The sequence below is a fragment of the Chroicocephalus ridibundus genome, chromosome 3 (assembly GCF_963924245.1).
Source record: "Chroicocephalus ridibundus chromosome 3, bChrRid1.1, whole genome shotgun sequence".
Lineage (NCBI taxonomy): Eukaryota > Metazoa > Chordata > Aves > Charadriiformes > Laridae > Chroicocephalus > Chroicocephalus ridibundus.
In genome coordinates, this window is record NC_086286.1 from 122,835,174 (window position 1) to 122,956,851 (window position 121,678).

The window sequence follows — 121,678 nt, forward strand, 5'->3', positions numbered from 1 at the left end:
TTTAGAGAAAAGGAACTGTGTAGACAAGGTGGCTAATGAGGTTGCTGAAGTCAAGGGGCATTAACCCAAATTTGGAAATGGGTCTATGTCTTATGACATGGAGATATGTAACCTAAATGTAATTATAAGTAATTGATATATTAAGTGTATGTAATAATAGTTAACGCTTATTCAGTGATTTCTTTTTTTAGACTCCAAGGCAGCTCACAAGACTTTTTACAGTTTTGGCCCCCGTTTATAGATGAGAGGATGAAGTTGCTAAATGTGAAGCGACTTCCTCCTAAAGAGTGTTTCCCTGTCAACATCTCACTTTAGTTGTAGTCTTTTAAGGTACCAGAAGGCAGGCAAAACTCACCAGCCAGCAGTGGCAAAACTGGGAAGTGTTCAAGTCTGATGCCTTTTTCTTGTGGATGTGTCACTTCATAACATATTTTTTTGGTAGTTTTTTATAAATGATCATCATTTGTTGATGATGTTGTAAGTAACCACAGAAACATTGCTGATTGCTTGTACTGTTGAGGCAGTTTTGCCTTGCTTTCCCTTGAAGCTAGGCTTTCGTGTGTTGAAAATATGAGTAAATGGGTGAAGTCTGCATTTCTACCTCTTTACACAAAATGTACATTAGACTTCCAGTAAAACTATTTTTTGCCTCCTAGGAAAGAATGCATATTTTTTACCACAGCTTTCTAGTACTGATAGGTGCTTCAGCTGTTTTTCGCTATGCTTGGCCAGGATATATCTGGAAGAACAAAACGTGATTACAGCTCCTAAGATATGGTTACCAGCAGTCAGATCGACAAAGGGGTTAAAAGTGAGACAGCCCTATCTTTTACTTCAGTGGAAGTGTAGTTAGTGATTTAAAGCTCTCCGTAAATGATTGTTGGAGATCTGCCACGGGTAGCAGAGCATTCAGAAAGCATACCACAGACTCTGCTTCCTCCTACAGAGTGTTTGCCTGTCAACATCTCACTTTAATTGTAGTCTTTTAAGGTACCAGAAGGCAGGCAAAACTCACCAGCCAGCAGTCATGGAAGATCAGGTCTTTACCAACGTTTATCAAAATGGTAATGACACCACTGAATATGAGATTACAGACTTTGAGGAAGACAAAGGGGATAATCTTTCTGATCCTGTCCATGAAGATCCAGCATCTCCTTCTTCCATCACTGCTACCCCAGAGAGCGTGGACAGTAGTCAAGAGAGCTCAGAAGATAGCCGTAGGAATTCTGTGGCCTCTCAGCATGGGGCTGATGGGGAGGATGGTTCCCCTTTATCTCACTGTGGTGCTGAAGAAGACCACCCATACCAGGAGATGGATCCAATAAGCCCAGCTCTGGAAGATAAACACGTAGAGGGCATGGTGTTTGAGAGCGACATGTATTTTCCTCCGGATATCCAATTGCATCGGAGCCAGAGCATTTCTTCCAACTCTTCAGCTTCCCTCAAGTTCCCCCCTAACAATAACTTCGGAGAAACTGACAACTTTCAGGAAGATTATGAGATTTTCTTGTTTGTAAAGGTAAGAGCTTGGGTGCTTCTAAGAATACGGTGGTTTTAAACCCCAAATCAATGTATGTGTCCTCCAAATCAGTAAAATTCAGCTACCTGCTGCTTTGTTCCCAACTCTGCTGCCCGGGTGCTGCAGGAGGCCAATCCATTCACATACCTGTTACATCTTAAGGCACAGAAAGAGAAGAGTTGTGTTGTGCGGAGATGCCTGGGATTTCTTCACTTCAAGTGGAAGTATGAGTATGGTGGAAGTATTCTGATTTTGCTGTAATTCATATATTCTGCGAATCTCCCTGCTGTTACAGCTAGACTACTTGAACTGGTTTAGTTAAGCTAGTTCAGTTATCCCTGCATTTCACTATCTATCGAGTAGCTAACAGCTCAAAAGTGATAGTTATTAATGCTATGAAGAAAACTAAATATATATTTTCAATAATGGCAATAAATTTTCCATAAATGCTCATCCCTGAAAGAGGTATTTCTTTTATTTCTTTCAATTTTTACATTAATATAGTTCTGTGACAGTTTCTGTGACAGTATTTTTCATTGATTTCAAGTTAGGTATAAATTATGGAGGGGACTTTCACATTTTCACTAACCTTATGAAATATTACTTAAATTTCTGAACCATAAACACCTGTGTTCTTAAATAAACACTATAGTTCCCTTCATGAAAGCTCCTGTATTCAACCTTTCTCAATATTTATTAGGCTGTAGCACAGACCTGACAGTTCCTCCTTTTTAACTACCTAAGAAATAAATTTTCAAGTTCTTGTTTCCCTTGAATAGGACCATACACCATGAGTGTAATACTCTGTAATTTCCACAGAAGTCTTGTGAAGTTTTTCACTTTTCAACATAAATAAGGTTATCAGAATCTGTTCCTCAGTTCCACAGGGGCTTTGAAAGCAGAAAGAGAGATTTTGTTACCACACATAGTGAGAAGTGTTTTTATGGATGTCTGTATTTGGTTAATTTAGTTTATTTGAGCAAGAACACACTATAACCTTTGCATTGGTGTGAGACGCTGATTATCTTGTATGAGCTAGGGGAGGTCAAATGGCTTGACGGAGTCTCCTAGTACTTCATTTGGTTTCTGTTGTAAATCTTGGAAAATGGAATTAGTTAAAAAATTATCCTACATTTATTTGTAGGATAAAGGAGAACACTTCTGTAAAGGGTCAACATAATCTTGAGATTCTTTTGAATTCATTAAGAGAATTATGATTTAAATATTTTTCCCTTGTTTCATGTCTTCCTGTAGATGAAAAGTTGATGTTATTCCCCCTTCATGTCTCCTTTCTCTATGTGACAATCCTTTGGTATTTTTTGCATAAATGTAGATCGTTTATAAATTAGTGATAAATTAAAAACAAACAAACAAACCAGAAATGGCTATCAGGTTACTTAGTCTCATTCTGCATAAGACAAACCATAAAACTTCAGCTGTTTCTCTTGAATTTCAGTATAACTGCAGCCACTCTTGTAAAAAGGTGGGTATTGTTCAGGGAAGGGAGTATCTGCTAATTGCGGGGTCATGAGTCGTTCCGGGTCCATGCGTACTCAGGGGTTTTTGCCATGGATTTCTGTAGAAGTGGATTATGAGAGCCATGTGTGAGGGCACTTGGCCTTTTTGTTGTTTTCATAGGACTTAACACTGTATGACTCTTTGAAGCAGCGTCTCTCCTGTTTCTGTGACCGGATCATGGTCATTGCTAACAATATGTTAATTATATGGGCAAAGTAAGATCTATGGTGGTGTTTCCAGTTCATATCTCTGCTTGTAGTCCTGCATACATGTTTTAAAAATTGCAGCAATTGAGTATATTTTGTTTGTTAGCAACCTCATGGTGTCAGCAATGCGAGTGTTGTATTTTTGCTTTAAAATCATCTCTCTATATCCCTTATTAGTTCGCTTTCCTCCTGTTTCAAAATAATGCTGTCCTCTCTTTCTGTGCATGAAAAGAGAAAATGCATGCAGATGCTCCCATTCAAGCAGAGATGAGGGGGTTAATTTGAATTTCTGAAAAGTGGGAAGAGGGGCATTTTGAAAAGAACTGTCATAGAGAAGGACTGAGGAAGTCCTTTTCCTTGTTTTTGTTGTGCAGAGTAGCCAGTATCCCATAAAGGGGCTTATCAGCTAGAGAGAAGCACAAATTTTGGACTCTATTCACTTGCCAAAACGTAAGTGCCTACTGCCTTTGAGATGTCCTTGAGCCCCAGGACATCCTACCTGGCTGGAAGATGAGAGGTGAGGCTTTCGGGTGATCCATGCTGGGATCCTTCTCCAGCAGGAGCTGGAGGCCTGATGGGCAGAGCACTGGATCCTTCTGTGTGGGTGGCTGAACTGAACTCCTGTGACCGCGTTTTATTGCTTGAGAAATTGATGACATTTCATTTTTGTTTTGTTTTGTTTTTTTTTCCTTTTCTTTCTGGTATTGAGGTAATAAAGCACTAACTCCATGAAGTGCAGAGCCAGCTTTCCTGTCTTTAATTATATAGATAGCAAAAGTCAGACTATAAAATCGAAGGTCATAGAGTAATATATAACAAGAATTGTGAAATACCTGAGGGCTATCACTTCTTGCGCATAGGAACCAAATCTCTCAGCTGTGTCAGTGGCTATTATTTATAGACGATTCCCCTCTCGTATGGTCTCTAGTCCACCTGAGGCCAGTGTTGCTCTGAAATTGGCTTAATCTTCTGTATTTGCTCTTTTCTGCCGGCGTTAACAGTGACAGACCTTTGCTGTGGGACGACAGTGGTAACGACAATTCTGCCACTATTTATTCCTACCTTTGTTTGTAGCACTAATGAATCTCTGTCAGTGGCTGGAAACGTGAGTGTCAGACAGAGGTCGCTGCTGACTGAAAACCAGAGAAAGTGGGAAGTCTAAATGGTATCTAACTTACGGTCTTAGCCAGAGTGCACAGCCTAGAACAGAAATTTAACTTCATCAGAATACTCTAAGTGCTGTCGCATTGTGACCATAGTTTCAGTCAGACTGGATAATCTTTTCTGTAGTCCATTCTGTGTTACCAGACACCAAAAAAATGTTTAAATCACGTTAACCCATCTTTCACTGATTATCAGTACGTGGTAACTAAGTCATTGTCAGCGGACTATTTGAGAACATGCTGTAAGGTAAAAAATTTTGGCTTTCATCAAGGATTTCCCTGTACCTTTAGTAGCAGAATACAGCATGTACCAACATGGAGATGTTTGTGTGAATTTAGCAAGTCCAGGCTTGTCACAGCCACCTTAATGCCCTCTCAGTCACCTTGTAATTTCTTCAAACAAAAGCCTTTGAAATTTGAACAGAAATATGACTGGCGCACAGGCTGTGTTCCTGCGTGCATGGGACAGCTTGATGTAATCGTAGCTTGTTGCTCAGAGGCCCAACCTTTTCACTTGCCTACTGTATTTCCCTGTTCAGCAGCGTGTTTGTTCTGAAGGTTGAGTTCCTTTGAAAATTTAAACTTTTTGTTTTCTGAAGCTTGAGTTGTGATTTAAAGAATAATCCCTCTATTTTCTTTTCAGAAGAAAATTATTGCCCTTCTGGTTTATTGATGACCTGAGACAGGCTACAGATTATACCCTCTCTATACTCAGTTGTGCCATAGGAACACAGTTCCCAAAAGAAGGAAGGTAATTCTTTACCCCGAGCGATAAACACCTTGTGTTATGCAAACAATACAAATTTAACACACTGGTTTAGCATGGTGAACACACATGTTGGATCGCTGCACTGGGGTAACAGAGTTATGGATGCTGGAGAGCACCTCTGGAGATCATCCAGTCCAACCCCCTTACCCAGAGCGGGATCACCTATAACAGGTTGCTCAGGGCCATGTCTGGTCAGGTTTTGAATATTTCCAAAGATGAAGAATCCAGAGCTTCTCTGTTCAACAATTCCAGTGTCCTACACTTGTGCTAAAAATGTGTTTTCGTATGTTTAAATCAGAATTCATATATCTCAATTTGTGCCTGTTGTCTCCTGTCCTTTTCCTGGATACCAATGCTTATATTTAAGAATGCTGTTTTAAGAAAGATACTGCTTTTAACTTATCTGCACATGAGAACTTAAACTTTTAGCTGTTTCCATTGGGATTATTGCATCCTTTAGTAAAATTTCTTTAAATCAGTAGCTGGGAAATAAAGGACATTTCTGTTTTTCCTGCAAGATGCTTCCCACTCCCTTGTTTCCAAGTCAGGAAGGTCTGAGGGCTCTAACTTGGTGGCACAACCCTGTGACTCACGAAGTTGAGCTGAAATCCCATGAATGACAGACCATGTTCCTAACAAGGACAGTGAGATTAATTGCTTGTATCACTGCAAAAATCATGCTCCTTCCCATTGAGTTAGTTTTTCTGTTGCTGTATGGAGCATATTGGTATCTGTTGAGAAAGTTTTGTTTAAAAATGTGTATTAATGGTTTAGAACACGACGTTACAGGACATGGCCAATTTTTAGCATGTAGTATTTGAAAAGAGCAGAACCACATGGATGCCCAGTCTTAAATTAGTGGTTATGCCGGTGCATTGCTGAGCAAAACTGAGCATTTTGTAGAAGCAGATGAAACGTGAAAGAGCACCCAGCACAGCTAAACATTTGTAGCTTTCAGTAGGAACTCCTGCAGGGGCTTCAAATAAAGAGATGGATGTCGACGTTAATGAGATCTTATCAGCTTTTCAAATTTTCAGCCACTTATTTCTTACTGCACTCATAGTCTACAGAGTAGAACAACTGTACTTGCAATTTTGGTGGTAGATACTTGCAAGCGTAATTGGGTGTCCAGAGAGCTTTTAGCAATGCAAGCCAGGTAGTCTTTTAATGGACTCCAATCCAGCACGTAAGGCTGGTGTTAAACCCTATCTTTTCCAGCGAGGTTTGCAGGTAATAAAAGGAGTTCTGGCTGAAGCCAGGTGGCAGGTGTAACTCTCTATATGTACATAAAATTACAGTAATTTGGCTTTTTATGACATTTTAGCTTTTAAAAATATTTTTTAGAATAAATCTAATGGAAGTTAGCAAATATTATTTTGGTTTTATGAATAAGATTAGAAAAAGGTTAAATGATTCATAATCCACCTTTAAATAGTGTTAACTGAGCAACTTGAGCAGGGAAAAGATCCAAGAACTATTTTCAGAGTTCTCCGGTCATGGCAGATTTACAGACCAAGATGCAACACGCTGAAGTTAACATATGCACGTCAAGAAATGACTAATGGTCATCATAAAGTATCCTAACATGATACTTTTTTGATAATTTAAATGTAATTAATGGATGTTTTTCACTGCAAATAGCCTTACTTAAGTTAGTTTACAAGTACGATGATGTATAGAAAGACAAGTCTGGAATATCACGTGATAAGATGTGTCCTCCTGCTCTCAGTCATATCTAGACTATCCCTAACAGGTGCTTCTTTGAAAACATTCAGCGATGTTTTCATCAAGAAATCATTTTCCGATTCAGCACTGCTACCAATTTGTCTCTGTCAGTGCTTAATTACTTTCCCGAGACAAATATTTTTCTTTATTAAAACGCCGTTGCTCTGAATTATGCTATTTTTCTTTATAATAAATAGGTCCTTTATGTATTAGAAGACAGATACCAAATTTCCTTCAGTCTTTGATTCCCTAGACTTGAAGAACTTCAGTTCCTGCAGCCTGTCTTCAAGCTTGAGTCATCATTTCTAAACTTTGAGTGGTTTGGTGTGTTGTGGGTTTGGTTTGGTTTGGTTTGTTTTTTTTTTTTTTTTTTTTTTTTTTTGTTTTAGGGGTTTTTTTTGACCTTTTCCAGTTTTTCTCTCGTTAATTTCTAGATTTCTTAAGCTCCAGTTTCCATGTACAGGTAGTGTATTTAGCAGAATACTAAGTAGCAGAATATTAAGAATTACTACAGCAAGTGCCTCTTTAATTCATCATCTGTCCAACTCTCTCGTTGGGATGCTTTATCCGCTGTATTTTTGTTTAGGATTGCAAACTTCATCTTCTAGCCCTGGTATTTTCCCAATAGATGTTCCAGTAAGGGTCTGAACCATTTATTACCCGCCTGTTTGCAAGCAGCTGTACTGCAGTTCTGTCGCACGGTTCGCGCCTGCCGTTTGACTTCAGGTGCATTAGGTTTCTCCGAGCGATGTGGTCAGACTCTGATCACCCCTTACTGAAAACAGTATGGTTTGGAAGTCAGAAAATCGCTCTGATATCAATCCGATGTGGAGCATACTAAAACCAATGCTTTTGCTCTACTAACTCAGAAAACAGAGATACGCCTGTAATGTCCCCGCACCACAGTATGCAGATGCAACATGGCTTTATGGCCACCTCCTACACCCTGTTATACATAGAAGACTGGTGATCTCTTAAGTCTCAACATATAAACCCAGGAGCTATACAGCCCTTATTTCTGAGGAGGAAAACTGTGTTGTGGGTCTCTTCATAGCTTGATTTATGCTTATCTGAATTACTCTGTGTGCTTGTGTGAAAAGATTAGCGAATGGCAGTTCTCTTACAGATAACATCCAGTTCCTCGACTATCAGTCATGAACAGAACATGTGCTTTAGCAGCAGGGCATAAACAGTTTGCTTAATCTTTTGGATACAAAGGGTAAAAGGTCTTGCTTCTGACCTCTGCTGAGTCTGTGCCTTGCTTGTGCACCTTTTCTGCCTCCGGAAAGGTCCATGAATCAATTTGCAGCTGACACTCCCGTGCCACCTTCAGCTTCGGGCTCCAGCAGCGACTGTGGCTGGGTATAGCACAGTAGCGTAGCAACAGCTTCAAAATACGGACCCGTATTGTCTAGGAAATTGTTACTGCACAGTGATTGCGGCAATAGCAAATACAATGTAAATATGTAGGTCATACTGAGGGAAAATTAAGATGGAATTTATTTACTCGTTTCTTTTCCTTGCGATTTTCTTTTTGTGACTCCCTCTTTGATGTTCCGGAAAGAAGACTGTTATCCTAGCCTGGTTTGTTGTTTTCTTTTGAAACGTATCAGTTCCTTTTGTTACATTTTAAGAGAGGAAGATGTTTGGGTTTGTGGATTGATTACTCTTTTGCTGTCCCTGACAACGTATCTGTGTAGCAGTACTGTCAGCTGTTAAATGGTTTCTGTCCAATATAGAGGGGTTTGTATTATTTTTAATTGTTTATTGCAGAAGTACCTAACAAGCAGCTCTGCTGAGACTGATATTTTACATCTGTCTCACAAAATGCAAACACAAAGTAATAGATAGTCCCTGCAAAGGAACTGGTAATGATATATGTAAATTATTTTGGAATCTGCAAGAGGAAAGCTGCTTTTCCGCTCTGCTCTTTATTTTCTTAGATGTCAAGGGTTGGATTTGGCTCACCTGACTGTGTCTGTACGTTATTAACTACATCTCTGCAGGCTATCATCTAGGCTACTTTTGCAGCAAAAAAGGCTATCAGAAATAGTGCAGTGGGATGCTAATTCACATGGCCAAGTGAGCCTCAGCTGCAGGGTGAGGTCAGTTCTTCTGTAGACTCCATTCGTTGAATCAAGGAGGGACCTGCTTCAGTTTTCCAACCATAGGCACCCAGTGCTGGTTTAGATGCCTTAAGTCTCCCCTCCTGGCCTCCAGCTGCCTCTGCAGAAGGCCACGGGTCTCCCATAGGTCCTTTCTCATATATGTTTAAAGATTTCCTCAGCTATCCTAGGGCCTCTCCAGTGCTGCAGGATATCTAGGTTTACGCAACTGAATCAAGCCATAAACTTTCACTGCATACAATGGCACGGTCACCTGAAGTTAAATAAACTGAATGCCACCAGTGACAGTTTAAATACAAAGCCTGGATTACTAGATTAGACTAGGAGCTAATTCTGATAATGGGTATCTGGAAGCAAACTCCAGACTGATGTGTTTTCTTCCCCAAACTATTTAATTTTCCTTTTTCTTTCAGTGTCCACACTCAGCAACAGTTGAAGTGCAACAGTGAGCAAACATTGCGATGTTGATCCGTTCTGTTGAGTGGACAGTCTAATTTAATCAGATAAAATCATCCAATAAATCTTAGTATCTTTCCAAGACTGAGAACCAGCACTTTCTTTAACTTCAGTCACCCTTTATCCTTTTCTAAACCCCCACGTGTGGTTCTTTCAACTATGTTAATTTTGTAGTTACTTTTTATTTCAGACATCGTAGTATCTAAAAAGCCAACTGAATTTGCTAGGTTTGGATTCCTAGGTACCAGTTCAAACACAGATGAAGTTTTTAATTGTGGCCAACCGTAACCTAGCCAACAAGAAGCGTGGCCGGCAGGTTGAGGAAGATGATTCTGCCCCTCTACTCTGCTGTGGTGAGACCCCACCTGGAGTCCTGCGTTCAGCTCTGGAGTCCTTAGCACAAGAAGGTTGTGGACCTGTTGGAACGAGCCCAGAGGAGGCCATGAAGATGCTCAGAGGGCTGGAGCCCCTCTGCTGTGAGGACAGGCTGAGAGAGGTGGGGTTGTTCAGCCTGGAGAAGAGAAGGCTCCGGGGACACCTTATAGCCACCTTTCAGTAACCTAAAGGGGGCCTACAGGAAAGCTGGAGAGGGACTTTTTACAAGGGCATGTGGTGATAGGTAATAGCTTCAAACTAGAAGAGGGGAGATTTAGATTAGATATCACGAAGAAATTTTTCACTTGGAGGGTGGTGAGCCCCTGTCCCAGGTTGCCCAGAGAAGCTGTGGCTGCCCCATCCCTGGAGGGGTTCAAGGACAGGTTGGATGGGGCTTGGAGCAGCCTGGTCTAGTGGGAGGTGTCCCCGCCCATGGCAGGGGGTTTGGAACTGGGTGATCTTTAAGGTCCCTTCCAACTCTAACCATTCAGTGATTCTATAAAAGAAAATCTGCTTTGTTTCTTTGGGTCATAAGACCCTGTATTGGAGGGAAAATTTCTACTGTTCTGCAACTGCGTTTATTGGTCTATTAGAAATATTTTCAGCGTTCTCTCATACGCTTTGTGATTGTGGCTGAAAAGGAACACCTGAATATTTTTCCATATCAGTAGCAATTTTTAAATACTCACAACTGCTTCATGGCAAATGTTATGAACCTGTATGAAACCTCCTTCTGTGGGAAAAAAAAACGAGATGGCATAGCAATCTAAAACGAGTCATTGGTTTGTTACCTGCAAGTATGATTTTTATATTTAGACCTCTAGTTGATCCTTTTCATATCAATTAAGGATACAATTATTGTTGACTTTTTACTGTTGGTACATCGGTGATAATGTTGTAAGACACCAGTGGCTTTCATGAAGTGATAATGATACAGCTAGGAACAGATGAGAAGTGAATTGGTTAGCGCACAGGTCTGGTTGCAGTACAGGCAAGCAGTGTTTGAAACCAGGATTTGGACTTGCAAGTTAATTGATTGCAAGTTAAGTTGCAGCTTCCCTGTAGTTACCTCAAAGTAGTCTACAAGTGTTAAAGTAAAACTCGAGAACACATCTTCTGAGAGAAAAACGGTATTTTCCTGCTTATATGTTCCTAAAAAATGAGGCACAGAAAGGTAGAAATCTTTCCACACTCACCAAGATGATTTTTTTTTTTTTTTTTTTTTGGTTCCTGGTAATGTGAAAAAAAATTCATGAGACTGGAGGTGACCTTTTGGGACATGTCACAGATGGCCACATCATATAATACGTAATTCCTGAACTGATCTAGGTCAGTCTAAAAACTAAGTGGCCATTATTATTCATTTTGGAAATCTGCTTCAGAGCGTCACTGCTCTGATGGTTCGACGCCTTACTCTAATTTCCAAATGACATTTATTCATGTGCAGCTAATAAATCCTTGTTCTTGGGCCAGCACGTTCCATTAGCATTCATTCTTTTCATTTAGCGCTTTTTAAAATCAGTTTAGGCTTAGACATCCTCAGATGGTTTTGGGCTAAACCAGGCGATCCTTTTTGTTTCCATTTCTGCCAGTCGTCACAGTAATTCCCTTTGGCACATACCTTCTTTCCGCAAAGGTGCCTTTTTTTTTTTTTCTTCACTGCTGTATCCTGTCTCAGGTTGGTTCTTTTTAGCTAGACTAAACAAGCAGCAAAAAAGATTCTTTTAATAACCTCCCCGTTGAAGATACCTAGGATTGTCTAAGTAAACACATCATTCTATTTGAGGTGAAATGTCCTGATGTAAACACGTTTGACACAGTCAGAAAAAGCTTCCTTAATTTCTTGGTGCCTTTCACAGTTTCTCGCTTATCCTGACACTTGTTTTCCTTTCAGCAGCAATAACGTTTTATCTAACACCCTTGTAAGGTTCCCTAGTCTAGTCCCTAGTAAGGTTCCTGCTGTCCCATTGATGTTGAGTGCTCACGGGCACCGGTCCTGAATCTCAAATTCAACAGCTTTGAAGGGCTTCTCTCTGGATCTCAATTGACATTTAGATGGGGTTGTTCACTTGTCTACGTTACTGCCCTTTGGGAAATTTTAGCATCTGAACCTCAACACTGTATCCCTGCAGCTTAAGGACTGGTTGAGAAGTGAATGGAAGGACTGGAAGCTTTGCATCTGAATATATAGGTATTTCATCTCTCTTCTGACCTCTGCTCACATTGTTGGATTTATTTTAAAATGTATTTGATTAAAAATCTGGCCAGCAGAAGTGTTTTATACTTGCCCCACATTTATACTTGCTCCATAAATATGCGCATCTTCGTCTCTAACACTGATACTTTGGTGGCCCCTCATTGCAAGAGGGTCTCTCTTAGCCAAAAATGGCATGTGGCTGGTCAGTGGGGTGGCTAAATAACACTCGTAAGTCCTCATTAAACAGGAATAAACAGGAGAAATAATTTAAACTCTTAAATTTTTTTTTTTTCTTAATGTCATTAGAAATTCTTACTAATTTGAACAGAAATTTCCACATAAGTACTAGGCAAAATGATTCAGGAATCCTGAATTTCATAGAGTAGACCTATTGACCCGAGTTTTTTTTTTACTGTCATACTATGATTCAGGCATGGAACGTAACCTTTCTTGTACGTATCATGGGCTTTTTCACAGGCCATCAAGAATGGTTACCCATTAAGAATGAAGGCCCATTAAGAATGAAGACTTCACTCATATCGCAGTTGTTTAAAAGAAAAAAGTTATCCAAGAGCTCAGTGCTGCAGCGTCCCGAATGCTCTGATGCTTAACCATAAAAAGTGTAAAACGCATCCCTAGCGTTTTAGCATATACAAACGTTAATTCATATTTTTCTCAATCATTTGAAATTAATAAAATTATGTTTCTACCTAAATACTTCAGTGGTTCGGGAAAAGGAAGAACAGAAAGTGGGACTTTTTTTAAAAAGCTGATGAACTTCTAGAGAAGAATCGTAGTGTTTAAGTAAGAGGAAGTTCAGCGGAAAACTCTAAAATGCCATCCTTTTGCTTTATGAAGGTAGAGAGCTTAACTAATTTAAATTATCATATAGAGAAATCAGGAATAAATTTAGATGTAAGGTACGAAATTATAAGAAACTAATTGCTATATTTTAATTTCATTATCTAATGTTTTGGTCTCTGTCGTTTTGGGGACTAAAGAAAATTAAACTTGTCAGTTCAGATGAATATGATAAAGGGCTATGGGGCAACTATTTTTAATCGAGCGATTTAATGTGGATGACGGTCAATATGCTGCCTGCTCAGTGGGCCTCGGTGAGATTTCAGGGATATTTCTAAGCAGTAGCATGCTCAGGCTGAAAATGTAAGCTGTGCTGAAATTAATAGGAGTATTGCACTGATTCAGTGCAGACAGGATATTACTCAAGGTACTTTGATGCATACTCTGTACATGCAGTTTGAATCACAGAATCACAGAATGACAGGAGTTGGAAGGCACCTCTGGAGATCATCTAGTCCAACCCCCTGCCAGAGCAGGGTCACCCAGAGCAGGCGGCACAGGAACGCGTCCAGGCGGGTTTGGAATGTCTCCAGAGACGGAGACTCCACCCCCTCTCTGGGCAGCCTGTGCCAGGGCTCTGCCACCCTCAAAGGGAAGAAGTTCCTCCTCTTGTTTAGGTGGAACTCCCTATACTCAAGTTTGTGCCCGTTACCTCTTGTCCTGTCACTGGGCACCACTGAAGAGATCCTGGCCCCATCCTCCTGACACCCACCCTTTAAGTACTGATTAGCATTTATAAGATCCCCCCTCAGTCGTCTTTTTTTCAGACTGAAGAGACCCAAGTCCCTCAGCCTTTCTTCATAAGACAGGTGTTCCAGTCCCCTCGTCATCTTTGTAGCCCTTTGCTGCACCGTCTCCAGCAGTTCCCTGGCCTTCTTGAACTGGGGAGCCCAGAACTGGACACAGCACTCCAGGTGAGGCCTCACCAGGGCAGAGTACAGGGGGAGGATGACCTCCCTCCACCTGCTGGCCACGCAAGATTGGATTTAGGGATCCATCTGTGTAAAATTTATGAAATCTGTTTAAATCTTTGTCTGCCAGAACATTTCTTGAACATTGGTCTGAGCTGCTTGCTTTTCTTTTTGTTTCCGTGGTGGAACAGAAGCTGAATATGGAGGAGTAATTCTTACTTTGGCTATGAATGGCGGTTCACCGACCTCAGAGACATTCTAGTTTAATTAAATCCCCCAGGACCCAAGATAGACTATCTTAAGGAATTTGCCAAGTCTAAATTTCTTGGAAGTCAGTCATTAAGTTGTAGATGAACTAATGGGGAAATCTGATCACCTGATAAATCTGAGCAGGTACCGTCTGAGAAAAAGCAGTTTTCTCAGCTGGGGAAGTGATTCAGCCGCTGCAACGTGTAACAGGTCTGATGCCGTGAAAAGCAACTGCTGGAGGTTGGGCAGGATACCCCAGGGCATCTAATGTGGTCCTGGAGGTCTATGTCTGAGCAGCCTAACCCCACCTCAAAGCCTAAAGTTACTACAAGGTTATATTTCTGTGAAAAGATACTAAAGCAAATGTACTGGACAAAGTTCCAGTACAAAGCATTTGTTATACACCACGTGGCCTATTTTTGAAGAGGCACCAGTCGTTCTTCCCTTTCTGTGGTGAGCACGTGGATATGGAAATAATCAGCAATAAGTAGTTTCTAGTCACATAGTGCATAGTTGCAAGGTGACATAAAAAGGAACACCTTTGTAAAACCCACACAGATTGGTTTTTTTTTTTTAATAGATATATATATATACACATCATACAGCAGGATTGCATAGTTTATTAATCTTTACAAGGCACCTTAAATTTACATATTTTCACCAAATGCAGGCAGGGTGCTTATCTGTTGCATCAGTAACTTCACCGTGGTCTTAACTATTCATGCACTTTGCTGTGCTAGTGCCTTGCCGTGTGTTAATGAGCCCATATAACGAACAGAAGTTCAGAGCAACAAATTCACAGTCATTTGGCTCCTCCCTGTGAGATTGCGGGGAATGAAGTTTGGACCGGAGCGGAGTTTCTTGCAGGCAGCGGGCGCGGATTGGCCCTGCGCACCGCAGCTGATAACAGCTAAAAATAGCAGGGGTATAAAAGCCCAGCGAGAAGCACAGCTGCCCTGGCATTCCCTCCTCCAGCGCCAGCGAGGGAGGAGACGGTCTTCTCCGAGTCCCTGCAAATATGTGGCCAAAGAACATTCTGCTGCTTAATTCCACTTAACAATTAACTTGTCAAATAAAGACACACGCTGGACTGTGTGACTCAAGGGGAAGTAACCAAGCTGTACTTTAAAAGAGAAAAAGAAAAGACACAAACTGAAGGCCAGATTTTGGAAGCAGGTTTTCCGAGCAGAGCGTGACAGGTGGACTGGTGGAATGTCTTTGGAAGCACGCCTGCGAGAATACCTGTATTTTTGTGCACAAAAATGTTCTACTCGTGTGTATACTCACCCCATCACCTGCAGAGGGAGGACGCTCTGTGATGATGGAATTCGGAACGCTTGGAAAAACAAATGTGTTTTTATTTGACAATGGTTTGACTAAGCTGGCGCTGAGCAGTTCGGGAGTCTATTCTTAGCCCTGCTGTTGGTTCTGGGCAAACCGTATCACTTCCTTGCGTTCCTGTTCCTTTTCAAGCTCTGCCTCTCCTCTGTTTTAAACTGCAGACTTTTGGGGGAACAGTGACCTCAGTGGCTGAGTGCATTGGAAGATACGCCTTTGGATGTCTGAAGCACTGTGGATGAATAAAGAAGGCAGACACCTGTGTTGAAGAGCTCCTCTCTTAAAGTCTGGCAAAAGTTAAATTGAATTGAAAACAGGGTGTGATCAGGGAAAGCATTAGGAAGTCTTGAAAATAGGTGGCAGTATCAGCCCTATCAGTAGTAAACTATTCCCTCGTTTATTAATTCCAGTTGTTCTGAGTGCTCCGCTTTGGTTTTATAGCTTTGCACTATGAAATTTGTACAGCTGGATTTCCTTTCAGTTTAGCTATATTTTTTTTCTTGTTTATAATAATGTACTGCAAGGCTTATAATATCCTGCAAGACTGCCAGATGACCTCGCTAACTTGCCTCCAGTTTTGATTCCCTATACTTAATTTTCTGAAAAGGTCACTTACAACAGCTTAGCCATTTTCCCTTTCCTAAGAACATTCAATTACCTTTCAATTTATTTTTTAATTCACGCATCTCTCATGGCAAATGAGACGATTGCAGAGGATGTTGGTTTGGTAGTTCTGTAGACCAGAGTTGTCTTTTTCTGGTCAAGAGACCCAGCGTCAGCAGTGGTGGTAGAAACTCCCACGCGGTGGCTTCCACCTAGTCGAGACGCAGAGCTGAGGGGAGTCAGTCCTTACAGCGCACCTCACTTCACCCTTCAGAACTCTTCGCCTTTCCTCTCTGAAAGTCCACTTTCTGTGTTAACAGAGATAACCTGAGAGGCTGTTATTGACGCCATAGTCCGCAGGGAGATTTAGGCTTTCTCTCAACATCATGAGATACCTTTACATGTATTTATGACTTAGTTTGGCATCAACTCTCACTTGCTGCTTGGCTAGGAATGGGTAGAAATTGCTAATAATGAGTATCTCTGTATCTCATTAGCACTTTTCTAACTGTTGTAGGTCTCCCCGGAAAACCTAGTCCATTTTCCAGAGTTGTATCACAGTTGTCACCAAGGTCAGAGCAGCAAGATTGCAAAGACGATTCTGGGCTTTGACATTTCGGTGATCTATGAGGTTGCTTCCAGGTGTTGCAGCTGGTGACTAAGGGCCCACACCTTCCTCATAAAAGTGATGCCTGCTGCATGCTCTGTGAAAATTTTGTGTTTTCGGGATAAGATGTGAAATTTTTGGAAAATCGTCCATTTAAGAGGAAAAAAAAATCTTACATCTTTCTAGTTGGACTAGTCAGTACTCCCAATTCAGACAGACTTAAACAAGACCCCATCACCATTCAGACTGTGCTCAGAGCTGAATTTCACGCTAAGATTTACTTTCAGTCTTAAGCTAAGCTCTTCTTTAAGAATTGCCACCACCGACTTTCACTTAAGGATGTGGTATGTGGTCCCCGAAGTCCTGAAAATCTGTGCACCAGCAAAAATCTATTAACTTGAAAGTGTAGTTGCAGCAGAGGAGTTCACATCAGTGCTTAACTAACCACATTGCTCTGGTTCATCCTGGTTGTCTGCATTAACTCTACAGTGAACAGGGTCCTCAAGCAAAGAAAAACTAAAATGAGGTATCACCAGGTCAACGTCAGGTGCTTCAAGATGTCGAACTCTTACGTTGGAGAAAGAAGGGAAAAAAACCCACCAAACAAGCCACCATTCATTTAATAAAAGCTTGAGGTGATGCACTAAGGAAAGCGAGCTCTTTCACTGGCAAACTTTGCGGAAACTTTATCACAGAAGTACCAAAAGGTGAAATGAAAAATGAATGAGGGCAATTTTCTAAGGAGACTTGAAGAGTTCTATAGTTCACTGTAAGGCTCGAGGTCAGCCAGCTGCGTCAACCCAGGCGTACGGCGCTGCCATTGAGGAGGCGGACCATGATGTGTGCGGAGGTTAAACTTTGCTGCCATAAAGAGAGATGTAAAGACATCGATCCCTGCTATTTCACACTGAACAAGTGTGGGTTTATCAGGGAGCCAGAAGCCAGAGACCCTCTTCTTAAGCCAAAGAGTACGATGTACGCCGCAGAGGATCCTGTAACCCACTGTGCGGATCCATGCACGGAACCTGCTGTGCAGGTACTTTACGGCTTCATCTGGCCCAGCTAAATGTCACTGATGCCAGCATTGAAACCCAAGGGAACTAGTCTGAGTCACGAGTAATTTCAAACTGAGATGTTGAGGGCTTCATCTTCTAGAAATAATGTGCATCAGAATATAGAAGGTAATTTCTGCTTTCAGCCAAATTGTTTGCTAAACGACAGAGCGAAACACAAATGTATCCAATGAAATCAGCAGCAGCTGTGCATTCTTTGGGCCTTATTTACTGGGGGGAACTGAAACCTTGCCTGACATCTGCATGAGTTGTACATGCCATTTTGAACACTTTCTGTAAATAATAATTCATACATTGGGACTGGGGCAGTGTGTTGTCTGCTGGTCTTTCGCTTGTGGGATTTTGCCCTAGTTTGCATGCACATGCTTCAAATCATAATTAATTTAGACTTCATCTATGACAAGATGCATACCAAGAAATGAACAGAAATAATCTAAACAGGGACTTGCGCTAAGAACACTTGTAAATTACGACAGGGATATGCGTTGTTCTGCTGCAACCTTGTAAGTAAAATCATGTAATTTTCGTTCTGTGACAGCAGTGAGTCAACAAGGAGGGGTACCTCACGCTTACCTGGTGGTGGCGTTCTGCATAACACGTAACAGTAGGGAGGATTTATTTTGGAAAGCAAGGGCCAAGGAGATCCACATTCCTCCTTTCATCAGCTGCATTACCCACACGGCCCCCAGTTCGGGACAATCTGTAATGCTCTCCATTGTATCCCCTACAATACCACTTTCCAGAGCAGTCTCAGTCCTCTTTAGAAGTATCTATTGTTTTTAATCGAAATGACAGTTTTGGAATGATAGTAAAATATAGGAATAAACCTCTGCCCCCTAGAAGCCTGTCTACTGAATGCAGCATTAGGAGATGATTTTGTGCCTTTTGCGTGCCGCTTCCCTGTGAACGGTTAGCTGTGACTGTCTCCACGCGAGCGCCGAGGTAATTATCCATAATGAAATCCCTCTTCACACTGAACAGCAGCAGGTTTTTCTCCTGAAGTTGTTAATGCTTATTAGTGTTACAGCAAAGTTTGATATTGCGTCCATGTGAAAACATAATTAAATCTAAAAATAATGTCATGCTTTTTGGACAAGAACTTATTTTGCAAAACTCCTGTCTGGGCTGATTCTAGTGATCTGCCATTCTGTTAAACAGCTGAGTTTCATCCGGAGACCTTCAGAGCCAAAATAATGCATTTTCATAATAAGGCAAAGGAGAGCTGCTGTAGCTCCTGGCTGCGTAATGGCTTACAGTGTCTGGGGGATGGATGTAGAGCAATGTGTCTAAAATTTTCCAGTTAAGGGGAGCACAAAGTTTTCTGACCAAGGTTTTGCCAATCCTATCCCATTTTTTGGGACGTTCAGGCTGTACACCTTGGTGTCTTCGGTTCCATGCTCTTGTGTGGGACAATTTATAAGGAACAAAATCACAGTTCCTCCATCAAACCAACAGGTTTTGAGGCACTGGACGTCTCTGGAGTCGAGGGAGAAGATCTGCTCACCCAACCTTGGCATGAGCCTCATGAGACGAGCTTTGGACATCCTTGGGTGTCTGGTACATCTGGGGAGGGAAACGTGCAGTCTGACCCCAAATATTTGAGACAAATCCCTTTTGATTTTTCTGAAGATCAAACAAGAACTTGATACTGACATGTTGTAATTCAAAAGGAAATGAAAATTATTGGATTGGTGGTGGAGTCTCCAAATCTGGAGACATTCCAAACCCGCCTGGACGTGTTCCTGTGCCACCTGCTCTGGGTGACCCTGCTCTGGCAGGGGGTGGGACTAGATGATCTCCCGAGGTCCCTATGATTCTATGATTGATCCCTTGCATCTGTGGCCTTGTTAAATAAATAGCATGTTGAAGCTACTGGCATGCAATGAATGCAGTTCGCAAATTAACAGTAATTCAGAACTGTCCTAGAAGATGTATTTTCATAACCGATTCAACCATGCTAATTTAGTACCTGGTTACTACTTAGTTGGGTTCTTTTTAGGCAACTAAGCAGTTAAATAATTCCCATGTGAAGTTAGAGCCCTAAATACCATTTACTGCAGCTGCAGCAGGATTTTATTTCTTCTTTTCTTCCATAATGGAAGCTTGTTCACAACATGAAAAACGTTACCTGTGTCGTATCAGACCCGTAATGCCCCCTCTCACAGAATGAGCTGGGTGGCAGCACCAAGTGAGCGCCGGGGGACGGATGCACTCCGTGCCCTCATCCTTCTTGGTGACGTGGCGGTCTGCTGGAGAACTCCACGATAGAATTACATTCTGGATGCTTGGCCTCTGCTTCACCCCCTCGGGACAAATCTTTGCTGGAAGCGAAGCTTGGTTGAGGCTTGTGAAAGCTGATAGTGCGTCAGAGTTCACCTACAATAGAGGTCTTCTGTGGAGATGCGGCGGTTCCTTTTCTGAAGCTGTCCTCTTCTTTTATTAATGGGATGACGTGCTCATGTTCATTTATATATCTCATAAACCTCCAACTATAATGACTTGGCTTATGAAGAGTTCATAATTCAGTGTCTAATGTCCTTGTACGTAACTCAAAGCCTCTGCTACCTCTGACTTGTGAGAAAATGATAGGCCAAAGTAGGCGACTCATTCTTTGCCGTAAAATGAGAGTGTACTAATTATTTATCAGTATCTTACCCTTAATTTGGCTGAAGAAAGAGCTGATTTCATAACACGAAACAGAGCTGTGTAGACAATAATAACCATTGTAGGCAAAAAGGTTCCACCCAGATGTAAGTGATAAGTCAGTTTTATATGACAGCAAAGCAGTAAATGCATGAATAGATTCCTGAAGTAGTGCACACACACACACACACATATATATATATATATTTTTCCTGTTATTCACTGCCTCCTACAATGTTTATCTTAAATCCAGCTTTCAGAATCTATTTTAAACCCCACAGCATTTAAATGAACAAGGACTCTATTTCACTTGGTCTCTTCTAAGGGTTCCATAGGTAGATTGTTGAAACTGGGAGTTTTTTTGAGGCGGGCTGGGTTATTCTCTCTGTGGATACCTACAAGCACAGCTGGAATACCAGATGTGTGGTATCCACACTACAGCTTCTGCAGCCTCTGAGCACCCTATAGCAAGTCCCGGGGCAGGAAAGAGTGCAAGGTGGTGCCTCATGGGTGAAAGCGGATGGGGAAGGGACCTCCCAGGGGCACTGCTGCCCAGAAGCATCCTGAACAAGATGGGATCTGGCCCCTTCCTACAGTAGTTTGTATCTGGGTCAGGATGGAAATGGCTTCAGGGCATCGTAGCTCCCTTCCTCTGTGTTGCACAGCTTCCCTTCTGCTTTGCTGAGCCTCGGCACAATAATCTTCGTCTTGCAAGCTAATTATAATACACCACCAAACGCAGACAGTAATCGGGAAGGAAGGATTTAAATGTTTTGACGCGTTGAGTCTCTACCGAAATGGCTACATCTAGAGTTTAACTTTCAGAAGCGCAAGGCTCCCGCTCCTGAAGTGGGAGATGACACGTGCATAAAAATCAGGCGCTAAAGCCGCAGATTTCTATTACTTGATAATTACGGCAGGATTTGTCTGACCATTAAAATGTCTTTATCTGAGCTTGTCACCCTGGGCTCCCTTTATTACCAGTGGAAAAAAGTTGGCACTTCTAGGGCACATTTTTTCTTTCTAAAATAGACATCTAAATAGGTCACGTGCATCACACCTTGTAAGTACCAATTATCTCGAATGCTGATTTTATTTCAACATTTTGGTTTTGCGTTAGCGGTGGTACCTCCTTACTGTGCTCATCGCTGGCAGAATTTTCTCCTTCCAGAGCTGGTGCCTACGCTCCTGCCATAGAAATGGCGCAAAGCGCTTGCCTGTATCAAAACAGCATTTTCAACGAGGCTGGAGCAACAGGTAACTTCAGTCCAGACGACCCAACTTCCCGTTGTTTCCAGGAGCCCTCAGTAAAGGGAAATTACGTCGTTGCGTGGCGTTCTCAAGCAACACAATTTTTCAGCGAAACCAAAAGCTTACAGTCATGTAGTTGATAATGTATTATTTAGGGATGCATTTTAGAGATACGGTGACTACACTTAGGTTTTGGCCGACTTTTATAACTGTAATATATAATTACAATGCAATGATTCTTTTTCTGCATGTAAGCACGCTTAGCCCATGTCCTTGGAAGTTTGCCTGTAGGCCTAAGAATAACTACACTATAAATGTTTGGTAATTAATGTACCTAGTCCAAAAATTACATGTAAAAATTTGAAATCAAAGGAGTAATAACACTTAATTCTCTTATAGTTAACTTTCCAGTTATTTGAATGAGTGCTAATTAGATCTAAAAACCATAAGCACACTTTTACACTAATTATAATGTTGATTATGTTGTAATTACAGTTGCAACAGCATAATGAGATTTACTCGTTAACCATTTCAGTGCTTCGTGGAGTGCACGGCAACCAGCTGATGAGGGAAATTCCTGTAGAGCGTACCCAAAGAGCCACGGAGGTGTTGGCTGCCGCTGCCCTGGACCCGTGTCAAATGCCTACGGGTCACGGGAGGGAATTAAAGATCATCACGAAAGCACACAGCTAAGAGCGCTTTCAGGAAAGGCGAGTGTTTGATCATGTCAAAACTCTACCAGAAAGGCCTCTCCCTGTCAGAAGGGGAAGGTAAAACTGCTCGTGCCTGGCGGGGCGAGCTGCGGCGGTCCCGAAACAGGAGGAGACGGCAGGGGGGGCAGAGGTGAAGGAAGGGACTTTCCAAGGGCAGGAGGGCACGAAGGTAGCCAGTCCCTCCAGGCAATGATGGCGATGAGGAGGAAGTCCCACCAGACCCCTTTGCCTTTGTCCTCTCCGGCGTCAGCACGCCCTTCCTCCATGCCTTTTAGCTGTGTCAGGCCTTTCTGTCCTGTGCCACCTCTTGCTTAGGGTTGCCTTGTGGTGACCTCTGAGTCACGCAAGGAATGCAGGGCGAAGGAGGGGAGTATAGATGACGACAGTACATCAATAGCAGGCTGAGGCCCTTGGAAGTTTTCTTCCATGCTCCACCCCAGCGTATCGCCTCTTTCTCTGGTCTGCCCTCCACAACCAGCACCCCGAGGGACACGCTGAGAAATTGTGACGGGACCCAAATATTTTATTTTCCCAGGGCCCCGAAGCTCTTGGTTCTCCTGTGTAACCCCGTTCCCCTTCCTCTGCCCCTGAACGCCATCAGGAGTGGTGGCACCATGGGTGCTTTTCTCACCTGAGAGTTTCGGTTTTGGCTTCTGTACCTCCTTGTACCACACGGAGGGGTTTTCGCTGAGTAAGAACTCTGCTTTTCTGCACGCTCCTTGCGCCGATGCAACAGCCAATGCACAGGGTGAAGAAATGAGGCTCTTTTTTCCTTACCATTCTTAGCAAGAACAGTTATTAGGGTTTTGAACAGCTAGAAGCAGGACAAACACCCTTCGGAAAAGAGGGAAAAAACATCACTGTTGCTTAAAGCAATGAAACCGGCCCGACGCGGACCTTCCCTCTTCCCCTGTCAGTGATGCTCCCAGCCGTAGAATAAGGGAGGGAACAACAGGAACGCTGAAAACGGGGAAGAGCAGAATTATTTGCTCAGAGGCCGATCCTGCCGTAGGTACCAGGAGCTTGTCTCCTCCCCTGTGAGTTAACCCCACCCTCTTTTTTTATGCTCTGGGCTATTTTGGGCAGGCAGCGAGAACTGCGGCTCTGACAGATGAGGATACTGTACCAGAGCACGGCAGCACTTGTTGCTCTGAAGAACTACCCAGCCATAACCGGGACTGCTTCTCCGCTGCCTGCCTTTATTTTTAAAAGATCATTATTTCTTTATTAAGCTGCAAACTTGTTTTCTCCGCTGGTTTCAAGCTTTATCATTACAAATGATGTTTTAAAAGCCCTGCGAGAGCTCTTCGGAAGGGAAACTTACCTGCTGTGCAGCTGAAGCCACCTTTTGCCATTTAATAGCGGGAGATCGGCCGGTAGCCTTGGGGGTGAAAAATGACAGACTCCGTTCCTCCTAACGGGGAAGGAAGGGACCCTGAAATCGAGCTCTTTGTGAAGGTAAGTGGAGACTGGTGCGACTCTCGGATCAGATCAGCTTCTATTGAATAATCAAACTTTAATTTTCTGGCGCTGAGCGGAAGCGGGGCTTTGACAGCCTTTTATCTCTTGCACACACGTTCACGCTGCTTTCTTCTTCGTGACATTAGAATTAGGTAATGTTGCAGAGGGAGAGTCAGAGTTCCTGTATTTTATTGTTATTTCTCTCCTCGTGAGTTTGTCCTGTTATTCTTAGCCTGCTGCCTGCAACGTGCTGGGTCCTAACTTTAGACTGCCAGGTTTTTCACTAAGAATCCTGACTTCCTTCTCCATTTTTGGGAAGAGAGCATGAAGAGCTGAGGGGTACCATGATTTGGTACCTCAGCAGAGGCTGGCAGGTCTGACACAGTAACGGATTATAAAACAAAAAGGATTGAGATAAGCTGACAGTCTTCTGATTATTTCCTGCAATACTTTTTTTTTTTTTTTTCCTAAAAAAATGAAAACTAAATCAGTTTTTACTCTCAGTTTCCTCAGTCCGAAGGCCATTCTGATTTTATACAAGGGTAACTGAGAACAGAAACTGAAAATATAGAAAGCTAAGTACACCTGCTGTACGGTAGGATTTCAGAATGTTTCAAATTGGGTATGTCTGTTGGTCTTGGGCTGTGATAATCTTGCCATTAAAACCAGCGGCGCAGTTCAAACCCCTTACACGTATAACCTTATTAATAGCAAACTTCGTGCAAACTCTGTCCCAGTGAGGAGCTCAGATTTTTTGATGTTCAGAGCGTGTTGCAAAGCCTCTATGTACATCGGGGCTGGAATCCACTACGGCCATATAAAATGCAGGTGTTTGGTCCGTCTGAGCCTAAACCATCCCCGTAAATCAACAGGATTATTATTAACATGCGGGAGTTACATCGGGGCCTTTGCAAACACAGCACTGAATGATTGGGGAAGCAAATTCCAGCCCGTCCCTTCTGTCAAGTTGAGGGTATATAATTGCTTAGTACTCCCTGGTGGATATTTTGGGCTGTAAGCTGAAATGTCAGCCACATCCACGATGTGTACACATGGCCTCTTCACGCATCTTCCGAAACCAGTCAGTTCAGCTGCAGCCTTTCTGACGGAGCCAGCACTGAGGTCCTTCTCCGTCGCAACCTGATTTTACAAGAATTCCTGGTTCATAACTGCTCAGTAGAGCTTAATGCATTAAAAGGAACCCGTGTGGGTCCATACATCCCAATACCTTTCCTCTACAAGTTGTTTCTACCAAAGTGAGTTTAATGGAGATGTTCGTGGGCTAAAAAACAGCTTAGTGGGATTTTTTGTTGCTCTGTCATCACAAACGCATTCTGGAATGCAAACCTTTAACTACTGATATGTTGTAGTGCCCACATTATTTTAATGAGGCTGATATGGATGTTTGTGATACATGGTTCTTTGACTGCATCAGCTGCTAAAGTGAAGGTCACTGCCCAGATTCAGGGTGTGAAGTTCTGGATCCGTAAATTACTGGAAAAAATTTGCACTGCATTCAATTGAGCCATGCCATCACCCGAAGATTTATAACTCCAGAAAGAACATTTTTAGTAATGTGACTTCCTGCATAATGCACGTTACAGAATTGTGTAGAGACTCTCACATAAAACTCATAATTTGCAGAGCCGGAGCGAAAGAATTAATCGGTATCTTCCTGGAGACTTCCCATTTAGGTTGAAAAATTACAATTCTTGATGTTTTGGCAAGGTGCCATTACTATAACTTAAAGTCTAAAAAGTCGTCCAGTAAAGCGTGTAACCAGAGTGTTAAATTACACAGCTCAGAAGTTGGAAAATAAATACGAGAAGAACATGAAAAAAGATAGGAGTTAAAAGTTGAAAAATAGGAGCATATAAGAGAAATACGACCAGGTGAAAACTTTGCTGGAGCATGACATTTAGAAGAATAGCGTATGAGTAAGGAGAGATGAAGAGAAAGGGTGATCTAGGAGAGAGTCTGCGAAGGACAAGGCACTTGTTTTGTTGTAAGACTGGAAAGGAGGACTGAAAGGTGGCACCTTCTGGTTGAGTATGAGATGCTGGGCCAAGTGGCACATCTCAATATACTGGTCTACGCTTGAGGAAGGTTCTAATAACAGGTGATGGTGAGGTCAATGAGCGCGTCATCGTTTGATTTTGGTGGCGCTAGTATTTCACCAGAGGGAAAAAGTTCTGCTCTGCATCCTTGAATGAACACACGGCCAGAAAACGCAGAGATCAGTGAGAAAAATGTAGGGCAGTAGAGGGGGCCTGGCGAAAACTGTATCTTCCACAGGCACAAATAAACCAGCCAGGGCTGTTTTTCACCAGCCATAGAGTCTCTAATAAAAGCAGTTTCTGTCTCAGGTTAAAAAAAGAAAGGTGTTACACAATTGCTCTATTTCCTTTTTCTATTTAACAACCAGGAGAGCAGGAGCCTTGGAAAGACAAGTCGAGAGATGATTGTAAACAAAAGGGCTGTGCTGTAACCCAAAGCAGGTCAGATATCTCCTGTGCTGTGCGGACGGGCTGGGCACCACCACCAGGACACAGCTCGCTCGACTGCGATGGCACGGGCAGGTTAAGCGGTTATCGCACCTCCTCGTTACCGTCCCCATCGATCTTACTCTTTTTCTAACGGTGCTGTAAACTGCATCTGTGAGGTATTTTTTTTTTTTTTTTTGGTGAGCGAGCGTTTGTTCTTGCAAGGTGCTTGATTGAGAGTAAACACACACACACACAGACACCCCCCACCCCTGAAATCTGAGGCAGGACACGAGCGGACTGATGGTGAGAACGGGCAGGGATGAAGAGCGGGGAGGTCCGCCGGGGAGGTGGTGCCACCTTAATCAGATCTGCAGTTTGTGTAAGCAGGCCTTTTGTGAACGCTGAGACTCTCCGGCAGCAATTCCCTCTCCAAACTTGTTTGACAAGGAATTGGAAGAGGCTGCCGGAGAAAAGGGCTTGACACGCGGTAGCGTGAGACGCTGGCGACAGCTTCGGGGGAGCGAGCATCGGGAGGTAGCGCTTGCTCTGTGTTTAACCCAGCTTGTTGTAACTCAGGTTCGTGTCAATTCTTTGCGTCCTGGGGAAGCGAAGTGCTTCCGTATAAACGACACCCTGATGGAAGGTATATTTAGCTTTTTCTGGCAGTTTTGCACCTGTATCCTTGAACATAATGACTAAACCGAAATGGTGCTCGTTTTATGTCCAGACTATTAAAATCCGTATGGGAGGATCACAGAACTTTTATGGGTTCTTTCTGTTTGCAGTGGAAACAGGTGTTTGGATGTACATTCCTTGCATCTCGACGTTAGAGTGGCGCATAATAGCTAAAAAGTTAATTTGAGGGAGATATATTGTACACATGGAAAACAAAGCATGAGACAAACAAAAACTGAGAGCGCAACTGCGTATGTGCATTGCTCAGGATAAGTGCGGTCTAGAAAGCAAGCAAACCACACAAATGCTCCAATGTATATTTGATTTAAAAAATCGTCCTCCTTTAGAAATACTCTGTAACAAGATATATAATAATCCATGTTTGTGACAATCAAAAGACAGTAGTAGGTAGCGGTAGTGGAGTGGCAGTAGGAGAATTGGTAGTAGGGGAATGAGTAGCGAGCTGGCAGACTGCTGTTCCTTCAAGGAGTCATTGTGCTATTGAGTGATTAATATTCTGGACTTGTCCATCAGCTCAGGTGTGCAAGAGCTTTTGCCTAAAAAGTGTAAGGCTTTTACTTCACCAGGCGTTCAACCACAGTCGCACCAAACACCCATCTAGAGGAAACGTGAAGGTGCTTGCAAATGCAAGAAGCAAGAGGGACTTCTGAAAGGCCTCGATCTTCCGCACTCACTGACCCTACCTGGCTCGTGTTCCCGTCTGCCGGCCGAAGGCATCAAGGCATAAGATGCACCGCACGCTCTCAGCCCCTTCCGTCCATTAGGAGCTGAGCGTCGTGCACGACCAGGGACAGTGAGGGTGCGTTCGCAATGTCTCAGGGATGTGGTACCAGCCAAGGTGAGGTTCAAGGACTGACAGCACCGAGGTAGTTGCAGGACCCCTTGCGGTCAAGTCTCGTTAGAGGATTATCACAAAGAAAAGAGGTTAGTCCTGGTACGCTTGGTCTCCTGGGGCAGCAAGCAAATCTGGAAGGAACCTGTGAGCCCTTTGTCAATGGTTTTATTTCAGAGAGTTTTAGGTGTCTGTTAGGAGTATGTTTAAAAGCTATGGCAAGATTTGGCACCAAACTTACTGTCCCAGAATGAATTGGTCAGTCAGAGAGCCCGGCTGTCCAGGACAAGGCAGCCATCCTGCTGATTCGGTGTGCTCCATCAAAAACCCAGGAGTCGCCGCTCTCGGGAGGGTGTAGTTGCCCTTATCCTCACCTTTGGACAGAACTACCCTGGAAATTATCCCAGGGAGGTGCAGGATTTTTATGCCCTCTGGGATTTCTTTTTGTGCATTTTCTGGATTATTTTTTTTTAAAAAGTTATTTCTGCCGAAGGGTGATTTCAAACTAACCCTGGTTTGGATTTGGTGAACTGCTGCAATTCTAGCCTTAAAGGAAGATGTAAATAGAAATGTTACTCTAGGTACAAACAATCATTCCCCACTATTAAAGCTTTTGTGGGAGAGTCGCTCTGATAAGAAAACTGATTTCACTTTCAGAACCTCAGGGTTATCAAAACCAATAATGGCTTTACAAACCTGGAGAGAGAACTCGACAGGAACCTTTTAACCCATTATAACAATACAGTCTCTGTAATTTATGTGATTCGTAGACTGCCCTCGAGAAGTACTATGATGAGGAGTAGAAATCACCATCAGATCTGGAAGGTACAAAGTCCATTTCTGTTTCTTGAGTCATAATAATTTTACTGGGTATCATGAACTCAGCTTTTGGTTTCCATATAAAATCACTCCTCTGTTGAGCGAAACTTTCTAGGCAAAGAAGAAATAATAAAGAGAGAAAAGCACAAGGGAGAATAATGGTACTGAAATATCTGGTTCAACCCGTCTGGTGGTCCAAGACTCACAATGACATTTTTTTGGATCCTCGCTCATGAGGTTGGCCAAGCCGTTCACATTTCAAGAGACACTTAGACACCCTACAAAGCAGACACGTACAGTGCGTGCAGTCCCTGATACTTTTCAGCTGTCACCCTGGGCCTTGTCTTTATTATGGATCTTGCATTTTTCCATCCATGCGTAGCTGTTGAGCAGATGATGGGCACCACGGTTCACGTCTCTTCCAAACTTATTTTGGTGAGGCAGTGCACAATCAGCAGCCTAAGTAAGTCTCCTCTTCTAGTGTACTGGCTTTGTGCATCGGTATGAAAGTTACCAAACTTACAAGGTTTACTGGTAGTCAGAACACCAGCATATATATACTGGGAGGAAAATAGTTTTACAAGGTTTGTTTAAACAACTATAAACCCATTTCATAAGCTCCGTGCAGGGGGACTCAGGTGTTTCATTGTCATTCTGGCTCAGTTCCTGTCTTGCTCAGTTCTTTTCAAATCAGGAGGGACTCCGTTGAACCCTATACAGTTTATATGTATATAAACTGGGCAGAAGAACGGAGTCAGGCCTCATAAATTTGAATCACACTGTTTAAATAAGAAAATTAATAGTAACCCACTACAGACCCAGTAAAATCAAGGAGATGCTACCTGGACTGACAGTTGCTTCTCTGGACTTATAAAGCATTTTCAATAAAATAATAAAAAAAATAGTTGAGGGGAAAACATCCGTCTTGGCAAGATCTAATTTGCTTTAATCTTATCTTGTTAAAAGAAAAGAATTCAATAAATTAACAAATAACTGCCTAGCAAATGTTTTAAATTTACCAGTTGCTTGTTGTAACTTGCGACGAAGCGAGACAGTGCTTCAGAAGACGCGTTAGCCTGAGTTATACAACCCGGAGTCTCCATGTCTCCAGGTCCGTTTTCTCTCTGAGCATTTGCAGATTTTGTTTTGCGTCAAGACAAGCGCCTCATTGGTGAGACTGTTAGAGATGGGCAGCGAATAGTTTAAGGCGGCCAAATGTATAAAAAGACTTGGCAGGGATATAATTACTAGCCCTGCCACCTTGCACCTAATCTGGAATGCTTTTAGGATTGATTGGGAAACTGGATCGCAAGTTAAGGAGGGATTTTTCATCTGCGTCTCCTCCTACCTAAGTTCATGATCTAATCATGAGTTTGTGGCTAAAGGTGAGTGACACCCCTGTCTGCCGTGGTTTAGTTTTTTCCCCTCATATCAATGGCTGTGATTACTTCCATGTTATTGAACTCAATGGCATCAATATATATATGTTAATTGTGATCATCAGATTAAAAGGAAACATATTCAAATGCTTTGTTGAATGTGCATAATTTTATTTCTTTAAATGCCTTTTGGATACAAAAGGCTTCAGAAACATTCAGGATGGGCCATTCCCATGGCCATAAAGGCCCCTTGGGCTTGTCCTGCTGAGTTCAGTGGCCGCAGAGTTAGACTGGCTTAAGTGTATTTGAGATCTTGTTTAAACTCCACCTGCTAATTCCTTCCTTTATTCCAGCTTTTCTAAGCCACGCAGTCAAATCAGGTAAATACAGTGTTTTAATTCTACCATGAAGGACTGGCGATATTCATAATTATTATTGCTTGTACTTAGAAATAGCCGCCGCCGTGCTGTGGGTGCCCTGTGTTTAGCTGCAGATAGCTCTTTTTCCGTCTCTGGCAGCACACGTCTCGTCAGGCTCCAGGTTGTTGTGTCATGGTTCAGCGATGACAGCGAAGCTCCAGTAAGTGTCCCCGGGCAATTTTTATCGGCAATATATGGCTCTGCTGCGGCTATTCCAGAACAGCAAATGTCACGGAGATCGTTTGACACAGCATCCCAAAAATATACAGGGATCCTTTCCAAGAGGGCCAGTAGGAAGTACGTCTGCCTCTGCTCCAAAGTTAAATGTTGGTATCAGTTCACCGGGCTACGTCAGATATATTTTGATGGAAGGCTGTGTAAAGATTGTTTAGGATAACATATTGATCATTACAGCAACAATATTCCTTAGTTCTTGTGTGACACATAATTCTTCAAAATTTGGCAGATACCAGCAAAATAATCCTGGCAATGCTACGAAGGGGTAACGTAAACACTAGAATTCCCGTTTTGCAGCTAAGAGCTCTGGTAGTAGATTTTTTCAAAGTACTATTTTTTTAATGTTAAAGGGCTGCGAGTTTGTGTGTTAGTTTTATACGTGAATAAAAGAAGGTCTCAATGATCCTTTTATTTTTCCAGCAAAGGCTGAGCCAAAGTCATGGGGAGAGTCAATTGGCTTAAGGGAAGGTTTGGTTCTGTGCTGGAATCATACTCTATTCATATCAGTAAATCTTACTTGAAGGAGGAAATCAGAGCAGGTACCTGAAGTGCTATAGAAGGTACTTTGAAAATAGCTTCAAGTGGTTTATTTGACACAGTGAAGTTTAACGCTGACAAAGTCCAAAGTAGATCCTTATTCCCTTTCCTTCCTTGCCCTTTGCTCTCCTCATTTGCGTGCAGCTCTGTATTGCTGCCATGCAATAAAACTCATCTAGCTGCGATAACAGCGATATATGTGTTCATCTGGAGCTATTTTTGTTGGTCTGATTTTTGTAGGTCTGATGAGTTGAATCGGCATCAGGTATTCCCGGTGTGATTTTTTTATATTAGACATAGGAGTTGGAAGTTATTACAGTGGAACAAAAGTAATTCAAAATGCATTCAGCTGTGTTTTGACGATCCAAAGCCGGCAATTTTATCTGATAATACATAAGGGTAGAACTTTCTGTAACCGATGACATTGACAGCATGTCGTTGCTGTTTGCTACGCAACTTGATTGCAAAGTTCACACACAAATGTAGAACAGGTCCACCGGATGTTTTCTCTGACTGTGTTAAATTAAATGATTTCTTGTAAATGAATATTATTCTGTCCCTCTCGACAATAATTTCATAACTTATCTTTTAGAGTGTTTATGATTTTACCCTTCTGTGTATATCCTTTTTAACGGTGGTGTTTGCTGGCTGAAGTGGGACTTCCATGATGTGACGCAGATCCCTCTTCAATTAGCGACCCCGGTGTACCGCAGAAATTGGGTGGCGCGGTATCTTAAGAGAAGTGGTAGAAAAGAGACTGGGAGACGAAGCACCTGAGACGCAGTTCTGTGACGCACCGTAGCAAAGTCTGTGCCACGTTAAAATGCCCCCAGGTGTTGTCAAAATCCAAATCAACACATTTTCTACTCTGCCTGCTCTCAGGTAAAGGCTGTTGGGTGCTTTATTAAGTGTCTGGAGAGGAGGCGGCTCTAGCGCAGAGTTTGTGCGGCCGTGTCGGCACCGCGCGGTGCCCAGCCAGGTAGCAGAGCAGTGGGGGACTCCGTTTGAGCTGCCTCCCACGGCAGCTGAGCCCAAATTCCTTTGTGCTGGCACCCTGTCCACTCTTTCTTTTTTTCTTCTCAGGGTCTTGCATCTTCTGTAGTGCCTTCTGTTTCAACTTCTCTGGGTTTTCTGCTTCTTCTCACAGGCCTCCAGACTCATAAATTTATACCGGTGTCCTAATCTCCATGATTTCTATGTTGGTCCCCAGGGTACCCTGGTTCAAATTTTGCCTAAGAGGTATTGTATATCTGGAGCTCGGGTGCTTCTCCAGTTTATTTCCCGTGTGTCTGATTGATTGCCAAAAGACGTTGAAATAGCTCCTTTATATATATTTCTGGCAACTCTGCAAAAAACTCAGATAAAGCCCTAATTGAAATGTTTTTCAGGAGAGTTACGTTGTGATAACTTATTTATGCACCTGTGGGACAGTAGGAGTTGAACTTCTTCCTGCTATAGCTACTTTGCTTAAATGACAAATTAAGGATGAAGTTGCCCAGATAGCGATAGTTTGCTTGTCTAAATCTTCATTCTTGATAGTCACTAACTTTGTGTGCAGAGCAGATGACAGAAGCCCATGGCGTTCACCTGTATGCGCTTGACGTAAAATGTAATGTTCAAGAACATTCAAAGCCTAATATCAAAGTCAGAAGCCGATTTTCATTTACTTTAAATTCTATAAAACTTGAAATTCGCACATTTAAAACTTGAAAAGATTATATGTGAGAATATATATATTTCTTCCCTTCTTTCGTAAGCCAGGCTGTAAAAAAGCCATTTCTTGACTACATTTGTTGCTTCTCTTGCGTTTGTTGGCTTCCTTTGGACTAAGAAAAAAATATGACTCAGTTCACCATTCACCAATGTTTCAGGTTCACGATACTGGGAATGGAGTTTACACACAGAGGAAGTTTGCTTGATTTATGTATGGCTTTAGTCTCCCTTTCTGTTACCCATAAAGATGCCAAAGCAGATACACAATTTTTTAACTTCTTCTGCTAATAAAGACATAGAAGTATAATGCTCTACTGTTTGGAAGCCACAAAGATGCTCCGAGGGCTGGAGCCCCTCTGCTGTGAGGACAGGCTGAGAGACCTGGGGGGGTTCAGCCTGGAGAAGAGAAGGCTCCGGGGAGACCTTAGAGACCTTTCCAGTATCTGAAGAGGGGCTACAAGAAAGCTGGCAAGGGACTTTTTACAAGGGCATGTAGTGACAAGATGAGGGGTAATGGCTTCAAACTGGAAGACGGTAGATTTAGATTAGATATCAGGAAGAAATTTTTCACTCTGAAGGTGGTGAGACACTGGAACAGGTTGCCCAGAGAAGCTGTGGCTGCCCCATCCCTGGAGGTGTTCAAGGCCAGGCTGGACGGGGCTTGGAGCAACCTGGGCTGGTGGGAGGTGTCCCTGCCCAGAGCAGGGAGGTGGAACTGGGTGATCTTTAAGGTCCCTTCCAACCCGAACTGTTCTGTGATTCTGTGGTTCTATGAAAAGGGCTTATCACCTCCAAAGAGAGCGTGCTGCTGAAAGCTAGCAGAGGAGTTCAAGGTATGATGAACTAATCCATGTAGGTGTTTGCTTCATCTCAAAAAACATTTGACTGGTAAGCTCCACAACTGTCTGCAATTCAGAAAAGATAGTTTAGCGTAGCTTTTAAATGTTCAGCAGTTGCTCTTTTCTTAAAAAAAACCCACCTTAGTAATAAACCACAGAAGATTGTTACGGTTTGAAGAATCCACAACAATTTTATTGTTGTTTAGACAATTATTCTATCACCCAGTGACCCCTCCCCACCCAGGAAGGGGAATCGAAAAAACAAGGAAACTCAAGGGTTGAAATATAAACACATTTAATAGAATAAGACCAAATAATTAACATTAAGAATACTAGAGAACCAAAGTTGATCCTGATACCAATATAAAATATCCAAGGATTATACGCAGCCCATTGTATCAGCAGGAAGCTGTGCACTCCCAGCAGGGGACAGCAAACGTGTCCCAGCTCGGACACCTCGAGCGCTGTGGCTTTGGGAGGAAGGGTCCGGCACCGGGGCAAGGAGTTCTCAGGATTGCAGCCATCATGAACGAGAAAGAAAAAACTCCTCGGCAAACTTTCTAATTTATATTGAATGTGACGTTCATGGTATGGAATAATGCTGTTGGCCAGACGGGGTCAAGTGCCCAGGTCTCGCTCCTCCTCATCCCTGCGCCTGGCGAGCTCGAAAACACAGAGACCTTGATACTCTGGCTGTAAAGTATCCTTGATACTCTGCTGTGTACTCAGCACTGGTGAGGCCACACCTTGAGTATTGTGTCCAGTTCTGGGCACCTCAATACGAGAGGGATATCGAGGTGCTGGAGCGAGTGCAGAGGAGGGCAACGAAGCTGGTGAAGGGCCTGGAGAATAAATCTGATGAGGAGCAATTGAAGGAGCTGGGACTGTTTAGTTGGAGGAAGAGGAGGCTGAGGGGAGACCTCATCGCTCTCTACAACTACTTGAAAGGACATGGCAGAGAGGTTGGTGCTGGTCTCTTCTCACAGGTAATTAGCGATAGAACAAGAGGGAATGGCTTCAAGCTGCAACAGGGTAGGTTTAGGCTGGACAGTAGGAAAAAATTCTTCCCAGAAAGAGTGGTCAGACACTGGAATAGGCTGCCCAGGGAGGTGTTGGAGTCACCATCCCTGAATGTGTTTAAGAGTTGTTTAGATGTGGTGTTAGGGGATATGGTGTAAGGGAGAACTTTGTAGAGTGGGGTTGATGGTTGGACTCGATGATCCCAAGGGTCTTTTCCAACCTAAATGATTCTGTGATTCTATGATTCTAAAGTAGCTGGCTATAAAGTAAATATTTTCACAAATTCAGATACTCGAGTCTTCTAAAAATGCAGTTTTCCCTAGCATTAGAAGAGAACTTACTACAAAATAAAATTACTGAAAGAGAAATGACTCCTGTGTCGCTCAAACCAGGACAGAGCTCTCTAACGTTCCTGGATGCTGACGCCTATTACGTGTCCTTCGAGCCCAGCTCTGCGCAGGAGGCGGTGCAGGCTGCTCCACGCTTTGGCAGCCCCCTACAAGCACGATTCTCTTTGCAAAACCCAGTGCCTGAGATAAAAAATACAGAGGCCTTTTTAAAAACAATTCTGAAGCACTCTACAGTCGTGGTCAGCACTCTACAGGTGTAGAGGCTGAGAAGCGGTGGCCTTGTGTCAGGAGGTCCAGCAAGGACACCACCCCGGTCCTGTGCTCCCTCCTTTAGGTGTAGCTCTAGTGTTTTATTTTGCTTTTTGTACAGCACTTAGCACCACTGATTCAGCGTTCATGTGCCACACCTGCTTAGTAATTCACAGTAAATATTCCAATAATTAAAACAAAAATTGCGTTAGTCACAACTTTGCTTTTTAATTTTTTTTCCTGTTGCTAGTACTAGGGAGGAGTCAAGGTTTAGATTATCTTTTGGCTGACTATTTCAAATGCACACAGAGCTAACGTGTTATGACACTGGAAAAGATAAAGAGAAGTATATTTTTAAGGCTTAAAAGGTACTTAAGACTGCCAGTCTTTCTCATTTACGTAAAAGACCAAGTGTCACTTGACCGCAATATTAAATGCATCTGTAGGGGGCTTTTTAATATAGCAATGACGAGTATAACAAGAAATATTAACAGTTAAGGTCAGATATTGTCAAGTGAGAAATAAGCTTAATAGTAAGTGTAAAGGTGATTAACCATTGGAATGAACCACCAAAGAGGTCATGCCCTTTCTTCTTCTGCTTCAGGTCACGAGTAGATATGCTTTAATGAAACACGTATAGTTAGACTCAATAAAGGAATAAACAAGCCATAAAATCTACAAAGCAGGAAGGCATTGCAACGGAGAATATCTTGGCAAACCAGAACAGGGCTTGGTTCAAGCACAGAGGAAATCCTGGATTTCCATGTCTCTCAAAGATAGCACAAATGTGATCAGAGCCAGTCTGATGGAAATTATATTCAGAGGTTTCTTGCACGTCTTAACATAGTCCTTGGTGTCCTCGGTGTGATAATGGGATGGGATTAGTTCAGGTAAAATATGTGATTGCTTATCTTTGTCTGGATATGCAAGGGCCAGACTTTGGAAGGGGCTCCAAAGGCTGAAGCAGATGGTGGCTCGGCCGCGGCTCTGAGTGCTGTGTCAGTACGGGTCAGACCTTGAGGCTGAGGTGAAGGAAGAGCTAAATTAGGAGATACAAAGAGCTGAATTCCCTTTGTGTCTGTCGTGGAACCATTGCCTAAGTCATGCCGCATCCCTGTGCCGTGTCTTCGTTTCCTGCGAAACATCTGCACCAAGGCTCATTTTCATCTCTGTGCAGCCCGGTTGCTTCTCCAGCTAAAATTGTGTTCCTTCTTTCCTCGTCACATAGACGGATGGCTGCAAAAGCTACTCAGGCATTGTGGTTTGACTCCTCACAAAATCCTGAGTTAATTCTCAGGTTGGGCAGCTGCTTCTCTGTATCAGTCGCCAGACTTGTCCTCCCTATAACATTTCAACACCCAAATAAACATCCTGAACCTCGCCGCCCACCGCATTTGCCCGTTGTTGTTTGGGGTGCTGGTGCGTGCCTGTACCTGTGTATTGTCCGAAACGAGTGGAAATCAGAGAAACCGGCCCCGATGGATCGTCGCTATTGTGGCCGGTGTTTTTCTAGATTGTGATTCAATTTGTGTGGGTCAACAGGCACGTTGTGTTACCGCGTTCCTTTTACTTTGCGCTGCTGAATGGGCAACTTCAAACAGATACGAATGGGTATCATGGGAGGAAATGATGTTCTTTCACTGCCCCGTGTTTTGTGATGAGCTATTGCTGCTGATTCAGTGTGCAACTGCAGACCGGTTTCGTTTGTTTATTTTATTTATAGTATTTTTTAAAAAGCTGTTCCTGGATGAAGAGGGGTTGAATCACAGAATATTCTTGCAGGTTATAGGATCTCTCAGAATAGCAGTTCTAGTTGTTTTTCGGTCCCCAGTTCTTGTAAATGTTCAGGACATGCCAAGAGGATCCAGTGCTCCAAACCCCTTCATTTTTATGGCTTTTTTTTCAGACTTCCACAAACATTTGCATGATTTTAATTTTATTTTCTTCTCTGACTGTTGAGTCACACATGCAGTTTGGCAAGGAATGGTAGTTTTGCCTTGATTTACCGAGTTGCCCTTTCTCGCTCTGAGATGCTCTAACTTCAGATTTTTGGTTTTGTTTTCTTCTTAATGTTCAGTAACTCTGAGGGCTCTTGTTAAGCTCTAGATTCTGTTCTATGTCTGGGTCTTGCATGAGGTTCAAAAATGATCTGTTCCTTCCTCTGCATTAAGTGCTCACCCTGCTAGAAGATGGAGCCACCAGGATCTCCTCAGAGTGCATGAATGAAATTTGTGGTGGCTTGGTTTACCTCCAAGTACATATTTCTGTAAACACCCCAGAAGTCTTACTTCTCACTGTTCGCTCTGTAAAAAAGGCAGTCGAACATGCACGCAGGAAGATTTGTTTCAGATTGGGAAGTATCTACCTGCCATCCTGGTACGCTGAAACCAGCAGCCCGGTGGCAAGTGTCTATGGTGGGAACACCATTCTCTTACTGGGCTGAGCAGGACCTCTGCCTGGTGGCCTGATAGTTCAATGTTTATCTCAAAAGAGACGATTCTGCAAGAATTAATAATAATAATAATAATAATTTTAAAAAGTGCTGATTGTAGCCAGCTACTCAGGTCCAACCTTGGAGAGCCTGGGAAGGATGTGACCAGGAGGGGAACTTAGAGGAAGCGTTGTCCCACTCCCCTGACAAAGAGACAAACCTTGAAACAGTGATTTTCTTCTCCGGGGGAAGGAAAAGCCTCTCCTCCCCGACCTTGGCCACCGCTCCCAGCCTTGTCCGCACATGTGGCAGCGCCTTCCAGCAGCTCCCACGGGCCAGAGGGGTTTTTTGTAATTAGCCCCTCCACAACTCTTCCACACTGGGCACCATGGATTTTGTGGTTTTTTTTGGGTTTTTTTTTAAATAATTTATTTAAAATTTTATTTAAATATTTTATTTATTTAAATTTATTTATTTAAATATTTATTTAAAATTTATTTAAAGCCATACCCGGGACCTTTGAGAGTGAATGCAGTTCATAGCAATCCTGTTGTGCCGTGCTGTCAGTCTGAGGGTTTTTGTGTTGACTGATGTTTGGCTATTCATTGGAAGTGTGAATTTATAGGATTTCTCTATATTTGTTAATTTTCAAGAGCCGCCTGTGCACTTGGCACTTGACAGCAATAAAAACAATCTGTTTCACAGAACCGTAGAATCACAGAATGTGTTAGGTTGGAAGGTGCCTTTAAAGGTCATCTAGTCCAACCCCCTTTCAGAGAGAATTATAAGTAAACGTAAAAAAATAGCTAATTCTTCAGAGTTTATTCGTGTACTTGAGGGAATTTGGCCTAGCTGTACACAAATCTATATGAAATGTTCAGAAATTCTCTTGCCAAATGCTAATTTCTCAATTACCTCATTAACCTGGATGTTCCAATAAGCTTTTCTCACTGGGTGTCTGCCGTATGGAGTTCCAACGGGATTCTGCAGATGGCAGTTGTTCAGGCTTGCGGCTCTCCGTCAGCCTGCAGAATGGAAACTGCTGCCTTCTCTGGGCAGGAGCACAGGGTCAAACAAAAAGCCACCAGAGAAACTCCTGGAACGAAGCAGAGTGAGATTCAGCCTTTCCCTAGATGCGATGGTTACGCCCAGTTACCCGACTAAGAGTGTAGCACCAGAAGGTGTGAATTATAATTGATTAACCGTGCTGGGAAATAGATTAACCATCCCTGTTAACACATCGCACAACAAACTGTAAATATGAAATAGAATAGAAATAATACAGCAATCATATATAATAGAAAAGATACCAGATAATATATAATAAATATAAACATAACCCAAATATACATTATGTAATAATTTAATATAAAACACAAATCTGTAAATATCAAATACATAGAAGTGGTATAGAAGACTAGACGGATTGTAGACTGATATCACGAACTCTCTGTCTAATCCACCTGGAATGAAGTCTAGGTCGGAAGCACAAGCAAAGCACAGGAAGTACGGAGTCCCACTTGCCCTGCTTTAAATATCCAGCTCTGTCAGCCCAAACCTGAGTGTCCAGGTTAAACTGGAGCAAAAAATTTTAGTGAATGTTTTGCTGTAGAACTGACAATAGGAAGAAGGCGCAGATGAGATTTTGTGCCTATTTTGTTGAGCTTGAGAGAGGAAAAAAGGTGTGAGAAAGAATTTGTTTGAAGAGTGCCAACCAGTATTTGTAAGACGTTGCAGCTCAGGAAAGGGTCGTGAAAATGAGGCAACCAGAGGAAAACAGAATAAAGAGCTGACTTACTGAGTAGGGTTGGAGACCGCCTTCAGAGGAGGAGAAGGTGGCACCGGGTTATGAACTTAGAATTAGAGAAACATGGAATGGTTTAGGTTGGAAGGGACCTTAAAGATCCTTCAAGATCACGGGCAGGGACACCTCCCACCAGCCCAGGTTGCTCCAAGCCCTGCCCAACCTGGCCTTGAACCCCTCCAGGGATGGGGCAGCCACAGCTTCTCTGGGCAACCTGTTCCAGTGTCTCACCACCCTCAGAGTGAAAAACTTAATGATAAATGGGTGAGGGGGCTTACAGGGCACGACCCCCGTGTCACGCTCCATTTCCGCCATGTCAAACGGGATTTGTTTAATTTGAATAAGGCAGCTGGGTGACAACGTCAGGGAAATAGAGGGGACAGGCAGGGGAAGGGACGGGAGGTGGCGGCGGATTTTGGAGCTGCTGTCACCAACTTGGTTGGTGAAGCCGGTGAACAGAGTATGTGGCTGAAATGGTGAGGGGCATAATACAAAAAAAAAAAAAAATCAAGAAAGTGATTTTTTTTGTGAAGGTAAGAAACCAAAAGAGATTTGGGGAGGAGGAGGAGGAGGTTACTGATTGCTTCTGAGACAGGCCTGATAGGAAAGGACGGGGTGGAGAAGGGTTTTGATGCACAGCCACGACTGCTGGCCTTCTTGAAGAGTGGTCCCCTTGGAGCGTGAGGGGCCTGGGTGAGAGAGGGACTCCGGAGTGATGAGAATGAAAAAAAAAAAAAGATGATATTGGGAATAAAGAGCATGGTCAAGGACCTGAGAAGCAAGAGGACAGTAAAAGGTGGAGAGGTGCTAGAGCACAATTAAGTAACATTTTGTATAAAGTGAAGAAAAGTAAGAATTATTTTAACAAATAGCAGTGAATTAAATAATTATTTTTTTTTTTTTGGATGCTGGATAACAGGATAAAATGAAATTAGAGGAAATTCAGTCTGAGCATCAAGTCAAAATGTGTTTCGAGAAAATTGTCCAAAAATGTTTCCTGCGGGAAGTTTGTGAAGCGGCGTCACTGGAGCATTGCAAACTCACCCAAGCCGTGTAGACGCGGAGATTTAAGGATCATCCTGCCCTGAGACGGCAAGTAGGCAAGAAGTGTGATCCAAACTCCACTCACCGATCCAAGTATTTTATTCTATTTACAACATTTATCATACGTTAGCTGCAGAAGTCTGTACTGTAAAATACTTCTAAACTGTGCTTCTACTAGTACAGCCACTTACTCACACTGTCCCGGCAGATTTTGGAAAGCATCACTTTTTTTTTTTTTTTTTCTTGAGCGTTTCATATTGAAAGCAGAAATTGTTTTGCTTTTAGATGAGTCACGGGGAATGTTTGCTTGCTGTTTGCGTGTATGTCTTAGAGTCTTGCTTCTGTTGCAGGTATTTGCATTTACGAACTCAGAACTTGCTCTCTGCTTCTTTAATGAAATATTCAGAGAGAGTCGCGTTCCCCTCCTTTGTAGATGGCTATCAGCAAAGACCACCTTGTAGCGTAACACCCCCTTTACGGGCTAAATTTGACTGTATGTCCGCGTCAATGATCAGATGCACAAATACAGCAGTTTTGGCAGGTAAGAAAATATTGAAGGTGAAAAAATACCCCCTAAACTCTGTAATGATTTCTCTGTGAGTAGCTGGGAACCAGAAAATTTGTTTTTATTGCATTTATATTCGCACGGCAGTCCAAATGCTGGTAATATTCTATCAAGTAAGTAATTATTTTACCGAAGTTATTGTGGGTTACATTGGGAAGTCGTACGGAGGGGCAAAAGTCAACCCAAAGACTAGTTTGAGCGCGGGGATGTACCGCTCCTTTGCAATGCCGCTCGATCCACTGTCGGTGGAAGCCGTAAACATTCACCGCATCCCGGGAAGAAGCATCTCCCGCAGCCTCCGCAGCGCCGTCAACTTTGGAGACGCAAAAAGAGGTAGAAAGACCAAGTCGTGCCCACTGCAGGACCACCCCCCCTCCCCCTCCGCCCCGAGAGTTATTTTCACCTTAAATCAATAAAAGTCCCCGGTGGACGGTATTTGTGTGATGTTAAATAAGGTACAAAATGAGGCCACGGAGGGCAGATTATGGCCTGTGCGGGGGTCAGCTGGTGCGGTGGTAAATGCCCTTATCAGCAACACCCCCCCGCCCCCCACCCCCCTTCAGACCTTTATTTGCAGTGCCTGCAAGTGACTCCTCTCTCTTCTAATAGTGCAAATAAAGTCATGGAATTTCAATAAATAATTCAGCCCCGGATCTGATTTCAGGTCCAGCATTAACTTTCAGCACCTGGCTGCAGTTATGATTTGTTAGTCCGATACGCTGCTTAGAGGCATGGAAATTTGGCTGTAATTCCTCAGCATTTGCAGAATATACTGTATGACCAGATTACTCTCCCTGGCTCAGAGGTTTTTAACAGACGTTCAAATTCCAGATGTGCACGGATTTAATTCTTACAAAAAAAACCAACACCTGCCTTCAGGATTCTGTAATGGGAACCGGAGCTCTGCACAGAGCTCGCTTTGGAGAAGCGACTCCTTTATTTGCACCTGATCTCTACTAGAAACAGTAATAATTTGACTGTAATTTACATTGCCCATGACACCTTTTGACAGTGATCTATCTCTCATTTTATTTTCTGCAGCTTCCCTGGGGGAATGAATTTTTTACATATCTAATCGGCTCTCAGGATATAGAATCATCAATATTTGAAGCGATTGTAATTGGTGCTTTGTGAATAGCTAAACCAGATTCGTTCCCAGATTCTTTCTCCAGAGCCCAAAAAACCACTTGTGGTTTTAATCACTTATTAGAAAGAAACCAGTGAATCCAAAATATGACGCTGCTCTCACTGAAGTCGGTGGAATATTTGTCATTAGTGGGAATATTTCATATGAATATTGACTGTTACGGAATTAGATCAAGTGTATTAGAGTATAATCCATGAATAGCTGTGGCACCAAAAGGCCAAAGCCAGAATATGACCCTACAGGCATAGGCTTCCGAAACGTAGGAGCTGCATTCTGTATGTGCAGAGCACGAACAGCCATCCAGTATGAATATGTTGCGGGACAAGTTTATTTATCTTGAAAAAGGATTTGTGGCTTTCTTGTTCAACATCTTTACCTTTTCCTATGAGGTGCACCTCTGTAGCCAAGATACCCAAGCAGTAGCTGATGCTTGAGCATCTTTATTGACTTTTACTAAAATTGTGATGATTCTCTGAGTACTGCTGTGGCCTGACTCCCCAAATCTTGCGACTAAGGTTTCTTCCAGCATTTAAATCCACATGCAGCAATGCAACTGACAGATAAGAAAAAAATAATAAATTACATGTGTAAGTGATGGGACAAATTGGCTACCTTTAGCAAAATCCTACAAATGGGATGTTTGTGGTCGACTTCCATGGGAGAACTTCACCCTGCAATGCAAACGCGTACCACTAGAGGGGATTTTACTACCACTCTAGCCTACGTCTCTCCTGAAAAACCTTTCAAAGCATACGTTCTAGTTCAACCACGAGATGTTTGGCGACGGGCTGAGTGAAATCTATGGTTTGTATTATGCAAAAGGTCAGGAAAGATTATTCTAATTGTCCCTTCTGGCCATTAAACCTATAAGTGAATTCTGGTCCCGTCAAAAGTCACGGGCAAAATTCCCATTGCCTTCGCCGGGGCCAGGCTTCCTCCTGTGCAGGTCATAGGAAAGCAATCGTCTGTGCCACCGAGCGGCTAGCACTGAGGGCAAGAACGGCTTTGTTCTCAGAGTCACTAATACATACTGTTAGGAAGGATTTTAAAACATCCTCTGCAGCCTCTCCGCTCTGCAGCAGGATGAAATAAATCTAGACCAGTTTTACCAACTGTTTTTTTTTTCTTTTGATTTCTTCAAAGCCTCCACCAATGCAGATTACACAACCTCCTTAGAAAGCCTGCTTTGTGTTTCATTAGTCCTATAATTACACGGGATTTTTTTTCCCCTAAAGCTTTATTGTTGCAGATTTAGCAAAATGCTTAATCCTATCCTCTGCGGGCATGAACAACAATGAGTCATCATCCTCTTTGTAGAACAGTCTTCTACATGCTTGAGGACTGTTATGTCGTGGTAGAACATCGCATGTACATCGCATTATCTTGTTGCTGTTGCTTGTAGCTGTGTATGCTGATGATTCATATTGTTTGTGATTTACGTAAAACCTCCTTCGCTTCCTCCTCGCAGCCTCACCAGCTGTTCCCCATCCTACATTTGTACATTAGATTTTGTTCTTCTTACATCTTATACCTTGAGCTTTAATTCCCTAAATTCCATTTAAGTGATTTCAGACACTTTTCTCCAACTTCTTCGCATCACTTTGGAGTCTGCTCCTCTCCTGGCAAATACCAATAACGTCTCCATGCTTGTTGCTGTCAGGAGATTTTGTAAGGTTCTGACTATGCCTTCCTCCATTTTGCTAATGGAAACATTAAATATGACTCATCTTGTTGTAGACCTTAATGGTACCTCTACTTGTTACGTTTTTCTAGACTAACAGAAGACTTGATCATTACTACTCCCGAAGTATTTTTTCAACCACTTATACAAGCACGTTGCAGAGATTTCATACAGGTCCTTCTTTGTTTATGAATATACAGTCTGGAGTTTGTGTTGGAAACCCTACAGAAGTCAGCATCTAGATACCCACCGCTGTGATGGGTAACCTGTCAGAGAAGAAAAATTGATTAATTTAATGTCGTTTCCTCCTGATAAGTGTTTATTGTCTTTTGCTATCAACTTTACATGTCCACATGTGCTTGTGAGCTTACCGCTTAATCATTTATTCCAGTATCTTTCTATATGTTAGGTTTATATATCTGTCATTTCTTGAGTTCTTGTCTCGTTTCTGGGAAGTCTCGTTAGTAAGGAATCATTGAAGATGGGTCCTCAAAAAGCAAAGCTTTTAAAAGCTGTTTGCTGTGGTTACATCCTGTGGCTCATGTGAGTACGCAGGATCCTGTGCCATGATGCTGGGGAGTGACGGGACCACAATTGCTTTATTAGGTTGGAAGAGGCTCAGGAAGAAGTGTAAAGGATGATTGCTAATTTGTCCATCAAGCCAAGAAAGCATCATATATATTTCCAGTCCACTGTGCCCTGAAGCACACAAGCTTCCCGCATAATCTGCTAACGAGAGCTGTGATGAGAATGGCGGTTTGGGGTTTTGAAGAATTTCAAGATTTTTGCTCTAAATTGCTCTAAAAAACACATTTTAAAACATCCACATCATTATTGAACAGAAGCTGTGGGTTTTCTGCGAGGAGGGAAACCGAAATAAGTCTCAGTAATTTTGAAAGGAAATTTTGGCTGGTGGGTGGGCTGCCGGGCAGCCAGGAGCCCTGTGAATCCTGGTCGAGCTGCACGTTGGGACCTTGTACTGTTACGGCTTTGCGTGGTCCCAGCACCCTGCCCACCCTCCAGCTGGACTGCGGTGGGGCAGCCGAAGACCAGGACTCCAGGGGTGTTTCCCAGGTGGTATGGCCAAAGCGATTCCAGGTATTTGTCAAATTCCAAGCGTGCTCCTCAAAAGAATATTGTTCCGGTGGAGATTTTTTTTTTTTTAAAGACTTTCATATTAATTTTTAGCCTAGTTGCTCAAGAAGCTCACAGTCGGGGGTACTCCCAAAGCAGATCTAGAAAATTCTTCCTGAGACTTTTGAAAACGGCTATTTTGTCTGGGTGGCTCCTGGCCTGATTTTCCGAGTGTGGAGGGTTGATACTTGTGAAAAGTCAGACGCCTTAGAATTGTCTCACAGGATCTAAAACTGCTATCCACTTAAAAAATGTCAGCCTACGTGTACCAGCCATCCTTTAGCCGGTATTTTGCTGACAGTAAAAGAATCCTTAGAAATCAAAGTCCTGCTACGTGTGGTTTGTCTCTGCGATTCTGCTGACGTTACTTAATGACTCTCGCTCTTCTGGGGGCTTTTCCCTTACACATCATCATGTGAAAGTCAGATTTGGTTTGCAGATATTCTTCACAGCAAAACTTGCTGGAACACGGACTCCTAGAAAAAAAGTGTTTTGTTCACATCCTTAATTCAGGAATTACTGTATATCTTTTGGTGCAGAAAGTTTCATTATATTTCCTACTTCCTTTGATTATTTACTACCAATGTCTCATTAAGTTGAATGCATGCAATGATAACTAAGGGATCTACAAATATAAATGAGAACAAAATCATTTCTCGGTCCAGGGTGTTGGACCGGTCTGTGATTTTCTACTCTGTTGATATTTGTAAAGTCATGGGCCTTTAGGTCTTTAAAGGAAGCTGAAGAGGTGATGAAATAACATGAATCATTTTCACGTGCTGAGTCTATCTACCTGTGATGAGTCTGTTGTTCCCTAAATCCAGACTGTACGTGACCGACTGGAGTTCTCGGGCATCTCGAAGTTTATTTCAAAGCGAAATGTGTTTCCTGCAGAACACATGCAGGGGCCAGTGGCTCTGACAAAGCCCTTGAGGAAAACCAAGACTTATTTGTATGGGCTGATCGCTGTGCAAGTAGCTATTCTGCCACCCAGACCACAGCTGATGTGGCAGATGAATCTGCTCTGCACCAGGGGCATGGACCAGCTTGAGTCAAGTGATCTTTAACTGGAACCAAGCCATCATGAAAGGATCCCTAGGAAGAAGCTGATCTACATGACCGATCCCTTCCTGCCCATTCTGCCATCCGTGTGAATATAAAAGTTGGAAAATAACGATTTACCAAACCTAAAGAGAAGATTTGTCATGTCTTAACTACTGATGTCAACCTGCAGTTCTGTCTCCTGAAAATCCTGGATGTCTCAAGAGCAGAAACGCATCTCTCCCCAAACTGCAGAGATCCGAGAAGCGCAACGGCAGCTCCTCGGAGCTCCTCAACGCTACTGATGTGCTGCTCGGCCGGTGTGAACCGAGTCTTACAAGCCAGCTCCCTGCAAATTGGCCGGCAGCGCAGACCAAGTTAAGCTTATGTGCATCTATTATATACGTCTGTGTGCGTGCCAAACCTGGACAACATTTTGGCTGGCTTTTGCGGAGCTGGCTAAAGAATTTCACCACTTCCTTTTTTGTTTTGTTACTGCCCTGACAGTCTTTCTAGCAAATGCTCTATTTTTATTTGACATATATGCACATGCTCCATTTCCGTGTGTGTGTGCTTAGGAATATATTCCCGCTCCGCCTTGCCCTGCCTTGGAAGGCTGCTGCTGAGGGTTCCTCCTAGCAAAATGCAATCTCGGAAGAAGTCCAATGAAGTTTAAAATGCTGCACAGCAAATTTATTACTGTTGTTATAGGCCCCCATTCAGGAAAGTATTTAAGTATGTGCTTAAGTCCCATTGAAATTGTCAGGACTTAAGAACACGCTTAAAGTCAAGCATGTACTTCCCCTGAACTGGGATGTATTTCAGCACATGCTTAAATGCTTTCCTGAACCAGAGCCACAGTCAACAAGAGTGTCCTGTGATACACAGGACTTGGGCTACAAGATTTACTTCTTACTTGAGACCTACCAGCGCTGCTCGATGAATATACGCTTCACAGCTTGCCTCTCCGTTGGTGGCACTCCAAATAGCTTACTGGCTTTTACATTTGGACAAGAAGTTGTGAAAGAAACTGGAAAAAAAATGATCCTTACGAAAGCAATACCTTGGCATGTCTGATCTCATGTTGCAGCCAATGATTTTTCCCTACAATGGAGATTTGTGCTATTGTGTGTGTGGTATAATTACTAAGACAGATTTTTTTTTTTTTTTTTTAATGGCACAATAAATAGGATATTTCCTGGCCTGCTTTGCGTTTTGAATAGGATTTTCACTTCCCCTTTGGGTCCTGAGCGTAAGGAGAGTAAGTGTCAAAAGGCAGGCGCTTTCCCAATTTTAAAACAGAGAGGGTGTAACCATGTGTAATGTGAGTCTCGATTTTGATTGTAGGGATGATGAAATCAAATCCCTCCTTAATCCTTACTGGGAAACATCGAGGTGAGTTAGCCTGCCTGCTTTTGCTGACTTGTTAAAGTCTTTCCGAAAAAGAAATGTGTTTTGGTGTCATCAAAAATATCTTCCTACTTTACCCCAGAGATTAGGAGGCCACAGGACCATTGTGCTCAATACAATGAAAAATGAAAGGAGAAGGAGAATAGATAAAACCAAATATATTATTTTCCTGGAAAAAACACAGTGCTTTCTGATATGCGACTCCTTCCAGCGCTGCCGTTTTTAAGCTGGATGCTTAGTCATCATTAATGACAGTATATTTCTTTAAACCTGCTATATTTTGGGAATAACTGGAAATGAAATTTGCTTTTTCTTCCTCCCTTAAGGTTAGTTAAAATAACGTACAGTTGTCTGTGTGCATTGCAGTCACTGTGCGTGTACCACTTGGAGTCTTTTTGGAACAAGTGAGGAAATTTATTCCAGAGTTATTTCATTTACAGCAAAGTAGTAGCTTGAACTTGAGAAGCGCTCCCTGTTCGTGTCGTTCAGCTGTGCTGTGCAGTGGTTGGAGGCTCTCGACACTGCTGCTGCTTTACAAAAATATTTGGCACAAGCTCATAAAGTCATTGAGACTTTTTTTTTTTTTTTCTTCTACCCCCCTGAAACCCTCCTAATATTGTTCCTTGGTTAATGTGGCAGTACATCCCCCCACTTGTGCACACAAATATCTTTAAGGTTTAATTAATTCCTTAAAAAGAGCTGAAGTATTTAAGGAGGAGCACCTTATAAATAATAAAGGAGAACATCTTGTTCATTCTTGCCATTGCTCAGATAGAGGCAAGCAGCTGGTATGATGGTGGGGTTTTCCTGATGTGATGATACCGAGTTCCAGGTCAGGACCTTGCATCAGTTAGTGTGAAGGACCTAAACGGCTGGAGGTTAAGTAGAAAAGCGTCTTTTTTTAGTAGCTAAACTAATAAGGGTAGGTTTGTGTGAATCAACAGGAGCAGAAGGTGATGGTTCCAGGATGGAGCAAAATAATTCGCTAGCAATTAGGCCTCCACGGACTCCAGGCTTTTCTATTGCTGGGATCCGCATTCGTCCCACCTAAATTTAGACACTCATCGGATTCAGTCAAAGTAAAAGGTGGCCAGATTCATCTTTTGGGAGTGCATCCCTCCCTCGTCCGCAGAGGAGACCTTCCCTTAGGCATCTCAGTTACACTTCAGTGAGACGAGCATTGCCCGGGGAGTCTCACCCAGCAAAGCCTTGAATCTGTTTTACTCTTCCACAGTCACTCTGGGAATTTGCCTTTTCAGGTGAGGTCCTTCTCCATAGGGAACAGGAGGGACTGCTCATCTACAGGGAGAAGGTGGCTCTGAAACCCTTTCACAGCTTTGGGACTTCAAAAACTCTGTTTCCTTCATCCTAGTGCCCACAGAGCCTCAGGTCTATCCCTAGTTGCAATCATTAAATCAGAAATATTCGCTGTTACTGGCAGGGAGAGTGCATATATCATCAACTTGCTCCTTTTTAAAAGTGATCGATGATTTTTGCTGTGCTTCAGGGAAGCTACGTGAGAAAGCTTTTGTGCTCATTTGTGAATAACAGCAGGGATAAATGGTATTTCTCCGGCTTGTCAATTATTTGTTCTTTTCTTGCCATCCACTGTTTGAGTTCTTGATCTTGATGAAGGTATTATTGAATTCCTGCATTTCCGAGCCCTTAACCTTGGACAGATAGATAATAGGCTTGTATTTAGACACTACTGGGGTGCTTTAAGCAAGCTGTTTTTCTTTGAAGCTTAGAGTGACTAAGCCTGGGAAGTTCTCTGTTCTTCCTCATCTCCTCCTGGTAGTTAATAGACTTCACAAGGGATCTCGAGACACTCTGATAAGCCTTTGAAGTTATTACCTACTAAGGTTTTGCTCTTTCCGAGTGCTGAACATTGAATTACTGACTGCTGTTAGAAGCGAAGAGAAAGGATTCACAAAACCGACAAAGCCTTGCCTATAATTTCTGCAGAAAAAGAGCTGAATTTAACGGATAAATTGTGTTGCTGGGGAGATTTTGATTCTGTTCCCTCCTCTGTCACCAGTTTGCCTTGTGATTTGTGGTAGCGTTTTCAGTTATGCCAGTCACATGAGATCAAAACCCATGAGTCAGACTCCACCCAAATCATGAGCCTGGCTTCCAGATCCAGGAGCTTTGAACAGAGATCATGCTGTACTTTTTCTTTAGTTTATCTTTCATTTCTGGAATTTCCTCTGTCTATTCCCAATGTGTCTCTGGCAATTAATGTTTGCCACTCTTTTGAAAGTGTTGGGAAGATATTTTGACGTTTTAGGGCAGTTGGAGGCCTTGTTTGACCTCCACAATTAACTTTATTTTTAATGTCTAATTGAATCTCATTTCTTTCAGACTGCACATCTTTCTCCTGTCTCCAATGACTTCTGCATCCCTTTTAACCTCACATGACCCATCACTTCTGTGTCTTCATTGCCATTCATCTGCTTTGTTGCCCCAATAATCCTCTCTGGTCTTGAGAGGCTTTTTCACCATTGCCTTGCAGGATGGAGACCATGTAAAAAGATGCAGAACCGGGTAACCCTTAACCTTTGGATGAGAATATATAAGGAAATGGTCTCCCTGAGTCTCTCTCATGAAAAAGGTGAAATTCTTACCTGCAGCACAAGAAGTGGGTGATGAGGACAGGCGGGAGACAGAGACCTGCAGGAGGGCTGGAGCTTTGCATGTTATTGTGAGACAAGACACCTTTGCTAGCAAGGTATTGGCAGGACTTGGAAAATCAGGGTTTTACACTCACTTCGAAGGGAGTCAGGTGAAGAGTGAATCAGACTCGATGGAGTTATAAGCCACAGTAAATCCAGAGGGGGTAAAGATGAGAATCAGCTCTTCTGTCTGCACGCTTTTGCCCTCTAATTCAGTCGTTGGTCTGGTTTTCTTCAAATTTTGGGTTTGTAATATATTGTTTGTAGAACTTAGGTAGCCAGCTCCATTATGAAGGATATGGTTATGATTGAGATGGTGAAAAAGCCAAGGGGAAATTTGGTGTCATATGGCCGTTTTCTCCTATAGCATTTGCCTCTTTTCAGGCAGCGTAAGAACCCTTTTCAGGAAGGGTAAGAAGTTAAAAGCTCTTGGCAGTGGTTTAGCAAGCCAAAGCCAAAGCAATAAATATGACTTTGCAGTAATTATTGCATTCAACACGGTGGTGCCTGGTATTCCCATGGTAACATTGTCATTGATTTGCCATTAAATTTGCAGAACAGAGCGAAATATTTAATTAATAAAACTAGTTTTGCAAAACTAGGCTATTCGCACCTCAGGCAGACAGAAAAATGCATCTTCTCTGGCTCGTCCTCGTGCCACGCCGCTCTTTCACCCATTGTTTGCTGGTTCTTGCATACGCCAGGTGCCAGACATACTGCAGACCTGTCATTTCAGGTAAAGGTGCAGCCAAACTGTACCCCCGCTTTCAAATACTTCTAGAGTCTGAGTGTTTGAAACTGAATCTGAACCCAGAGAAAAACTCTTTACATAGCCCTAAACTTTACGATAGGTTGTCTCCAAGCCTGGCATCCACACTCTCTCCATATTTTGGTGGATGGGAAATCTGGAATTTGTTTTTAAACCCAGAATCGTCAAAAGCTGCGTTCAAGGCATGAGAAGGATTCATGACGCCTACCGGGAAATCTTTCAGCTAAACATTTCCCGTGCGAGGCCTGAACGCGTAGCAACTGGACACATCTCAGAATGTTTCTAGTTGTGCTGTGAATGTTTCACAGAACTGCAATAATTAGGAGCGATTCCTTCTTTAAGACAGAGAAATGCTACCTCACAGCTTGAATATCGATGATAAAATTTATGAGAGCAAACAGAGTAATATAATATTTTCTCCAAAGGAAAAGGGCATGTATTTGCTTAGCTCTTTCATCAGCCGTTTTCGGACACACACTGTGTGCATAAAATACAGTTATGCAACCCATGTGGGTCAACAACAGAAGGTTGGTTGCTTCACCAGGATTATAAGCATCCTTTAAACACAATGGTACCACAAATTAAAATGGAAATCTATCAAAGCCATTATCGTCCTGAAAGCTTTGGCCACAAGGATAATTATTGTGGAGGGATGTTGTCCTTGGACACAGCTTTGGCTCAGTTCTGCTAGTGTTATTTGTATTCCTCCGTGGCTCAAAGTCAGAATTTGCATGGCTAAGGACCATAAATTTTTAGAGGAAAAAATAGGCTGTTTCCTCAATGCTAACACTAGCAGTTTTTTATTGTTTTGTAGTGGTTTGTAGGCAACTCATTAGGTACTAGAGATAGGAACAGACTGAGTGCGGTGGCTGAAATCTGCCGTGAACCTTGGAAGGATTCTGACGGAGATTTCTGTCTGGATCTGGTTGTTTGTGTCTGAGGTTGTTGCTTTACTGGATGTGAACAAGAACGAGTGAATGTCTGGAGTGCTTGGGTTTAAATCTAGATCCGAAAGTCCACATTTTGGATGGTAAAACAGTGAAGCAGATCTTGAGCTGATAGAAGCTGCAGTCCACAGATTTAAATAGAGCAGAAAACCTCTCCTGAGTTTTGTAGCATGCCCTTGAAGCAGGCAGTCCTGTAGGGACGAGGGTCATGGAAAGAATACACAGTCTCCTGGATGTTGCTTGCCATCGGCGAGGGACACTTCTCCTTTACCCAGAGCTGCCCTCAGGAAAGGCACAAGGTTGCCTTCTCAAGCTCCTGACGAAGGCTGAGCGCTGGGCCAACTCCATTCTTGTGTTGATGATAAACTATATTAAATAGCAGGCACTGTCGGTTATTTTTAAACTGGTTATTTTTCTTTCAAAATCCAATTTTCCGTCTTGAGGGAGGTAAGTCACTAACAAGGCTGAAATGTATTTCTCTTCTCTTCCCGTCCCTCAGGCTGGTATAGATGGAGAAAGCATTGGGAACTGCCCCTTCTCCCAGCGGCTCTTCATGATCCTGTGGCTCAAAGGGGTTGTGTTCAACGTCACCACTGTTGACCTGAAAAGGTACAAATTGTTCAGTTTGATTGAAAATAGTTACATGATCCAGTGTTTTCCCTATGGGAAGGCCCCACTGAAGTTCAATCAGATTTGTATCTGGCCTAGAGAGTCTGTGGTGCACAACAAAATTGTTAGGATTCAGGTTTGGGTTTGGGTTTTTGTTTTTTGTTTTTTTTTTCACTTGTGGAATGTTTTTATATTAAACTGCGTGCTTGGGGTAGTTTCAAAGTTTTCTAACCGCAAACTACAGACAAAAAGAGCAGGGCAAACAACTGATTTTGTAGGAACTATAAATATCTGTGCAACTACCTGACCATAAAGATTAGGGATTTCATGACTTTTTCTCTCTCTGCAGAAAGCCAGCTGACCTACACAACCTGGCCCCTGGGACCCACCCACCTTTCCTGACTTTTAATGGAGAAGTCAAGACAGATGTTAACAAGATTGAGGAATTTTTGGAAGAGACTCTTGCACCTCCAAAGTAAGAACTTGGGATTTTTTCAGTCAATATTCCATTTCCTGGGAATGAAAGCTGTCCTAAGAGGAGTTCCTAAAAAGCACTCCCTCCTACGATCTTTACTTACAGGAGTAGTATTTATTTATGAAACTTGCTGGCTTCAGTGAGATGACTTCCATGTGTGAAGGTTACTTGTATGACTAATAACTGCAGAATGTTTTCTCTGTACACATTTCAGGATGCCCTTGTATGCAGAATTAAGGAGACCAATACTAGAAAATTTTTGTAGGGGTCTGGTGTCCACATTTTACAAAGCTAAAAATAACTTGGAAGAGATGCCCAGAATTGCCACACGGAATATCTGTGCCAGGAAAAGCATTTTACAGCGAGGTTTCTGAACTGTATGGTATATTAGAAAGGTTGGAAGGGGAACTGATTACAGAGAGGCTCTGGAGGCAGAAGAGTGCTCACTATTCTCGTCAAGAAATGACAAGAGCCCACGACTGGAAGTTATAACCAAACTAATTCAGATGAGAAATAAGGCACAGATTTTTTTCAGTATTGAATGATTAACCATTGGAACAAGCTGCCAAGGAAAGGTTTAGATTCACCAGATATGCCTTAGTTAGTCAAATGTTTTGGACTCAGTACAAGGATAATGGGGGAAAAAAAAAAATTGTTGGCTTCTGATTTGGACCTTAAAATCTATGAATCAATGAAAATTGGCTTGGTTCCTTATGGAGCGTTTTCCCTCCAAGTGAATCAGCAGCTACAGGCCAGTCCTGAGGCAAGGGATCAGATATTTAAATTTTCTATACTCTGGTCCAAGACCACTGAAGTCAGTAGGAGTCGTTAGTTTGTGTTGGTCTTTCAAATCGATGTATTCCTTTGCACCAGATGTCTATAAAAAACAATTCAGAGACTGAAAACTTTATGTTCCTTCAGCTGGGTAATACTAACATGCCTTGCTGTTACATCCTGGAGCGCATTTTCAGCCTAGGGAGTTAGACACGACTGCCATTCATAATAGAGCGAGCTGGCTGCCAGGCTCCCCTGCACCTTCCTGGAAATTTATGCTTCCTTCTGATTTAAGGCCGCTGTATCTTGGATCGTGGTAACATAAAGCATCAGCGCAATTGCCTTTGTCGTGAAGCCATCCCTGTGTAACTATGCAAACGCCTGCCTTGACAGACACAGATATTATTAAGAGGGACATGCCAAGCTGTCGTTTTGAGATAAATGACAGCGTTAATTGCGGTTCCTCGTACAGGGCTTTTTTCTTTCCTCTTGTAAATTGTATTTGTAATCATCGCTATGTTGCTGGTAACAAGATGTTGCTCTCCACACTGCCCCTCCCTTTCCAGGTACCCCAAGCTGGCTGCTAAGCACCGGGAATCAAACACTGCTGGAATTGATATCTTTTCCAAATTTTCTGCGTACATCAAAAATACCAAGCAGCAGGATAATGCTGGTGAGTAAGATCGTTACCGAATGCGCCAGGGAGTTTGTGTGCTTAGAAGTGGAATAATTTTGCCATTCTCCCACCGTTTCATTGTAAACTCTGTCCGTACGGTATCAGGTACTGCCGCTGATCAGCTTGAGATGGGTGGTTCAGTGGGCTTGATTCACATGGGCACAGCTGGATTAACTACGTCTACGCTAATAAATAAAACAGGCCACAGAGTGTTTAGTAGCCCCTCTACCAACTGCCATGACGTGGCTCCTGTCCATACAGCCCAGCTCCCTCACCAGAAGAGCATTCCATGCTGCTTGCTGGAAGTGGCTGGTGGCCCGCGCTACCCCCTCTACTCTGCTCAGGCACTGCCTAGAGGAGCGCGTGTTGACTGGACCCAAAACTGTGCTAGTACTAAAACTTTAGCAGTGAATGAGTAGGTGAGAGCAACCCATGCCCTGACCCTTCGTAATTTGTGAGATGTGGCCATCAGACTCTTGGCCCGCTTATCCCACGTTATAGCCGATTTGCTCATATAAACTGAGTTACATCAAGACATTAAACATAAAGTAATGAGCTGAAAGAAGTGGCTTTAAGAAATGTAATTGCACTCTGTAAGCTCCAGACTTTCCCTCACACGTTTGTGTGTCAAAAAAAATCCTGCTGCCAGAAGCTGGATGCCGTGCATATTTACACGCATCCTACACCGTCTTCCTGATGAAATTGCTTTTCTTCTCCACATTCCTTTCCCCTCAGAGAGGCAAGATTTCAGCTGGCCTAAGCTCCTGTTGCTCCATGAAAGCTAATGGATTTACACTGCCATATCCCTTGAGACGACCTAGTAGAATATTTGCAGTCGCTCACTGATGTACATCTTACCTTACATTACCAGTTTCACAGGCAGAGACCTAAGGCGTGTTAAACACCGTGCGCTCGTATCGTATCATTCAGAGAAGACTAGATTTTTTTCAAGTTCCAGCTCTGCCACAGATTTCATCTGTGCGATTACATTTCATCGCCTGGGGCTGACCCGTGAGATGAGAATGGGTAAATGATGATTTATATGTCAGATAAAAATCTGCTCCTTAATATTTTCGCATTGTTAACAGAAGGAAATAATTACAGTGCTTCACTTCTCAGGGATAGTAAAAAGTCATTTTTTTTTGTCTACCGCTAATGGGATGCTCAGCTACCCTCTGTAGGAAATTGTAAAAGGAAGATAAATTAAGAGTTAGACTAAATAGATGTTACAGTGAAAATAAAATGTCTTGGCCATTTACAAGGAATTTTTACGGTCTGCTCCGCAACTGTAAATCATAAATTCAGCTGTGCTGCCCCTTGCGTTCTGAAACAGCCGCGGGTGTGCGTCCACATCCATAATCCCAACACGTCGCCGCTCGGTGACTCTGCAATATGCAAATCCCTGGACTCATAAGAGCTGGCAGCTCCAGGCAGTAATAAATGGCTGTCCTAAAGGTGTCTGCATCTGGCCGTAACCAGAGCTGGAATTGAAGGTCTGATATCCGCTACTGTGAGACAAGGAATCTAACCCCGCGTAGTGCTCGTGATCAAGTCTCCGCATTTTTGCCAGCGGCGGTGCGATTAACGGGAGCTTTCCCTAGTTCGGCCTAGCAAACTCTTGGTTTAGGGACTCTGGAAAATAAAAGGAAAATGCTTCCCAATGGCAATTAAGCACACCAAGGTTATAAAGAAAATATATGGTGAGCTGCGGGACAGCAACAATCTTTGTTGCCTGTCCTCGCTCCGTTTTGTTAGCTGGTTCGTGCTCCTGTGATATCCAGACACGTTGCGATCTCTGAACGCACGGATGCTCAACTTTCCTCTTTGAAGTAGAGAAAAGCTTTTAGCTTGATTTTTTCCAGCTGGAGTGCTGCAGTGCAAGGAGAATAAAGCAGTGATGAGCAGAGTATAAGTAGTACCTACATGTTCTTTCTGTCACCGGAGTAAAGTACCTGAGGACCTCGGAGTGCTTGGGACTCTCAGTGCAGGCTTACGCCATGCGGGAAGCAGACCTCAATTTCAGCAGAGTAATTGACTTTCAGTTTCCAAGGGCTAAGCAAGAAGAGCTTTTCCCTTATCCCCGGGGACATTTAACCTACTTTCCTATCCAGTTCATCTGAACCTACAGCGGTTATTCTGAAGGCTGCTTTGGGTGGCAGATAATGAGTTAATTAAGAGGTAGCGGTGTTAGTTCTCTTGAGCAGTGGGAAGACTGTGTGCAGAAAGGAAAGGACAGCACCACTGTGTACATGTTTCCTAACGAACCTATTTCTTTTTGATTGGTATTTTTTAAAATGGCGGCACCAATCAAAAAGGGACCTGGGGCTCTATCCCTGATCTGATATTTGTCATTTTGCGGCAGATTCTGATGCGTTATCTTTCCTATATAACAGCAGAAGTAGTTGTATATAGCTCTGTAATAGCAAAAGCATTTTATAAATATAAAATGTAATTACTTAGGAGAAAGTCCCTTTCCCTGTCTCCATATGAGCAGCTGAGATGCAAAAAGAACAGAGGCTGCTGCTTGTGGTTATCTTCAATGGTTCCTGTACACCCCAGCTCTCAGATAAAGGTAACACGTGTCTCGTGGTCATCCTCTATATCGGCTCCTAGCTCCAGCTGACTGAAGTGCTGGGATTAATCTGGAAAGCCACACCAGTGACCGGGGACATCAGTTGCACATGATCAACATAACCAAATAGAAAACGACTTGTTAATAAATCCAAAATAGAACGGAGAACGCAGACCGTTATATAAAAAACAATTTTAGTTTAGTTTAGTTGGGAACAGGGGAGTGCTGAATACCAAGTAAGCTAAAGCACCGAACGTCAGGTTGTTTAAATTATGTTCTCTTAACTTGGGAGTCAGGGAGGTGAATTCGTTAATGCGTGGGATATCAGGGTGGGAGTTTGTAGCATCAGCCTATCTCTAGCTGTGAGAAGTGTGGGCTAGGTGTAATTATGTCTGATGATTCTTCATAGCACACTGGTTTAGCAGACGTCCTGAGGTCTACGTAACGTGAGCTCTCACTACAGCCTGCGGCTGTTACATCTTTGCGGAAAAGTGGCGTGAAGCGGTTGGGATAATGAATGAGATTTACGCAGTGTGAGGATACGGGATGTGAGAAATAATAAGAAACTAAAGCACGCCAAAGATAAGCCCAAGCTGGTCTTCCTCCCAGGAGGGTTTACAGCCAGGGTCACGCGACAATTTCAGACTTCAAGGGATGCCAGCGGTTGGCCGTGTCGTTGCAACATTCCCTATCCCGAGAGAGGTGGTGGGGTGGCACTGACAACAGAGTTTGTAGCCTTTTAAGTAGCTAAATGATTTTTATTTTTTTTTCCTGGTAGTGGAAAAATCACTGAAGAAAACAAGATCTGCAATTTCTTGGTTTAGTGTGTGTCCGAATTCTTGCATGTAAATGAATAGACACAACGCTACGTATGTCTGTTTGTTTCTAAGATTGTGATACCCTCTGCTGGCAAATATGTGAACGTATAAAGCAAGCAGCTTTACAATCAGGGCTGAAACATCCGCTTAACAAAATACGTTTCTTTCTATCAAGACAGTTTCCTCTTACAAATGCAACATCGTCAAAAGAGAAGTGTTTCGTAGTAACCTATCGATTTTGACAAAGTTTTCATGGAAAAAAGTCATGTTTTTTCTGGATGAGTTAAAGTTACTTTGAAGTAGAATGCTTTGACATTACAGAGAAAAATAGTATTTTTTTCTGGATTCATGCTCATTAGCCACACGCCGTTATGTTTTGTGCCTGGCACAGAAGCAGGTGATAACCTTCTTCTGTAAGTCTGGATGGCAATATGTTATTGATCAGGACTCATTTACTTACCAAAGGTATTTGGCAGCTGGGCTGCCCTGATTTAATAGTTCCCTGAATTTCTGATTCTTTTTTTCCATCTTTGTTTTCCTAACTTTTCTGTCTTATAATATAAAAACGTTGAAAGGTTTGGAACGGGCTGGTGAGGGCTGTAAGCCCAGAAGCAAACATGCTCGTGCCATATCAAAGTCCCACCACTTTTAAGCTTCTTGAAAGGGAAGGAATTGATTCCAGATTCCCAGGATGTGGCAAGCTGTGTTTAAAGAAAGTGTGTGCATTTATTATTTCAAGTCAGTTCAATTACAACGGCCTTGATTCCTTCCACCCCCCGTGTCACTCGATAATTTTATAACAGGCCTCTCTGAAGGAGTCATCTCCTCATCACGGGATTAGGTTCGCGTCGGGCCTCGGTAGGACAACTGGGTTATTCGGTCACTGGCCATTGCCACCGGGCTCCACCGCCTGTCCTTGAAATGACAAGTGCTCATTCACACACGAGCAGGGGTCCTTGGGAGAGCGCAGTGGCAGTAGCCTTAAAAATGGTTTCCTGGATGCCTTTGCTCACGTTTTCATGGCCAATTTGAGAGGTTTTGGTTGCTTAGTGATCGTTTGACATCTAGAAGGAGGTCTTGTCTGAGCACAGGGAAGTAAACCAAGATCCTGTGAGTTTACTTTGGTTCCTTTGGTTGATGCTGAGCAAGTCACTCAAACGCTGCGCAGTAACCAGGGTAGCAACAATTTATGTATTCATTGGAGGAGGATGAAAGGTAATTAGCTGGAATGCTGTGTACATATTCCGTATCCTGCTTATTATTTTTTCTTGTGAGACTGTACACTGCAAACCAAGGGGACAACCTATAGTAACCACCCATTAACCGTCCCGCCTAAACCTGTAAGTTCTTTGGCTCATAGAATGAGCCCTTTGATTTCATTTATGAGTTTAAAAAGTTGTTCTTGAATTGAGTTCTTCGGGGGCACCAGCTCCAGTGTGGGTGGGCGCATTTATTAGTAGTACGGAAGGATATTTCACTGTACGGCTCTTCAGAAGGCGCTGAGCCGGGAGACCACCAACATGATTTCATGCAGAGGAATTTCCAGCCGTCTGACCAGAGGACTCCGCTTGTCTGGTTTGGATTTACATCAAGAGGCCAAAAATAAAAGCGCATTTAAATCATTAGCTTACATGTGATTAAATGCCGTTCACCTCTTTCAGTAGCTACATCACACTTTGCGGTTAAATGCGTGAGGTGGGAAACGTCTCTCTTCACGCGCCGTGTGTGTGAGTATACAGAAGATATGCACACACGCGTATAGGGCTGGAATTAAAACCGGCCTCCATCAGTTTTACGCTGTGGAGTTACTCCTGCTGCGACGAGAGTCAGACCCAGACTGTGGGTACGTGCACGGGCTGGATGGCGAGCTCTGATCCATTCTGGAAGCCACTGCATACCTCCTTAAATAAGCGGAACACCAGTTCACTCTAAAAACTTAAGTGGAATATTTATAGTAATAACAGCTCTGCCGTGCAGACCCTTCGTGGCACCTGAGCCGATGTGCGCAGCCGGGGTAGAAGCTTCTCGATGCTGGGGGTCGGCGCCCCTTGACTGCAGCAGAGCAAGTTAAAAATGCCGTTTGAGTGCCCTTGAGTCGATGGGGACTTTTCTGTGACAGGGACCTTGGATCAGGCTCTAATGGAGGATCAATATTAGTGCTTTACTCTTTCTGCACAGATTTTCGAGGTGCCGTATAAATCTATAGGTATATATATATGTGCGTGTGTGCGCACACGCGCACGCATGTGTCTGTGTATCAACTTGCCATTAAAATTTTTCCTTCTTCCTCTTGAGTTGCAGAATTTCCCTTTCCCACTGCAAAACCCCACACCTGTCCACGGCCCAGCACCAGCCGCAGTTTGTCCTGCGCGGTGACAATAGTAAGTTTTCTCTGTCATGCAACCAGGAAGGACTAGAAATAGCTGTTAAATTGTTTTAGGGAAAAGGACTTGCCGTGTGATGGAACATATCAGGATGACAGATCTTTAACTTTGGCATTTTGAAGCACACACACAAAAAAAAGCTATTTCAGAACATTTTAAACAAGTTTTTATGGCTCCCTCTAAGCTGAGTACTGTTGGGCTCGTGGTAGCTAAAGGGCCTGGCAGCTTTACAAAACCAGCCCTAATATAAAAAATACCCGGTCTTTAAAACATATGTAAAATAGCTTTTCTGCAACATTTGTGGCACATAAAGTACCAAATACATGTTGGTGAGTGTGATATAAAGCTTTTATTGCCATTCATTTGGGATGACCCATATAACTCACTCATGATATGTTAATAAAACCGTTCTCCACTCTGTCTCTTTATAAAAACACACATATAAAGACCACTAAAGCAGTGGTGATAGCTGTGTGCTAACTTGTTAAGTCATACCGCAAGTTACATTTATCATCTGTCCTAAATTGCTTTATCTGCTTTCTGCCCGGCAATCAAAAACTGATTCTAAAATACTCAGAAACAGCAGTTTGCAAAATAAGTTTGCCTGAGAAATAACTTTTTGAAACTTCTGCTCAAAATCGTGCTGGCCGGAGGCCCAGGGCCATCAATATTCTCTCTGCTACCAGTGACAGCTTTAAGGACCAATATCTTTTGACCTGCCAAAACTAAGAACTGAAATTTTAGGCCATTGGAAGGAAGGGGTTTTCAGTTTTCTAAAATGATAACAAACCATCATCTGCATCTCGGAAATATGTACCTTTCTAGAGAATGCTTCTGAACTTTCCTATCATTTTGGGGCTTTTGTTCTTTTAAAACGTTGCTGATTAAGGTATGAAGATTGCCTGATAGAAATGTGAAAAATACCATTTGAAAGCAATACAAAACTCAAACGAAAACTCTGTGTAAGTCCAAATGTGATCAGATTGCGAGCCCTCCAAGGCAGGGACTTGGTATGCCTGATTAGCACGATTAGATGCAACCATTCTGGGAACAGTTAATATTTACAATTAATGCCTTAGCAGGCATCATTTTCTGACACATTTTCTGAGGTAGCTTTGAAACCATGACGCCATAGGGAGGGAGAGAAAAAATGAAGGAATATATATATATATATTTATGTATGTTCAAAACAGAGAATAGGCAAAGCCCTAAAAACCAGTTGACAATATGTACTGAAGTCAACAAAGTTGAAGATACGCTCAAATTAAGGCATGTTCTCAAGCTTTTGCTGAATCGGGGCCTATATGCACAGGCCTGGCCTAGACTAAAATACTTGCAAAGGGAACAGTAGTTGGCAGACGCTCTTCTTTAAGAGGGAATTATTTCCCCTGTGTGTTTGAATATTCCTCCAAGTGCTGCTGGCTTTACTGGGATGCTTTGTTCTGCTTCCCAGCCGAGCTCCCATGCTCGCACACAGGAGCAGTAGCACAGCTGGAAGTGGATTAGAGCAATCTGGCGGCAGCAGTCCTGGGAGGAATTAAGCGCCTCGCTGCTGGAATGGGAGGCCTAAATTACATTATTATTTAGAATTGAGTTTTAACTTCATTGCTCTATGGTTTCGCGCTGGTGGGTAACTCCTCTCATTGGAATATACTTCATGCATCTTAAGTATGTTCCCCACAGCAAAGACTTAGATGAAGTTATGGCCTTATTCAGTAAAGTGTCCAAATCTTATATGAGCAAATGTCCAGATTTAAGCACCCAACTGGTCTTATTGTCACGATTGTTCACAGGCTTATATTTAGCAATTGTAGACGAAGCTATCACGTGATAGAGAGCCCAGTGACTGGCTCCTGGAACTCAGTTTGCAAAACTGTTGATGACTTCAAAGGGAGAAGGATTGGCCTGGAATCTGTTTTTCCCAAAACAGATTTTTTTTTTGTTTTATGCATGCAAATGTTCTTCATAAAATAACAGAAGAGAAGAATGAGACATAAATGGAAATCAGAGTTGCTAATTTTCTTTATTAGATCAGATCCCAAATCATTGACCTTTAGCTTGAAAACAGTGCTGGGAATAAGGTGACTAAATGGGAATTGGAGACATAATTCTTTTCTAAATATCCCAATTCTTCTGATGGCAGAAAAAATTTCAGAATTTCACGGAGTCTGAGGCTAGACGGAACTTCGGGTTATTTACTGTGATCTGCAAATCACGTCCCAGTCAATTTTGCTCATTGGGCAAGCATGTTAACATTTCACCCTTTAGAGTATAAGGTTTTTTTGTATCAGAGCAGAGAATAAGAGAAACTGAAGGGTCTTTGATGCACAATGCCCCTCTAAGGGGGGAGTTTACTGGATGAGAGACACCCAGCTGATGGCAATAGCTGGTCCATATTCTGCACTGCAGAGGAAGGGGAATCCTGGTGATTCAGCCAGTCAAAGCTGAAAAAAAAAAAAAATTCCTGGACCTTAACCTGGAATCAGGATGACTCTGAACACGTGAGGAAGGCATCTACTCAACAAGACTTTCTGCACCACTCCAAAGCATTGGTCCAGGTGTTCCTCTCTGTAGCAGAGAATGAGCAGATGGCCATGGATAAGCCCCATAACACAGCTGATTAATGGCATATTGGGAGAGAAGATACTGTGATCTTTGCAAGCATCATGAGTCTTGAAGCACGAGATTTTATTACAGTCGTTGTCTTAAAGTTCAGTAGCAAATTCTCTGTGACACTGAGGATGGTACAGTCAACCTACCTTGGTCCTTGTGCCAAGACCTAAAAGATGATATTAGGGATTCCAACTGCCATGACCTGCCCACGTGACTCTATCCCCCTCCAGCCCAGTTTCTCCCATTTCTGCCAGAACTGGATTAAGGCCCGCATTTTCTTAGTCTCATTATAAACACCCCAAGAAGTAAGTCCACCTCCACTCTATCCTTGTTTGTTCCTGAAACGGTTCATTGATTTGGCAACGTGGAAAGTGAATTTGTCCAACTTCTATTAGACCTTTTCACACCTTTGTCGGCAAGGCTGAAGAGCTCCCTCACACTTCCCAGATGTTTTGTCCATGAGTGAGCATCGGTGCACTCAGCCTTCTTTCCAATAAGCTGAATAAACAGACTCCTCAAACCTGACATTTTGGGGCTTGTTTCCAGTCCTTTAGCAGCGTATTATTGTTCTCCTTCAACCTCTTGCTCGAATTTTCAAAGCCTTTTTTAACTGGAGACACCAGAACTGGGAAAAATGTTCTTAAGAGTTGTTGCAACAGGGCTGTTGCAACAGAGGGAATATGACCTCCCTACTGGTGCTTGAAAAATTTTCATACATCCAGTCATAATTATAACTTTATTTTTGCTTCTGCTTCTTTCAGAGAGGTTAGGTTGAGGCATAATCACGATGATCCCCAAGTCATTTCATGGAGCTTGAAACAAAAAATTTCAAAAGCAGAGAAACAATGGAAAAGAATTAAGATGTGAGTCATTTGTAAATCTCATCGTCTCATGTTTTTTTTGTATGTGAGTAACAATTTTTGAACACAAAGGGCAGAAAATACTGGAAACATAAAAATGAAACTATTTGAGACTGAGATTTTCTAAGTGAACTGGGAGATTTGGGAACTCAATAAGCTTTAAAATTTCATTCTCAGGTGCTGCTAGCTAGGCATCGCTGCCTTTCCCTCTCCTGTGTCTTCACTCCACCACTGCTGAAGTGGAATTACTTAGTTGAAATCGATGGAGTGCAATTGGGATTATCCTGGTGTAAACCAAAGCAGACTTTATTCCTCTACATGCCTGGGACTGAAAGAAATCAGTATTAAAGATGCAAGCGCCGACGGCCTGTAGAGGAACAATCTTCTTTGCTTAAATATTAGAACACAAGGGGTCCCCACAGCACTGTCACTAAAGCCCAGTTGCGCTCTACCAGAGCTAACTTTATCCTTATTTTAATGCAGAAACATGTAGTTAGTTTTTCTTTGTTAGTCCGAGAATCATCTTGTTTGCTCTTTGCTAGTAAAAGAAAATTTTACAATTTGAGTTAAACACACAGCATCTTAAAAATCAAGATAGAGGCACGATAATCTCATGCTATAAATATGTGGGTTTATGATCTACAGGGCTTGATGGTGGATTTCTTTCAGGTTTCTGATGCAAATCAGCTGCCGCTTGTCTGCAGTTGGTTTAGGGACACCTGCACAAGACTAGCATCGCGGAGGTCAGGATTAGGCCCTTGGGGACACGCTCTAGAAATGATGCTTGTCGCTTACGTGCTACAGAGTTACGATGATTTGTGAAATGCAAGTTAGGTACTGTTCTTCCTGGGGCACTTGTAGGCCAGTAGTTTTACATTCACCTGTTTCCTGCCCTCAGGGTCACTTGGACTCCTAAGGGACTCGGAAATGAACCCTTCTTTTGGTGTCTTTCTAACACCTGGGTTTTCTTCTTAAAAAAGCAGCATTTGAAGGTTCTCCAACTGCGTTCTTCATGGTAACATTACAAGTATTACATTTATTTCTTGCCTCCACTCTAAAACCAAATAAGAAAAGGGAAGGAAGAAACCTGAGTTTTTAGTCTAAAACAAAGTCAAAAAAAACCAAGTCAAAACAAATTTCCGAGATGCTTGAAAAACATGTGTTTAATTTTCTTTTTAAAGACATTATCGAATCACCTGTTTCACTAGGTTTAATTTGAGAGTAGGACAGATGGTATCACAAAAAAGGATGATACCTCTCTTTTTGCTATGTTTACAGTTTTTCCCCCTCGACCTGAAACATACGTCCATGGCTGGTGCGTTATTGCTTTTACCAATGTAAAGTTTGTGGCTGAAGTGTGCTATTATTCCTTTTTTGTATATGGGAAGTTGGAAAGCAGAGAACTTAACTAAGTTGATGTAGTCAACCGTGAGAAGAAGAGACTCAGGTCTCCTAAATCCAGGTAACCTCTTTAACCCTTGGGTCATCGTGCTCTGGCTTAGGAGAGGGTACCAGAGTAATCAAGGTCTCAGTCTCTCTGAGACTGAGACATACTTTCTCTGGAATTTTTGAGACAGGTCTGTCAAAATGTCCCAGACTTTTGGGATGAAGCTCTAATTGATCAATCCACATCATCAAGGGTTTGTAGATGGGGTGGGGAAGGAAGGGAAGGGATGAGGGATGATAAGGGAGGGATCATCTCACCTAAGTCTGTCTAAAAGTTATACGGTAGTCTTTCAATAACCCTGGCTTCTTTGATGATCAATGTAGAGGGATATAAATCCATTTCTAAAGGGCAGTTTGATTTATCTGCAAATATGGATCTAAAGCTGGGAGGTGCCTTTCTTTCCTTGCTATCTGCAAGGGAGACCTGGACAACTAGGTTTGACTAATTACCTAACACTTAGATGGTTAAAGTTAGACAAGGTGAATCTTATCCATAAGTAAATCAATAGATTTTTTTATGTGTCTGGGTTCCTAAGGTTGCTTTGAGTATTTAAGGACTATATTTCATCTCCGTGTTCCTCTGAGCCCTGGCTGAAGTGCTCCATGGGTCTAGCACCTCCATTTCTCTCACTGGACATACACAGAATATATGTGCCAACACGTATGGAAAATATGTACCTATTTATGCCTGGTTCAGACCATGTCTGAAAGGCAGATTATGACCAAAGTTGTGTCGTTGTTTTCACGTGTGCACCTGTGTCCGTGTGACCTGCCCCACTGCTGGTGTACACTCACCTGAACGCTGACTGGGAGTAAAAATCCCTTTTCAAGTCCCATCTCTGAATGATCTGGAGGGTGAATATGAACCCCCGTCCCCTAGGAGAAACCCCTAACCGGGAAGGTAGCGTTAAGGAATAAGAGGCGCTGTGTACTATATATCTTTTGTGTACACAACTAGGTGTTTGTTGATTCATTAAGTGAGTAGCAACAGACAGATCACAACTTTTCAGCACGGTTGAATGGGCATTTACCTTTATTGTGGGAACATGCTGAAGTCTCTGTTCCAGTGAATATGGAATTATTTATCTAGAGCGAAACATCTTTAATAGGAGAGGTGACTCAGCCCAGAAACTCCCTTTGGCCCAGAGTTAGGCATCTAAATGCCTTGGATGCATGGGAGCACGCAACCTCCGTCCTTCTGCTCTGCATTTCCAATGGCTCTCTTCGTGACTGCCCGCTCATTTGCCTCTCAGTATAGACGCTGCTCAGAGCTGGGGATTTTACAAGGCAGAAACATGCCTGGAGAGGATGTTGCAATGCTCAAGTTGGCAATGGACTTGCCCTTTGGGGAGTAAGCCCTAATATTTAAGTAACTCTAAAAAAAATGGGAGGTGTTATCCTACATGACTTAGGTGAACTGTGAAATTATATTCAAAGGGTAAGATTTATCTCGCCTAACCTCACCTCCCTGAAAGTCAGGTGTCTAGTCTGAGCTAGCCCTTTAGGCTTCGTCTGTAATCCAGGCAGCGAGAAGGGCATGTGTGGGGTGAGTCACAGCAGTTTAAATCAGGCATCTCAGGCGGTTGGGAGGAATTGCCCTCTGGAGACGCTTGGTACCTCTGAGCGGAGAGGGAACCTACATAACCAGCTTAGACAAGACACCTGACTCCTAGACGGCTAAACAGAAGAAACCAAGGCAGCGCTCAAATCTCAAGGGTTTTATTGAAGTCACGGGGAGGAAGATAAACTGTTCAGTATGTAATACAGCGGCGCGCATATTGCAGTCACAGCTCCTCCATGTGAGAAGGATTAATCCACACAGATTAAAGTTACAATACTCTGTTGAGCCTGCCTGAAAAAAAATGAGCAGGATTGGAGAAAAAAGAGGGTGAAAATATGTATCCTTGGTCTTTAATCGGACTGTCAGACTAGTAGAATGATATTATTTTCTTACCTTAAATTGCTGTTTCTTAGCTGGTTTCCCTCTCCTACCAGAAAACAGTATTGGGTCTCATATAATATCAAACTCTGTGAATCTGGAAGTGATCAGGAAAGGTGGTTTGTTTTTTTAAAGGCAAAATAAATCTCAGATTGTTTGTGTGAGACTGTGAATATTTATGTACTGTTCCCCCTTTTCCCTCATTGCGTATTTCACCAAGTTCATTTGCGTGTGTTACCGGATAAATCTTACAGGAGGGCAGTGGAAGAAAGCAGTAAAAAGGAAAAGCATCAATCAGTGATCCAGGGTAGCAGCAGGAATCGTTGTTCGTTTTTGTACGTGGATCGTTGTTTGTTGAACTTGCCTGGGCTTGCCAATTAAGAAACTTGCAGTTCTGCCGAGGTCAGTCTCAGGTGGTTTCAGACGATGGCTACAAAAGCCATTACGGTGCTGAGCTCTCGATGACTTCGAAGCCTTGCTGTCGCTGGGCTTTCAGTGGTGTTCACTCGCGAAGAGGGCCACGTATATTTTGCTTTGGCTTGGAGAAAATATTTTGTGACAAAATGTTTATTTCACAAAAACTGCCGTGGGTGGTGTGAGTAAACGGAATTTTGGCAAAACTAATTATTGGCAAAGGTGGGTTGAATTTGGTGAGTAATGACCTGTTCTGAAAAGTAAAAGTATTTTCTCTTAAACTTTTTGGAACAAAAGGTTATTATCTTTTTAATGTGGAAATGATATGCTAATTTTGAAGACTACCAGCATTTTAGCAGTGATATAAAAATGATTGAATGTCTCAGCATGACTTACTTGACCAACCATCCCAAAACATGGCTTTCTTTTTGTGTTCATGATTGTTTGGAAATCTTATGTTATCTTGCTTTAAGTCTGTTTAAAAGATTGAACGGGTTTTGCTCTTTTTTAACGTAAATCAAATAGGTTTTGTGCGCAATTTGGCCAAAGAATCAATTGTTCTTATTGCTTTTTTTGTGCCCTCTGTGCTTTGCATCGCTTCCCATAACAACTATCAAGTAAAATCCTCATCGTGCAAATGGTTCCACTCAGACACATAAACTAGGAGTCATCTCACCTAATTTTAGCTATTTTAAATTTAGGTAGCCAGTCTGCCTATTCTCAAAAGAGAAAGAGAGAGAGGCTCCTCTGCTGGTAATTCAGCTTTTCCTAGGCTACTATTTTAGGATGGAATGATTTGCCTTCCAGTGGCTCCTTCAGGCCACAGAGATCGGCGTTTATGTGCTTTGTCTGCTTTGCTATTTCTCCTCGTCCCGGCATTAAACAAGGAAGGAAATATTTGGAGTTCAAGGAAGGGGAAGAAGAGTCCTCGTCTGACCTCGGCAAATGCTGTGGGTGTGGGCAGCCTGAATCGGTTTTACTTTTTCCGAACCATTTTTCTTTTACTACTTTCTAGTTACTTTCCATTTTGCTTCAGCCTTATTTGACCCACAGAAAATAGAGATGGAAATGACCGATGAGGCTGGAAGTTTTATGGCTGGTATTATTTAGGAGGTCGGATTAACTGATGATAACAGTGCCTTTCGGCTTTAAAAGCTGCTGAAGAAATCCTAACCCCGCTGAAGTCAAGAGCAAAACTTCCCCGGGCTTCGGTAGGGCCAAAATTTCACCCTGAGTACCTAGTAATGACTCTTTGTCATCTGGCCCTCCCCTTGACTTGCAGGATTGCTCCACGCGTTACATTTTCCAATGTTTTGTTCAGTTGTGGTGTAAGTGCTTCAAGACACAAGGATTTCTCTTTGTCCCCTGGAAATAGTTGCACAGGCTAATAGTTTAAGGAAGTTCTTGCCTGAAGAGTTGAGTAACAGAGCCAAAGTCTGTTCTTGGTTGAACTGGAGTAAATATGGAATAGCTTGTTGACAATGCGGAGTTACTCCTCTTTTATGTCAGCGTAACCGAGAGCACAGTTTTGCCAATTGTTAACTTTTGTTACATTATTTGTGTTTCTGTGCATGTCAGGATTTGTTAATCTCACTCTTCAACATCAAGTAACCTTTTGCTGAAAACAGAGCGTCATTGTGAATTAGGTATCATCAGCTAAATTGAACCTCACCCTGTATATTTGACAGATGGTAATACATTCATTAAGTGTTCTGTGGTTGCTTTGAGGTTGAAAAGTGCTATTTTTCTGGCTTCTAACTCAGGATTCTTAAGTAAAGTTGTATAAAAGCATAGTTTTGAAGGGAGAAGGAAAATCACAGAAAGCTCGGGAGGACTTTCTGTCCGTATCGTTGTTTACTATTGGTGGGATGACACAGCAGGACCGTGATTGCTATAAGTTGTCTTTTAGGTAGCCCAGAGCGGAGTAAGTGAATGGGGAGAGAGACGGTTCCACCACGGATTTTGTATATATACAGGTAGGACTTCTTGGAATTTGAAGTTGTATTACATACAGCACTGTGGAAGCAACACGATGCTGTTGCCTTTGTGCTGTCCAGAAAGACGGTTTCCAGGAGTTCAGGCATTGCAGCTGCTGCACAGCCCTGCAGCTGATGACAGGGCTCCTCTCCCAGAACTGCTCACATTCGGGATCTCTAAATTCATGCTGAAAGTCTGCAGGGTGGGGAAGCAATTGGAGGTAGAAATTTCAAAAGCAGCACAGAGACACATTCTCAGGCGTAGTTCCACTTGGTGTTGTAATATTGAATCCTCCACCCTGCCATTAGCGAGACAATCATAGAATCACAGAATCACAGAATGGTTCGGGTTGGAAGGGACCTTAAAGATCATCCAGTTCCACCCCCCCTGCCATGGGCAGGGACACCTCCCACTAGACCAGGCTGCTCAAAGCCCCATCCAACCTGGCCTTGGCAAGGCTGAGATTAGACATTTCGGGAAAAGTTCTCCACACGGCGGATTTAGGGGTCACCTAAACCAATTGTAGAAGAGAGGACTCCACTGACTACAGAGGAGGCTCAGGGTGTTTAATTCAAACCTAGTCATTTAATGTACTCACTTCAGGGAAGATTAATCCCACTCACTGACTTGCAGTGGAGCCTCAGCTGTTATCAGCAAACACATTGAGTTATTTAATGATGTTTCCAAGAGGATAAGTTGCCGAGGGAATTAGCTGCTTAGCCACTTCTGAAATTCATTGTGGGTAGTACGTTCGCAAATGGGGCATTAGTCACTTTTCAGTTAGTCACATCTTTTCAAATGTCTTCATTCAGTCTAGTGCTGTGACTGGTATTCACAAGACCCCTGCCCTGGTGAGTGCTTGCTGTCCCCTATGTTTTCAGTGGAGACAGTATATAAAGTCATCCAAATTTTCCCAAAAAAGCCACAGCATGGGAGGTTTAGAATTAAATCTTTCTTCTACTGGGTTTGCTCGGTAATACGAACCCAGACAGACTTAGCAAGAGTCCCAAAACCTTCAGAGCTGTAGGATATTCTGAGGAGGTTATTTCTGGGTCTCTGGTCACGTTTTTTCACCTTTCACATAATGTTCAAATATCAACCAGATAAGAGAGAAATGAGAGAGTTAGTTTTCCTGACTTTTACCTGTGGTGTTAGCCTTCAGCTGTCATCCGCTGAATGTTGAGTCATTTATAGAAAGTGAAACAGTTCAACCGGAGATCTGTGCAGATTACCTGACACCCCACTGGTGGGGGTCTCATCTGGTGGACCTGGGCTAACATCACATTGAAAAGGCATTTCACTTTCCAGGAAAATGCTCTCCCCATGCCACTGGTAAAGTCACAGCACTTCTCCCAGAATTTTTTGTAAGAAATTAAAGACTGACCTGTTTTTGATACCTCTCTCTTCTGGGGGGTCACAGGTGAATTCAAACATAAATTGGGTTTCCTATCCGTGCCAGCATTATATACTTGGCTCTCTCTGAGATGTTGGGGCTAGAAGCCTCTTGCTTCAATATTTTTTAGGTTCTTTCATGCATCCTCCTTCTTTGAGTGGGGATTTCCCTGAGGGCCTTCTCAAGGAATCTAAGACTTCGAATCATATAGATAAATCTGAATGTGTCAGGGCACCTAGAAAGTAGGATTTGCAACATGGGGATTTGCCTACGGATTTCAAAAAATGCCTTGAAAACAATCAACAGGCTTTAAAAAATCTGATCCTGTGCACCTACACTCCATTTAGATGGCAATTTTAGGATCTTAATTCTCTTCGCTTTTCAAAATTCTGTCACTGTTCAGTGGGAAGAAAGGCAGTTCTCCCTTTTTCATTACTCTTCTATTTTCATGGCTTTTCTCAGAGATTTAGTAGGATCAGAGGAGTTTCGATTAAATGGGGTCATTGGAGTCACAAGTAGCAGTCCAGTTCTTGATTATCAGGATATGACGTGGTCCTGACCGTGTGGTGATTTCACTGCGAGATGTCAGGATCCTGTGGGTTCCAGCAGAGCCTGTGAATTGGGTCACAGATGCGTTGAACCCTGAACATACGCTTATTTCTGGCCTAAAGCTGCTGTATGCAAGTGCCAAGTATGAATCCAGATAGATGTTTTTCCCACTGTCACAAATAGGCTTCACTCCAGGCATTGTTTTTGAGACAGCCATGACGCACTTTGATATATCAGTAAAAGCAAAAAAAAAATCAACCCAACCCTAATAAGTTCCAGAAAAGTTACATAAACACGTCCCACCTGATGCTCCTGTCTTCGTCCACACACCTAACCGACCCCATGGGCTAGCACGAAGCATCTAACGTAGTACTGATACTGGAAATATTGCACAGATGACTCCGAGAACTACAGATCCTACTGGGTGAAGGGGACACTGGAAAACGCTCAGCGTTAAGCCAGTTCTCTAAAATCTGAATGTGCAAAATTGAATTAAATCACAGTAATTCGATTCCATTGTCTCTAAATGAATTCATTGTAAGGGGACATAGTCTGAGGCTGCTCAAGAGAAGGAGGACTGTCTGTTCAACAGGTGTTATGGGTCAAACCAAAAAGAGATTGCTAAATCTTTTGAGTGTTGCCACATGGGGGTATATTACATGCTATACAGTTATTACCCTTCAGCAGAAGTTGTGCGGCGGAGCACAGCTGCAGACGATTAAAGTCACCACTGCCAGCATCTGACAGCAGAATGTCAGTGTCAAAATTCAATTTGAATTGATTAAATAAGGGATGGCAACACTTTTTGTTTTATGGATGGCAGCACTTCAGTCGCTTTAGATGCTCTGCTTTCAGAAATAAAATTCTTTCCCTCCCTGCTATGTTTGTTGGGGTGTTTTCAGTTGGATCGCAGTCATTTCTCCAGTCAATCAATTAAGCCAGGATTTGCCACTGTGTCTAAGAGTCAGCCACAAAAGGGCTGGTATGGTTCCCTGGTGCTTGGCCAAGAGGCTTCAGTGGGAGCAAGACATCAGGCAGCTTAATCTGACTTCCTCCACTGGCACAAGGTTTAATGGATGTTAGGGCAGCAGAGAAATCATGTTCTGTGGTGTTCAGCTCCCGCTCTCTCCGTGGCCCCGTACGCGCCGCCTTTCTCCCCGTGCCAAGAACACAGGGGCGGCTGACAGCAGAGCCAGCCGAGCTACCTGTGCCAGCAAGCTGCTCTACGCGGGGCGATCGCTGCGGCCTTCTGAAGCCTACGTTGTGCTCCATAAATATATTTATCTCCATAGGCCCTGTAGTGCTACACTGCCTGAGTAACTTGACTCGTTGAGTAGTCTCCCCTAAGTTAAATGGCAGTAAGTTACTCAGAGATACAAGATTTTACAGGATTAGGCCTTCAATGCTGACTCCAGGCCAGATCTGCAGCAGGTATAAATCACTGCAGGTAATTTTCACCAGCTGAAATTCTGGCCCCGAGCCCATGAGTCATGTTGTTATTTTTTCACATTGTAAATTCTTGCTGTTTCTTATTTATATTGCTTTAGCACTTTGGGGCGCTTGTTGGGGGCCAGAACCCCATCGTGCTTGTCACCCTTCAAACAGAGATGCCAAAGATCCTTCTTGCTCCAGAGTGTTTGCAGTTTAAACAACATGCAAACCTCCGTACAGCCATTCAGCTTTCTCTAAGTGCGTTATTACAATCAAGTTTTTCTATTACCCTGCTGGTAAAGCAAAAGAACACAAATTCTGTGCCTGGGGTTGATATTTTTAAGTAAAAAAAATTACATTCTGCTGTATATTATGTCTAAGTGGCATTTTAAGTCTGGAATTCGTTGGAGCCAGCAGCAGTGTGGGACATGGTCTTCAGTAATTGAAGTGAGAGCTCCGAGGTCTCTTCTCTAATGTGATACCTGATTTGAGACATATCAAAAAGAGAATTTGCACCAAAGTTGAACCTGAAGTGAGGAGAATCTTAACAGTGGCTGAATATCTCATCTCTTTTGTGTAGTGTTGTATTTAATTATTGTTATATTACTTCGTTTCTGTTTTGGTGTATCTTCCATCTCCATAGAGCTCTGGTTAGCATCTCTGAAATTATTGCTATTGCCTTTAATTACTCTGGAAGGGGTTTAAAAGTAGTAAACCTACAACTTTTTAGCGCTGAAGTAATGCTAGAAAATTCCTCTTCATTACAGTCCTACCTGACTGCTTAGAAGAATAACGTAGCGGCGTACAGGGCTCCAATTTACTGTGCGATGACCTCAACAGAGGCCAGAAAAATATCATAGGGTGAATGTGGTTTATTGGTGTATCATACTGTCAAGCTCTTCTTTCCTTCCATGATCCCTTTCACTCAGGGTTTTTTTTGGCTAGTTTACTGTGTGCCCTATTTCTATGGCAGGATGAGCCTTACCCTCAGGCAGGCCTTACTGGACTAGTTTGTCATCAGATTGTGTAGGCATTGAAGCACAAATTAAAAAGAAAGAAATGGTTCTTGGCTATTTTTTTCTAGATACTACCATAACCATTTACAAGGAGTGTTTCTAAATAATTCTTACTCTGCCCTAATCACTTATTCATTGCTTTTTGGCAAAGCCCTTGAAAGAGGCTTGGTGAAGGCTCTGAAGAAGCTGGATGACTATCTGAGAACCCCTCTGCCGGAGGAGATTGATGCAGACAGCACTGAAGAGGAGAAAGTGTCTAAACGCAAGTTTCTGGATGGAGATGACCTGACTCTTGCTGACTGCAACCTTTTGCCCAAACTCCATGTTGTCAAGGTAAAAGATGTCGTGCGATGGTCAAAGAAGACTTATAGAATCACCAAATGGTTTAGGTTGGAAGGGACCTTAAAGATCATCTAGTTCCAACCCCGTGCCATGAGCACGGACACCTCCCACTAGATCAGGATGCTCAAAGAGACCAGGTTGCTCAAATCAGACAATGAAGTGTCCTGCTCTGAGAGCCGTGAGCTAGAGCCAACATGTATTTCAGCAGAGGCATCTTAAGTCCTAGAAGAGCAGAGTTTGAAACGCACTTTTGCTCTTCGGTATTCCTATAGTTTGACTTAAACAACTTTGTATTTAGTACATGGGCAAATTATCCCATCTCTAATTAGTGGCAAAGACAATATTAGGATCTAGGTATCACAATCTCTTTATTTTTACCCTGCTGCAAGTGGCAGTGTATTTCATTTTAATTTGTTCCCATTATTCTTAAGAGAGATGTCAAAACTTTATTCAGTTCCCACTCATTTGTAACTTAAGAGCAACAGTCCATCTTTTTGGGGAATATTTGTTCCAGCTGGTATTTCACACAGAGAAGTTAACAAATCAAAGTCACTGCCGAGGTCCAGGATTTAAGGTGTACAATGGTCGCTGGTATAGTGCAAATGGTGTACATCATCTTGACTTCTTAATGTTGCATTTATTTAATTTATCAGGTTACATGTTTCTTTAGAATAAAGCAAGTACCTGGCAGACCTTGGCAGGCAAGAAGGCCAGGAATTAAGGCCAAGTCATGCATCTAATTTGGTTCTGTGAGCCAAAACATAGACTGAACCTGGAAGCTGACTGCACACATGCAAAAAATAGAAAAAAATAATAATAAAAAAAGTGCATATGTCACCAGGTAAGAAATGTGATAATATCCTCACAGTTCTAGCTCTTTTTTTGGCTCATCTTCATTGGTGACGTTGGAGTCAGACAATGCAGAATGAATGTGTGGCCCCTTACTGGTTCCTGTCTCCCTGGATGAAATGAAAGATGTCAGAAGAGAATTAAAATCTTTCTCAGACAATCATAGCCATAGGATATTGCCTGAAAAGCATTTTACAGATGCAAGAAAGGGGTAAATTATTAAGACTTTTTCATTTGATGGAAGATGTGTGCTGGAAATTGTGAAAATCTTGACTTAAGTTGCCCAGCAGGTTTTATCTTCCCCATGTGTGTGTGAAGCATCACTGAAGGAAAGAATGCTTAATTAAATGCAGTTTAGGACAGGATTTGGACTTGCATATACCAAGTGGATCCTGGTAATAAAAACAAATCACAGTCATTTCTGAGAACATGACTGTCCTAAGAAATCTGAGATGGAAAACGGCTCGCCCATGTGCTTTGAAAATAAAGGGGAACTCTGTGGCACATATGTATGTAATTTATGCCCAGGAACAATTTTATACTGTCAGAAAAATTAGAGATTGGAAGCACCCATTAAATCAGCTAATCCGTCCCTTCCTATCAGCTAGTTCATTCTGTCACCACAGGATTATTCTGTATGGTATATTCTTACAGGAAAACTGAAATATCCCAATCCAGAAAGCTACTTAACCAGCCACCTAGCTTTAAGCACAGATTAGTCCTATTGACTTCAATGGGACTATACAGGTGCTTAAAATTAAGTATGCACTTAACTGTTTTCCTGAATAAGGGCCTAAGTGTTTTTAGAAAACGAAAATTTCCCTTGATAGACAATTTCCTAGCCTAACAAGTCTTGAAATAACCATTTTCTCCCCCAGTTTATCCTAATACTCCTGTTTCTAATGTCTGCTAAATCATCTTGGTTTCTCAGTCACGGTCCCCATACCGCCCTGAATTTTGCCTTTGCGTGAATACAGATACAGCCTTCCAACAGCTGTGGGTGGTTATATCCTCTGACACCATTGGCCAGGGAAAATGTCTTACATATATTAAGAACAGAAATACAGTATATAAAATATATAACATAATGGTAAATATAAATATTATAAGTAATATGAAAATACGTTTTATGTAATTGTTACTAATGCCTTTCTCTTAAATCTGTCTTGCTTTTTATGATTCAGCTAATCAGCTCTTCCTTAGGTGGCATCTCAGCTTTAAATGGGGTACTTAAGACTGGTAAAACCCACCGAAAAATAATATGGTAAAATTAATGAACTTCATGTCCCAGAAAAGTCATAATTTGGTGACAGTAGCCAGGCCATTGATTCAGAGTGTCCTTAGGCCAAGTAGCATCCTTGCAAGATAGGGGACAACCAGCAGTCACTTTTCAGGCTTTTCTATTCTAAGTCCCTGAGTGTCCAAACATTTCTCTCCTCCGCTATTAATTATATGACAAGAACGTGTAAGAAGCTCTCTAAAAAGGAATGTGGAACGATATATCACCAGCGAGATTTTTCCCTCTTTTATCTTTGGTTTAGATCGTGGCAAAGAAATACCGCAACTTTGAGTTCCCGACAGAGATGACGGGGCTGTGGCGGTACCTGAAGAACGCGTATGCCAGGGATGAATTCACCAACACCTGTGCGGCAGACAAAGAAATTGAGCAAGCCTACGCGGACGTGGCCAAGCGGCTCAGCAAGTCCTAACTGACCTCAGCGGTGGCTCAGTATCCCCTTTTGCAGACTCTTCTCCCTGTTGCCTTAAGACATACTTTGTCATTACGCTATCTGGTTGGCATCCCTATGACTTCACCTTTTCAAGTGTATCGGTCAGGGACAAATCTGCTTCTCCCTGGAGAAAAGAGAAGGCAGCTCCGGTGTGGGGGGTGGAGACCCTTTGAAATCCGAACGTAAGATCTGGCTCAACTAGTATCATTCGCAATCAGTATTGGAAATGAATCCACTTCACTAATTTCTTGTTTCATGTTCGGGGTATATTGCCACCTGTATTCTTTGCAGTTTTAAAAATAGAAACCTAGTTGAAATTTCAAGTAAGAGAGTTGGGAACACCCAGACCTGAGTCTTCTGTAGGTTATTTCAAGGACGCTTTTTCCCCCGGTGCTGTTGAGATCCTTGAGGCAGAGCAAAATATGTGAGAGAGAGAGGGGAAAAAAAGGAGTTTGACCCAAAAGGAGAAATGCTTTTAGCAGTTATATTTTAAAAAAACTCTCTGAATGCATATTCTGTCTTAGCAGGCCCAAGAGTTTATAGGGTATTTATTTTTAACTTGGCGCAAGAGGGGGAAGCCTGAGTGAATATGTCAGACTTGCAGATGCTACTTTGCATAAAATTTGCATGATGCTGTTGGATATGAATGTTTAAAGTGCAAGAGAGTGAATGAGCAATTGAGCAGGCAGCCCTTGGAAGAGCGAGGCTAGTGCCAAAATGGCCAGTGGGTCTGCGGGTTGGTAGAGACACACAGGCGTAGCAATAACGGGGGGCAGCACATTGACTCCGGTGACTAGAGAAGGAACTGGCACAGCCAACCAAACCGCATCGGATATTGTTGTCTTGACTGTGGGGTTGCCAGTTCCTTTACATTTGCTATCTCGGGAAACTGGGCTAGGCAGGAGAAAGCTGTCGCTGCGCACGAATTCCAGGCAGGGGAAGCGCTTTCTTCACGTTGGGCTCCAGGTGGGTCGCTTTCAAGCCCTCATCGTCTCACCCCAGGAGAAGTTTGCTCTGAGAGCCTCAAAGAGGGAAGGTTAAAACGGAGAGAGGCACATTTCCATCCAGAAATTCGGCAAATATGCTAGCAGAAATCCACGCATGACGCCTTAGTCCCGCTCATCCAGGGTTTACCGATCCAGGTTACGTGATTCTGAATTAGGATTGTTTTCTAAAACTGATTATTTTGGTCGATCTGTAGCATCTGCCTGCCACAGTCTGCTTTATGCTAGTGATTATTTGCACGTTACAGTAGCAAAGTCAGAATGACAGCTTTTTTGCATGAAAATCACATGCCCCGATATGTACAACAGCGCACATGGCTCTTGATTTTCACTTTGGGGGGGGGTGGGGTGGGGATTTATCCTTGTTTTCAAAGATAAAATAAAGCTGAGCTGTAACCCGATGTGGCTCCCCTTCTGACCAGAGCGGCTAGAGCTGCACTGATTTGAGGGGAGCCCCAAGCTGCTGAGCTGTTACCGAGGGGACCCTCGTGGCAGGCTCGTTTGCAGCCAGAGAGCTGGAGAACTGGAGACCACATCAACAGCCGGCCTCTGCCGTGTGATGCCGATGACAATCTGAAGCCATCTTGTTGCTTTGGTGGGGTTATTCCGCTTTTCACACTAACGCAGCTGGGAGCAGAACGTTGCTCGTCGACTGTGAAGACGGTTTGTGGTGGGCTATTGTTTTGCATGCAATGGTCAATTTGTTCTGAACTTTCCCAAACCTTGGAAGGAAATCCGTGAACTCCCAAGCCTTCCCCTAGAACGGGCTATTTTAAACAACGGCTAGACTGGAGGGCAGAGGCTCACACTCTTTAAAATATTGCTGAGAAATCAGCTGGCTCCGAGAACGCTAATAGCAGCCAGAAAAATCTAATGAGATTAGAAGTGTCTGCGCAAGCACATGTGGCTTGTTAAAAACATTTCTTCATGACATTGGAATTATTTGTGATTATTCTTTTTTTTTTTTTAAATTAAGGCATTTATTTATTTATTTATTTTAATTGACTCGGTCCTTTCCGTCTGTCTTTCTGGTTTTGTTTTCACTCAGCGCGCTGGTCAAGATGGCTCTGTCTGTTTACGAAAGTGTTATTAGCGATGCTCTGCAAATCCGTTTCTAGTGAAAAAATCTATCTGATGAATGGTCACTGGGATTTTTTTTTTTCTTTCAGTATGATTTGGCTGGGAGCACGCCAATCAACAGAATCTACATTTTCTCAGTTGCCTTTTTCCAGATTTGTACCTCAATTAGTGGCTTTGCTTCGTCACAGCCGCAGTGAATCTTTGAATAAAGACGCAGGGGCAGATGCAGATTCTTGCTCTGTGCTTCTTGTGTTTAGCTCCTCAAAGAAGATTGTCCAAACGTTCAGCAGATCTCAGGCAGGGTGAGTGAAAACCAGTTCAGGGTCTGTCCTGGTTTCTTCTGTCGCTGTGAATCTTCACCAATTTGCTGGATCCCGTGGTTCTGAAATGTTCTCGTATGTCTTACTTTAGTTTTGCTAGAAGAGGGCCAAAACACAGCTGATCTCAGCGCCTTCAAAGTGCATCTGTTTTTAAAAAATGATGTTTAAAAATGGTTGGGCTTATACCAAAAAGAAAACGAGCTTTTTGCGAGATAATTTGCCTGTTTTTAGAGTGTTTTTAGGATTTCGTTAGAAAACCTGAAAATCCCCAAGCTACCTTACTTTTAATTAATAATAAAAAAAACCCCTTAAATATCTTCATTTTTCTGATAATGCCTTCAAAAAATCTAGATGCAATGTATTGATGGATATGAGAAAGACGATGTGGAAAATTAAATAGTTTTCAGTTATCGTGCCTGTTCTGTGTGAATTCAAATCTCGCTCTGCATCCTAACTTGGCGTCTTACTCATAGCCCTATTATAGGCTGATCCAAGATTATGGACAGGTTCAGGCATTCCCTGACCTTTGTTTGGGTTTGAAATCCAAGCTCGTGTTTTCAGCTCTGTAACTTTCGCTCACCTTTGTGCTTTTTGGCTTTAGCCGCAGTCAGAAGCAGGAAATACTGGAAATCCTACGTAGAAAAGTGTTTTGCTAAGATTTTGAGCTCAGTTCTCCAGACTCAGGATCCATCACCAGTGAGATTTTAAAGGGCTCCAGACTCCTTTAGGCAGGGTATTTTTGGTGACCTTCCATTGTATTTAGAATTATAAGTAATAAATATTAATCATACAGGATTGTATATCTACATTGGCAAGGCAGCATTTCTGAAAAAAATCTAAGTGACAAGACAGACATTGCAGATTTACAATAACTTTGTTCATAAATTTTTTGCAAGATGTAAAGAAAGACGTAGTGCAGAGGGGGAAGAAGCCAACAATGTGGATTTAATCATCTACATTTCAGAAATGCAGACCAAATGTCTGTAAAGATGTCCATTTCATCCAAACATTTCTTAGATATTTATTTCAAAGCTCCCTGTTTGGTCAATCCAACACTCCATTCATATTGGAGCTAATATTGATTTTTCTTCTATTAGCAGTGGTATGGGAGTGCTAGAGGATCCCAAATATTCGTTTCTCTTATTTTCTCTTAGACTATTTGAATTGCCAAGAGGTCATCTTGCTGTACAGGTAGGACTAAGGAAGTGTCTGTTTGAAGACTATTTAAAAGAGAGCTTCTAACGAACATGAATTTATTTTTTTTTTCCAATAAAAAGAATCATGTAGTGATAGTGCTTTATCAGGACTAGTGCGGAATAGAGAGCTACAGGTTACCAGCTCTTCCATATTTGCATCAGCTGAAAAGCCACTGCCACGGAGGAATGACAGCCGATATCACAGAGAAACCAGACGTCTTTGTTTCCTACGGGAAATCTCGGCTGAATTGCACATAGCGTTTATTTTGAATATGTTTTTATTTTATTTGAACCCCTAGCCACCTTGCCTCCTCTCCCGCCCCTGCTCCAAGTCACCTCCAAGTTAGCCGTACCCGTTCTGCCGTTTCCTCGGCGCTAAGTAGCAGGGTGCTCGTGGATGGGCGCACGGGGAAGCGCGTTGTAGCGTAACCCATCCGTCTGGTGGGGTGGAGCTAAGAAGGCCCCCTGTCTGCGTCGACTGACTTCGGCTAATTATCCGAGGTTAAAGTATTGCAAAAATTTAGGCAGTGGAAATCCCACTTACGCAAAGCCCCAGAAACACATGGAAACATTCACTTTTTAAAATGAGTTGTTGTTTTAAAGAAAAAAGTAGCCCCGACGTCATGTGTCCTCCTTCATGTGTATTCTTTTAAGCATCAGGAAGTTTGCATTTGTTTATTGTTCTGGTAGATGTACTCATTCTGCTTGGATTGCTTTTGATATTAAGAAACATATTTCCAGTCAGATTGTGCCTTTCTGCTGCATCTTTCATCTCTTCATTAATTTTGATGTCTGCAATGACCAGCAGTTCCAGAGGAGGCGGGAAAGCTGCGAGGCTCGTACTTGTCGAGAAGTTGAAGGAGGTAATGATTTTTTTGGAGAAAACAGTATTAAAAGCATTTTTTTAAAAAAAAACGTGTCTTTTCATCTGGGATGCTTTAACCAAGAGTGATAGACTGTTTAGTCTGGACTGTGATTTTCAGCCCAGACCTGAGCAAGCCACCGCGCGTAAGGCGGCTCTGCCTAGGGATTTCCCCAGGAATACGTAGAGGTGTTCCCTCTGAGACACAAAATTTCCCATTTCCATGGTCAGAAGGGATCCGCTGGGTTGTATTGGCTCTGAACTATGCGAGCCCAGTAGCTCAGCCCTAGGCAGTGAAAATAGGGGTCATGTTCCCTTCTCTGCCCTTCTAGTCACGTGCAGGGAAAACAGAAAGCATTCCTCTGTTTTGTTTCCTTGCCTCACATCCCAAACAACACTCCGGCCTTAGGAAAGCACAGAAACCCCGTCCAATGCTAGTTTTCAAAGCTTGATCGGTCTGTGCTTTAATGTTTGACCTAAAGGTCTGAAGAGCCCCGTGTACCTCCTCGGGCACTCACCACGCAGCGTTACGGGATCTCAGAGACGGCGGCAATCACGTTATTCCCCTGTTGCCTCAAATCATTCCCCTTTCACCATTTATTGGAGAGCTGCTAAAGCTGCAAATCCTCCCGAGGCTGCTCTTGAATGTGGTGTGTTTTGAGCCGTGCTCATCAGCTAACCGGCTCTGAAGGATGCCATTGTCGCAGCTCAGCGGGTCGTGCCTCCGCTGCCAAAGGGACGACCCAGCGCCCGTCGCAGTGGCAGCGCCGGGGTGGGAAAGGCTGAAGCTGCTCAGCCGGCGATGGCGCAACCACGATGAAAGGTTTCAGTGCCACCTTTTCTGCAGCCCGTCTCTCTAGCTGAAGTGTGTTAGCAGCTCAGCTGGGGCCGTGATCCAGCGCTAATGAGCGTTTCTAGCTTGCAGCATGCGAATAGAGACTACTCATGTGTTTAATGTTAAACATGTGCTCGCCTGCTTGCCTGGATAGGGGCCTAAAAGTCATGACAGAAAAGCCTATATTAATGAAGAGTATTATTATTCTCTTTCCTTTGAAATCTGGTGGCAGAATTCCCAGTGGGGGAATTCCCAATAGGAATTCCCAGTAGAGCCCAAGGCTGCATAAGCACGAAGACGTTTCAGGCGTGAAGATGTCCTGAGAGAACAGAAAACGCTCGAGGAGAAAAGGAAGCAGCGGTTGATATATAGGGTCTTATTACAGAAGGAGGACACCAGTTCTGTCCCGGTGGCAACTGGAGGGACACCACCAGTGCTGCCGGGCTCCGTCCTGGTTTATCACGGGGAGGTTCAGAGCTGGGACCAGGCCACGCTGGCGGTGTAATGCTAAGGCATGTTCTGCTCTACCTCCAGCCACACTCCCTATGGTGGTATCCCGCAGTACAGCGATGCCTCCATTGCGTCTGCCTCACTCTTATTATGAAGTGGCTTGTCTGAAGAAAACGAAGAAGGGTGGGGGAATTTTTATTATTTTTTTTTTTTTATATATGTATACATGGAGTAAAAACCATCCAACTATGCTTTAGTGGTTCTCAACATGATACTGTCAATTCTCACCACAGGGTGGAATTTGTTGGTGGAAATTAAATTAAATTAAATTAAACCAGAAAAGCTTGTCTGTTGCTAATGGGTACTACTGGGAGCCCTAAAAGCAGTTTGCAGTGTAGAACCATAGTAGGAGTGAACATCCCTTAATTCCCAGCATCACTTGGGTTGCACAGGGTCATTTCAGCCTATTCTGCTGCACTGCTGAGAAGTTGCTCTTTCCCTGTCTCCCTAGGTCTATAAACTCTGAAGAATTTGGGAAATGGCTACAGGCACCACATTAATCTTTTTCACTCCCCCCCCCTTCATTAAATTATCTACTTTAGTTTGGAAGTAAGCAATAAGTAAATAGAATTTGCAAACAGCAGATTTCTCTACTTCTTCATTAAGGAAGTTTTTAAGAGCTTTCAGGAAATGAGACGTTATCCCCAGCTTTGGGAATAAACTATAGTATAAAATATATATATAGAAGTGTGATTTTAAGCAAGAAGACTACAGTTTGTTTTAAGGAGCGTGCTTAGGACTAAACAAACAGGGTACTCCAGAAATTGCAATAGGGATTTAAGATTAAGTTCCAGTCTCTGTTTTGTTTGGTTTGGTTTTTTTTAATTACTGATTGTATAGCATAGAAACTATATATATATATTCACTTTATTTAACTGCATTATTTAATTCAATAATGCTGTAAAGCATGTTGGGGTGGAAGGTGGCGTAAAGAAGAAAACTTTTCCTCTTGAAACGGCATTATTATTTCTGTACCTTTGATTTTGTTCCCACTGGAATAAACAAGAGCCGCACCGTTTTGTTGCGTAGAAGCAGGATCTCAACTTCACAGGCCCAGATAGTTTGGCAGTCTCTTTGGAGGATGGGCTAATTTGCTGTTTAGCAATCCGACTCTTGCAATGGGCATTTCGGAAGGCATCCAGGACCGTCGTCGCCGGGTGAAGGGATAGCGTCGCTTGCGAAGGACCACAGCGAATCCCCTGCTGTTGTACAATGAGATTAAGCCATCATGGGATGCGGACTGGCTAACCCCGAAACAGACACATTTGCCTGCAGCGCAGCCGCTAAATTGGTCTGACATCAGGAACCGCAGCGTAAGAGCTTGGCCTCAGAAGTGAGCCAAAGCAGCAGCATCTTTGTCACCAGTCATTTTCTATTTATAACGACACAGATCTATTTTATAATCACGGCGAGGCACAACAGGAGTGGGCTTTGTTCTGCCTAAATCGCGTTTCTCGTGCGGGTGCATTTAAACACAGCCCTTGGCCCCTCGCCGCACACCACACACACCCAAGGCCGGCAATTCTGGCACAACAATGCACACCCTGTCGTGCTTGAATGCTCAAAGGCTCCTGCGCTGAAGCAATAAACTCCTGCTAAATGGCTTAAAAATGTTGCCTTAAGTGTGCTGAGCTGCCACCCTGCCTCACTTCTCGTTTCCAATGCCATTTTTGCGTCTACGCCTGGGGTTTCAAATAAACCAGGAGTATATTGCATTGTTTAGTGCTGGAAATTACTGGGCATAATTAACCACAATAAATTGGGGTGAAAAACCCCAAACTCCCACCCAACCTTCTTTCCTAGCGCAAAACCGACTGCCCGTGCACATGACTGCGTTTTCAGAGGCTGCGAATCCGTTCCCAACAGCTGCTTGGTTTGGTGTCCGGAGAACGGGTCCTCACCTGGGCAAATCCTCACAGCTATTATGGTAACCCCCCTTTTTTTTTCTTTAAGAAAAAAAAAATAATTGAAGGGTCCCGCTCTGTATCGCCTAGAAATTTGTGATCTAGCAATCGCCAGATTTATTTTTGTAGCCTGACTGTTTTCAGTTCTAAAGCCTGAAGATCAAAACCAGGTTGCAGACTGAGATTTGGGGGTGAATGGAAATGCTTTTGTTTCCTAAAAACCCTCTGCTTTTCAAATCCTAACTCATCTGGGGCACAGTCCTGGTTACTTTGAGGGGAGTCTGAGGTTGAAAGATGGAAGGGGAGCGCGCTGTACGTGCTGCTGTCCTTCCACCGAGAGAGGGTAGTGGGAACCGATCAGGAAGCCCAAAGAGGTATATGGACATGTTTTCCATCTTCAGTGTGAAAGCAACCTGTACGGAGACCTGAATGGCCCTGCGCTTACCTCCACTCGCTTAAAACTTGCAATGACATTAAAAAGCAAAATTTGGGATGTGAACAATGACATGACGATCAGGCACGGTACCTCTTCAGGGCATTACGCAGGCAAAAAATAACTCCTTTGAAAGGACGCTCAAATTTTTAGGTTGCTGGCCCAGACCCGAGTTCAGGACTGGATTTTCTCCTCCGGTATGTCATTAAGCTCGGAAACACCTAATGGCTGTTGGGCTTGTCACCACCTGATCTGCTGGGGCAGAAGCAAAATCAGGAACTCATAAGGAGAGAGCAGGACTGATCTTTAAACACAGACCTGGCAAGCTTCAAAGAAAAGTCATTTGTTTGTAAACAACTATTTTATAGTAGTTGACAGTGAAAGGTAAGTGCGCATCTCGGGGTCTCCATCAGATAAGAAAGAAAGACAGGATAAATCCTTTCGCATACTTGTGATTTTCAGTTGAGGCACATACTCTGTTAACTGTAACCTTTTTGGGGTAGGAACGATGTATTTCTTCTCCATATGTGCAGCTCCTACCACAACAGGAGCCTGATTAGAGCCTTTGTGTACTGCTCTAACCCTCGTAATATATAATAATAGGAATAATATAAATAAAAACTCATTGCAGTTCACCTTTAATATTATGATTGTGTGGCTATACTCTGGCAAACTGTGAATAAAATCAATGTCCTTGTTGTATTATAGGTAGCATATTTTATTACTGAAGAAAGAGTTAAATTTAATTTTTAAAAGCAAAAAGGTATCTGGTCATTGTTTGATTTTAAGCTTTTGGATAAATAAGCAAACATTTATTTCGTATCCTTCAAATGAGTATGTGTTAAACGAAGAAATCCACCTTCCTGAATTGGAGCTGTTTATAATCTTATATTCCAAGAGTGATTAACATCTGATAATTGGAATAAAAGTGGTTTATTTTCTCATTAGGTTATTCCTGAACTTCTGTTTAATTTGTTATTTTCTTTTTTTTAAAACAGGCAACATTCCCCTGGCTGTAAGAAAAAACGTGCGCTCACAGCTTGAGTGCAGCTATACTCATCACTGGATCTAAAAGGTGATTTAATGGGAAAAAAGGCAAAGACAGCAAGGACAAGTAAGCTACGTCTGTGGTAGAAGAAGAAACATGGCCAGGGTATAACTCACGCACCGTCCCCCAGGCGTTGGTGCCGTATGGTTAGCGCAGCTGGCGGCACCGTGTTGGCCAGGACTAGAGAACGCTCTCCAAGGGCAGTGTCCAAGCGCAGCACGCAGGGTTATAATACGGGTCTATTAAATAATGGATGGGGTGAAATGGGGAATGATTATTCAGTATTTCTCAGGTTACGGGTTACTTGTTCCTAATGAAATAATCAAGCAGCAAGTTTAAAGCCAACAGAAAGAAGTACCTTTTTACACAATGTATAATTAAACTTTGGAGCCCTTTACTGGAGGATGCTGTGCAGATCAAAATTAATATAGAGTTCAAATATGAAGATGGTAACTTCACGAAGAACAGATCCATTACAGTTGTTAAATATGAAAGTCTGGATGCAATTTCCATGTCAAGAGGTCCCTAAATACGAGGGCTGGGAGAAGGTCCAGAGAGAAGTAGGTTTCCAGTTGCCTTGTTTCTTATGTTGCTTCTGCTGCAAGAGCTGAGACACAGCTGAGGTAGGGCCAGGTGGCTTGGCTTCAGGACGGCCTTTCTGATACTGTGATACACAAATATGAAGTATTGTAAATTTTATTCCAGCACAAAACTTTGAATTTAACTTCTCCAAAGCAAACCACTTCCAGAGAGGCATTCGAGACAGAGGCTCTGAGCCCTTCTCACAGCAAACGTCAGGGAATCACCATCCATCTGAAATAACAAGAGTTCATCCTTGTCCAACAGCTGCAACCGGAGAGGTATGAGTAAGATTTCTCCCACTTTCCATGTCAACTTTTTTTCTGGTCACCAAAGACCTTGCCTTTAGGGTCTGTAGTAGGTACTAGACTCTAGGGTCTAGTACCATGTCTCTCTTGATGTGATGTGTGATATAAAACTGAGAATTTGTTTCAAGTTTTTCAAACCCAAGCTGGTAAGTGTCAACCTAGGTGTCAGTTCTGCTTTAACTAATGCTGAAATATTCAGTTGTGCAAAACTGTATGAGTCCAGGGCCTTGGCTCGCTGCTTTTGGACTAAGCCCTTAATGTGCAAGCACCGAGGCACACCTTCATAGCAGACGTGGTCTTTGCCTTTCTCTTTGATCGTGACAGCATGGAGGAAAACCAAGGCAAAACTCACCATCATATCAAAGAATGAGTAAATAAGGTAGTGCAATCCCATTTTCCCCTAATTTGTAACCAGTCCTGAACGGAAGCATAGCTTTGCTGTTTGGTCACTCAACTGCATGAGGGCTGACCGTGGCCAGCACTGCGATGGGTGGTTGGTACCACTGCTGTGCTTTTTCTCGTAGGAACCCAACACCTTGCTCAGGTCCGTCATGCCACCGCGTTGCCAGAACCACATGCACGAGACTGCGCCATCCCGATGAGCGCCTCTGAGTGCGGCCAGCACTGAGTGCTTCAAAGGATGGTGCCAGGAGCTCCGGCACTTGGGGTTTGTCATACTGACCAGACACAAATCGTGTTCCACCCCGGTGGTGGTTTTTCAGTGTTCATTTCATTAAAAATAGTTAGCTGTAGCTCTGGCTTCTCATTATACAGACAAACCTGACACTGGTCTCAGGCTCTCCGGACGCTGGTCTAGGTGATGTTTTACGGAGTGATTGCATCAGATCCATGAGGCACTGTGTAAAATAAAAGATTTCTGTGCGTGAGTGAGTGTGATTGCAGACCTGAATGATGAAAAATGGGGTGAGTAACAACCTGTATCACTCATCATTTTTCCTGTCTTTATTTTATCATTCCTTATGCATCTGCTCTGAACAAGGCAAAGCTTTTCCCCTTCCACAGCCCTGTCTCTACGCTGCTGGTCATTTTTTTGGTCATTCGGTCTCTGAAGGATCTCTTCTACCCAGCTAATCGCTCTATCTGACGGGGATTTGTACTGCTGTCTCTCCCTGCTTGCCACGTGAAAAATAGAGTCCTTAGCGGGCTCCACGGAGCTGCTGGCACCTCTTCCTTCAGGGATGGGGTTGGGGGGGAGCTTTGTCAAGGAAGGTTTAGTTTGGGTTTTCTTTTTTATCTCAGTACCTGCTGTAACACTCTACACATCCTGCTAGACACGCTGCAATCAGCCCAGTCTGCGCCAGGCAAGAGTTTAGACATTTCAGGTGTCATCCATCCTTCATATCTCGTGCATGCCCTTCCTTTCATGAGCCCGGCAGATGCCTTTAATTGCCAGGCACTGCTCTTGGCTTTCCAAGAAGTAGCGGAGGAACTATGGAGTCCCTCTGGCGAAGGATGAAACAAAGGGGCCCAGCAGTGTTATGACATTTTCTTGCACTGAATTGGCTTTGGGAAGAATGGGCTCTTTCCTCCCGTTAGATAAGCACAGAAATGTTAAGCAGATGCTTGCAAAACATCAAACAAATATATACTTTAAAAAAAAAAAAATAAATATAGGCTATACCCACATGCCCCATAATCTGGCCAATATTCAGCCACCGCTAACGGCGTCTAGCCTTTCTCTGGTGAAGCCTGGAGGAAAAGGGGAAAGCCGCAGTCTAGTCAGGACTGCAACTGGCTCCGCCAGCGCCATCGTCCCAGGGCTGGACGTGGCCACGCCAGGGGCTGGTGGCCAGTCTCCAATCCGCCCGGTTCTTCAGCAACTAGAGGGAAACACAGCCCTTCTCTCCCCTGTGTTGTGTGTACACTCCAGGGGCTTTAATCTCTTTAAGTTTCTCCTTAAATCAGCATTGCGGAATGCGAAGGGGAATTTCATGCCATGGGGAAGAAGGTGCAGCAGTCTGGAAAGCCTAAATTACCAAAAACAAAAAGAAAAGGTGTTTTCTCTAGTGCTTAAGTAACCCTTATGCTCCTGATTCCTAGAGCAGAGATAATAGGGGGATTTCTTCTAGTTCCCTGGCATACGAGAGCCACAGGTTTTGGGAAAAGCTGGATGGAAGTATATTCATTGAGAAACCTGAGGAAAAATTTACTGCAAGTCCCCCTTCCTTCAACCCGTTGTTGAAACAATGTTAACGAACGTTACTGGTGCCAAAGGGAAGGACTTTTAAAAACCTGCTGGAGTTCAGGTCACCCATGCAATCCTCATTCACCTCCTCGTCGGGGTGGGCTGTGATACCAGCTGTCATCGGCTCGTGGACCACATCCTGCCCCGATCCTGCCCCGTTCGGCGCCCTGAGCAGGTGATGCGATGTGTGGTGCTGGGCCTTCTTTATTCCTTCTTACTCAGCCTGTTAGGAAGCTCTTTAAAATAGCCGTGGTATCATCCGCTTCCTACAGCAGGGTTGTTTGCAACTGCTGCACAAACATTCGTTACATCACTCCCTGTATCCTTACGGAGGTCAGGATGATGTCTCACAGCGTGGGAACCCAGACCGAGAACTTCAGATAAGAGTTTTCTCTTCACTTCAGATGCTCGGTTTCACCTATTTAAGACATGATTTTCCACAGTACGTTGCACTGCACAGCAATTCCAGGGTACCAATAAAGCCGGTGTGCTGGGAAAACTCCCAGTCTCTGGGACTGGCACAAAATGGCTCTTGTCCATGCTGCTTTTACCCTCCTAAACTGGATGGCTGCCTGAAATCTGCTTATTAGAAACAGGCTCTGGACAAATGAACTTCCAAATGATGCTGGGGACAGATTAGTTTGGGAGGGTGCTAGGTGGCCTGAGCCAAGAGGGATCTCACAGTCCAGACGTACTTACATATATATATATGGTGTATATATATGTATACACATTAAGTAGTAAAGGCAGGTCTTTGGGGTACTTCCCTACTGCTTTCACGTGCAGCTGGGAGTGCTCAGAGCTCCTGCGCCTCATCCGTTGCCACCTTGGGTTCCAGTGCCACCATAAAAAGCAGCAAATTTGTCTCAGTTGAAGAGTATTTGGTCTTTCCTAAGTTCGGAGTGTTTGACTTTGCAAGTATCGTAGTGTCTCAGTGCAGTTTTCCTTTGTATTTGTTTTGTGTGTGTGTATATAGAATCATAGAATCATCGAATGTGTTGGGCTGGAAGGGACCTTTAAAGGTCATCTGGTCCAACCCCCCTGCAGTCAGCAGGGACATCTTCAACTAGATCAGGTTGCTCAGAGCCTCATCCAGCCTGGCCTTGAATGTATGTATGTATGCACACATACGTACATCTATTTATACACATGTATGTGTACAGCTGTGGTAGCATCCTTCCCTCCCAGCAGCGTTTTGGTTCCGGGTATCTGCAGTGATCACGGAAAATCAGTGCAGCTGGTATTTGAGCTGTATCAGGCGACCGGCTGGCTTTTGCACCGCGTCTCTGCTGAAGCCCGAGTCAAACCCGAGTCCTCGGAAGGTTATTTATCTCACGGCAGCCAGAGTCGTGCTGCCATGCCCCTTCGGCCGGGAAAATTCGCTACCCCTTGCCACGGGGCGTGATTCCCCAGGGAGAGCCCCGTGGGTGTCAGAGCCCGTCGGGTGCCGTGCTCTGCATCCAGCCGGAGCAGCACTCATATTTATGGTGTATGGGCTTAAATCTTTATTCATAAAGCAGCAGCTTTAGCTTTTCATTGTCAACGTGGATGTTGAACTAATCAAAAAGGGGAGCAGGGGAAGGGTGGGGACCGGAAAAGAGGAGTTTGTGGGAACATAACAATGTTAAAGAAAAAACTCTGCTTGCTGTCAGTTAAGTCTCTCCATTAGTTACCTCTACCATTATGGATTCACTTTAAGATCCAGACTTCAATATACATAACTTTAAATCACTAACATCCTTCATGGCTCTGTGATTTGCTGGTTCCATATGTAGCCTCTTGGCCCATCGCGTTGGCACAGGTTCAACTCCTGTTCTTCCTTTGGGTTACGGTTTCCTTGCTTTGATGGGGGGATCGGGAGGGGAAGAAGAAGAGGAAAAGAGCAAGAAAGGGATGATGAGATAGAAGGACAAGCGATGGGGGGGAGGGAAAGTATGGGAGGACAAGAACGGAGCAGAAGAAAAACTAGAATTAATATCAATGGAAAGAAACAGCTTAAAATGAATAGGAAGACGCAAAGAAACAGTGTGGGAAAAGCGGAAAGGGGAAACCAATGAGAGATGCCGTCATGAGCAGCCGTCCTCATCCCGCTGCTTGCGGCAGCACTGAGATACTGAGGAGCAGGAGGAGAGGGCTGATACAGCCTCTCCCGAGCGCCTGAAATGGCAGCGCCATGCTGCTGCTCGTCCCCACGCCAACAGGCTCAGTCCCCGCCTGAACTTTATAATTAAGCTCACTGAGATTTTTGCTTGGGGTCTGGGCTGACAGCTGTATTGAATTTTGGTTTATTGTGTGATTTATCAGGGCCGTCGATGGGCGTTTAGATGATTTAGTGCTGCAAAAATACCTTGGAATGCAACGCGCAGCAATATCTGCATTATTAATAACAATAATAATAAAGATAAATGTCCATCCCCAGAGCTTTCGATGGCCGTGCCACTCAATTTAACATTTTAACAGTGGCATGTGGCCTCTCCATGGCACCTGGTAACGTCTGATGGATTCGAGCAGGCAAAGAAAAGGTTATTTGTCAAACGCTCAGCCTCAACTGTACGGTATTTTGAAAGCTCCAGGTCAGAGCAGCCTGAGCCGCATTCCTGTCCCTGACATCCAGCGAGGCTGAACTTTGTCATGTTATTAAGCTGTCAGCAGCGCTGGGGCGTTATTTAGATTTCTGGTGGGAACTCCTTGCACATGCTTGGGGTGCTCTAGTGGGATTATATCAACACCATTGTAAAACACACACAAATGAGCTGTGCTGTAATTACCACATGAAGACCTCGCTTGGCTGGGTTAATCAGCAGAGAATGGAAATACCAGATAAACACAAATGGGCCACCAGGACGTTTATTCCAGTGGCAACAATGCCATTGTTCCCTACTAGACCAGCCTGATTCTGGGGCTCCTCTGGCAGCCAAACCACCGGCTGCTGAGCATCTGTGCCATGCACCGAGGAGCAACGTGGGGCTCTGCTTCCTCCCCTGCGCCGGGGTCCCACAGGCATGACCAGCAGGACCGGGGCTGGGAAGATGCAGAGGGACCACGGGATTTAGGTGATGTGATGTTGGCTGATGTATTAAAAAAAAAAAAAAATCAAAAAGAAAAATGTTTTCTCTACATCCTTGCACTAGTTCCACTCAAAGATTTGCTTTGCAGGAGACGCTTGTGCCCCCCCAGGTAGGACAGAGGCTGGTTTCTGTGCCCCCCTCCCCGTGATGCTCTCTGAAGGGGCAATTATGGCTTTATCAGTTCCAGCTGCCTGTTGGAAAGGGAACGCTTGGGAAAAGCGGCTGTCTGGGGAGCTTTGTTCTGTTGGTTGCCATTCACGAAATCCCATTTTAACGTGCTTTTACCGTTCGCTTTTCGGGGACAGACACAACCCGATTTAGGTGATTTAAATTGACTGCACTGCCACATAGCCACAAGCCGCTGTGACCAAGGGGGACCATGGTGGCACCAACCACCCTGGGCAGTGCAGAGGGCTGAGATCCTCCTTCACAAATCCTCCTTTCTCTGCCCAGTACCTCAGGCTTGTTTTATCTCCATAGCACCTGGGGACCCTAACTAACGCCACGGACGGTGGTTTGCTAAGCAAACTACTGAGCCGCTGGAAAATGTCCTTGTCTCAGGTGTTTGCTACAACCTCCACAACTCTGTCCATGGACAAGGGGTTGCCTGAGCACTCCTTAAGTCAACGATGGCGTCTACCTCAAGCAGTTGGGATGAGCAGTGAGGATGGTTGTGCGCAAGCCTGCCTAGCTCTGCCAGGGGGAGATGGCAGAGCACTTGGTTAATTCCATCCTTGCAAAACTACAGGGAGCCATAAGGGATGGTGATAAATAGTGAATGGGTGACACCAGCATCGTTTGGCACAGCAAGCTTTGAAAGAAGTTTTCCACACTGACATCCTATTAGAGTAATGTAGCAGTATAACAATGAAAACATGTAACAATCTATGTCAATAATACAATAAGTGCTTGAAGTGACTGTGCTACTCCCACGAATTTGCACTCCAAATGGGACAAAGATGTCTTGCTGGAGACTCCATTTGCAGACATAGGATTGTCCAAAGGTGTTCACTCATCACTCAGATGGCCAGGTTAGTAGTTCAGTCCTCATCTCCTGGACAGTAATGGAGGAGGAGAGAGGGTCGACTAGATAGATGATCTTTAAAGATCCTTTCCAACCCAAATTATTCTATGATTCTGTGAAGCACCAGACCATGAGTGCCTTCCCATTCCTGGCATAAACAGAGGAGCTCGCAGGAAGGTTTCCTCATCTGTGGAAAGGAAGGGGAGAGGAAAAGGATGGTGCTGAGTTGCAAGAGAAACCTAGAGACAGTGGTCTGGGGAGAAAAAGCCAGAGCCAAAAAAAAACAAATGGTGTTTCCTCAGGGCCTTTTTCCATCTGCTGGGTCTATGGAAAAGTATAGCCAGACCATGCTCTGAAAATCTCCTCTCTGAGTCACCAGGTGTCTCTGTCTTCCCTCTTTTTGTGACAATGTAGGACACCAGAAACTGAATAACCATGATAATTTCATTGCTATTTCTTCCTCCCTGCTCTGTTTGCAACATCTATCCGTGCCGTGCCCCATGTTAGCTTTTGACTTCCCATCTCATGTTGTAGGAGGTTGAGGTCCACCATGCTCAACATTAGGGCTAAAAATGGAATTGATAAATAATACTGACCAACAAACCCTTATCTCCTCAGTGCCACCACCACTACAGCAGACAAAGGAATGGACATCACAGATCTGCTCCTCTCCTGCCTTTATCCACTCCTTAGTGAGACCCATGAAATCCTGATGTCTCTCAGGAGCCCCCTGAGAGCTGTGAGGGTGGCTCATCACCTGCAGGGACCCGGTCAGGAACCTCTTGCAGTGCTTGGGGTCCCAGGGGCACAATTAATTTTTACCATCAGTTTTGGAAAATTTGAATGCACAGCTCAGATCTTCAGCGTGTGACTCCTCCGTTAGGGGCTCTTTTGAGCAATGTCTATCCCAGATGAAAAACATTTTTCAGCCAAAAGGAAATTCTCATTAAAAAATGTAATCTAGTAAAAATTTTCCATATAAAATTGCTGGTTTGGACACTCACTCAAAAACCCCACCAAAGCAATTAATCTTCATTAAGTAACCAGGATACCAAAGTTAAATAACTCATCTAAAGTCAGTATTTGGAAATGGAATTATATTTTTAAGTAACATGGCAGCTCGAGAGGAGTCGTTCATTCCAGTGCACTGAAATGGGCAACTTTTGGCTGACAGTCGCTGTGACCTCGTGTTCCCCCGTCCTGCTTTACTCATTTACTGTCCTCTGACACGTGGGCTGGGTGAACACCTTCGTTCGTGTGTGCTGTGGCACATAAAACAGGGGAGCCACAACTTTACGACCGATGAAACACAAATGGTGAGAAGGAATAAATGTGTTATGCCTCAGTCTCCAGGGTGAGTGCAGGCAGCCCCCGGCTTCTTTTCTGGCCAGATACAGCTTGGATGGGATCTTTTGTTTCTTTGACTCCCACTTGAAAAAATCCATAGTCACATACTTATCCTTAAATCCAGGGTTGAAGTCAAGGGGATTATATGGTCTGTTGATCTGGAATAGAGTTTAGTGTGTGCTTGAAGGCATGCTCATTGGCTCTACAGAACGGGAGCATTTCCACAGAGTTTAAAGAGAGAGGGGTTGATTCAAAAAAAAAAAGAAAGCTAAGAAAAGGGAGAAGGTCAATGTCACCGGATGGGGGTGACACAGCAAGAGAAGCACCTTCACATGGCTCCGTCCTCTGAACAGCACTGATCAGCACCTCTAAAAGTCAGTTCTTCTTTAAAGTGTCTGCATCCAGGCGCTAAAAACTAGTGAGGAATCAATCATTAGGGATACCTGGAACATAAAGATACGTAGGCACTATAGAATAATGAAGACTTATGCAGCGACGAATTGTTCGCTATGTAACCCACGCTTTCCTTGTGGTTTTATGAAATGTCCAAACCACAGCATGTCTTAAGCAGGAAAATAAGAAAATAAACACCTTTGCTCCCACTAGGTTTGGGCATTGCATGTTTTGTATTCTGCAGTACCAAGATTTCTTGCCGTGGTACTTGCTTTCTCTTTGCCATCAGCCAGGATCTTCTGCAGGTTCCGAGGGAAAAGGCATTGTATATTATTTTCCTGATAGCTGCGAAACCAGGGTAGTTCAGAGAAAACGTGGCGCTCACTTGAAAAAGAGGGTTAAAAGTGTTCCCCTGCAAAAGGGAAAGTGTTGTGACATTTGAAAGATTACTCTTCCTGGGACTCAAGGTTTTTACCAGTGATCTGCATCTGTAGCCTTTCCCAAAACACTCTATCATCAAATGATTCAATGTCATCATCAAAGAATTTTTGGCTACTGACTTTCCTTTAATAATAGTTGAGAAGTTTAATGAAAGGAAAGATCTGCATAGATTTCTTCCTAAATTGGATGAAATCCTGCCTTTTTTCCTTTTTTTTTTCTTTTTTCTTTTTTGGTAATATTTCTGCTCAGAGAAAATTACAGCCTCTGGTGCCAGCGATGTGCTCTGTATGTTTTGTTTGTTACAGTGGTTTTAACTGGAACCACGGGTGAGGGAGTATCATTATAAAATTCTTGATACCCCTGATATATTTGTGCAAACATAGTTGTGGGCACAAAAGGCAGCGGTGGAGATGACATTTTCAAAGTGTTTTCTCCTTATTTTAAGCATCTGCTCAGCCACTCAAGCGCGGTACATGCCCACATGCTCTCTAGGCAGCGAGAAACCAAGGTCCTGGTTCAGACTGGACATCTGACCTCGGGTCTCCAGCCCCAGCTGAGCTGAAGCTGGGTTTCTGCAGCTGCTTCTCCATCTGAGCCATGGCTTGGTGGTGGTACCCGGGCAGTCAGCCCCTTCCCGGTGTTTGCCATCGCTGCGTCAGAAGCATCGTGAGGAGCTGTGTGGCTTCTCACAGGAGGACAGCCTGGAGTTGTACAAACCAGGATTGACTGCAGTTTGTAGTGAAAAACTCCCAGGCACGTAGGTTACACACGTGCGGTGGCTGAGGGGAACAAGTGGTTGCCCCAGCTTTGTGAAGTGCAAGTGTTGGGTCCCAGAGAGCTACGAATTCATGCCGTGCCTGCAGTATACATGAAGATGAGCTCTGGAAATCAGGCCTGCTGGTGTTCTCTTTGCAGTTCTCTATATTTCTTTATTTACTATTTTCTAGAACTGGATTGCTGCTGACTCCTTGTAGGACTGCAAGAGTTGACAGCTGTGGGGGAGATAAACAAGGAACCATTTAAAATGCAAGGGGACAGGTTTTCTAAAGAGCCAGGAGCTGGATTTCTTCCATTTGGTGCCTAGAGGCTGGGCCAGATTTTCCAATGAATTCAGCCAGCAGCACGGGGTGTCTCCTACCGGGACTCTGGTACCCCATTCTCCAAAAATCTTCACTGAAAAAGACATTAAACCCTCTTAGAAACCTGGCTGCTGCGAAACACAGATCTGCTTGTTTATCTATATTACTTTTAGCCGCGAGGATCTATTGGCTGATGGCGATGCAGAGGAGGAGGGAGCTGAGGTTTTTATTTATCTTCAGGAAGTGCTGTATCGGTAAGGGCTGCGTGTTGCCTCTGCAGAGCCCAGAGGATCTCAGTGTGACCCTGCAAAGTCAGGGGCTCACACCAAACCCTTCAGGTGGGCTTGTCCTCATCTAACTTTGGCCACCTCAGACCAAGGTGTCTCTGCCACCAGTGATGTGAGATGAGCACCTCCACAAAGCTGTTTACCTTGCTGGTTGTAGACAAGTCTCTTAGGTTGGGAGGAAACACCTTCTTTTCCGGGGGACCATCTCAGACTACACATTCAGCTTTAGAATGGGTGAAGTGAGAATAATCTCATGTGGAGATGAACAGGGCTACAGGTGGCCTGAACTGAAGCACTGGTCTTGCATGCTTTGCTGGACTGGGCGATCAGCAGCTGCTATAACCAGCCCCCAAGATTATCTGCAGTTACATTCACTGAACCACTCCTCTGAAAAGGACAAACTCTGTTCCAGCCCCGGAAAGGCTCCTCTCCTTGCAGTGCCACAGGTCAGCGGTTAGGAGATCTATAATTGAGAACACACTCATCCCTCCAACAGTAGAGGTAGCTGCCAGCAAAATGTGATGAGCAAGAAGCAAACCGGGCAAGATCTGCAGACATCCCCCACTGGAGCCAGGGTAAAAGCTCATATTGACATCTCAGCACATCAGGGCTGAGCCAGACGAGGGCTGTGAAGAGACAGCCCGTGTGCCGTAAGGTTGTGTTGGTCTACAACCGAGGAGGGGAATATTCTGTAGCCTACAAGATCCCTGCTGGGCAGCACAAAGACAAATTTCTCTTTCATCAGCACAACTGGAATTAATCTGGATTTGTTCTAGTGCAAAGCCAGAAACAAATTCACTCTGTATGTTTTCCCTTCCCTCTGCTTCCCCCACTCCCTTAAAAGTGAGTTCTGAAGAAGTGACAACTTGAGGTCCAGGTGCTGGGAGTGTTTGTGGAACATTTATATGACAGGGTCATCATCTGAGACAGAGAAGAGGAGACGGGAGGAAGGAACAAATCTCTGAAGAAAGGAAGGAAATCAATAAAAGACCAGTTACTCGACCCTGGCATGAATTTAGAATAAATAAGGAAGTAAATACCTTGTTGACTCGAGGCATCTTGTTAGGAGGGGCTCTGAAAGCAAAATGGGAATGGAGAATGCAGTGTTTGGTTTTGACTACTTCAGTTGATCCATGTCTTTATGTTGCTGCTGCTGCTATTGAGTTTTTTCGACCAGAGACACCGTGTCTTCACCTAGGCTGATAGATTATACAGTGCCAAGGAGCATTTTCAGGTGCAGCCCCTCAGTTTTCTCTGCTGTTGAATTGCCTGAATTTTCCCCAGCATGCTTCTGGCCTGGTCCCAACAGGGCCCAGCTGTGAGCTGTGAGCTAGCAGAGAATGGGGACCTTTCCCGGTATCACTTCAGGTGCAGCTGCCCAATTTTGGGAGAGTATTTAGCAGTATGGACATGGACATCCAGCGAAGAGTTGCTCCCATGTTTAATGTACTGGTGTAGGTGCAGTCTGTGTGTTTATGGTCAAAATAAAGTAAAATATCTAAATATATAGCCATCATAAACAACCAGAAGCATATATCTGGAAGGTGTTAGGGTAGGAATTCATTGAACACCTGAGCACCAGGGTCCTGCCCCTCCACTGGGCTGGCTCTACTGCGTGTCCGACCCCAGTGTGAGCTCAGTCACTTCAGTAAAATGGCAGGAAATGGCACACTTTCACCCTTTTTGTTATTGGATACATCTTTTGTCCCTTTAACATGCTGAATTAGCTCAGCAAAGGGTCAAGGAAGAAGGCCTGGGGCAAGACCTGCAAGGTTGGGGCAGGAGAGGGATTGGGGATCCAGCACCAATGTAATGGGAGGGATCTCCAAGGGTCTCAGTGAGACCTGAGCCCGGACCATGAATATCCCACTGATGCTGGTGAGATCACGCACACAGGCTTACATACCTTCCTCACCTGGGACTCCCCGCTCGGCAGGTTCATTTTGTTGTGTGTTGCCGTTTCTCTTTCTTCTCACGGCCTATAAAGTATTCCCATCTCCCCTTTCTCTTCTCTGTTGCATCTTGGCTCGTGTTTTCATAGGGAACACATGTATTTCATGAATGTGCAGTCTTTCACATATGTTGCTTATGCCAAGTATGAGCCCATTCTGTATCAGAAGCAGTCATTTATAGGGTGGGGAGTAGTCAAAAGCTTACTATTAATAGTAACTCCTGGCACTTGGCAGTGAGCGTTCAAAATCTTTGAATGCTGAGAACATATAATTCGTTGCAACAGCCTCAGACTAGCCCTCATGAAGAAATCAAGTTCTAGTACAAGACAAAAGACCTATTCTGAGGTTGCATCTTATTTATTTTAAATGATTTTCTCTTCCAAAAGTCCAATTATGAAAAAAAGATAGGAAAAATGCCTGTTTTAAGTAGTCTCATATCTGTTCCTTATCACAATGAGGGTAGGGAAAGATCAGCGCTTCCCATCAGAAGGGACCAATTCAACAAAATAATATGAGAGGGGGAAAAACAAAAAACAAAACATAACAAAATGAGTCAACCCAACATGTAGGCATTGTTCAACAGAAAAACATAGGAATGAACAAAGCCAGGAAAATCACTAGAAAGTTAAAAAAGGCTGGAAAAAGATGGTTAAAAATCAAAGGAAAAACAAGAAAATAGTTTTCTTTTCCCTTTCGAGCAACCCTCAGTCAATGCTTTTGCGGACCTTTACTCATTCAGGGCATTCTTGAAGACTAAAATTGGACTTACATGCATATTTACTAATATGGTGTATTACTTCTGGTTTAGAATTTCCTGAATAAACAGGACTGGTTAGTTTTACTGTACTACCTTGGATGAGTAACACTTCAGGACATATTAATGCTCTTTTAAGGGCAAGGGAACTGAGGCACAGAGAGACATTAATAACACAAGTACTAGAACACAGAATATTTAGAGTTTATCTCCAGCTTCTTCACTACTGAGTTATCCATGGGACAATACCACCTACTTAAATTTAGGCTGTGTTTAAAGACACATCCTGTAAATGGAAGTAGATCAAAAATCACTGGTCTCCTGTTGTGCACAGGTGTTAAGGATTTGACTACTGGCAGAAGCCGAACAAGTTTACTTAAACTAGTACAACTGCGCACAGTGGGAACAGCAAAACAATTGCTTCCATAATCCATTCAGTTGGAAAAGAGGTATTTTTCTTTGCCTGAGATTTAATGGAAAATGAATATTCTTCTAGATTGTTTTTTTTTTTTTTTAAATGGAAATGCGAACAACATCAAAGGTGTCAGCCAGTCCAAATGTGGAGAAAAAGCTTAGGGGTCTTGGTGGCTTAGGAAGCCCAAAATATCATTCAGAGTCTTTCGCTGTCACTTGTAGATCTTACTCTACCCAGGTTAATAGTTCCTACCACACCAGGTATGTTTACCTGTTTTTTATGAAATAAATTCATTTAATTAACTTAGTGCATTTACACGATGGACCCTCCAAAGGAAGGCTGTGCATTTTGATTTTCTCTGTGTGTTTTGAGAGAAACAAGAACCATAAACTGATGTTTTTGCTGGGAACAAATGCCCTGGCCCCATACACTAACTCATGTCTCCCCTCTCTGCTTCTGCTGTTCCCATGTGTGGTCACTTACTGTGGCAGGTAAGATAATGCTCCATGGAGTTTGGGTACAATAAGCTCTCATTTTGAATGGCCCTTTAGAAGCCCGTTCCTGATATACAATTGCAAGGGCTTTCCGGTTTCCTCTGTGTGTTGTATCTGTAAAAGTTTCTCTTCAGGGTACATCTTTGCTGGAAGCAGTTCTTTCAAAGACTGCTTTCTTCTTGTAGAAAAGAAGCATTTCCTTGGCAAGATTTGAGTTAAAAGGGATTTTTTTTTTGCCCTGCTGGTACCGGGGAGTGGATTGGAATAAACCTGTTCTGCCTTCAAAGCCAAACCGCATGGTAAAGAGAGCAGCACGGGGAGGCAGGAGTTTGACAAACAGCATTGGTGGAATTGGCAGTGATGGGTCCAGGCGCAATCGTTCCCAGGTGCCCACCCTGCCTCTCTGTTGGGGGTCACCACCTTGCTTTTCTGCTCACGGTCTGGTGTCCTCACACAAGCCCACCTCCACCAGCAGCATCAGTTCATACATGGGGATGCAGCAGAGCTGAGGAGGTAGAAAGATCATTACACACTAGCTGTTAGGTGGAGGCTAAGGTGGAGGTGATACAGACCACAGGAGGTGGCATTCCCACTGGCATATCTCTTGGAGCCCTAGTTTTCAAGCTCTTTCTACGTGCCTTTACAACTTGTAGCAGTGACAAGGGTCAACACATGCATGAATCGTTCATTCAGGTCAGGAGGACATAGCCGTACTCCATGAAAGCATGCTGATTGCCTCTTGGCCATTAAGTCACACTATCATAGAATGTGTTGGGTTTGAAGGGACCTTTAAAGGTCATCTGGTCCAACCCCCCTGCAGTCAGCAGGGACATCTTCAACTAGATCCGGTTGCTCAGAGCCTCATCCAGCCTGGCCTTGAATGTCTCCAGGGATGGGGCCTCCACCACCTCTCTGGGCCAGTGTCTCACCACCCTCAGTGTAAAGAACTTCTTCCTAATGTCTAATGTAAACCCACCCTGCTCTAGTTTAAAACCATTGTCCCTTGTGCTATCGCTACATGCCCTTGCAAACAGCCCCTCCCCAGCTTTCCTGTAGGCCCCCTTCAGGTACTGGAAGGGTCTCTAAGGTCTTCCCGGGGACTTCTCTTCTCCAGGCTGAACAACACCAACTCTCTCAGCCTGTCTTCATAGCAGAGGTGCTCCAGCCCTCGGATCATCCTCGTGGCCCTCAAAGTGGGGCAGTAAAGCTATCTATGAATGTCCTAACAATTTGTCTCAGATCCTTGATGGATCCGGAGCAGCAGAGATTCATACAGTCCACGCCCACCCACTCTCCTCTCAGCAACTCCATATTCATACCCCTCAAAAACGTGGGGAATTGAAAAATTAGGGCGGTGTGTTGCCTCCAGAGAGAACGCGCGATGTTATAGCAATGCCTAGCGCCTGTGGTTCTGGCACCAGCGGAGCTGACTGCTGCACTTTCGCCAGCGGATCACTCAAGGCAATGGAGAATTCAATTCAGGGAGAATTCAGGGAAATTGCTGTTTTAATGACAGGGCAGGAGTTTTCACCCACCTCTTTCACCCTAGCCTGAACGCTACAGAGAGTAGTTATCTGTATGAACTGGCTTCCTCAGCCAGTCTGAGTCATTTTTCTGTGTCTTAAGTTTTAAGGGATTTTTTGTGGCTACACATTGACTCTGGTTTTGTCCCTGGCATCCCTACAGGAAATTCAGCTCCGCAGTTTTGGTGTCAGACTCAGCAAAACAGCCCTAGACCGAGTGGGAAGAGTTAGACCCTCTGGGAGAACAGAGACAGCGTGCAGAGGCAGGGTGAGGAGAGGTTGCCCTGTTGCCCTTGTTATTCTAGTTTTGTGGATAACCAGAAGGTTACAGCCTTCAGCACTTCTGCCAGTCAGAGCTATTTTTAATTAAAAATAAAGCCAGGAAGTTTTTAATATGGGCAAACCAATAATGGGTTGTGTCACTGGCAAGTTCTAAAAATTATACTGCTGAGTCTTAAAAGACAAAATTATGTTGCCTACTTTCTTTTTCTAATTTTTTTTAGGTTTCTTAAATTTCTTTTTTAGTTTCAGCCATGGGCCCAAAGATTAAAAAGTGCTTTTCTTGCTAGAGACATCTACCTATGTACTTGTGCAGAAGCTGACAGCGCAATGTGGGACACTGGTACAACGCAGACTTTCACGTATAACCTGAGAAGGGTATGGTCAGCAGTGTGTTCTGCACTAAGTGACATTGCCCTGTGATTATAGCGCATTTGTATCTTGCTTTGCCCTCCAAAAGCCGATATCACAATATAAACAATTATATCCAATATATCCAATATATCAATAAACAATTAGAAACAATATACCACAATATAAAACAAGGTGTCACACAACGTATGTCGTAGCCCATCAGTGATCAAATATGAATTAACTGGAAGAAGCGTAAGGAATCAGCTCAATAGAAAGCAAAAATGCATGTGATGAAAGAAATGATGTATTTGGCTGGAAGGAGGTTACTAGATCGGTTTTTTTCAAGAATTATAGTTGTCATTAACCATTTCTTAAGAATGAGCATATTTAATATGGTCATTAGTCACTCTAGCACAAAAGGCTGTTGAGATGTGCTGATGGCACAAAGAGAAGGACTTGGGTATCATGCAGGGAGAACTGGTGTCCTGAGGGTGAGAAAAGCAGAAATAGGATGATATTAAATAGAGCAAAACAGAAGGATTTCACTTTAGAATTAATAATGGCAATTTTTGTTGGAATATCAGACCCATCAACTGGAAGCAACTGAGATGGGAAAGGCATTAGTTTATTAACTGCTAACACATTTATTTGGAGCCACCAACGTAATGGAACCAGAATAACACAAAAGTCTTCCCAGGATGGAAGATGTTCCCAGCCAGGAAGATGTTTTAACACTGTCGCAAAAGATCTGCAATATTGCCTCCTTGCTGGGTACCCATTGACGCGTGGACAAGCCTGAGGAAGTCGACCCTGTGCGAGCAGACGAAGGGGTACCACCAAGTGGGCTGGGCTGGGGTGCAGAAACAGCCTCACCATAGTGGCAGCAAACTTTCCTCAGGCCAAATTCTCTTTCGGCTGGCATGTGACAGGATCTGAAGTGCCCCCCGCAGAGCTGTGAAAACAACTCTCCTTGTAGGCTCCTCTCCATTAACACCTTTTACTGGAAATGCAGCAGCACCTTGCCAGTGCTGCTGCCCTACAGTTGTCCACTCCGATGTGCCAGCAACCTCCTCTGAAACATCTGACACCACTCACGCTCAGAGACGTGACCGTGGTAAGATGAGCAGTTGTTTCCAGTTTGGCAGCCTGGCAATTTTTGTTTCCCTGGGAACTGGCAACTGCCCACATACACTCAGCCACTGTGTAGGAATCCATAATTAATGTCACATTTGCTCTACCATCAGTCTAGACACATTTGTCTAAACTATTGTTTTTAAAAAAGAAATAAAAATATAAAAAATGTCAATCCCCAACAGACAGGGAGTAGAGAGCAAATAAAGCCTGGCAGGCTCTTTTGCCTTTGATCACTTTTGCTACATTCCTAGTTGTCTTCTGAAAGGGCCTGGCTCAGATTTGCAAAAAAATTATTTCGTTTATCTGTTTATGCAGTTGTCCTGCATTAGTTGGCATTGCACAAAAGAAATGCTGTTAGAGTTAAATAAAGTAGCTGCCGTGTTTAGGGCTTAGCAGAGCTATGCTGTATGTTACTTGGGCACCTTTTGCTGTTGTGTTGTTCGGATGTAATTTTCCTGCAAATGTCCAGCAGCGTTCAGAAATAGTTTCACTTATTTCTGAAGTTTAGTCATTTGGGAAGTGCCATGCTGAAGGAATAACATTACAGAGGCTTTTGGATACGAAGTATATCATTAAACACTCAGAAGAAAGCACAGGGAAAATTTCAATTCGTAGGATCCTGATTTGATATCTTGCTAAAGTTAGGATTTGTTCTTTAAAAATGCCGTTAAAGATGACAGTATATACATATATACATATATATACCATATATACATTGTTTTATAACAAAAAAGAGAAATCGCTTTTCTTTCTCTTTCCTTCTTTCCTTCGTTCCTTCTTTCCTTCGTTCCATCATTCCTTCTTACCTTCATTCCTTCTTTTTATTTCTTTCTCTCTCTTGCCTCCCCTTCTTCTCTCTCTTTCTCATTCTCTTTCTCCCATCTCATTGAATTTCAGTCCTCTAAATCTATGTGAGTAGCTTAAATCACTCATCTAGGGTTCCTTAGAACTTAACACAGTATGCCATCCCACCCATTATTTTACAGTTGTCTCTTAGGGTGGAATAAGGAACACTGTGAGGTTCCCACTCCCCTCCATCATTTATACAGGGAATCCAGGCAAGTAACTTAGATGTCACCTTAATTCATAACTTCAGGTGTTTATAGATGTAGATATCTACCTGTGAACTAGTTGCCTTGTCTCCCATTATAGTTAAAATCTTATTGGTACGGTTAGTGGAACCTCGGACAAAGATCCTCTGACCAGATGTAGGTGTCTACAGCAAGATGAACCTCAGTCTAGATGTCACTGGCTACTGGGAATAAACCTCCACTGACTAAAACAGGGGGCTGGATGCCCAGCACACATGTAAACGCCTCCTGAAAGCACTTTGGGCATGATTCATCTCAGCCTTCATGTCTAACTTATAAATAAAACGTTTAGGTGAGGGATCCCTACTGTAAGCTACCAAGTCGCTCTGGAGAAATGACCAACTCTCACTGTTGTAACTGTCTACCAAACTTTACCTAATCTGCAGAAGTTGCCTGCAGTGAATTTTTTCTTGAGATGGATGAGATAGAATGACCTCAGACACATTCTTTAGAGATCATATCTACCTATTTATAACATTTCAAAGTTCTTATCAACATGATATCACCACAAAAGCCTTTTAACTGGAGACAGAGAAGAGCTGGCTTTTGGTTTTAATGCATCCAAGCATTTATGCCCACCCTCATTCCCATAGTTTCTGAGCATTTAACAAAGGATGCCAACAGTGTACTGTGATAGTCTGTGTGTTTACTTTCTCCAATTTTTAGTTTCTCTGATAAGAAATGTAGCTCTGGAAAGCTCTCCATACAGCTCTCCTAACTATACTCGTGCACATACGTGGTAAAATTATTGGATTCAAGGAGAAAAATACACCAACATCAAGTTCCTTGCAAAAACCCATCTTGAAGTGCAAATCATGTAAAATTAGGGTGAAATCTATCATAAGCAAAGCTTGTGCACACTTTCTCTGACCAATTTTTTTTTTTTTTTTTTTAATTTTGTGGTTTGGTGGCAGCCTTTCTGTAATTCTGTCTGGGTGCATGGGATTTTACAAAATTAGTGATTGTAAGAGAAATTTTAATGAATGGGGAGGTGAAGGAAGAAAAGTCAGAAAAGAGAGTTAACGGCAAGAAGCACAGTGTGCAGAGAGAATGATTTCCTGATGCGAGTAGCCTAGACCACACCAAAAAATGAGGCTCAGGTGGACTCAATTAAGTTTTCCTTGTTAAAGTGGACATTTTAACGAGAACAGTGATTCACTTCTGTTCAAAATTTATATTTTGACTCAAGAGCTCAGAAGATTTCTTTAAGGACTCTTTGTAGACTTCAGGGGAATTTGGGGGGAAAAATCACCCTTCGTGTGGGCTCAGTTTTGTATAACTGTCACAAGCAAGTGTTCTACATCCCTTTCATACCATCTCTCCAAGAACAAAGCTTGGGGAGCGTGCTGGAAGGCCAGGCTGTATCTTCTAAAGCTCAGTACTGGCCTACAAATGCACACAACTTTCATCCTGGCATTTAAACATCTCCCCACTCTTCTACCTCATGCACACACGTGTGCGCTGGGCGCCCCTTCCCTTCCCCTGAGTGAACAACAGCAAGGAAACAATGACCTGCAAGTCGGTCGAGGAATGAGACGTACAATTAGCAGTGAAATAAAAAACAGCTGGTGCAATTGAATAGCTGTTATTCTGAGCACATGAACCTGAAAAGATACTGTTTATTTTATAAGACAAACAAAATTTCCCTCCTGTTTGATCTAGGAGAGCATCTGCCATCGGGAGCCGTCCATTTTCATTTCGTCTTTCTGGTGCCAGGGCCAACTGTGCAGAGTTATAAACAAAGAGCAGAAAGTATCACTTTCCTTGTTAATTTGACAGTAAACAGTACTAATTTGACTGTGCAGCCGTTTATTGATACCACCTCCCCAACAATTTAATATACAAAACAGTAGCCAGTGTGCTGGGACTGCACTGTTTATAGAATTCAAGGAGCCAGAGTGGCCACAATCTCTTGTTGTAAAGCGGACATCAGGAGGTACTAAGATTTGTGTCTTTTGCCTTGCGCCGGGGCAAGTTATGGAAATGCGTTACTGACATCAAGATGAGCAGTTTTTTCTTCACTGGTGTCTTCAAGATGCTGTTTCCAGAACCATTTCTGATTAGTCTTTCTCTGATTTCTGTGAGGTCAATGAGAGCATTACCATCTACTTCTGTAGCGTCTGCTCAACTAGCTTGCAGAATCTTGATGCTGAAAATAGGTCTTATGTGTTTAATTACACGACATGCTTAGTACTAAAATAGATGAAATGCCGTATTGTGTAAAATAGTGACTGGCAATATCTGTGCTGAAGAAAATGAAGCTGGCTTTGAAGTTGCTCCAATGTTGTTGTGAGATAAAAATGGAGGAGAGGGATCATGCAGAGGCACATTGATTTGCTTATATAAACATATACATCTGGGTTGGTAGGAGCCAGACTGCAGTCTTTGCCATCAGCTCCTAGGATGAATGCCCTTAGGCCATCCATCATTAAGGGACCATGAAGACAACCCCTTCTATCATGGGTTGTTTCCTTTCTAAATGCCTTCTGTTTAATAATGTCCTTTTGGCAGGATTTTAATCTTGTGTTGAGGTGCTGAATCTTCTGCTCCATACTGTATTCACGGGTTTCTCATCTGAAATTTAATAAAATAGTGGCATTAGGCTTGCAATAAGCAAATGCCTTCTCTTAGTTTTTCAACATTACTCCAAGGATTTATTACTTTACATTTCACACCTGCCGGGTTCAAAGGGTTGTCTCAAAGCTGCTGAGAGGTCAATTTAGGAGCCAGCGCTATCCTAGCTACTACTACTCCATGGTACTTTATCTGCATTACCGTACCACGTTCCTGAGCCTAGCAACTCATAATCCACTCGACGTGCTCTTACGTACTAGTAAAAGCTGAGTGCTCTTTGCAGCTTCTCTTCTGGTTTTTTTTTTTTTAAGGGTAAAAATAAGAGAATCACAGAAAGATTTGTAGTTCCACAGAGGACAAATAATGGTGAATGATTGTACTTTCTCCCCTTGGTCCAGTCTGGTGAGGGACATTAGTCATTACTCCCAGTTATGCTTGTAATCTGTGGACTTGGGCGGAAGATATGGATCATGTAGGAGAGTAAGTCGTTACTCCCATGAGATTTCACAAGGTCAAGCTCTGCAGGTTTTGTTCAGAGGACAGGGATAGTGAATGGGGCAGAGGTGTCCGAAAGCAGCAGTTGGCTTCTAATTCTGTGCCTTACCTACTGGTTTTGAAGATATGAATGGATCAAACTGGATTAAGAGGGCAGTCTTGGGTATAACGTTTTGGTTCCAGTCATCGACAGCAATGATTCTGGGGCTCGTAGTTCTCTCCGGCCATCTCTCTTCCCTAGTAAAGTAAGCAAGATGTTTATGTGCATAAACCCGCAAAAACTTTTCTTTTGATATGTAGGTGAGCTTTTGCCATTGGTTTATTGGCAACCTTTCCAGGGCAGAAATCCTCCAACGAGTTGTGTTGTTATAATATCTTCTTGATAATGGGTGTTTTGGTCCTTGAAGACTGTGGAGAGAGGACAGGGGGATCACAGTGGATTGTGCCAGGGCTGGACTGTCATGACAGGCTGGCAGGGCAGAAGAAGTGTGTCTTGGAGAAAGCAAGGAAGCTGCAAGTGGCCATTTGTGTTCTAGGAGAAGACCCAGGCTGCTGGCTCTGCTTGGGATGTGTGGGTAGGTCAAGGCTCACTTTTCTGTCAGCAGCAGTGGCCATATTAACCACAGGGCCAAGGTGCCACCAAAGGGCATGCTGGGAAGGTGGCTGGTCTTGCAGAAAGGCATGTTGGGAGGGTGGGACTGACACCGAGGATGCCTTTCCATCGTAGTGGTGGAGGCTGAAGAAGTTCTCTCCAGCCAGGGGTAACTTCCACCTTTTTTTGTTTATGCTTGTGGCTTTAGCCTGGAACTACCAGATGCTGGCAGAGATCTTCAGCCTCCCTGGGGCAGTAAGGGAGAAATTCTACAGAGGTGCCGTCTTGCTGGTTTTAGTTCCCCAAGAATAACGTAGACATGGCCTTTTTTTGTGTGTCACATAGCCCTGTGACACACAGCCAGGATGTAAAGTGTTCTGCAGAAAAGCTGATGTCCCCATCCAAAGAATACTCAACCTACACTGATGACATGCAAAAGAAGGCAACATGGGCTGCCATATTGGAGAAGTGAGCATGATAAAAACAAAGTTAAGACTTTCTTTGCCCAATTTGTATGCATTTTAATACGAGCTTTTTGCTTTTTCTTTTCTCTTCTCTTACCTATTTTGTAAATGCTTCCTTGGAGTGATGACTGATGCTGTATCAGCCTTTTGGATGAAGGATTGTTTTAAAGATTGTAATGAATGCTTGGAAGAATTCATACCACTTGATTATGCCAAGTTTTGATTGGATCACTCTAACTTGGCAGACATGGTGATATCAACTTTGATATTTTTTTAAATCACTGTTGCCCAATTTTCAAAGTCAACAGTTTGATAATTAAAAATATATGTATGGTTTTCATTGGGCTGAAAGGGAATTTAAGTGTATGCACAATGCATAGTGTGCGTCGATGTTTTAAGGTGTAGCAGAGAGAGCGAGCTGAAAACTGCTTGCCACTAAATACACAGAACTCAGAAGAACAGTATGGGTGTACCAGCAGAAATACTGTGACTCCATTTGCTTTGAGATTTTTTGAAGAAATTGAAAGAAAAAGAAAAAAGTATTCAGTGTCCGTATTTTCCACCCAAAATATAAATAAAGAGCAAAGTATTTGAAATAACATCCTGACACTTTTCTTGATTGTCACTGCGTGCAAAATCAAGAACTGCACAAATCTGATCTGTGGTGGTCATGGATGCCTCATGACAGCTGGGAAGTTCCTGAGTTCTGTTGGGTCAGGATATTAAAATATCACCCCTTGTGATACAGCTGAAGAACGCTGCCAGTTCTCAGGATGGTGGCATGTTTGCAAACAAGTAGGGATGTACCTCATATTATATACACCCTGAACATGATTGAAATAGCAATTTAAAATCTACAAGCTCTGCTGAGAATGGTTCTTCCAAGTGAGCCTGAAAGATGTCTTCTCCTCACTGAATTCAGCCATGCATATCTTAGCTGGAAAACGTACTTCTCTCCTCTTCTGGGTTTGTACTTCAGTGGCACCGATTGTAGCTGTGCCCAGTGATGGATCCTGTGTCTGACTGGATCCTGAAGTGGCATCAATGAGTTAATCTTGTGGTTTTTTTTTTTGTTTTCCCTACATGATACCACAACTTCAACAAGGAAGCTTATGTCTGAAAGGCAGAAAGTCATAGAATCATAGAATCATAGAATCATAGAATTGTTGAGGTTGGAAGGGACCTTTAAGGTCATCGAGTCCAACCTTTAGCCTACCCTGACAAGAGCCACTTCTAAACCATGTCCCTCAGTGCCCCATCTACCCTTTTTTTAAACACCTCCAGAGATGGTGAATCCACCACCTCCCTGGGCAGCCTATTCCAATGTTTAATAACCCTTTCAGTGAAAAAATGTCTCCTAATATCTAATCTAAACCTCCCCTGACGTAACTTGAACCCGTTTCCCCTCGTCCTATCACTTGTCACCAGGGAGAAGAGGTCAGCCCCCATCTCTCTACAACCTCCTTTCAGGTAGTTGTAGAGGGTGATAAGGTCTCCCCTCAGCCTCCTCTTCTCCAGGCTAAACAACCCCAGCTCCCTCAGTCGTTCCTCATAAGGTTTGTCCTCCAGGCCCCTCACCAGCTTTGTAGCCCTTCTCTGGACACGCTCCAACACCTCAATGTCCCTCCTGTAGCGAGGGGCCCAAAACTGAACGCAGTACTCGAGGTGGGGCCTCACCAGTGCCGAGTACAGGGGGATGATCACTTCCCTAGTCCGGCTCACCACACTGTTCCTGATACAGGCTAGGATGCTGTTGGCCTTCTTGGCCACCTGGGCACACTGCTGGCTCATATTCAGCCGGCTGTCAACCAACACTCCCAAGTCCTTTTCTGTCGAGCTGCTTTCAAGCCATTCTGCCCCAATCCTGTAGCACTGCATGGGGTTGTTGTGACCCAAGTGCAGGACCCGGCACTTGGCCTTGTTGAACCTCATACCATTGGTCACAGCCCATCGGTCCAGCCTGTCCAGATCCCTCTGCAGAGCTAACCTACCCTCAAGCAGATCAACACGCCCGCCCAGTTTAGTGTCATCTGCAAACTTACTGAGGGTGCATTCGATCCCTTCATCCAGATCGTTGATAAAGATATTAAAGAGAACCGGCCCCAGCACCGAACCCTGGGGGACACCACTTGTCGTCTACAGCCAGACGCTTGCTCCATACTGCTTACTCGCTCTTTTGTACCACTTTGCATATTGTTTCGTACCTGCAGGGCTGAGGTGAGGGGCAGTAGCAGGAAAGCTAAGGAGTGGTTGTAGCAGTGGTCTGGTAGTGCATCTGACTAAATCAGTCGTGGAGCCCAATTAATAATAGCAAGCCTAAAAGAGTGGTCTAGCACTTCTCTTAAGCAGTTGCAGAGCAGCCCTTGCACGTCCCTTTCCACTCGTTTTTTCTTCTGTGTACATTGGCCTGTCTGTTGGCTCCAGATATGAAGACCAGAGCTTGGACTTGGTGAACCTGCCTTGGGTTTGGGTCTCTCTCCAAGCTTTCATAGGAGCCAAGGCCTGTTGAGCATTTACATGACCAAGGTCTTAAAGATCTTTGCAAATGATAAATTACATACTTTTCAATACTTTTCTTTTGTTGTCTTGGCCTCAGAACACAATTTTCAGGTTTCTTGAGTTCCTGTAGATGGCAACTGCAGGAGAGTTGTCCCTAACTCTAAATTAACATCTAAACTGTGAGATTTAAGCTCAGGGAGCCAGGAACAGGAAGGGTCCTCCGAGTTGAAACTAATTGGATCCATGCTCCGATATCCGTGCCTGTTTCCAAAAGGGTATAATGATTCCAGCCAGACTGTTTGCTCAGTGTCAGTCTGAATTTAACTTCATGCTACTTCGCTTTATTTTAATTTGACATTATTTTCATGTTTATTTTACCTAATAAGTGAATCATTTAACTATAAAAGACTCATTTTGGGGGGTTAAGGGTGGAATCTGGAATGGGTGAAGCTTGGAATAACCACTGACCTGCTCGATTATGCTGGAGTAGGGCATGAGCAATGATGGCACGTCAGGGACGCAAGCCAGACACATAGGGGTGAGCAGGCCTGCCATTCTCCCTTCCCCGTCATTGGAAATGTCAGTAGCCCTGTTTGAAGGACAGATGTGGTTCGGTTTGTGATAAAGACACCCTGAAGTCTCCACCAATCAGAACGTATTGATGTTATTGTTGAATTACACTTTGAAGAATGGATTTTAAGAGAGAGCACCATTCCACTCAATCTGCAATATCTTGATATAAACGAAATATGAGACTTTAAAGGTGGCTACTGATTAAACCTCACCTGAGGGGTACACAGTTGGTGATACAAAAAGTACACTATGAAACTGGGACAAACTCTTTCTGAAAACTGGGCACTTTCATCATTTCTCAGACGATTTTCCAAAGTGAGTTGTCAGTTGAATTTGAGATTCTTTAACAGTGAATTGAGTTTTTCCTGATATGAGCTGTTCTGAAGGTATAATTTAGTAAGAGACATGTTAATGTTTCCTGACTTCAAGGGAATTTGCTTCCTTTGTTGTCAGTTGAGGTGGGATTCATCTTGTATAACTTTAGAAAGCCACAGTGAGGATATCTAGGATATCTGAATCTAGAATATCCTGGGATATCCTCATCAAGGATGGTCACCCTGGCGTCTTCTATAAGCAAAGGAAAGAAATAGGATCCCTTGGAGATTGATTCGTCTAGCTTATTTTTGTAATCTATATTTGAAAATATATATCATGACTTTAAAATGCATCTCTCCTTATTGACTATTGAGAGAGCTGGGGTTGTTCAACTGGGAGGAGAGAAGGCTCCAGGGAGACCTTATTGTGGCCTTTCAATATATAAAGAGGGCTTATAAGAAATGTGGAGAAAGACATTTTACCAGAGCCTGTAGTGACAGGAGAAGGGTTAACAGTTTTAAACTGAAAGAGGGTAGATTTAGACTGGACATAAAGAAGAATTTTTTTATGATGCGGGTGGTGAGACACTGGAAGAGGTTGCCCAGGGAAGTTGTGAATGCCCCATCATTGGAAGTGTTCAAGATCAAGCTGGATGGGGTTTTGAGCAATCTAATCTAGTGGAAGATGTCCCAGCCCATGGCAGAGGGGTTGGTCTGGATAATCTTTGAAGGTCCCTTCCAACCTGAACCATTCCATGATTCTATGATTCTGTGACTATAAAGAGAGTCAAGAGTGACTATTTCTATATTTTTTATATATTTTAAGTCTATATTTTAGTCTATAGGTCTATATTTTAAGTGTATACGTGTGGTCAGGTGAACTTGGACCTTGTGGTCTAAAACTGAAAACTTTGAAATAATGTGGTCTGACCCACTGTACATAACAGACTGTTGCAGTTTACTTCATTAACCCTGTCCTGGGTCACATCGTGCCTGGCCAAAGCATAAATTTAACGTATCTACTCATATTTTCCAGAAAAGCATCTGTTGCTGGTCTGAAGGTCTTGTGCACAGTCTGCATTACTTATTTCTAGAGCTGTACTTATGTCTGTATCTGCTAAACCATCTTTGGTTTCACTGGGGTGAGGTTACTGAATGATCCAAATCACTCGGTACTGAGGCTCTGTCTTCATTTATTATTTAGCCACCTGGAAAAGTTTGCCTAATCTGAAAATTTTATGAGCAGCAATTTTTATACTTGTTTTCAGAACAATGATCAAAGCACTGAATGACATGACACATTATACCAATCCCTGTAGGAGCCCAGTGGATGCACCATATTCAGAACTAATTTCCTGTTGACATTCCTATTTCTGAGATCTGTTAGTTAATCATTTCTTAATCCATTTAACACATGTGCTATTGAGACTGTGCAGTGCTCATGGTTGAAGGAGCTTGGCGGCACAGTCAGTTGACCTTACAAAAGCCTATATACCTCATATATCTCAAAAGATATTATTATAGATCAAATGTGTTGTTTCAAATGAAAATCGGGTTAATTTGAACTTACTGAGTGGCCCCAATTACACCTTATTTCTAAATTCTTTACTTATTGAATCGCTTTTCTGCATTCCTTTAATTTTGCCATGAATTGAAATCACATCAGTCTCAGCTATCTGGTTAGCTATCTGCATCATCTCACTTTTCTGCCTTGAAAACTTGCACATCAGTCTTGATCTTATTTCTGTAATTCTCCTGAATTTCTATGGTTATTAACAATAGGTATCATCTCACCAAAATCTCTTTCAGGTAGTTCTTAGGTGCAAATTACCAAGATTTGTGGAATTAAAAATAGTTCATTCCGCATAGATAGTCGGAGTATGTTTCTTGAGGGCAGTTAGGCTGGAAGCCAGACTCTCTCCGGACCTGCAGACCAGTGTCACCTGAGTTCAAGAACCTCTTTATATGGGCTTCATGCAGGTGTTGGCTGAAACATATGATTACACATGAATTGCTGTTAGCAATAGGCAGCACTTCTTATAGCGAAAAAAGTTGATGCAAGGTTAATATATTGGAGGAATGACTGACCGTAAGATTTTACCATCTGAAAAAAGCCCTGAACAAAAAGACCACTGACCTGCAAAAATCCATACCTTGACCATCCTTCTCCCCTTATCCATACCCCTCAAGCAATGAACACTGAAATCCTTTTGTAGGCCAAATAATAGAAGGGCAAATCCTGCCCTCATTAATGGCAATTCAAAGCCACAGAAGCTGTTAGGATTGGAACAGTCCAGCTAACTGCTACTTTTAGCCCAATGGTGACGCTTTGCTGCTTATGCAAAATCTCATCAGTGGTATTTTGAACAACCAAAACCAAGTGTGACTGAATTAAGGGAAGGATGGTGTTGTGGTCAAGGCACATAGGATACATAAACTCAGTTTATGGTCATCTGATAGTCTTCCTGCTTGACCATGGGTAAGTAGCACTGTAAGGGTAATGTAGTAATGGATGGTACACGGGGGTTTTAGCTAGCTCTGAATCATATTTTAGTTGAGACAATGAGCATACAAATGAGCTCATTTTCATTCTACAAGTATAACAGTTGCGCAAAGTACAGAGATTAAAGAAATAAAGGATAAAAAGCATTAGAGCACAAGCCATGATGTCGTTTCAGTACATGATAGCTGAGTAATAAATAATTGATGAACATTTAGTCATTCATAGAATATCATTCTTACAAAGATTTTATTTTACATTTTACCTTAATATTAATAGAAAATTACTATCTTAAAGGAACAAAATGATTTTGCTCCAAGGTCCATTCTGTTGAGCCATAATACAGCCATATAATTGCCTTTCTGTTAAGCAGCGATACTTTCTTATTGACAGGGAAATAAGGCTTTGTGCAATCAGACAACCTGTAACAAATAAACTGAGTTAGACAGATTTGTCTAAAGTTGTCTTGGACTCTCACCCTCTCTCCACCACAGTAATCTGATCCCGCAAACTTTCACAATGAGTTTTTGGCAGTTGCTCCCCTAGGGTCCATGACTCTTCCGATAAAATCCTAGACACTGATCGGAAAAAAACCTTCAAAGCTAGAGAGAGAGAGCACATTATTACAGTGGTTGACATAATGACATCTCGAGGAAGACATTACCACTCAAAAATTGACCATGGCGGTGTGGTGAGCACTGTGGCTTCTCCTGACTTTAAAGCTCAACATGGTAGTTAACAGATGACAATACCCACTTCCTTAGGCCTTACTGAATTTACTTACTGGGCTTCTTGAAAGTCATCTTCTCCACCACACAACTGACCAAAAAGAAAACCTCCACAGAAAAAAAGTCATTAGCATCTGTACTATGGAGTCAAATGTGCGCATGTTTATTTCGGCCTTTGATGTGTGTGAAGGAGTGCTGACTCCAGATTTTGTAAATGTAGTATAATGTGTCCCTAGATATTTTTTATGTAGTTCTTGAACACATATGAGATCTGTTATCAAAGAAAAGCGTACCTCTGCTTGTGCCGGTCTACCTATTTAGGAGCTTTTATCTATTTGTCTGTCTGTCTTGCTGTTCTTCAGTCTCTCCATCCAGGGAATCATTAAATGCCCACAAGCATAATTTGACACCAGATGTTTTTCTGCTGTGTGTTGAGCAGCTGTAACTGAGAATGTCTAGGGGAGAAGGATGGGATTAGGTGAAATGTCAGAAGTAGGAAAGAGACTGGGAAAAGTCGGAGGGGAGAGGAAGAAGGAATCAGCCCTGGTTTTGTGCCCATTGCAGCCTGGATGGCTCCCAGCATTTCTATTGCTCATTATTCCTTTGAAGTCAGTAAATGTCTGTGAAAATTACTGGTGAAGTTTTCTCACCTTTACCTAGCTCTGGTAGAAGATGACAGTTTACTCCTGTGCTGCTTTCTCTTTTAGCTTTAATAGTGGTTGGTCCATAGTCTGCATCAATAAAGTCCAGCCCTTCCCCTAACCCAGGTGGATGTCAGCATGATGGCACCTGATGAACCGTGGAGAGGGAAGGGACAGTGGGGTTTTTTTTGAGACCTAGGCTATTACGTTTAAAAATAAATAAAGAATCCAACCCACCTGAAAAAACATTTTATAGTTGCAGAATCAAGCATTTAAAAGCTGATAAACGCCAGAATTAAGGATGTCAATCAACTTCAAAACATTGCCTTTTGGCATTGTAAATTATGATACAGTCTTCGGTTATCTCATCACATACGTTTTTTTCCTCAAGGCTCCTGTCTATTAATGCACATGTAACAACGAGGAGCAGAAAAAAGAAATGGAAGAGTTGCCTATTAAGTTTGCATCAAATGAAGCAGAGCTGAGTGAAAAAAATGGAACTGCAAAAAAAGGAGCTAATAGCTGCAAAAGGGAAGTTAAACCACTAATTTTGAGATCGTAAATTTTTAACAATTATTGTAGTGCCTTCTTCATCTCTGTATCTGGGGAAGTGTTGACTCAGATTATAACCAGTCATCTAAGCAGTCATCACTTTGATGAAGTGGTTCCTCCGAGGCATTGCAGATTCTACCTGGTTGTGAAACCATAGATTCAACCTTCACCCCCATACAAATTTAGAAAATGTATGGAGAGACGTACTAGGATTGCTATTGCATCTTCACTGTTTTGACTGAAACAATATTGATAAATGATTAAATATTTCCAAGATTTTGCCCAGGAAAATGAAGAGTCCTCTTAGTTTCTGTAATCTCATTCATCCCTCTCTTGCTGGTAGAAAATGCAATTAAAAAGCAAAGCTGTGTGGTTACACATGCAAGTCATGTACATATGCAGTCTTCCTGACCTGTGACAAGGAAAGGACATTCATGGTAGAGCTGATGGTCTTTGTCCAAGCTCTGCAGAAGGGGACTCAAATCAAAGATCACCTCAGCAAAAGTTCTACAGCATCCCTTCAGTCTCTTTGTACCATCATTGAAGGACCTTCAGTCTCACCATTAGCAGCAAGGAGGTGAAACATGATTATGTTTGTATCTACCCCAAACTGGCCTTAAACCCATCCCACCATAAGAGGTATAAGAAGAGGCCTGAGACTGGTGGACAAATTCATCTGTTATGGCAGCAGATATAGACCAGTCATTGACAAAGAGACGTGGTATTTAGCCGCCATGTCTATACACTGTGCTATTGCAATTCCTCCTCTCCTTGTGTGGATCTGAATTTCAGACACCCAAGTATTATCAGTTACAGATAGCTTGGGTACTCTGACCAGATTCTGGGTCTGAATTTGTAGTTCTGTACAGAAAGACTGGGGCTGTGTCCTGCACCAACCTCCTCAGCTCTGAAACTGCCTGATCAGTTCTCCTCTGTGTCAGACACATTGCTGGGATGGGTGATGCTGGGGTGCCCAAGCAGGCCTGCTTAGGGCATCCAGGAGGATGTCTGAGACCAAAATGTCTGAGACTCTCAGGACAAGGTGAGTCTCTTCTCCTAAGTCATGGAATCATAGAACCATAGAATTGTTAGGGTTGGAAGGGACCTTAAAGATCAACTAGTTCCAACCCCCCTGCCATAGGCAGGGACATCTCCCACTAGATGAGGTTGCTCAGAGCCCCATCCAGCCTGGCCTTAAAAAATTCCAGGGATGGGGCTTCCACCACCTCTCTGGGCAACCTGTTCCAGTGTCTCACCACTCTCATGGTGAAGAACTTCTTCCTAACGTCCAGACTGAATCATCCCATCTCTAGTTTTAATCCATTCCCTCTAGTCCTACCATTACCCGACATCCTAAAAAGTCCCTCACCAGCTCTCTTGTAGGCCCCCTTAAGATACTGGTAGGCCGCTATAAGGTCTCCTCGGAGCCTTCTTTTCTCCAGACTGAACAACCCCAACTCTCTCAGTCTGTCCCCATAGGAGAGGTGCTCCAGCCCTCTGATCATCCTCGTGGCCCTTCTCTGGACACGTTCCAGCATGTCCGTATCTGTCTTGTACTAGGGGCTCCAGAACTGGACACAGTACTGCGGGTGGGGTCTCATGAGAGTGGAGTAGAATGGGACAATCACCTCCCTCCACCTGCTGGCCACGCTTCTCCTGGTGCAGCCTAGGATACGATTGGCTTTCTGGGATGCTAGTGCACACTGACGGCTTCATGTTGAGCCTCTCGTCCACCAGGACCCCCAAGTCCTTTTGTTCAGGGCTGCTCTCAAGCCAGTCACTGCCCAGCCTATATCAGTGCTTGGGATTGCCCCGTCCATCTGATGAATATTAGTAGAGGACAGAAAAAAAGAGTTAGGAGTAAAACATCTGGGTACAAACCAGCCCTGATGCTACTGCTACTACTGAAAATGGTAGACAGGCCGTAACGATCCTGGTGGCTGTCTCATCATGCCTGCGTTCAGGGGACGAGAGATAGGAGGAAAATTACACAGAGAAGCGTAAAGTCTGTTTTTTATGAACATTTTGATGCCTGCTTGTAATCTTACTGGTGCTTTTCTGATGTAGTTTTATGTGTGTGCATGTGACATCTCAGAATTAGTGGAATATAAGCCTGGAAGTCTGGAAAAGACATTGAAGACAAGGCTGAACATCATCCATGTTGTTCTGGACACATTTGCATGTTCTAAATAACATCTTGCGATGATAAACTCAAATTCCCAAGAGGTACATTGCCTTAGCTTCGAAAAATTTGTCCTCTTACCAAACCTAAGTTCTTCTTGTTGAATTTTAAGCTCATTACTTCTTGTTTCTCTTCCCTTGCTCTTTGTGTGCACCTTGTGTGTCTAAGCCCATAAAAATTCTGAACTATCCAAAGCAGAGTTTTGAGTCCCTCTGTCTCCCAAAGGAAATTTTAACTTCAGTTATCTATTACTGTCTAGGAAGACATGGTTAAAGGAATAGGATTTTCAGTTTGACCTTTGAGTATTTATTTTTTTTAACCCCGGTTTTCTTGGTTTGAGCCAGCTCTAGAGGACGCTCTGGCATTCTGCAGCTCTGGAGGAGCTTGTCCTCTCTGGCGTCTCAAAGAACGGCCACCCACAGCACAGTGAAGAGTTGCTCCTGTGGTGAGGGAACTGTGCTTTAGTCCTCTCCCATTTACCAGGGGTAATTTCTGAACACCCTCTTTCACCAGGGATCTCAACAGGCAAGTCTTTCTCACACAGTGCCCAAAATAAAAGCTTTTGTCTTTGCAATTAGAAAGGACTTCAGACATTAACTACTTCTTGTGGGGAGAGATCCTTGCCCAGAAAACTGCTGTAGTGAAATTCAAAGTGAATATCCAGCACCTACCACCCTCTGTCACAACTACGTATAATAATTGTGTTCAATATAATGAGAATTTCCATATTCTCTGAGAATTTTCTAATATGTCCATCTCACAGACAGCTGTTTTCAGTTCTGTCTGCTATCTCCATTTCTAAAAATGCTTTTCTATTGCTTGATGGGTTTTCATTTTTTTTCATTTTCCATCTAATAACATTACTGAAAAGTGATGTGAAATAGATAAATCCGTCAGTTTCCTCTTTCATTCTCAGACTCACACACATACAAGGTTGCGCGTGAGGTGCAGGAGACAGAAAAAAAAATCAGAAAATTCAGGCAAATTCCTTTTTACTTCTGCAGTGAATGAAAACTGAGGGTCCTGAAGTACCAGAGACAAGACTTGCGAAGACAGCATGCTGCCGCCAAGAACAGGCTGTCTTTTGTGGCTCCTTACACTTCCTAGACCACAAGAGAGCCTGGAGACAGGAATCCACCATTAAGGCTTTGAAAAAGCTGCAATAGGTTATTGAGCAACAGGATTCATGAAATTCTCCTTGGTGTCCTGCTTGTGGTGTCTCCCAGCTTTGCAACCCATAGAAAAATGGCAGTTTTGGACTGCATTTTTACCTAGTATATTGTATATTTTCACACTAGACAGTCTGATGTCTGTGTTAACCCAGACACAAATTAGCTGGGAAAAAAATGTATATTCCATACATATGCATGTACACACACCTCTACGCTTCAAGAGCTTTAGGTCACAAAGCCAAACAAGAAATCAAGAAAAGCCACAGTTCAGGTAGCCTTTGCAACCTCAGATTTCCTTCCATGTGCAGAAGGTCCATGGCAACCTCTCAAATGAAATGATCACTCCCTGTCTCATCCAAACAGTCTTGGTCTGAGCTGGTGCTCGGGATCAGTAGCCTTGGGGGTGAACGAGAAGCGTAGGGACCAGGATCTGCCCTCTGGTGGTATCATAACCCATGTGAGGAGGTGGGAAAGTGGAGTAATGGACTACAGGGGGAGAAAAGGGTGGTGTAAGAGGCCCCATCTGCTTTCTTGCTGTGATTTCCACTCTTGGTGCTGCGCACACTTGGGCTTATATCTCCCCTGTAATTAGAATTATTTCTTTTCTTCCAGCTGACAGCACGCAAAGCTTGCACAGAAAGCTCATTTTTCTTTTAAAAACTATATAAATTGCCGACTCCAGTAATAGTGGGAAAAGCCTTAACAGACAACCCCAGCAGCAACAGCAGGGTCAAACCCCATATTTGAGGGGCTGGCTTTTCCCCTGCCCTGCTTATACCCATCTCCCACCTGGCCGCAGGGTCGCCCATCTCCCTCCCCAGCAGCCTCCCTCATGCTGCTCGACTCCAGCAGGAGGAGCAATGGGAGCACAGGAGAGGCATCCCCCATCTCCCAGCTCCCCCAGCATTACCAGCGCCCCTTCCACAGCCAAGAGCAGCAAATTATCTGGAAACTCATATTTGGCTCAAGGCTGGAGGAAACTCCAAAGCTGTTAAACTTGAAAAAAAAAAAAAAACCAAAAAAACTCTCTGTGGAGTGTGTGCGACCTCAGAGTTCCCAAAGGCTCATTTCGTAAGATAATTTCACCGGGTAATTTCACTGGAGAAGGTTTTCGCAGGAAAAGGCATGTCTCTGACATCAGGGTAAGCCCCTTGCTGAATTCCAAATCTCTGCTCCGGAGAAGACGGATAGTAGAATATTTTAATGAAACACCTATTTGGGTTTTGTTGTGTTTTATACTGTAGAAAAAGTGTTTTTTTTTTTTTTTTTTTCTTGGGCTCTGTTTTGGAAACAGGTGATCAGCATTTGTAAAATTTCAGCCCAAATGGTTAAATTTACAAAGTTATGAAGAGCTATAAAAAGAGTGTCATAGTGGGAAGAAGTACAGGCTTCCTTTAGTGTAGGCCAGGATATGAAAGTCATGTATATGCTGTCGGAGAGTGTCCTATGAATAATGGTGCAGAGCTAAGGGTTCATGCTGTTCTTCTGCGGGTGAGGGTCCGTGCACCTGCCATCATCTTCCCAGTGCTATCACAGAGGTATGTGCCGCACCAAGCGGTGTTAAAGGAGGGGTAGAGTTTCCTTAATCTCGTCTCCTCCCCAATGGTAAGTGTATTCCTG

The 121,678-nt window shown here is 43.2% G+C and overlaps 1 protein-coding gene across 2 annotated transcripts; it reads left to right on the forward strand.

The window, feature by feature from the left end:
• Positions 1–651: 651 nt before the first annotated feature.
• On the forward strand, positions 652–78,187 carry CLIC5 (chloride intracellular channel 5). 2 transcript variants are annotated; one of them, XM_063330635.1, is made up of 6 exons: positions 652–1,519; positions 52,485–52,594; positions 52,944–53,069; positions 54,410–54,516; positions 74,083–74,264; positions 76,664–78,187. In XM_063330635.1, the coding sequence occupies exons 1-6, from the start codon at positions 1,028–1,030 to the stop codon at positions 76,829–76,831; spliced, it is 1,185 nt and encodes a 394-aa protein (XP_063186705.1). In that variant the 5' UTR covers positions 652–1,027; the 3' UTR covers positions 76,832–78,187. The 2 variants fall into 2 exon arrangements, with proteins under 2 accessions (XP_063186705.1, XP_063186706.1); XM_063330636.1 differs by lacking the exon at positions 652–1,519 and adding an exon at positions 23,408–23,761.
• Positions 78,188–121,678: the final 43,491 nt, after the last annotated feature.

Coding starts and splice junctions, on each gene's coding strand:
- CLIC5 (XM_063330635.1), top strand. CDS start 1,028: ATGGAAGATCAGGTCTTTACCAACGTTTATCAAAATGGTAATGACACC. Junction 53,070..54,409: donor GAGACTCTTGCACCTCCAAA/GTAAGAACTTGG, acceptor CTCCCTTTCCAG/GTACCCCAAGCTGGCTGCTA. Junction 54,517..74,082: donor CAAGCAGCAGGATAATGCTG/GTGAGTAAGATC, acceptor TTTTTGGCAAAG/CCCTTGAAAGAGGCTTGGTG.